The sequence below is a fragment of the Hippopotamus amphibius genome, chromosome 9 (genome assembly GCF_030028045.1).
Source record: "Hippopotamus amphibius kiboko isolate mHipAmp2 chromosome 9, mHipAmp2.hap2, whole genome shotgun sequence".
Taxonomy (NCBI): Eukaryota; Metazoa; Chordata; class Mammalia; order Artiodactyla; family Hippopotamidae; genus Hippopotamus; species Hippopotamus amphibius.
Genome location: NC_080194.1, coordinates 12758196 through 12902374, shown reverse-complemented (window position 1 = coordinate 12902374; position 144179 = coordinate 12758196). Strand labels below are relative to the sequence as shown.

Sequence of the window (144179 nt, the reverse complement as noted above, 5' to 3'; positions counted from 1 at the left end):
TAGGGCAGCCCATTTCTCTGCCATCTGTATCAGTCAGCTCAGGCTGCCATAACAAAATACCAGAAACTGGGTGGCTCAAATAACATGTATTAATTTTCTGACAACTCTTGAGGCTGGAAGTCCAAAATCAGGGTGTTGGCAGGTTTGGTTTCTCCGGAGGCTTATCTCCTGGGCTTTCATGGCTGCCTGCTTGCTGTGTCCTCACATGGCCTTTTCTCTATGGGCTTATCCCTGATGTTTCTCTCTTGTTATAGGGACACAGTCCTGTTGGATTAGGGGCCCATTCTTATGCTCTCATTTAGCTTTAGTTACCCCTGTAAAGGCCTTCTCTCCAAGGACAGTCACACTGAGGGTTAAGGCTTCAACATACAAATTGGGGGGGGGGGGGGCGGGGGGAGGTGGGCCACAGTTCAGTCCCTAACACTGTGTGTTCTTGGACAAATTTAACCTCTGGCCTCTGTTTCTTCGTGTATAACCTGAGAGGATTGAGGCATACGGCTTCCTTTCAGCTCTTTGATTCTACTACCTCTTTGGGGAAGTTCAAGTCCTAAATGACAATTGAGGGGGTGACTTGTTTCCTGAAGAGAGACGAGTGGCTTATGCCACCTTCTCTCAACCTTGACACCCCACTGTAGAGTCCCTTCCTGCTCGGTTTCCATCACTCTTCTAGCATTTTCCACACTCACTGCATTGTACTTGTAATGATTCATTGGCACGTCTGTCTTTCCCAGTCTTTACGGACAGGGACTCTTCTTTGTCTTCTTAACTTTAAAAAGAAAGGCCAAACATACCCTGCATGATTTGCAAATAGAAAATGCCAAAGCACTGTCCTAGGCCCCACTTTCTTTTCTGCATTTTGCCTCCAGCAGGGAGACTTGATATGCTCCCCCTTGGTTCTTGTTCCTCTCTCCGTTACCAAAAAAAGACCGCTTATTTTATCACCAGTGGTGATGGCACCACATCAGATAACATTTGTGATGTTCAAGAGGTACAGAGTCAAGTGAGCTCACATGTTATTACAAAGATGAACTATTGCCTTTGTGAGGTGGCAGAAAGGGGCTTCTCTGGAAGTGAAGGTTAATGTTCTTTTTCACAGTGAAGTATAAAAAGGTCATAAGGAGCGATGAAATTTTCGTAGTGTTTACGCTGTCTCCTCTTGCTTGGCCTGTGCTTTCGATCCCATTTAAGGCAGGAGGCATATGATTTAGAGCCTTAGCTGATCTGCATAGTCCATTAAAATGTCACTTTTTTAATTGCAGAAGCGATTCCTCTGAAGCGCACACCTGCCGCTGCTGGAATTTATAGCCACGACACGGTGTGATTTGTGTTGGGAATGAATGCAGCCACCTCTGCCATCCAGGCTGCCCTCAGTAATGTTGCTGTAATCACTCTCAGAAAGTGGGGGCGAGTACAAGTGACTCCTCCACCAGGAAGTTCTGTGTTCTCCTCCTAGAATCTTTGAGGACCTGCTTCTCTGCTTCAGAAATTGCTGTGTTGGTTCCCTGTTTATAGAAGGCAGAATTCTATACACAGCATCAAATGAGAGTGAACTTCAAGGGAGACTTTGGAAATGGACTGCTTATAGCAAATTGGTGATGGCTGTTGGGCCAAGAAATGGCAGAAGGCACTTTCATTAGTGCACATTGAAGGGACTTGCTAGGACAGCATAGAGCAGCTTGTTTCTAGAATCCCAGAACTATTTGTCTCTAAAGTAACCAGATTTTAGGGATAACGGATATTGGACTCAAGCTTCTGAGGTGCTTGCAAGAAAGATGAGGGCTCCTAGAACTGGGGCAGCCAGCCATGAGGGCAAAGTTTTGGTGATGCTGGAGAGGACATGGTCATGGCCAGAGAGGAGAGGGAAGCTGAGACACCTAGGAAAATTATCTAAAACTTGGGGGTGTATAGGCCCTGAGCTCCTGGGGGGCAAGAAACAAGATGAAGTTAGTGCAAGGGTTCCCAGATTTCCTGTTCCTCAGAGTCAACTAACTGTGGAGCTTCTTCAGGTGTGGATAGCTTGGGCCCTGGGGAGTCTGTCTCAGTAGGTATGGGGTGGTTGTAGCCAGATGTGAAGCTGGGTTTGAGAAGCACCAAGACAGGGAAACAAACAGGAAGGAAACATGCTGTGAGCGCAGCATGGTGCTGTGGAAAGAACACGGGCTTGGGAGTCACATAGACCAAGTTCAAGTCCCACTTAGGCAGGTTACCATTGGAAACTCCGTTTCCTCTACCCCCTTTCCATCTGTGCTTTCCCAGGCCCCCAGAAACTGGAAACCTAAAAATTACTTTTCCGTGGCTCCAGTACAGGGAGGGTTCGGCCAATCAGAGGCACTTCCACGATACCCAGAAGCAGAGGCCACACTTCCGCTACTGTTCTTTCTCCAGGAGAGCACAGGCGTGGCTGTGTTGGCTTCATTTCTGCAGTATCCCAATTCTTTGTTGTGATTTGGATGTTTTCCTGGAAGTTCTGTCTTTAGAGGTTGTTTCTACAGACCGCCCAACAAATTCCTTAAGCCATGTATTATGTCTAGTAAACCCCTTCCTGCTTGTATTGGCTTTTCTGTGATCAAAGTCTGGCTGATACGTGGAGATTATAATATCTTACTCAAAGTATTGTTGGGAGGATTAATGAGATAACATATGTCAAGTATTCGTACATTGCTGGCCCTCAATAAAATTAATTTCTTTTCAGGAAGGAACACAATTTCTAACTAGAAGACATTGGAGGAGACAATCAAAGGAGTGCTTGTTAATCAGAGAATGTCATGCAATGTTACTGAGCACTGGGTGTCTGTTTCCATCACAGCATTGCAATTCATGGTTGCCCAGGTGAATCTGAGCTTTCTGGTCATCTATCCCACAAAACACAAAGCTGTGACACCCAGGATGGATGACTGTAAAATCTCAGTCCAGAATACACGCTGGTGTTGGAGTGTTCTCCATTGGTGGAATCTCCTTGCATGAATATCATATGTCAAAGATATAGGCTCTAGAGTCAGACTGCACAAGTTCAAATGCCTTGTTACCCTCTCTAGCTTGGGTTAATAACCTCAGCTGTCTGAGCTCCAGCCTTCCCACCTGAAGATACTAAGAGTATCTACTTTCACACTGCTATGAAGATTGAGTGGATTAATGCATCTGAAAGGCTCAGCCCAGCCTGGCACGTGGTGAATATGTATGCAATAAATGTTAGCTAGTATTAGGTTGAGAGTGATAATTTATCTAGAGAGCTTCTTCTAAGGAAGAAATTTGCCTGAGGTCTTTTTCACAAGCTTGTAGCCATTTCTCTTGTATCATCTTGATAATGGACTGCTGTAAGTGTGTGACTATCTCAGAATATTCTGATTTTAACACTACAGATGATCAGGTAGAATTCCAGTGGCTAGAGTGTTTTATTTTGTTGATTATATTATTGTGAGAAATCAACATTAAAAGGTGATCAGATTTATAGTTTAAAAAATAGACAAGGTAACAAATGTAGATATTCTGGTATCTTTCTCAAAGTGACAATTTTATGGACACAGATAATAATTATGGTACAGTGGACTCTTTTTTTTTTTTTATACACACAATCAGACTTTTAATTTGGCCATCATTTTCTTAAAATATTTACCTTTTAATGCTGCAGTGGTGGTAATGATTAATAAATAATGGCCTACATTTTTTCAGGCAGTCTAGTTTATTTCTGTCTTATAACAATCCTGAAGAAAGGAGGTGTAAGACAACAAGGTGGTTCTGCTTCATGAAGCCATCCAGGGATTCAGGTCCTTTTTTCTGGCTCCTTAGCCATGTCCTAAGATGTGTTCCTTGTTCATATTGTACAAGCTGGCTTACCAGTTACATATCTTATGTTCCAACCCAAAGGGAGGGTATGAAAGAATGGAGGGACGGCATTTTCTTTGTAAGAAATAGAATCTTACTTTTGTTCACATTCCACTGGTGAGAACATACTCACGTGGTCACACCTGTTTGCAAAAGGTACCCAAATATGTCTGATGGCTCCTGTGTACTAGGGACTAATCTGAACTCTTCTAATGCCTTGTCTCCTTTAGTCCTCACATCAACTGTGTGAGGAAGGTGGTTCGTAAGTGAGAAAATTGAGGCAGAGAGAGGTAAAGTGACTTGCCGAAGGTCACACAACAAGTAAGTGTAGTGCTGGCATTTTTATCTGGGTCTGTCAGATTCCAAGGCTCATGTTCCTATCCATCAAGACCAAAGAGAGGAAAGAAAGCTAAGAGAAAAACTGCCCTGGGCTGAGAAACCTGAGCTTGGGCCATCTTTGTCAGTATCACATTGGCTCCGCCCCCTCCCCCTACCGCATGCTTGATGATGTGGTGCAACTGACCTCAGGACACATAGACAGAGACCGTCAGCCTTGCTTCCTTCCAGGCCCTCTCTACATAGTGGCCAGAAGTGTCAGCTGGGAAGCTTTCCTCTAAATTTACAGTCAAATTCATCAAGTGTCTTTAAGAAAAAATGACTTTCAGATGTTATGTGGTGTTTGGGACTGTACTGAACTGTTCACAAATAGACTCCAAAAATGGGGTAAATTGAAAATAAATCAAATTTCTTCCAACTCAACAGAAAAATCCGCTGGTGATGTGGAGTCTTATAATGGACGGGCTGACAGTCTTTCTCACGGGGGTTGGGATGGAGGTGGTTTGCAAATGCACAGGAGGTTTGGATGCTTGAAGTCTTTGGTTGCTGATAACACTCATACTAGCTGAACCAGAGCCGGAGACTTTATTGGAAGGCTGCAGGGGGTACATCAAGGAACCCCAGAAGAGAGAGTACAGCCAGGCTTGGTGAGAGAAGAACCAGCGGATCCAGGGCCAGCCATATCTGTTTTTATTGTCTTTCTCTGCCTCTCTCTCCCTCTTTTTTCTCATTGCGGTGACTTCTCCTGTTGCGGAGCATGGGCTCTAGGTGTGTGGGCTTCAGTAGCTGTGGCTCGAGGACTCTAGAGCACAGGCCCAGTAGTAGTGGTGCATGGGCTTAGTTGCTCCGCAGCATGTGGGGTCTTCCTGGACCAGGGATCAAACCCGTGTCCCCTGCACCGGCAGGCGGATTCTTAACCGCTGCGCCACCAGGGAAGTCCCTTTCCCTCTTTCTTGTTCCCCTGCCCCCGTTCTCTCATTTCTGTTTTTCCTTTATGTTTGTCTGAAAACTTTCTCTGAGTCCGTGGTACAAATAGCCAACCTGAAAGGGCAGCACGGAGTCCAGTGTCCCATACACACCTGACTGAAGCTCTCCGTGGCGCACGGACAACTTGATTACTGCAAGGTCAGGAATGATTGGCTCTGCCTGGGGCAGGTGTCCACTCTTGGCCCAGTCGGCAGTAGGGGATGATAGCAAACCCACTTTGTGTTTTCAGGAGGGGGCACTTGCTAGCGCTGGACAGATGCTCCCAATGGTGTCTTCTGTAGCTGGGCAGAGTAATGACTGTTTATTGGTTATTTACCTTGTACAAGACTCTACTGTCTGAAAATGAAAATCAAGACTGCCTTAATTATTCCATAGTATTTACTCATACCTCAATCTAAGGCATCTGGACAGATCCAAGTCCTAAGGAGGTAAATGGCAAAGGCAGATGTGGTTACATCTCTTTTTGTACTAGTAACAAGGGTCGCTTGCTTGGAAAATTTGGCTCGTGTTGCAACTTGAGCTGCACAACTGCCCCTCACCGTTCCAGGTACCTCTTTGGGGGCATCTGGGTGACTTCAAGGTTGACAACCGGGAAAAGCACCAGAGGTTTATCTCTTTAGAGGTTAAACACTACACATGGTTTTGGAGGCAACTAGCAGAAGAATAAAAAGCAGCAAAACTAGAGTTGTATTTTGTGCAAAATCACTAAAAAAAATTCAGAGATAATGAACATTTTAGTCTGGAGCATTCATTTCCCAGAATGTGTGGTGGAAACTGCAGACAATCAACGCTTTGCAAATTGCATGACTTTTACAGGTCTACGCTACTGGATGCTGGCTGTGGGGACATCTCAACAGGGTTTTCCCTCTACGTTCTCATTTTCTGTGGCAGATTTGGAGGACTTCAGTGAAAACCCAATCCTTACAAAAGCTAATTGTCTTTTAAAAAGAGCTTCTCTCTTCCTACTTTATATCACTTTGCTTTGCTACAAGGAGGCTTCAGAGCAGTATTTCAACAGGCTTTGCCTAAGTGTTCACTGGTGCTTTATTTAATCACAGTTTTATGAACTCTTCATATGCCACCAGCCAATTTTACAGCCCCAGAATCTTGCTTAGGAGACAGACACTGCTTTTTCCTGCAGTCGATTTTTAAAGGCTTTATTACCATCTGGGATTTTTAGTAACTTGTGACTAGCAAATGGGTGCCATGTTTTCTGGATTTTGCAGCCTGAAAACTCTAGGGTTATTGTGCAGAAATGCCTGGTAATCAATAAACAATACACACTTGTTTCACACTCATTTAAAAAGCTAACCATCAAAATAATAGATTTTAAGTAGCTGATAACTTTAATTTGATTTATTGCCTTGGTGCCATACTTGGTGGATAAAAGGCAGTATATTATTGCAAAGGTTGGCATATTATGTAGGATTTTCTGAGAGTCACTGTGTTCATAGAAAATGGAAACCAACCAGGGTTCAGTTGACTTGGCTGAGGTTATGTTTGCTTACAAGGAACAGAAACCATCTGAGTTAGTTGAAGCCAAAAAGTCTTATATTCTGGGAATTGTGCAAGGGTATGTCACAGAAGACAGTGGTCTGGAGTCCAGCTGAGTCCCCTGAAAATGTGGAACTGAAGCAGCTAATCTGTCTCTTCTTAAGATCACCTGGTCTCTTGCCTTTGTAGCTCCTCACATCTGTTTCATTCTTCTCTCTCTCTCTTCAACCCAGCGCTCTCTGTTTTGGCACATATGTGCGCCAAACATGCTTCCTGTTTTGTATCACTTCCCTAGTCAAGCACCCAACATAGAGTGACAAGGGTCTCCAGGTCCCAGTTTCAGATTCATTTAGCCCAGCTCTGACCAGTTATCCATTCCTGGTTCAAACATCTGTGGCCACATGACCTTAGATGTGCTCAGATGGGGCTATAAGAGCTGATGCTCAGGGATGGAGCAGGGGAGATGATACAAGTAGGTTCTCTCAGGTGAATGGTGAGGAGGAAATTGTCAGTATGTTTGACTCACTAGGTGTGGAAACAGCTAATTTGCATACCCCCTGTAGCCTGGAAGTCATGTGTGTCCTCTGACCCAGTCCTATTAATCCTGCTGATCTTTTCCTCTTTTTCAGTTAGTCCTTAATCATTCTTTAACTTCCTCTCTTTGCTTCTCCTCACTTCATTTTCTCTCCCCTGTCTCTTAGTTGATGCTTCGGGAAAGTAGCATGAAGCATCTGGTGACAGAAAGAACACAGTCATTGGGAATCCAAGACCAGCCTCTAGTTCAGACCTGCCCAGAGCTAGACCTTGGCCAAGTCACTAAACCACCCTTGACCCTGGTTTCATCTCCTGAAAGTGAATGGAGCTAGGCTAGACGCTGAAAGAAATCTTAGAGATCACGTTGTCCAGGATGCTAAATATGTCTGCTAATGCTGCCGTTGTGCAACTATGGCATCCATGGCAGACATTACTAATTGATTCCAGCATGCTTCCCTGCTGATCCAGGACTGTGCTTAGGATCCTTCACAACAGTTTGGGCAGCCACTACCAATCAGTTAGAGGCCACCCACCTTTGAGATGTGACCAATTAGCCATCTCTAAAGCAAGAAATCAAGGTTCAGATATCTACCAATTTTTCTTCCCTTTACCTTCCTTAGAGGAATGGGATATATAAAGTCATTATTCCTAATTTCCTGCGTCTTTGAAGAAAAAAATAAATGACCCCCTCTGCCCTTTTCTTCCTAATCATTCATTCTTTTACAAAAACTCTATTTCCTGACCTCCAACCAGTCCAGCCTTTAATTTCTCCTGTGGCTGAAGAATTGACAATTCTTTTAGCGAAGATGTAGAGTTGGCCACGTTTGTCTGAGAGCCTCAGAACTAGACTGGCTCACTTTGCAACTGTGTGGTAGCAGGCAACAGTGAGCGTTATTTTACTTTTTGAAAATATGTTTTCTGTAGTTATATTTGGACGGAAAAAAGATCCTTGCATTCTCAGCTCAAGTTATATTCAATGTTCCTAATTGCTGTTACCCTCAAATATGATAGTGAGTGAGGTCACATCTTCAATTCACATTTCTCATCTATATTTACAAATGACACAGCTTCGGAACATCTGCTCTGCCTACAGAACACTCATTTTTGCAGATGATACAGCTGTAAGGGCTGGTGGCAGAATTGTTTCCTCGACGACGGTGCTGGGAAACATCTCTCTCTCCCTTTCTGCCTTTCCTGATGGATACTGTTTTTTTTTTTTTTTTTAAGTTGCCTTCTGGAGCTCATTTCCCTAGGAGAGACAGGTTTAAACTTCTACGGTAGCATATTTCAATTATTTCCTCTGAAAGCCTGCCTCCTGGAATAGTTACTGGTGGCAGCTTCCATGTGGTAGGGCCACCTTATGTAATAGCCTTGAGGTGGGGGAGCTGTAGGTCTAGAAAGGAGACTGATGTAAGTAGAGGGATGAAAGAAAACTTTTCCAAAGACCAGACCTGGGAGAAAATGCCTATCTCTAATGCATAGGAGTCTAGAGCTGGCCTCCTAGTAAACAGAATCCTTGATGTTGGTAGACAATCTGGCCATGCCACTTTATTTCTCCTTGGAAAGGGGCTGTGCTATAGGTGAATGAGGAAGAGTGGGGTTACAGTCCATAAAGACTGTTTAAATGCTTTTTTGTTATTGTTATTTACTTCCTATTTAAAAATATTATACGGGTAATAAAAGTGAGGACTTAAATGCTTTCATTTCTGGAGCCAACTGTCATTTGCAGGAACTGCAGAAGACAGAGGAACTTGTTGGCTTGCACCATGAGTAGGTGCTGACCCAGTCCAGACCGTGGGAACTCTACAGGTTCAAGGTGACACAATGTAAGGGCACAGAAGGAATGGAAGGCAGAACTTAGAGATTAAAAGAGACCTAAAAGACATAACATTTTTTGTTGTTGTTGGGCAAGATTAATACATGTCTAGGGTGATGAAACTATTAAAAAAAATTTCCTAGCTTAAATCATGCCGTAATTAATGGGCTCTTCTAGATGATCAGTTTTACCCTCTCATGTTACAGAGGAGGAACCTAGGACCCAGTCAGACAAAGAAATGTGCTTCCCGTCTAAAAAGGGAGAAGGTGGGAGAACCATGGTCAGAATCCAGGTGCCTTGGCCCATGGGTGTGGTTTCTAGTACTTTGATCTTTGTCATACCTTAATTTTATCTTTGAGTTGATTGAAACAGATAAAATCACAGCAGAGGCAAGTACCTATTGGAGACTGCTTTGTGTTAATCTGTTCTGTTAATTGCTTTTCAAGCAAAATTGGCTATTTGTCCTTTATGTAGTGGTTGTTAATAGGCCCGGGATCTGTGGCATTCTCTGACTTTTGGATTCACAGAAAAGAGTTATTCTTTTGCTTTCTACTTGCTTTGATATTATAAAGTCACTTTCATTGTTCAGCACTATTAAAATGCTCTAAAGTTGCAATTAAAGTTATTAAAAAATCCTTACCTTTGTTATTAAATTTCTTTTTTTTCCAGTAGTTCTTCTGGCACGGATTTAAATATGTATTTTCACATGTAGCACTTCTTCTTGGGGAATTCATTCTTTTTTTTTTTTTTTTTCAATTTATTACTACCTATATTTTTTACCCTTTGATTTTCTCATTACATTGTTTTGTTTTATTTTATTTTATTTATTTTATTGAGTTTGTTACAATATTGCTTCTGTTTTATGTTTTGGTTTTTTGGCCATGAGGCACGTGGGATCTTCACTCCCTGGGCAGGGATCAAACCTGCACCCCCTACATTCGAAGGTGAAGTCTTAACCACGAGACTGCCAGGAAAGTCCCAGGGAATTCATTCTTATATAGACTGGATGTTTTGAAAATGGGAACTACCTGATGTAGGTTGGCATGAAAAATAATCAGTTAAAATTTCAGAATTCTGAATAAAGATGTGTATCACTACCATGCAAGCAATTTAGCCAACAAATTCATCCTTCTGAAATAGATTTAGGATTAAATTATTCAATATTTCAGTATAGTTGAGAGAAAATAGATTTTAATGAAGTCTCTGTAATAGAGAGGTTGACTTCTCTATGACATATATTTGCCATCGATTATTTCTATTTTTGAAAAGAGCCAGGATTTCAGACTCAATTATAAGTAATTAACAACCCAACCAGTGTGGCACAAGAAACATTTAATTTCTCTTGGTATTTGTAAAGAGTCAACAAAGCATGCTACTCTTTCACTGGTAATGGTTCTAACAGTTATTTACCGTGAAAATAATAGTGTTAACAATTCAGGGTAGAAGAGGGAATTGTATGTTATTTATTTTGTGGATAATAGTGTATGTTTTTAAGTTCAAGAAGCTGTGTATTGATTCTGTAGCAAGAAGTGTGGAAAATCACAAGCTGGATACACTCTTGACTTCAGGAGAGCTGTTCTTTCTTTAGGGGCCATTGGACAAGGAGAGTTTTCCACCCCTTAAGACGTCTTCACGTTTGCAGCCTTTCCTTGGTCATCCTGATGAGCCTGTTCCAACACTTCGTGTCAGCATGTTCTGTAGAGGCTGCTGCTCCGCTGTTGGGCTCTCCTCACATTTCCTGCCTACCTCCCCCACACCAGCAGTAACAGATGTGAAATGCCTTTCTCAGTGATACTTACCTGTGGAAGGAAACCTCAGGTCTTCTACCAAAAAGGTAGATCATGGATGTTCAGACTTGGAGAGCTCATGGGCTAGTAAAGTGAAGACTTTTGGAAGCCCAGTTTAGATTTATGAACTTTTGATTTTGTCAAGTAAGGGCATGAACAAAACCATAGCTATAGCTGCTATCACTGTCACTTAGAAAAGAAAGGAAATTTTGACACTAAAAATGGAGGATTGTTCTTTAGACCCAGGGAGGCAGGTGGTGAACACACACACACACACACACACACACACGTACATAATTACAGTTATTTTTCCTGTGTTGTCTTAGATTTGAGTTTGGACTAGCATTTGGATACCTTGTGCTAAGTGATTTGAGTTTTTAAAGTGACATCTTTAAAAGGTGGACCCTTTTCAGGTTCCTTAAAGAATGTCAAACACTTTGGGGTAGGGACCTTATTTTATGTGCTACTGTGTATTGAGGCAGGATACAGTTGTGATTAAGAACATGGACTCTGGGGCCAGACTGCCTGGGTTTGTATATACAAACAAACACACACATACACACACAGATGCAGACAAACACACACAAAAGGAGATTTATTATGAGGATTGGGCTCACATGATTATGAAGGCTGAAAAGTCCTACCACCTGCAGTTGGAAAGCTAGAGACCCAGGGAAACCCATGGAATAATCCTAGTCAGAATCCAAAGACCTGAGAACCAAGGAAGCAGATGGTGTAACTCCCAATCCAAGCGCAGGAGACTGACGTCCCAGCTCAAACAGGCAAGAAGGGAACCAAATCTTCCCTTGTTCTGTTCTGATATTTTGTTGGACTATAGGAGACATCTAGTAAGTGCTAAGGTCTGGCATACAGCAGGTACTCAGCAGATGTATTGAATGAATGTGGAAAGGGTAAGTTTCATGTCTGTGATAGGATACATTGTAGCTTATCTTTCAGGTAGGTGGCAGTTAGGCAGAAACACATAGCATCTCCTCCCTAACTCCCACCAAATTGTGTGTAGTCAGTCTTAGGCTTATCCTGGAGAAGAGTGGGATCTGTGTTGGGTACGCCAGGTGCAGAGAGTACCAGCATTCTGGTTGCCTCTTGTGGGCACCCCTAGTTCAGGCCAGACATCTCTAAATTCTGTTGCTAGTCACAGATTGGCCTGGAGGAGCCTGGAAGGATAAAGGAAAATCCATTGCCAATACCGAAAAATCATGTCTAATGATTTTGGTTATTACTAGGTAAGCCAAGGTACTGGGAGATAGAAATGGAAATTCTGTGGATGGAATAAATTTAAATTTAATATAGATAAATCTTACTATTTTATACCAAATGAGAGAAAATGTAGTCTTAGAAATGTCCATATTATAGAATTAAAAAAAAAATGCTATCTTGGGGACTTCCCTCATGGCACAGTGGTTAAGAATCCACCTACCAATGCAGGGGACACAGGTTTGAGCCCTGGTCCGGGAACATCCCAAATACCTCAGAGCAACTGAGCCTGCAAGCCACAGCTACTGAGCCGGTGTGCCACAACTACTGAAGCCCGCGCGCCTAGAGCCCATGCTCCTCAACAAGAGAAAGCCACCGCAATGAGAAACCTGTGCACCACAACAAAGAGTAGCCCCCACTTGCCGCAACCAGAGAAAGCCCCCACGCAGCCCAATGCAGCCAATAAATAAATGAATAAATAAATTTTAAAAAAATGCTATCTTGCTAGGACCACAAGTGTAAACACGAAAGGCAAATAAACTATAAACTGAAATTATTTACTATGAACATATTGGCTATCTTTTTGAATTTTGGTGCTTCTTCAGGGTTTGAAAGTTGTTTACTTAGAATAAGTATTTTCTTTTTATCTTAGAGGCAATCGGTTTGATCATTATTCAGTCCTAATACAGTTGGGCAATAATTTCTTCCTATAAGAATCTGAATTAATAAATTCTGAAAGAGTGATATTCCTGTTAATGAAGTTAGACTTTTAGTAAAACATATGCCTACATCAGTCATCAGTGAATATGAATTGAGTCAGTAATAACATTTGTATTAATATTGGCAACTTATTCTGCCTCTTTGGTCTCCACATAGATCCTTGCAGGTGTTTAGTGTCTAATTGTCAGAAAAGCATCAGTATCCATGAAGCATCACACAGCCTTTCCCAGTAGAGCACTTTTTTTTATACGTCTCCAGTTGGGGCTGGGGGTTCGGGGGGGAACAATCAAGTTACTGATATTATTATTTTACATAAATTAATGCCCCAAGAAGGCATTAGCGCCAATCCGTATAGTAATGATGGTCCTTTACATTAGTGACAGCACTTTACAGGTTTCCTAGTGGTTACCCTTGTGTTATCGCAGCGATGTGCTTCAGTAGAAGCGTTCATGAATAAGTCTGATAAGATACACTGTGAAACAAGCAAACAGGAGCAGAATTTGTCAGCTGCATAATGACCAAGAGTCTGTTTTCCGATTCCTTGACGGATTCAGCCCACCCATCAGTTCTGCTTTGGTTTTTCTGTGTGTCTGAAATTGCTCAAGGGTAGCAACTTTAAATTCTGAAATGATCTAATCTAGAATTCCAACGTGTTCTTCAGTTGGGATATTAACTGGTATCAAGCAAAAGAGAAGGAGAAAAAGTTCCACAGTCAACTAGCTTGAGTATTTTCTAGATGAAATAGGACTTTTGTGTATTGCACACTTTTCAGAGTCTTTAGTGTGCTTGTCTGCACTGTGAATCTCCCACAAGAAATTTCCTGAACTGTTTTGAATACAAAACTTTTTTTTCCCCTCAGATCATTGCATGGGACCAGTATTTATTGGAGCAGATATTGGGACATGATTATCTTCTCTTTTTCTCAGTTTTAAGAATGTCTGGTTGTCTGGATGTCTGTAGGATTATTTTCTTATCAATATAACAAAATATCCTATGAGTTAGAGGATGAATGAAAAGGGCTCTGCCTATCATGAGCCTCAATGCCAATGTTACAGAGTTGGGGTTGCAAACGTTAGGAATCCAGAGTTTGGCCTAGGATCATACTAGTTGGTCTTTAAATACAGTGAAAAGTTTTACATTCTCCTTTTGTGTGTACAGATGTTTTGTGCATGCACTCCTGTGTGTTCGTGTTGACTGTCACAAACCTTATAAATTTTTTATTATTTATTCATTGATAACTTATGCATTACATAATTTATTATTATATATACACATACATAATTTTTATATAATAAGCACAAAAGTATCTTGGAGTGTACATAGATTTCTATTTTTCACGGCTATCCTTATTGGACTTTGGTGTTAAAGCAGTACTCGTTTCATAAAAGAAATTGGGGACATTTTCGTATATTTCAAAGGCTTGAATTAGTTTAATAACATTAGAATTACCTATTTTCTTTTAATGTTAGAGAGCTTTCAGCTGAATATCTCTCATGCTGGTGACTTTTTTAGTAATGGCTCCTTTTTTGTATGTTAATTTGTTTAGGTTTTTCATTTCTGGTTTAATTTTGGTTATCAAAAATTTTCTCATGTAATAAGTACATAAGTATTAATAAATACATTAATTATTCATTTTAAAATTTGAGATAAATATGTGAGAGGCTCTTGTTCTGTCTCTGCTTTCTTCTCTCAGCATCTCAGCTGTAGCTGTAGTTAGATTTGTAAAGAATCTTATTGGGAAAGCGTTCACTTTGCAGCTATGCTGAATAAGTCATCTTGAAAACCACATTCTTGACTGTGGAAATAAGCAGACTTCAGAGGAGAAAGCTAATGCAGAAGCTTTGTGAGTCTTGCTAAAGCTAAGAAAGCCAGATGGATTACCCAGGTACTCACTGGAGAATTACGGCTGGAGAAAAGGGATTCATTGTAAGAAAAGAGAACTATTCCCTAGAAGATAGAGTAAGTTTACCCACAAAAGTGGTGAAACCGTGCACCTCAGATTGGGACTTGAACCCACAGGCCAGGACTCAAACCTGGCCAAAACCCAAGGTCTTCCAACTGAGATCACACAACTGGTTTCAGGACTTAATGAAGCTTAGATTCTTGATGTCTCATCGCAGAAAGAATTCAGTGAGAGACAAAGTTAGAGGTAAGAAGTGGATTTATTTAGAGAGAAACACATTCCACAGACAGAGTGTGGGCTGTTTCAGAAGGTGAGAAAGACACCAGGGTTGTCAGTTTTTATAGGGGTGGGTAATTTCATAGGCTGATGAGTGGAAGGAGTATTGCAGCTATTTTGGGAAGGGATAGGGATTTCCAGGAATTGGGCCACTGCCCACTTTTTGATCCCTATGGTCAGCCTTGGAACTGTCCTGACGCCTGGAAGTCGATTCGACTGCCATCTTGGACCCATTTGGTTCTAATCAGTTTATGTCATGACCTCGGGCGATGTCAGTCTTTCAAAGGTTGTGCCCTGCCCCCTTCCCTCCTGTTTCAGTGGGAGAAGAATTTATTTTTATTGTAGTTTAGAAAAAAGCTATGCCTCTGAAACCTCTCAGTTGAATTTTGTATCCCTTGAGGATAACCATAATGTAACATTTTGACTGCTAACCAAATACCAGGGTATGTTCTACATGGATTAATGCCTTTAAGCCTCACAACAGCCTGTGAGACAGCAATTACTGCCATCTTCATTTTAGGCACGGAGAGGTATGTAACTTGCCTAAGTTTACATGGCTGGAACAAGGCCATCCGCTGCTCTGCCTCCAGGTCCCACACCCTAAACCATGACCTTTGACCACCTTCCCAGTGAGATTACAGTTTGTTAATCTTTGTGAGACAGCAATGATCAGATAGAGCATTTAATATGTATTTGTGGAATAAATGTTAAGTGATTGGGCAAATAAGGGAGATAACTGGCTGTAATACTAAGCAGAAGGGAAGAGTACTAATAGACCTAAAAATAAAGAGTCATGGGAACAGTGGCATCTTAATTATGGGACTGTCACTTGGGCGTGGTTTACATTTAAGCCTTTCAACATGGGGGAGGCCTAGTAATATGTTGTCTTTTTTTTTTTTTTTAATATGTTGTTTTTTGCTCACCTCTCTAAGCTCCTGTTACTGCTTTTCTCTAGGTACCGAATTTCCTAGCTCTCCAGTATTTCTTGCCTGTGGGTTTAAGTGGTCTCAACTCCGCTTAAGACCATACGAATGAAGTGGTAAAAATTAATATGAAAATTTGGAAAGGTTTGCCAATAGGATTGTCCTAGTTGTGAAGGTCAGTTACTGATGGTTAATTGTGTTTTCTATCATTGAGTTAGGCTATCATGAAGTTTTTAAATTTATAAATGACGCTATCCGAGAGATCAGAAGGATGCCAGGGTATAAAGGGAGGAGAGAAACTCCAAGTCCCATTGATTTCCTTCTCTTGATGCAGATGCCCTTCTGTGTGTCTGGTGTCTTAGTCCATAAGAGGAAGTCATTGTATCTCTCCTATCTGCCACATATATTTGTGACGACAGAATTAGAGATGAGGCCATTATTTATAATACTGAAAACTTATAAGCAACCTGTATCCTAACAGTTAGGGGATGGTTAAATAAATTATGATACCACATCTTAGTGGAAGTAATATACAGCCTTATCCAATATGGAAAAATGCCTTAATATAATGTTAAAAGACAAGAAACAGGTGCAAATTTGGATATGCGGTGTGAGCACCGGTCTGAAAAGCAAGCTCACCCAAACTTTCTCAAGAATGAAGTCAGAAAGTACAAGTCACCATAATATGAGTCCTGGTTTTCTTGATGTAGCTGGACGTGCACATGGAGAGGGCTGAGGGTGGCATGAGGTTATTTTTCTTTTCCTTCTACTTTTCCATCTTTTCTGAATTTTCAGTAACGATCACATATACTGAGGTTTTAAAAAGCTGAAAGTGAAATTTATTACTGCTATAAAGGGGGAAGATCAACTTTATTTCAAAACCTGTTTCAAAAAAAAATGACAACATTCTAAAGTTGAATATCAAGAGCTAAGGACTTATTCCTAGATACAGACATTAACTACATACCTGGCTGGGATCATTGTTATAAAGTACAATAGAAAGAGATTCAACGTGAAAGTCAAACTTGGGAGTGACATTCTGGTCAAAAGAAAATCTTTGAGCCTGTCACATCTTCTTGTTCTGATGGTTCAAACATAAATATGAAAATTAACACTTTTTTGTACAGTAGAAACTAACACAACATTGTAAAGCAACTATACTCCAAATAAAAAAAAAGTAAAATAAATGAAAATTCAAAAGAAAAAAAAACCTGTTTCACAAAGGATTTGAAAGCAATAAACTTTTTAAAAAAAGAAAACAGCTGTGAAAGAGCTTTGAAAGTTAAAATGCTTCTGTCGAAGCAGAAAACAGAACCTTCTATTTGCTGGCATCACTTCAAGGAATGGCAATTTGATTCTATTAACTGGTGCATTTCATTTTAAAAAGCCCCAAGAGAAATCATCTTAAGCAAGAACATCCCAGGCGCCAAACTTCAGGACTGTGGGGTGTGGGGTGGATGCTTCAGCATTGCAATGATGCTTAATCCATCTCTCTTGACCTTCTGGGAATCGAAGCCTGACAGGTCTTGGTGATTTAGAGCTGTGCTCAGTAATGTCTGTCGAAGCAGCACCAAGGAGAGAGACTCCTCATCAACCCCAGGAGGAAGGGGCAGCCACTGTGTGGGCTCTGGTCTGTTGGGGCTCCCTCTGGGGGGGATGGAGCCCACCCCAGACTCAGAGATGGAGGAAGACCTACTCCTTCTCACATGGAACGGAGAGCCTTGGATCTGAGGTCCAAGTGGTTGAGTCATACTTGGCTATAGGGTAACTCTCAGTGTGACCTTGGCCAAGGCAGCACTTGACCTCCCTGAACCCTGGTTTCTTCACCTATAAAATGGGGATAATAACCTTTATCTTCTACCTCACAAGGACTGTGAAGAATAAGGTGGGATGAGGGTATGACAGTATTGTACAAGCTGTCAGGGGTTCCACAGATGTGTGGGATTGTGACAGTGCATGGTCTGCAGGCATTTCTAAGTTCTGACTGGTATCCCGATCCTTTAAAGAGGCTTCTGAGTACATCCATGCTTCCCCTGGGCTCAACATATACTAACAACAATAACAATACTAGTTAGCACTATAGGAGTTATGTGTGCCAGGCACTGTTCTAAGGACTTGACATGTATCACCTCATTTTTTTTTTTTAAGGAGCTGCGTGGTGTTAGGTTTAGTGCTTTTTTTAAAAAATTAATTAATTGATTAATTTATTGGCTGCGTTGGGTCTTCATTGCTACGTGCGGGCTTTCTCTAGTTGTGGTGAGTTGGGGCTACTCTTCGTTGCGGTGCACAGGCTTCTCGTTTTGGAGGCTTCTCTCGTTGTGGAGCACGGGCTCTAGGCGCGTGGGCTTCAGTAGTTGTGGCACATGGGCTCAACAGTAGTGGGTTGAGGGCTCTAGAGCACAGGCTCAGTTATTGTGGTGCACAGGCTTAGTAGCTCTGCAGCATGTGGGATCTTCCCAGACCAGGGCTTGAACCCATGTCCCCTTCATTGGCAGGCGGATTCTTAACCACTGCGCCACCAGGGAAGCCCTGTACCACCTCATTTTAATCCTTAAAACAATTTCATGGTTCTGTGGGTGCCATGAAGTAGGAACTGTAATTGTCTCCTGAGGAAACTGAGGCACAGAGAGAGAAAATAACTCGTCCAAGGTCACACAGCAAAGAGAGGAGCGGGTGGGATTTGAATCCAGGCAGTCTGACTGTGGGGACTGGCAGGAAGCTGCAGCTATTTATCTCTGACATACAAGTGAGACGAGTTTGGGATATTTATGAATTGGTTGTCTTAGTTTCCTACATTTAAGAGCTGTTGAGGATCAGGTTTGCTTTCCTTTAAGTGCTGCAGTGAGGGAAACCTGCTGGTGAGCAGCGAGTGGGACAAAGTGGATGGTTTCTTTCTTTTTTTTTTTTAAGCTCTTTATTGAAATAAAATTGCTTTACACTGTTGTGCCAGTTTTTGCTGTACAACAAAGTGAATCATCTGTATTTATACATATATCCCCATATCTCCTCCCTCCCGCAACTCCCTCCCACCCAGCCCTCTAAGTCATCACACATCATCGAGTTGATCTCCCTGTATGCAGCAGTTTCCTACTGGCTATCTGTTTTACATTTGGTAGTGTATATATATCAGTGCTATTCTCTCACTGAGGAATATTCCATTGTATATATGTGCCACATCTTCTTTATCCACGCATCTGTTGATGGGCATTTAGGTTGCTTCCATGGCCTGGCTATTGTAAATAGTGCTGCAATGAACATTATGGTACATGTTTCTTTTTGGATTATGGTTTTCTCTAGGCATATGCCCAGTAGTGGGATTGTTGGGTCATATGGTAGTTCTATTTTTAGTTTTTAAAGGAACCTCCATACTGTTCTCCATAGTGGCTGTACCAATTTGCATTCCCACCAACAGTGCAGGAGGGTCCCCTTTTCTCCACACCCTCTCCAGCATTTATTGTCTCTAGATGTTTTGATGATGGCCATTCTGACTGGTGTGAGGTGATACCTCATTGTGCCTTTGACTTGCATTTCTCGAATGATTAGTGATGTTGAGGATCTTTTCATGTGTTTGTTAGCCATCTGTATGTCTTCTTTGGAGAAATGTCTATTTAGGTCTTCCACCCATTTGTGGATTGGGTTATTTGCTTTGTTGGTATTAAGTTGCATGAGCTGCTTGTATATTTTGGAGATGAATCCTTTGTCAGTTGCTTCATTGGCAAATATTTTCTCCCATTCTGAGGGCTGTCTTCTTGTCTTATTTATGGTTTCTTTTGCTGTGCAAAAGCTTTTAAGTTTCATGAGGTCCCATTTGTTTGTTCTTGATTTTATTTCCATTATTTTAGGAGGTGGATCAAAAAGGATCTTGCTTTGATGTATGTCATAGAGTGTTCTGCCTATGTTTTCCTCTAGGAATTTTATAGTATCTGGCCTTAGATTTAGGTTTTTAATCGAAAGTGGATGGTTTCTTGACCTTGATTGGAAATGCAGCCATGCCTCATCATGCATTAGGCCGGCTGTGGAAGGCTGTCCTCTCCTCCGTGTCACCAGCAGTCAAAGAAAGGAACAGCGCTGATTGGGAAAGGACTGTGGCTGGGTTACAAGAGTGGTTTTGAGGAAACCAGGAGGCAACCCAGGGAGGGCAGCGTAGAGAGGCCCTGTGAGTCTGAATGAGGACACTCCTTAAGTAGCTGACTCTGAGGGCTTTGGAAAGGAGGGGCTTTGAAAACAGCCATGACCAGGGGACTGACACAGCCCTGGGGACTGAAAAGAGAGGCTCAGGTGAGAAGCAGCCACAGCAGAGGAGCCTGTTGTACCTGTGGGCTCCTGTGAGGTTAAAGTGTGCCCTGTGCAGGCAGCAGCATCACAGCCTAGGTCTGCATCTTATGTACAAGTACTGAGGATGATAAACGAGCAGTGCCAAGGGCCTCAGGAAGACAGAGGCCTGAACAATCCATCATTATGCATCTCAGTGGTCCCACACAGGGCTCTGAGGTCTGGGGAGACTAGGGAGGTAGTTCTCACCATTTTGAGATTAGTTGGTGACAGACCCTGCGTCCAAACCTGGCCAAACACTTTTCTTAACTTTTTATGTTTCACTAGGTTAATGATCTGTTTCTGGACTCTTTTAGTTTAAGGTGAAGTTTAGCTGGCTTGGAACTCTATGTAAACTTGCATCGCAACAGAAGCTCTCGACACTTATCCTGTGTGTGCAAGCCTGTGTACATTATTATTGTTTGATATTCGGACAGGAGTGACATCGCTTTCCCGAAGCTCTGCGAGCCATGGTTTTATTTAAACCTGGCTCAGGGCTTCCCTGGTGGCACAGTGGTTAAGAATCCACCTGCCAATGCAAGGGACACGAGTTAGATCCCTGGTCTGGGAAGATCTCACATGCCGAGGAGCAACTAAGCCCGTGTGCCACAACTGCTGAGCCCATGCACCACAACTACTGAAGCCTGTGCGCCTAAAGCCCGTGCTCCACAACAGCAGAAGCCACCACACTGAGAAAGCCCACGCGCAGCAATGAAGACCCAACGCAGCCAATAAATAAATAAATAAATTTATTTTAAAAAAACCAAAAAAACAAAAACCTGGCTCAAATAAACTTGGTTTAAAATGCGTGTGTGTCAGTTGTCTGCTGAGTACCATTTCTGTGACCACCCATTCTTGTTGCCTTAAGAAGGGAAGAGCTGACTCAAGTTAACTTTTCATTATTTCAAGGGTCTTCATCTTGCTTGCTTTCAGTTGTTTGCAACATGTCAGTCTTTGCTCCTTGCCTTTCTTCATCCGGAGCCTCCTTAAATCTCTACCGTCTAAACTACTTCCCTTTATAGTTCTTTAGATTACCAGTCCCTTTGCGGCAAACGCTGTCCAAACAGAAGATAATTGTTGGCTTGTCCCTGAAATGGGTGATGTTTGTAAATGTTCAGAAAGGTAGCTAGTCTGGGGCTTGTGTGGGAAAACACCAGTGTCTTTCATCTTCCTCTCTAATGTGTGGGACTTGTCTTTGCTTTCTGTACATTTTTTGAAGACTGTTACCATATTTTCAGCAAAGAAAATCCATGTTATTCTAAGTAGAAGAAAGTTATGGGTTTTATTAGGGGGAGGGGAGACTGGAGACAGTGGGAATTCATTGAGAAAAATAAGAATTCAGTAATTTGATTAGAATGGTGTGGCACTTTTATTTTCCCTTGAAAAATGGGATTTAAACAGAAGAGTACACCCTGTTTCATAGCAACATTTCAACGTGTCTGGCGCTATTTGCTGCTGTGGCTTTGTTTCTGCTCTTGCAAAGCCCTGTATTCTCTTCAAATAACTTCCTCCACGTCTCAGGTATGGTGTGAGAATTTTTATTTCACAGCTTGTTCTCTGTGATAGTCCAAACAAACATTAATTTGTGCTCCTTTTTTTGCTGTCTTGAGTGCACCTTCTTGCCATCCTTCATCCTACTCTATAGCCATGGTGCCTTGTACTCTATCTCTTCTTCCTGTACTCCCTCAGCACCACATACCCATCTACAGTGCCTTACTTCCTACCTATATCAGTTTTCAACCGTTGTGTAATCAACTACCACAAACTTTACAGCTTTAAACAACACACATGTGTGATCTCACAGTTTCCATGGGTCAAGAGGTTGAGTACAGCTTATCTAGGTCCTTTGTACAAGGTCTTGTAAGGCTGCCGCCATGATGTCAGCTGGGCTATGTTCTCATCTGGAGGCTTGGGTGGGGAAGAATCTACTTCCAGGTTCACCCAGGTTGCTGGCAGAATTCATTTCCTTGTGGCCACCAGATTGAAGGCTCTGGCTTTTCTCTGGCTGTCAGCTGGAGGCCACCCTCAGCTCTGAGCTGCCACTTACAGTTCCTAGAGACCACCTGCAGTTCTAGAGGCCACCCACAACCCTTTGCCACATGGGCTCTCTCAACATGGCCTCTTGATTCATCAAGCCATCCAGGAGAGCGAGTCTGCTAGCAAAATATAGTCTCATATAAGATAAGAAAATCATGAGGGTGATGGGCCATCATCTTTGCCATAGTCTCTTGGTTAGACGCATGTCACAGGTTCTGCTCATACTCCAGGAGAGGGGTCACACAAAGGCATGACCACCAAGATACAGGGGTCATGGGGCTGCCTTAGCGTCTGTCCAACACACCACTTCTACCAAGATTCCACTTCATTTCCTTCCTTTGCATGTGTTTTAAGCCCTCTGTAATTTGGTTTTGCCCAACGTACTTCTAATTTACTTTCCCTTCTTCTTAATATATACCACCTACCTTCCGTTTCCCCCTTAAAAGTTTTCTCCTCTTCTTCTCCTTTCTATGATGCATCTTTAATTAATACAGGAATATTTTTATTAGCATAGACAAAGTTCTAAAATCTTGTGTGTAAAGCAGAAGTATTTTTCATTGAAGCGAAGTCTTCTTAACCTCTCTTTTTTTTTTTTGGCTTCTGAATCCTTTTAAGAATCTAATCGAAGGTGTAGAGACTCACTCCCAGGAGTGAAGGACATAGCCCTGTACTGTTTCAGTTATTATCTCTGTACAACATACCACCCCTAGCTAAGTGCTGTAAAACAACCACCATTTTCTTGTGCTCATGGTTTTAGGAATTTAGACAGACCACAGTGGGGATGGTTTTTCTCTGCTTCTTGATGCCTGGGGGCTCCATAGGGAAGACTCATGTAACCGTGGTGATTTAGATGGTTGGGGGCTAGAATTATCTGGAGGCTTTTTCCTTGTGCCTGAGCTGGGATGACTGGGAAGCTTGGCTCACCTGGGACTGTTGACTGGAGTACTCACATGTGATCTCTCCACATGGCTTGAGCTGCTCACAGAGCAGTATCTGGGTTCTAGGAGGAATAGTGAGGGAGAGACATGGAGGGGAGCATTCCAGAGACCAAGCGAAAGCTGACTTTTTTTTTTTTTTTTTTCGAAAGCTGCTTTTTGGGATGGTAGCCTCAGAAGTCACATGGCATTACTTCTGCCACACTCTAATTGGGTGAACAATCTCAAGTCCACCCAAGGGATGGGGACCTAGACCCTCACCTCTCCTCCTCCTTCTTAATAGCTTATTGAGATATAATATTGCTAGGTTTTTCTTTTCTTACTTCAGAGAAAGCAAGTTCTGGAGAGTCTGGCTTCAGCATTTAAATGTTCTAGCCCAGAAGTGACACTTGTCACTTCTGCTCACAACTCATTGGCCAGAACTAGTCACATGGCCCCACCCAAACACAGAGGTATCCAGGAAGTGCAGTCCTGTTATGTGCTCTGAAGGTAGAGAGCCAGAAGTATATGGTGACTAGCATTAGTAGCTGTTAGGTGTGAATGTACTATACAACGCTTCTCAAAATTGTTAGCTTGTTAAAACTTTTCTTCATGAGGCATCTTGGGACACTGTGTTTTTTAAGGGATAGCTTGGGAAACACTTGATTCTAGCCTAGAAACAATAAGGTTTAGCAGAGGGAAGTCCACTAGAGACTATTTCTTTACTTCAGCCTCCTTTGGCTGTGGCCATTCAGTCAATTACAAACCCACCTTGTATTAATTATCCAATACCTACTTCCACTTCCTGTTTGCAAGAGTTTTATGAAAGAGTTTGTAAAAAAAAAATCTTTCTGAAAGCAAAAACTGCTCTGCCTGTCACATCCTTTTTGACTTAGAAGGTACTTACTTGAAATCAGTTTAATTTGGTATGACTCTTTTTTAAAAAATTAATTAATTAATTAAATTTTTTTATTGGCTGCGTTGGGTCTTCGTTGCTGCACACAGGCTTTCTCTAGTTGCTGTGAGCGGGGGCTACTCTTCATTGTGGTGCACAGGCTCCTCATTGTAGTGGCTTCTCTTGTTGTGGAGCACGGGCGCTAGGGGTGTGGGCTTCAATAGTTGCGGCACATGGGCTCAATAGTTGTGGCTCACGGGCTCTAGAGCACAGGCTCAGTAGTTGTGGTGCATGGGCTTAGCTGCTCCGTGGCATGTGGAATCTTCCCAGAGCAGGGCTCGAACCTGTGTGCCCTGCATTGGCAGGTGGATTCTTAACCACCGTGCCACCTAGGAAGTCCTGGTATGACTCTTGAATCCATGAGTTGAACCTGTGGTTGAATCTATTTCAATGAGAGTACAAAAGAAGAAAATCCTATATAGATTTCATTTGACATGCAAGTAATAAAAATGGATTCTAAAGTGTTACTGGAAAATACCAAAGTGCAAAAATTACATTAGATGGGTGTTATATTCACTCATGTAAGTACCGCCTATATATACAACCAGACAAGACTACATAACAAGTGTGAAGCTGAGTCTGTCTAGGAAACGAGCATCATGAACAAGAAGGACTGAGGCATGACAGTGGTATCAGCCTTCCATGTAAAACTGCAACCAAGGGAGCATGGATAATTCCTTAGGCTGAGTTTGGTGACAGAAACACAGTTTTCATTGTAAACCATGAGGCAGTTCCCAAGGAGTGCAGATATTTTAAGGAAATACTGTGTAGACTTTTGTGTCCTGTAGCTGTATATGTATTTATACTTATTTCTGTATAAGGTGGGTTTTTGCTAGCAGAGGCCTAAAGAAGCTTTGGGTCCTGCAGGTAAGGGCTGTAGTGATTCTGATCAAGTGATAAGAAGACAAAGAGGCTGAGCCTGGCTCATGAAGATGGCTTGCCCAGGAGAACGGGTTGGTTCTCGCTTGCAAAATCAAATGAACAAGGCCATTGACTGCTGTACCTCTGGCTTATATCCTTATGTGTTCTAAAACTGACTGACGGCCAGTTCCTTGGGTATCTGTAAATCCCAAGAATGGGGAATTTTTAAAACAAGAAAACAGCGAATCAGAAAGAAAAGTTATTGGGACTTCTCTAGTGGTCCAGTAGTTAAGACTCCATGCTTCCACTGCAGGGGGCACAGATTTGATCCCTGGTTGGGGAACTAAGATCCCACAGCCATGGCACAGCCAAAAAAACAAAACAAAACAAAACAGGAAAAAAAAAAGAACGGAAAGTTATTTTTTGTTAATTCGGAGTAAAAGACATCCTTTGTCCTTACGTTTTCCGTCTTAAAAAAATGACACTGAAAACAATATTTCAGAAAAACCATCACTGTTTAGCTTTTGTGACTGCAGAGTATATTGCATATTCTTGAAGCTCAAATATTTGAAGGTTTCAGCTTTAGTTGTTTGGTTTTCTTGTGGCAGGATACAATGGGGTTGGGGGTGAAGACTAGAACTGGCTTGGGACAAGCAGCTGGGAAGAAGACATTACAGGAAGCCTCGCATCTGGACCTTCTTCTGTCCCTGATGGGTTATGTGGCTTCTGGCAGTGGTGTCCTCTCTGGGCCATAGTGTCCTCTTTTGTTAAGCAAATAAATGACAACAAAAACCCCACAAGGACTTAGAGCCTGTAGGGACTGCTCACTGGCTTAGTGTTTGGGTTTTTTTTTTTTTTAGCATTTCTTTGGTACTTTTCTGCTTGGGGAGCCCCTCCTTCCACCTCCATGATTGCCTGTGTTCCTCGCAGCCGGCTGGTGGGGCAGTTAGAGCGTGCCTGTTGCCCTCACTCCTGCAACAGCCGTCCACAGATGCACACACAGCGCGGGTGGCCAGAGGGGGCGCGCAAACCCAGGTCTTCTGACTTCGGCTCTTGGTTTGTCTGCTTCTATCAGATGATTCTAACGTTTTTTAGGCCAGTAATGTAGAAAGCTCTAGGACTACCTTGTCTTTGTTATTTTTAATTTAAAATGTTATTTAAGGGCACTTGGCCACCCCTGGGGTCATCAGGACCATTGGCACCGCTGTGGAAAGGGGGATCAGAGAATCCTCAAGCAGGATGTCGTCTCTCTTCCCGAGCGTGGAATCCCCGGCATTTCAGATCAGTTATTTCCTTGCCTCCTTTCCTGCGGAGTCCCATTTTGTGCCCTGTCTCCTCGCCTCTCTGCCTGCGGTTTCGCACATTAGTGCTGACAGTTCTGGTTTCCCTGCAGGTGCCGGTAGTGACAGCAGGCCTAGTGAGAGGTGTCTCTGGTCTTAGGTGAGATGTGAATAGTTCTTCTCTCGGAAATAGCCTAATTTGAAAGAAATCCCCTTTGCCATTTGACATGGTGTGAACGATAGCATCAGGAATCCTTTTAAATCCAACAAGATAAATATGTCTCCTCAGTGCCATCTTTCCAAACAGAGGCAATCTGAGTTATTGTGCTTGAGGTGCCGTAGGGTCTGAGAAACGGATTTGCATTCAGATACGCCGTCCTTTCCTTTTGCATTTTGCAATCTTGGATGAGGTTTATTTTGGTGTCCTTGGCTGTGGCGGGGAGCCATGTTCGTCTTTGCTTTTCTGGCTGTGAGTTTCACAGTCCAACCCTCGTAGATGGAACAGAAAAGAGATTTAAAATACACAAGTATCTTCCACAGCTTTGCTTAAACGTCACTTCGTCAGACACCACTTCTCAGCAACCCTGCCCTGTAGCTTAGCTGCAGCATCTGCATGTCGGTAATTACCTAAGTTATCATCTGAATGTGTTTAATGAGTCTTCTGTGATGGGGTGGAAGCTCTGTGAGGTCCAGGCGGTGCCTGTCTGGCCCACCCTCTCTCTGGGACCTATGATTAGCTGATGCCTGACTGTTCGATATTTCGTTTCACAGGAACGGACAACCTACAGATCGCTGTCACCCCAACCCCGGAGGCATTTCCTCGTGGGAAACTGTTGCCGATTTCACCAACATGGCCTTTCTCCGAAGTCCAGTCTTCCTCCGCGGTGGACAGAACGAAGCCTGTGCCGGGACCGACCCCTGACAACACGAGCTGGCCGCAGTCTGCCCGGACGCCTCCGCCCAAGTCACACCGCCGAGCTCGGGCCCACGGGGACTTCTCTCCTTCCCCTTACCAAGGCAGTGGGCCTAGCGCCTCCCTCGCGCCTTCCAAGGATTCCACCGAGTCCCTGGTCCAACCAAGACCTCCAGGGGGAAGAGAAGCAGCCGCCGTGTCAGGTTTGCCTCACACCAGCATGCTTCCCCCACTGTCCACTCTCCCACCGGTGACGTCCTTCCGTGCTGGCCTCGCATCCCGGCCACCGTGGGTAGGGACGTCTTCCATTTCAGAACTACATTCCCTGAGGGCGGCCGCTCTCCTCTCATCCTCTTCTTCATTGGCTCCCGACTCACCTCATTCCATCATCTTTTCTAAGCCAGCAGCGCCATCCACCAGAGTGCCTTTATACCCCCAAACAGCTCCAACAGACTCCTCCTCAAGTCAGAGTGTAGCTAAACCCCTAAACCCATTTGCTGAGGAGATGGACCGCACACCTCCCAAGCATGCCCAGGGTTTAATGGGCATCCCTCGTCTAGGTTTTTCTGGGTCCTCAAGCCCAGCAGAGGGTCCCCACTCAGCGGGCTCCCCCACACCTGTGTTTTTGAGCTCCGCGGCAGCCCTGGCACATCTGTCTCCCCCTCCCCTGGCACCTGGAGGTCTTCTTCAACTTCCAGGTGGAACATCCTCACCATCGATGTTGGAAGTGGCTCCGCGTCCTGCATCCATGCAGCCAGTTGGAGCTAAGGTGGCTGGAAGAGCACATGATGGGGTGTCTCTGCCAGCTCAGAGTGCCGTGACCCGTGAGGCTGCCTCTTCACCGGTCCAGACGGCAGAATCAGTGGCAGGGGGAGTGATCAGCCAAAGGGCAGCCCCTGCTACTGCAAAGAGGTCTGCCCGCCCCCTGCATTTGTCAGCAGCTCCAGAGAATTCCAAAGGGCCTCCCCTTTCAGCAGAACACACATCTTCCCCTTCGGTGCTTTCTTCTCTGCCTCTCACCACAGCCAGCCGAGGGCAAGAAATCCTTTCTGGGGCGGTTCTCACATCCCCACCAAGCAGTGCAACAGCAGACTTCCCCTCCACGCCTGCTCCCCTCCAGCTGGCACGGAATCATGCCCCTCCATCCGCCATGCCCCCAAGGCCAGCTCCTCAAGAAGCAGGCAGTGATGGGTCCCCTCCTGTGGCAGCTACAGACTTCCTCCTCTCGAGCACGTTTCCTAATCTGCCTTCCACGACTTGGACATTTCCCCTGCAGAAAGAAGATAGCATGACAGCTGTTTTAAAGCAAAATGAAAAGGCAAATTTGACAGTTGCTCTCCAGATCCTTCCAAGTAAAGAGAGTCCAAGTCTTCACACTGTAAGTGGATTCACCTCTGATTTTAGCACTGATCGTGTTTCGACAGACATACCACCAAGAACAAACCTCCTGCCTTCAGAATTACCTCCATCTTCCATTCCCTTTGCACAAGCCACCCAGACTGTTTCCCCATCTCGTAGATTTTCCAGCAGCAAGCCAGAGACTCACACAGCTGTGACGGACCATTCTCAGTTGCCACTTTCAGCTTCCAAACAGGTGACAGCATTTCCCTCCTCTAGTGAGGTCTATGATTTCTCAGCAGTGGGAGACATGAAGAAGACAGCAATCACAGATGTTTCCTGGCGTTCTCCTGCAGCAGAAACTGGATCCCTTTCCACAGAACCAATGATATCTGGCTTGCTGCAGCAAACAAACTATGGTGTGAGTGGGCACACAATTAACTCTACAAGTTGGGAAACTCACTCAGCTTCAACCACTGCTCACGGTGGTTTAAATTCCGCTGCCAGTACAATAAAATCTCAGGATTTCAAAGATAATGTTGGGTATTTAGCAAGTGCAGAAGGCTTTAGCATTCAGGATCCAGTCTCTGGTACGAGCACTAACCAGCCTGTCCAAAAATCAGACATTACCATGGTTGGAAGCCATGCAGACTTCTTATCCATAAACACTAACAACTATTCCAGAGACTTCCAAACAGCTGAGGTTGAAGACAACCCATCCATAAGTCAACATTCGGTGCCTCATCCCTATCTACAGCTGCCTGCCCGCCCAACACACCCTCTTGTGCTGACCTCTCCAAGTCAAACGTCCATAGCTAGCTTGCGGGAAATGCTTTCAGCTGGAATGGATACAAGTTTCCAAATTTCTGGCGACATCTATCCATCTCCAGTGATGAATGCTTTCCCCCTATTCCAGAGCATCCTGAAATACCACTCTACTGCTGAATCTCCTCTGTCAACCAGTGCCGTATCCAGGATCCCATCCAAAGCACTGCTGGCGTCTCAGCGCCCCGAGAAATGGACAGGTGCAGCCACTAATGCAGGTAGTTTGTTTCCTAGTACCCCCCAAAACAGGTGTGACTGTTCTGGGACCAAAGCATCTTCAAGCTCAGCACAGATACCCAGCTTTCCTCAGAAGGAGCAGACACACCAGATTTCAGGATGATGAAGGAGTTAGCAGTCCAGACAGCCAGGCCCTTGATCGTCTGTCAACTTGATTTTCGGAAAGTATTCAGAATTTGAGTGTCCTTATTTCCAACCATAGCTTCGCTCTAAGTGGCATTCTCATTACAGTTAATCAACTTAACGAACCTAAAGCTGTTTTGTCTAAATTCCAGTGCTCAGAGACTTTTCACCCCAGCAAACCCATAAGTTACATCCATTCATTCCCACAAATGGTGTGCGAATTCTGGGCCAGTGACAAACTTTGCTTTTTCTCTCTTTGCAGTGGACTCCTCACTGTCGCCCGAGGCGGAACCGACAGCAGCACCAGCAGCAACTGCGCTGTTTCTTCGGAAATCAAGTCCACTGGTGCTGTCTGCAGCCCTGGTTGCTGAGGGCACTGGCAGCAGCTCTTCAGCCGTGGCCTCGGGATTAGTCAAGAGCAGCTGGACCACTGCTGTAGCTAAAAACATGACAAACAGTGCAGCATCTGGCCCAAAGGTGACACCAGGGGCAGCCCATCCAGCTTTCTCGTTCACGCCGACCTACATGTTTGCTAGAACAGCACACAGTCTGAGCACCCACACAGCCATGCAAGGGAACACGGGGGCGGCCTCTGGCCTGTTGTCCACCACACACCTCCCCAGGAAACCACAAGCCATGCACTTGGGCTTCCCAAACCCCACCAACCCAGACATGCCCAAGGTGTCCACCGCACGCCCGCTGACGATCACGGCAGCCTTGACGTCCGTCACCGCACCAGTAAGGGCCACGCGGATGCCGCCCTTGTCAGCAGAAAATACAGATGCTGCTCTTCCCGCTGTGTCCACTGCCATGGTCACGACTGGCAAGATGGTGTCCAACCTGGAGTGTCAGATGTCCAGTAAACTCCTGGTGAAGACAGGTAAGAGTCCACTGTCCTGATTTGACCTGAAAGCAGCAAGTGCATCTTGGCCTCAGAGGTATAGCACAATTATTAGATTTCTTTGAGATCAGTGGTTCTCAACCAGGGGCATTTTGCCCCCCTACCCAGCCACCAGGTGACATTTGGCCATGTCTGGAGATGTTTTGGGGTGTCTACAGCTTGGGGGGTAGAGAGGGTGTGGCAGGCATCTAGTGAGTTAGAGACCAGGGATGCTGCTAGACATCCTTCAGTGCACAGGACAGTCAGGCAACAGAATAACCCAGCCCAAAACATCCCATAGTGCTGAGGTTGAGAAGCCCTGATCTTTATTAAGTGACAGAGGGGAAGGACATCATGGGATACAGATTTTAGTCCTGGGATCCATCCTGATAGGAGGCCCCTGGGAAACCAGTTCTGCCAGTGAGTCTGAGAAAGCAAATGTGCATCAAGGTTTCCATACAGAGTGAATCAGTGATGCACTTCCACATGCATGAATGATGTGATTGGTAAAATACAAAATTTGGGGAAGGGCTACAGGACTCAGAAGGGCTTTCTGTCCTGTATTTTCTCAACCAGCAGTTACTAACAGTGCAGCTACAGTACACTAGGTCGGCCCCTCGAGGTTTCTTCTGATGTTAAAAAGAGACCTTCTTGAAAAAGTCGGGTGCTGTCTTTTCAGCCCCCACCTCCGAGTTGCAGCAAACGGGCCAAGAAGGCACAGGATGCTTTTAATAGTGTGGTAGTGTCTGCTATAAAAAGCATGAGACATTATTTGCAAGAGCATGCCAATGCTGAATGCTCATGTCCCGCCTTCCTCTTCACCCTGCAAAGAATTAAATGAAATTATCTCTTGAGACATATCTTATTCTAAAATGGGAAATTGTGAAACGAGGCACAGCAGAAAGCATGGTATCTTTTTCAACTTCTCAAGAAATCATACCATCTGGTTTTCCACCCCCCCCGCCCCCCTCCAGATCTCCGCCTCCTCCTCTGAGTGGCAGGCACCCTCAGCCACCTAGATGCAGAAATCTGGAACATTCTTCCCTCCCTCTTGTTCACAACCTGCCTTCACCCCAGCCGCCCCCAATCAACCACCAGTTCCTTCCAGTTCTGCCTCCTGAATACCTCTTCCCTCCACCCCCACTGCTGCTTCCCTGGTTCACACTGTCATCGTCGCTCACCTAAATTTCTCTCTCTGCCTTCAGACTCCCCCCCACCCTCCCATCTGTTCTCCAGGCTGCAGTCAAGGGAGCCTTCTAAAATGCATGCCTTTGCTTTAAACCCTTCATTCCCCACTGCCCTCAGGACCAAGCCTGAACTTGTAGACTGAAATATTCACTTCTCTCCCCTGTGCCTTTGCACTCGGTCTTCCCTCTGCTGGGAGTGGCGGGGCAGTCCCTCCGGCCTTGGCCGGGCTCACATGCACCATCCCCCAAGACTCAGTGGAAGCATCAGTTCCTTCCGGAAACCTTCCCTGATCCCCATCCCCTTGCCCAGGTCAGGGCTGGATGCTCCTCCAAGGGCCTCCAACCACATCCTAGGCTTCCCTTCAAATTGCACGTGTCATGTTCAATCGCAAATGCCTCTTCTCCGTGCCAGGTCTCCATCCCTGTCTCCGTCCCGCTTGTGGGGTGGGGACTGCACCTCCTGATGCAGGGTTGATTTAGGCTATTTTAGGAGGCAGGGCCTGCACTTAAGGAGACTCTCAGGGATGCTGTTGCGGGAGTTTCCCTGCATGTAGACTTGTCAAGGGCAGGCACGGCTTAGCCTGGCTTTCAGAGTCAGAGGCTGCATGGGTCAGAAGTGAAGTGCCAATAGTGTACTAGTTCTCTCTCCACTACGGCCACGCAGATCTCTGGGGCCTTCTTTCCTTAGTACTAGAGCAGGACCAACAGAGCTGTTGCCACATCAACGTGCACCCCCCCGCCATTAGTCTGACTTGTGCTCATCAGCTTTGCTCAGAACCTGTAGGAGGTGGCGGGTGGCTGGGGAAGGGAGGGGGGCTCATTAATTAGGAGGTCTGCTGCCACACACTGATTGCATGCTTCTGTTTCACCCCTCAGTTCTCTTTTTGACTCAAAGGAGAGTGCAGATCAGTGAAACCTTGAAGTTCAATGTAGCCAGAGGGCTCACACAGGCGTTGCGGAAGGCGTTCCACCAGAATGACGTCTCGGCTCATGTAAGCCCCCTGCTTTTGTAACCAGGCTCATTCATCCACATCTTCCTCTTGGGTCCAGAGTCTGTTTAAATTGTTTTCCTTCTCCCTGGGTACCATAGCCATAACAGAAGTGGGATCTTTCATCATTTTGGCAAATAGCTAATGCGTGGTAGCTGGAGAAGAAGGTCAAATTCTGAGATGGAAAATTAAGGATAATTGCCTTATGTCTAGTGGTTTTTTTTCTTTAAAGTCTGGATGTACTGTTTTAAATTGTCCCATTATCCTGTTATTTGGGGAAAGTATTTAATTGTGTCAGTGTAATTTTGCAGAAATCCTTCATTGCTTTTTCCTTTATCTTGCTCACCATTGTAAACAATTAGTGATTTATTTCTGGACATTTAAAAATTACTCTGACTTGTAAATTGAGTCCAACTTTGCTAAAATTGCCAGCAGCAGACAGGGAAGAAAACATTTTTTTTCTCGAAACACTTTAATGCCAAGTAACCCTTAACAACCACTAGCTGATTTCGATGGCATACCCAAGTGGTAGAATCCTTGCTTTACACCCTTTTGGTTTGATTCCAAGTTTTAAAGCAGTAAAAAAAAAAATATTGCTCTGGCTTCCTCCTTTGATGATTTGTACCACAGCTGCATTCAGATTAGTGGTCCTTCCCCACCACCACACCAAGGACTAGGATGGGGATTGGGTACACAGTGCATTGGTCATTGCTAATCTCTTTTATATAATTCTGAAAAAAAAAAAAAAAGAAGAAGAAAAAGAAGTTCTCTCCATGAGAAGCATCTGTGGTTTCTGAACAAGAAACTTTATTTGAAATTTGAAAATGTGAATATTTGCATGTAGTTACCTGAGACAGTTTTCACTAAACTTTGGTCGTTTGCAAATTACTGTCATAGTTTTTGCCTTTTTCGCATATCATCACAGACCGCGTGACAATTAGTACATATTAGGCTTTTTAAAATCAGCGTTTATTTAAAAAACACTAAGATTGGGATCGACATGTACACACTACTATATATAAAATAGATGACTAATAAGGACCTACTGGGAACTCTTCTCAATACTTTGTAATGGCCTATATGGGAAAAGAATCTAAAAAAGAGTGGATGTGTGTATATGCATAACTGATTCACTTTGCTGTACAGCGGAGTCTAACACAGCATTTTAAATTGACTATACTCCAAAAAATTTTTTAAAAAACCATTTAAACACATTTCTTTTGGAAGGATGTTTGATATTACCACCATAAATGGAAATCAAGATCACTTGCCACAAATAAAAGGTAATCATAAAAATGAAAATAGGGAGTTCCCTGGTGGTCTGGTAGTTAGGATTTGGCGCTTTCACTTCCGTGGCCCGGATTCAATCCCTGGTCAGGGAACTGAGATACTGCAAGCCACGAGGTGCGGCCGAAATTTTTCAAAAATGAAAATGAAAATGAAAATAGTGGAGACAACCTGTTAAATTCAAGCTAGACATTGTTGCTGGCAGAAGGCATTAAGGCTGGGCCGGGTGTCCCTTTGTTTGTTTAAAAATACGATTAGCAAGGAATAGAGAGGTGTTAAAAGTCAATTATCCTCAAACTGAGACTTGCTCGTTGAGGTAATTAGAAGGATTGGAATGGGAGTCACTTTCTTGCTGGGTGATTTGGTGGCATTTGGTGCTCAGTCCATGTTCCATCCAGAAATATCTCTTGTCCCACCGAAAGTCACCTTGAACACCACCTCCATGTAACAAGGTGCTGGGGAGCACACAGTGTGGAGGAAGCAAAGGCACACCCAGCCTGCTGCAAAATCAATTGTCTTGGTTTCTTTGGCAAATATACATGACACTCCTAATGGAGCTGCAAGAATAAAGGGAGGAAAGCAGGTGTTAAAAACACCCTGAACTGGGACTTCCTAGGTGGCTCAGTGGTTAAGAATCTACCTGCCAATGCACGGGACATGGGTTCAATCCCTGCCCCAGGAAGATACCACATGCCACAGAGCAACTAAGCCCATGCACCACAACTGTTGAGCCTGTGTGCTGCAACAACTGAAGCCCTCGTGCCTAGCACCCATGCTCCACAACAGGAGAAGCCACCACAATGAGGAGCCTGTGCACCACAGTGAAGAGTAGCCCCTGGCTCACTGCAACTAGAGAAAGCCCGTGTGCAGCAACAAAGACCCAACACAGCCAATAAATAAATAAATAAATAAATAAATAAATAAATAAAGCACCCCCCCCCCAAAAAAAAACCATCCTGAACTGTTGATATAAAACAATAGGAAAGCAAAAAGAAAATAAAATACGTTAATAAAATAAAACTGAAAGTTTCAAAACCTTCCACTTGGGACAGAAAGAGCTCAGATCATCAACATCCCTTAGGACTCAGCTGTAAGAGGAACTTCCCATGGCCCATCCCTGCCTTGGTCTTGAAGCAGTTACAAGGCAGGGATGGAGTTAAATCTGAACAGTTCTTCTCTCAGCTTCTAAAGAGAGGAATTCACCTTGTTTACTACCTGACCCCTGTCCTGAAGAGGTCCCCGCTTAATCTGTCATTCCTGCCTTTTAATGTTTATAAGTGATGAGAAATGTGATACAGCTGTTTTTCCCAGCATTCCATTCCCTGGGGATCTCTTTTGCCTGCCGTCTCCTGCCTGCCTTCTTGGATGGTAATGATGCTCACAGGATTATACTGAGGCATTCAAGGAATGAACAAACCAACCAACCGGCAGAATTAATTCTATCCCAGAATTAAATTAAATATAGATTTAATCCTATATCCGTAGGTTTGATATAAATTATATTTTGTTGTATTCTGATATTTTGAGACTTGCCAATCCCCGTAGTCTTATGGGATGGCTAAAATATTTGCCCAGTGAGAGCGTCCTATTCCCCAGTCATGCTGAGTAACAGTTGTGGTTCTGAGAAACACCGAGAAGAACTAAAGTACTGTGGAAATGAACCCTGAGTTCTGTGGGTCCCTTTGTTTTGTAGGTGGACATTCTGGAACATTCTCACAACATCACAGTTGGTTATTATGCTACCAAAGGAAGGTTGGTCTACTTGCCTGCTGCTGTGATTGAAACACTGGGCGTTTATGGGATAAGCAACGTCACTGCGGATCTGAAGCAACACACCCCAAACTTGCAGTCTGTGGCAGTACTTGCCTCTCCGTGGACTCCCCAGCCTGCAGGCTACTTGCAGCTGAAAACAGGCAAGTAACTCAGAAGGACAGGATGCCTAGCTGTTCTGGGATTGGGGGCGGTACCAAGAGAGGACACCTGTTTGAAAACTCCATCACTAGCTGCTCGGTCATTTCTTAGAGTCCCCGTGTACCTTCCTCCAAGGGCCTTGTTAATCAAATGTCCAAGTTCCCAGCACAGGAACCTAAACTTTTCCAACCTGGATTCATTAGAAATATTCCTTCACGGGAATCTTTCTTCCCAATTTACGTAATTGTGAGTATACAGTAGTTATGAGCATCGAGCACTGTACTGTTTTCCTGTTTACCAGTGGATACTGGGCAGACTTGAGCAGCCATAAAATCTATGCTTTGCAGCAACGTCTTCCAGATGCCCCTGAGTCAGAATCGCTGAGCTTTGGCCTTAGCATCTTCCTTTCAAACTCCCTGGTGATTCTGATCTTGTGGTTTGTAAACAACAAGAGTAGAGGAACTATTGAAATTGAAAGACTTGGACAACTTAGTCATGCAGGTCCGTTGTGGTTTTTTTTTTTTTTTCTCCCCTCCAAAGGAGTAGAAGGCATGATCACTCTTAAGTCATTTTGTTGTCTTGGAGCAGATGTCTCCATGTGCCAATCAAATGAAATCACAAAATCCTTTGCATTGGAGGGAATCTTAGGTTTGATCACGCTTTTAATTCTTCTGTCATAAATCACTTTAAGAGCCACTTCCAAAACTACAACTGTCCTTATTTGCCTGCTTTCTCTGGTGTAAAATCATGCCGTTTTATATCATGACTGCTATTAAGTTCAAGGAGCTAAGACACAGAGCTTTGGTGAGCGCCGATTTATCATTCTCGTTCTAGTGCTACAGTTTGTGAGCCAGTCCGACAACATACAGTCCTGCAAGTTTGCTCAGACGATGGAACAGAGGCTACAGAGGGCCTTCCAGGATGCCGAGAGGAAAGTTTTGAATACTAAAAGCAACCTGACGATTCAGGTAAGGAGGAGGGTGCTTCAGCTATGTAGTTGACAGAGGCCATCTGGAACACAAATGTTGGCAAGAAGTGATTTTGACCCCCATTTCAGTGCTGCCTGGTGTAAATGCAGCTTTGTAGTTCGGGCATGTGATGTCGACAGGAGAAGGTGCCATTTGGGGGCCACTGAGTTGAGTCAGGCCTGGCAATGATGAGGATGTCTGGGGTGTGGTCATGACAAGAGAGATGCTGTGACACTGTGTACCTGCTCTGATTTGGGATTTTATATTTATTTTCCCATGTGAAGTTTCCTCAAGCCTTTCTAATACATTTATTATTTTTAAAAAATGAACTAGAATATACTCTGCATGTCAAATGTCACATATGAAATGAATCATTTCTAAGTAGCTAACTCATCAAGATTTGCCTATTCTGTGATTTTCATTGAGTTATTTTCCAAGCATCCACAAGCTAAGGTGAACAATCACCTTAGCTCACACACACACACACAATTTTATATTTAGGGCTTACTATGTGCCAGGACTGTGCTAAGTGTTTTACAAATGTTTTGCTACATAATACTCAAGACATCCTTCTGAGGTGTTATTAGCAGCATTTCATAGAAGATGGAACTGAGAAAGGTAAGAAACGTCCAGAAGGTCACACAGTTGGTAAGGAATGGAATTAGGCCTTGAGCCAAATCCCATACTCTAACCCACCATGCTCTGCTAGCACCAGTGCAATGCAGACATGGGATCCTTGGTGAAATTTTTGGCGAGCATATGAATTATTTTCCAGGGCAATCCCACTCCTGATATATTGTATTTCAACTTCCTGGATTTACAGTAGACGTGCTACCAAAAGTCTTTCTCAGACCCATTTTTTACAATTGTAAAGATATCTCATTAAAGACAGATGCTTCTTAATTATATTCATCCAGCCCCTGAGTTTCCCTAATTTTCTGTACTAACCAATGTCTCTGCTTTTACTGAACTAAAAGCCTTTGCAATTAAACCCAGTGGTTTAAAAATTGACATTTAGCGTAAGTGAATTATCAGCAAAGCCAGTATGATGTGGAAAGCATACAATTTAATTTGAATGAGCAGTTGTTCTTTTCTAGATTCACCCAAAGTATATAAGGAAGTATCTCATTATGATTTGGTTCATATTAGACAAAGATCTAAAAACATGTCACAAACATAAGATTTATGTAAGGAGTGTGACTCAGCTCCTTTGTGGGAGATCTTTTTCTTTCTGACTGCATTTCTGATCCTCACAGGTACATGAGTCTTATTGGAGCTTGGCAGCAGAACATATTCTAATTATATTCAGGAAGCACAGATTTATTGAGCAGCTTCTCTTTATCAGTCACTGAAAGGGACACCAAGATAAATAAGCTGCCCTTGGCCTTAAGAAGCCTTTCTTGTGTTATTGTATGATAGTCATACAGATGAAACTGTATAAAGCAAGTAACAAACATTCCTTGGAAAAGACTACAGCGAGCAATTTAAAAAATTGCATCTAAATAGATTTTAGATGCTCTGGAACATATCAACTGCTCTTGATATGAGTGGATAATTGGGTGAATTGTTTTATTAACTCTCTTTCACTTTTTACCTTGGCTGACAGGAAGCCCAGAGCCAGAGTTGTTGTGTTTGTTGTGTGGATTTAATAACCCTCTGGGCCCCTATATCATGCATAGTTTGCTACATGCTAATCATCCCCCAGGGTCATCTTTAATCTGTTTTTTCAGGACCTGGTTTTGTAATTAATAAATTTCCATTTTATTGTATTAAATATAATTTGTGGGGCACCTGGGATCTTTTGTGGAATAAGACCATGTAAATATTTAATTTGTTTGGAGAGTCATTGAAAAAGTGACCTTATTTTTTGCTTGTATAACATTGATATTAGGGGCTAGATTATAGTAGACTCAGTTAGGACTTTTTGATTATAAGTGACAGAATCTAAGCTCACAAGGCTTATGCAAAAAGAGGGAGTGATTGGCTCATGTAACTGAAAGGTTCACAGCTTCTTACTTCAGGAACTATTGGATCCAGGTGCTTACCTGATTTCTTCATGAAGTTCTCTCTTCATCTCTTGGCTTGCCTTGCTCTGGGTTGGCATCATCCTCAGGCCCCTGGCACCTCCAGGTTTGCCTCATCCTTATTGCTTACAGTTTCATGGAACCAGAGTGCTTTTTTTGTGTCATTCCAGTCAATATCCTGGAATTAGGTTTCATTGAACCCTCTTGGATCATGTGCCCATTTCTGGACCAGTAACTGTGGTCGAGGATATGAAATGTCTCAGTCAGCTAAGTCTGGCTGAGATGCCCACTCCTGGAACCTGAGTGGGGCAACTCCACCCAGAGCACATGAACTGATAGGAGAGAAGAGGTGTTTCCCCAAGGAAAATTGTGGTGCTGACATAGAAGAAGGGAGAATGGATACGAAGAATGAAAACAACAGCTTTCCACTCCGTCAGCTTTGTGGGTCTGATTAGCTAAATGAATCACAGCATGGGTGAATGGGAAGTAAGAGATGAGGTCAGAACCTACACGAGTCTAAGAGTAGAGGGGTAATGGGAAAGTGTCCCTTGCAAGGGACAGGGCGTTACTATCAGGGGACAGTGATATGACCTTGGCTTCAGGCGTATGGATCTCTTCTTGTTTATGAAGTTGTTATCAAGCAGCCCCCAAGAATGGTCATACTTTTCTTAGCTGTAAAAATAATGAGTATAGTAAATAAAACACAAATAAATGGAAAGACATTCTGTCCTCATGAATTGGAAGACTTAATATTGTTATGATGTCATATACTACCAAGAACGATCCCTATGCAATCTCTATCAAAATTCCAGTGATATTTTTTGCAGAAATACAAAAATCCATCCTAAAATTCACGTGAACTATCAAGGGACCCCAAATAGCCAAAACAATCTTGAAAGAGGAAAGCAAAGTTGGAAGTCTCACACTTCCTGATTTCAAAACTTAGTACACAACTATGGTAATCAAAACAGTATGGTACTGGCCTAAAGACAGACATATGAGCCGATGGAACAGAATAGAGAGCCCAGAAATAAACCCTTACATATACGGTCAAATGATTTTTGATGATACCATTTGGTGGGGAAGGGACAGTCTTTTCAACCAATAGTACTAGGAAAATTGGATATCCACAGACAAAAGAATGAAGTTGGATCCTCATCTAACACGGTATACAAAAGTTAACTCAAAATGGACAAAAGACTAAATGTAGGAGCTAAAACTGTAAGACTCTTAGAAGAAAATAGGGGGAAAAGCTTCATGACATTGGCTTTGGCAATGATTTGTTGATATGATACCAAAAGCACAGGTAACAAAAGAAAAAATAAATAAGTTAGACATCATCAAAATTAAAAACTTTTGTGGCTTAAGAGACATAATCAAAGGCAACCCACAGAGTGGGAGAGAACATTTGCAAATCATATATCTATAAAGGGTTAATATCTAGAATACGTAAAGAACTCCTATGACTCAACAACAAAAACCCAAACAACCCAAGTGAGAAATGGGCAAAGGACTTGAATAGACATTTCTCCAAAGATGATATACAGCTAACCAATAAGCACATGAAATGATGCTCAACATGACTGATCAGTAGAGAAATGCAGATAAAACCCACAAAATACCACTTCACACCTATGACGATGGCTATTATAAAGCAAAATAGAGAATAACAAATATTGGTAAGGAGAAATTGGAACTCTTGTGCCCTGCTGATGGACATGTCAAATGGTACAGCTGCTGTGGAATCCGGTATGGCATTCCCTCAAAAAACATAGACTTACCATATGATCCAACAATTTATATTTCTGGGTATATACCCAATAGAATTTAAATCAGGGACTTGAACAGACATTTGAACACCAGTGTTCATAGCAGCATTATTCACAACAACTAAAAGGTGGAAGCAACCTAAGTGTCCACCTGCAGGGGAGTGGATAAATCAGTGTGGTACGTACATGTGATGGAATGTTATTCATCCTTAAAAATGAGGGAAATTCTGAAACAGGGTACAACATGGATGTACCTTGAGGACATCATGCTAAGTGAAAGAAACCAGTCACAAAAGGACAAATACTGTATGATTCCACTTATAAAAAGTATTTAGTTTTGTCAAGTTAATATAGAGAGAAAATAGAATGGTGGTTCCTAGGGACTAGGAAGAGGAAGAAATGGGGAGTTATTTAATGGGTACAGAGTTTCAGTTTGGTATGATGAACAAATTTTGGAGATGGTGGTAATCGTTGCACATGTATTTAATGCCACTGAACTGCACACTTAAAATGGTTAAAATCGTAAAATAGTATGTGTATTTTACCACAAAAAAGTATGAAACTAGTATAGTGTTGTATGTCAGTGATGTCTCCTCAATACAAAAATTCTCATCTGAAAAAAGGTATAACTTACTGGGTTGAGTGTAGTATGTACAGAGATACCATGCTGCAAACTCTTGGGGATCCAGTGAGATTTAGTTTTGTTGAAAAGCAAAAAGTAGAATGTTCACAATAGAGATAAAGGTTGCAAAGTTATTTTAGTTACTATTTTTTTAGGTGACGGTATAGTGAGGTCTTCTGAATTATTCAGAAAGAGGTGCCTTTCTTCTTGGTGCCTTGGGAAAGAGGCGTGAATACCTGTGGCTAAACCACATTCCAAAAATACTTCTGGAGAGGAAGTAAGAGTTGACTAGAAACATGGACTCTGTATATCATTAATCATGGGACTCTAGGTGCTGTGTTAGAGAATTTAAAAGGAACTTCCACTTATGAGGAAAAATTCAAAATAACGTGAAGAAGCTACTCTTGACGGTCTTCTTCAAAGTAAGATTGAAAAGGAATGTTACAGAGATATTTATGTCTGAGCACACAAATGTCTGGGACAGACTGGGTACCAGTTCCTGGCAGAAAGAGAGGACACATTCAAATGAAGGTAATTTCAGGAAAGTGCAATGAGAAGGACTTTGCGGAAGTGTGGGTAGGCTCTAGCGAAATCACAGAGACAGTGCCGCTTCCAAGGCTGTGACAGCTGGGGCTGATGAGGTGAGGGGAGGGAGTAGTCTGGGGGAGCCTGAAGCTAGAGCTGCTCCACCAGAGCTGTGACCTCACCGGAGGGAGTCCCCGACACCGACTCTCTGACCTCATCTCCTCCTCCTCGGCCGCATCCTCCTGAGCTCCCTGTAGCTGAAGCCAGGGGGCCAAGGAGTGGTCCACAGGGGTCTGCCTCTAGGGGCACTCAGCAGGGTGAGGACAGGGCGGCAGATAGGTCTGGAGGGGGCAGGGGCAGACACCCAGCACAGAAGCCCGCAAAGACTGCCTCACCAGGCAGAATGCCTTCCTACTGCATCTGTTTCTCAGACTCATCTGTGAGATATTTTTGTGTATACATTGACCCAAAAAAGTCTCATTTCCTCATAACTAAAAAACTGACCCAAGATTTGAGAAGAAAACCATACCATCTCACACTAACATTAACATATTCTACATTGAATTAATAGACCAGAAGGAAACAGAATCGCTCTCTAAAGAAGCTGTTTTCTTTTTTAAAAGAAGCTATTTTTCATTTCTAAATTCTTTTTGTCATCAGAGTCGGTCACGCTGGCCATGACTAGGTTGGTAATCAACAGCGTGCATTCCCCTGTCCTTTCAACTTTAAAATTCCCCGAAAGTTTGTTGCAGGCTTTCTCTGTCTGAGCAGTTGAGCCCTCCTTAAACTTATCATTCCTATGTGCTATTGTGTGTATTCAGAACCATAAAAGTAGCCTGAGACCGTTTAGCCCCTGGAAAAGATACACACACCAGTGGTTAAAACGTGAAGTCAGGCTGCCTGGGATTGAATCCTGGCTCCATCACTTACTAGCTGTGTGACCTTGGGCAAGTCCCTTGATCATTCTGGGCTTCAGTTTCCTCCTCTGCAAAAGGCAGTCATAACAGGATATACCTCCTAGGGTTGCCGTGAGGATTAAATGAGATCACCTGCCCTTAGCACGATGCCTTGTACGTAGCGAGCAACCCGTAAGTGACAGCTGTTGTTATTCTTGTCTCTTCCTTGCTCTCTTCCCACCTCCCTTTCATTCCTAAACCTCAACTTCTCCTTAAACTTCTCCTCCCACAGCCTCCATGAAACAGACCCTCATCTTATTTGGCATGTCTCCCTCCCCTTTCCTCCTGTGTCGATTCAGATGGTGAGCACATCCAACGCCTCCCAGACCGTCACCTTGGTGTACGTGGTGTGCAATCGAAGCTCCTTCCTCAACGGCACTGTGGCCAGCAGCCTCCTCCGCCAGCTCTCAGCTGAGCTGGTGGGGTTCTACCTCACCTACCCGCCGCTCACCATCGCCGAACGTGAGTATGTTTGCATCCTACGGGGACTCTGCTGTCTTCTCCGTGACCTCATCTGCCTGGCAAACCTCCATGGTGCCAGTCTACGTGCTAACTCTTTTGTCATAAAATCTCAACTGAAATATGTGACCAGTGGGGACTGAATTGATGAGAACTCTGTTGCACGTTGAAAAAAGCACTGGCTATATGTGCTTTTACCCTCCACTTATCTCATATCTCATTTAATCCTCACAACCACCCTATAAGGTAGGTGCAAGATTAGCCCCATTTTGCAGATGGGAAAACTGAAACTCCAAGAGGTTTAACAAGATGACTACTCTGACATAGCTAGCGAGATGTAGAACCTGGGGTTTGAACCCAAGCAGTCTGCCTTCTGAGCTTATAAAACTGCCTGGTGGGGCATCTGTCCTTGTGGCAATCTGGGTTGCTATGGTTTCCTCCATTTCTGCCATCAGCAAATGTTCTCAGGCCTTCAGCCCTTGCCAGGGCTATAGATATGATATGCAACTCATGTGCAATCAGCATCGTGACTTCACTTGATGAAGTCCCCATAGGCTTGTGGCCTCATCTTCCTCTAATGCTTCAGTTACATAATCCTCATTACCATGCAGCAGGCATAGACTTCGAAGATGCTGCAGCCTACATTTTGTACCCAAACACTTACTCAGTAGCCAAAGGAAGTAGATTTGTGCTCTTAAATTTCATCATTGGTACATTTCTCAAGGTCACTGGGCAAGTTTTTTTTTTTAAACATGTATTAGCAAAATTATTTCTCTTTCCTTCTATGGTTGCTTTTTTTATTGTAAATAAGTGAGATGATGTGTGTGAATGTACTTATTAGCACATAGTAGCTACTTGGACTTTTTTTTTAATGTTTGTTTAATGGCAAGCTTTTGTGAATTCCCATATTATCTAAAGAAAGATGACTTTGGATTTTATGGAAAAGATGGTATCGTGAAAGATGCGTTATATTGCCTGGCAGCAAGTGAAGAACTTATTTTCTTTCATCATCTTGATATTCTGAGAATAATAACAATAACACAACTGTGATTTATTGAGTACTTACGATGTGCCAGGTATTGTGCTAACTCTGATGGTCACCACACCTGTAAAGAGATGGGACCATCTCTTACAAGCATTTGGCTACTAGACTTAGTCCTTGACATTGAAAAAAATCCATTCAAGAAATAATTTATTCCTAAAAATGTTATGATGGTTGGATAATTTTTAAAGAGAAGGCTGTAGTTAAGATAGGTTCTAGCTGTAGGTCTTGACAATGAAAGTGTTTCGCTTAAGAAGGTTTTGATGGAAAAACCGAAAGCAGACACCCAAAAGCCCTTTACTGAGTATTTTTGTTTTCTGAATAGCAGGTTTCAGGCTGTATGTCCTAGAGTTCCCAAGAATGATAAAGCAGGATTTAGCTGCTTGTTATTTTGTCAGCTGTGTCTATATCCCTGAAACTATTTACATACAAAACCTGTGAAAGTAATTTGGAGTATTTCTTGTTTGTTTTAGCATTGGAATACCCCAACCTTGATATATCAGAAACAACCAGAGACTATTGGGTAATTACAGGTAATCTCTTCTTTCATTTCCCCTTTCACCCTATCAGGTTAGCTTCTTTTTAAAAACTGCATGCCATTCAGTGATAGGATTGGCATCTTTTTTGGGGTCCTGTGTTATAAGCCAAGGAGTTACTTCCCTAGGATAAGAAGTGGGTAGGGTGAGCTGAGAAAAGAAAAGACATCACACTGAAGATGAGTGTTAAGTAACCATTTCAAAACAGCTACCACGAGAGTCCTGCCCAGGAGCCTTCTCTTTGCAAAATGTGCACCCATCAGAAGGGACAGCATTAAGCTGTGGATGTCTGGGGCGTGTCCATGTGAATGGTTGTGTATTCGTTTAAAGATCATAGGCCTTTCTGCACTGCCCTACAAAACCCAAACGAAAAGTCAGAGGAATGCCAGGCATGCACTTTTCTCTCTCCCTGGACACGCCCACGCGGATCCTGGTGGAGCCCAGACGTGTCCTGACAGTGAGGGCGGATGGAAGTAGAAAGGAGTTTGGGTGGCATTTTCTTTTTTTCTCCTTGACATTTCCCAGCTGAGATTTATGAAACAGCAAAAAAGTTATTGTTTGTGTTTTTCAAAAGCCGGACTGTAGCTCTGAAAATTAGAGAAGCAAGGATTGGAAGAAAAGAGAGAGGACGGATGCTTGTAGGAAGAAAAATGACCAGCCAGGCCATAAAGGGTGTTGCTGAAAGCTCAGCTTCTCTGTATACCGGTGTCAAATTGAATCTTGGAGACAGAGTTTTGGGTGAAGTAGGAAAGGATAGCTTTATTGCTTTGCCAGGCAAAGGGGGACACAGCAGTTTCGTGCCCCTCAAAAACTATGTGTCCCAACCTGGGAGGATTTGATGAGGAGTTTTATAGCAATAGTTCAAGGATGGAGTCACTGATAAGATTAGGGTGTGTGCAGGGTCTCAGGTGGTCGGTCTCCTAATAGTGATGAGCTTCTCTGGTGCCTTTTAATCCTGCCTCAGGTGCCTTCCTGGCTGCTCCTCCCTTGATAAGCAACTGTTTGAATCTGCCCTTTGGAACTCGGGGGAGGGTCATGGAGGCTGGAGTCTTGCCTACAAGAAACGAGGGACAAAAAGGCTTCCATGCCCAGAGCCCCAAATGGTCCTCCTCGGTTTCAAGATGAAGGACGGGAGGGTGTTTGTCTGCTAGAGCTGCCGTAACAAAGTACCCCCGGCTGGGGGCTTAAACAACAGGAATTTATTTTCTCGTAACCCTAGAGGCTGGAAGTTCAATATCCAGGTGTCAGAAAGGTTGTTTTCTTGGCTTGTAGGTGGCATTCTTCCCTCTGCGTCTTCCCTCTGTGCATGTCTGTGTCTCAGTTTCCTCTTCTTATAAGGATACCAGTCGTACAGGATTAGGACCTACCCTAACCCCATTTTATCTTAATTGCCTCTTTAAAGACCCTATCTCCAAATACAGTCACATCCTGAGGTCCTACGGGTTAAAATGTCAACATAGGAGTTGGAGGAGGACACAATTCAGCCCATAACAAGTAGGGAGGAAGATCTTGCAAGTCCAGGAAGATGTGCCTGGACCAGCAGGCCCTCCCAAACCTCCCTCTTCCCTTCCCCGTCTGCTCTGTCCCTTGCTGTCCTCAACAAGCAGTAGATGGGCTGCTGCCTGGAATACTAACGAAGGAGCTTGGTGAAGCCTGCTCAGGCTCTCTCCTAAATTGCAGAAGATTGCATTTCTTTCTCTTCTGCAAAGCCATGGATCTGTAGAGATTGTTTTACCTGCTAAGAAGGCCAACTAAAGAAATGTTTGAGAAGGGAAACAACAAACAAAACAACCCACCAGAGTTTATGCCCAAGAGAGACGATGCTAACCCAGCAACACCTTGTGGAAGCCAGCAGGTTATGTAACGTTTACAAAACCATGTTTCCTGCACAGGGAATGCTGCTTTTTCACTTGCAGGCATTTCCCCTATTCTCTTAACGTTAAGATTTACATTCAGTGGTAAGACATCCTATCCTTGACCACCTCTCGTTTTATCCTTTCCTCATGTACCTGTGTCTTGCCCTGCCTGTTTTAGTGACATATCCTTAATAAAAAGCTCCTTACATCGTCTTGTTTCCAGGATTCTGCTGGGACTTGATCCCCTGCCCACTCACCTATGCACCTCTCACTTGCCATCACTGTTGCTGCTGTTGGGACTCCGTGTACACAGTGGCCCCCATCACTGTGTTTGGGGCTGATTGGATCAGTTGATTAGTGCTGGGGGCAGGGGGAGGGGGGACAGGTCCAGGTCTCAGGATGACCCTCCTGCCTTTCCTTTGGCCCATGACCACTTCCTAGACCCGTGGGTAGCCACCACCAACTTTTACCATCATTTCCAGAAGGGGTAGGAGATTGGGAACTGAGAGGTGAGATAGCTTTGTTCAACCCGTTCAAACCTATAGTCCCTCGGATAACCTCTTTGCCCAGACATTCATCCTGGGCACCCTGTCTTCTGCTCATTGCGAACAGCCAAGCGGATTTGAAGCAACGTTTCTCCCTGTAATTTGTAGTATAAAAGCCTAACGTTTTCATCTGTTTTCCAACCAAACTTAAATATGTTTCGCACACTATCCACTTCTCCCCTGCCTGAGTGTGGGTCCCTCTTTGGTGGAAAATCACTGGCTTAGGGTGATTCGTGCAGCCGCTCTTTACAGAGAACCCGAGGGCTACCCTGCCATCATGGATCCAGGGGTCAAGGGTGTATATATGAGGCGGGGTGGAGATGTACAGACTTAATACTGCTGCCTGATAGAGGTGAGAGCCCCTCTTAGGTTTGTTCATCTGTCTTTATTTCACCCACCAGAGTTAAAATGTCCCAGACCCAGCAATTACAGGATTTCCTCTGGTCTCAGCTCTGCTACTGACTAACCTAGTGTGTCCTTGAGCAAGTCAATTCAGGCCCTCTGGGCATCACATCCTCACCTTTAGAATCAGGAAAAATGTGAGCTGAGCATTGAGGTTCTTTTGGCTCTGAGTGTGTGAGATTCAACCACGAATAAAACAACGTAGCTTGAATACAGGAGGCGGAACTTGGCCTGATCGTTAGAATCTTAGAGCCCAGTGCAATTGTAAACAAAGAATGAGTAAGAGACCAGTGATGTTACAGCCACCAAATCTTCTGGACAAACCTGCTTGGAACACAGCTGGGACTTGCCTCCTCCTCTGAGCTGAGTCAGTGGTGGGTAAGGGTGGGTGGCCAGGGCCCTGGCTGAAGTGTTGAGGGGCTGAGGTGTCCCTGGGCCTCTGTGCCAGGGTCCAAGCCCCCCTTACTGCTTCCGTGTCGCTGTGAGAGCTGTGAGCGCACACCTCTTTCCACTCCCTTCCAGGCAGGCAGAGAGGGCCAGGAGCCTGAGTTCTGTGTGCTTTTCAGGGGAGAGGAAAGGAGCTACAGTCCTGGAACACAGCTCTGTGTTTTCCAGGCGATTCCTTCCTCTGGTGAGGATGTGTCTCGCGAAGCAGGAGGCACATTTGAGCAACAACAGCTACAGTTTATGGGCATCCTCTCAAGTGCTTTATGGCACTATACTGGGAGCATTTTTTAAAATAAAGTGTTCTGTTCTTCACAATGATACAAGCAGGAGTAGCGTATGATAACCTGTTTTCAGATAAGGAACTGGAGCCCAGAGGAACTAAGCAACTTGCCCAAGAATACTCAGTAAGGGGGCATCAGGGTTCAAGCCCAGGCCCCTGGCTCCAACCCCTAGCTCTTCTCCAGCTGCCTCCTGAGAAGGACACATTCTCTTTGCAATGAGGCATGGGGGAGCTGCCCCGCTGTTGAGTCCATGTAACTCTGTGGCAGGTTCCCACCGCCTCCTGAGCTTCTCTGGAGGTGTTTTTTCTTTCGATTTTAAAAATTGTGGTGCAATACACATACCATGTGATTTACCACTTTAACCATTTTTCAGTGTACAGTTCAGCGGCATGAAGTACACTCACAATGCTGTGCCGCCGTCACCACTGTCTATTTCTAGGACGTTTTCATCACCTGGAGGCTTTGACTGTTCCCTTCTTTGATGTCTGCCCTTACATCAGCACTGGGATTCCTGGAAAGTAACCCATGACGGCGCCCCTCCACCGGCCTCTGTCCCCTCTCTCGCTCTTGTCCACGGGTCAGGAGAGGCCAGCGTAGAAGTAATCCTTCAGCAGCTGGCGCTGTCGTTTTATGGGAGGGGTGTCTTTGAACGCACAAGAACACGGTCTTTCCTTCCTTCTGGGGTCAGGAAGCCGGTTGGCCCTTCCTCAGCCTGACAGCTGTGTCAGGAGCATCCGAGGGGCTTCTTGGGACCTGCTACAGTGGGAAGTGCAAGAATGTTGTATCTTTGTTTGCAGGAGTTCTGCTGAGCTGGGAGTCCCTCACTAGGGCCCCGTAAGGGAAACTGCTTTATACGCTCCATGGGGATCATTTAGCGTTTGTGGTTTCAAAGAAATAATTTCGTAGTCTCAGCTGTGGGTTTCGTTTTTCTCTTGATCGGTTTAAACATCATTCTCTGTATCTCATTGTCATCCGTTGCTTGTTCTGGCCCTGTTAGAATGTGATCAGAACAACAACAGTCTCTATATCCAGCTATTTCCGGATCCCAGTAGACAGGTGGTGTTAATAGTCCTTGGCTGGACTGTAGCAGAACAAACTCTGCTAAATGAAAAATCTTGTATTACATCCCCAGCCCGTGTAAGTTTTGTTCTAAGAAGATGAGGATTGCTTTTAGCATTTTGTTTTCAGGGATGACTGTGTTTGGAAGTAGCGTTTGTGTGTTTGGGGAGAAGTGTGCTTCTTCCCAAGGGTCTTGGAGGAAGGGCTGGCTTTGGGGGTAGGTAGTAAAAGGCAGTCGCCACCATATAAGTGACCGCAGCAGTCCTAGGACAGCCCTGGTGTTCATGAAAATCCTCCTCCAGGCACCAGCCATTGCCTGGAATTCCATCATCAATGCCTTCCCTGTTGATTACAGATACCCTAGGTTTGGATGAAGCCGAGCAGTGGGGGAGGCATGGGAAGAGAGGGTTTCATTTATCTTCCACGCACCAGGGTCTGTGCTAAGCTGCTATATACATCTTATCTTGTCTCAACCTTAAAGCCCACTAGAAATATATTTGCTGTGATGTAGCCCTTCTTATTTCACTTTACAGAGAAGGATTAGACTCCGAGAGGGCCAGTGGTTTGCCCAAAGTCCCCCAGCTGGCAAGTGCCAGCACTGAGCGAGCCCACTCTTTCTATCACACGATCCTGCTCTCAAGTGGGAGAGACCTCAGGGGCCCTGGACAGCTTTAGGGGTGAGCCCTGAAAGGAGCCCATTGAGGAAGGAGGGATGAGGACACTGAACAGGGTGCTTTGCCCATGTGGAAGGGGCTGAGTTGCAGGATGGAGCTTAGATTCCTCAGCAAAGCTGTTGGGAAGGAAAATAAAATCAGGGTAGCTCTGAGCCAGGCCTTCTGAGTGGGAACCACCAAAAAATCCAATTAGCGGTTCCTGAAGCGATGCTGTGTTCTCATACGGACTCTGACAACACACACTATCTTAAATAAGGTTGGGACCTAATACAGCAGCGTTACGCCTGTCACAGCGTGTAAGGGACAGAGGGCAGGCTTTGGGGTTCCTTGGGCTCAGGTTTGAGCCCTGGCTTTGCTGATTACTCGCCCTGTGACCTTAGACAAGTCACTTAAACTTTTCAGCATCTTGAACAGGTGGACAGCAATTCCTGGGGCTGTTGTGGAGATAAAGTGAGGGGAGGATGGCCAAACCCTAACATGAGGTCTGGCCCATGGCCATTAGTGGCTGGGGCAGGGGTGGTGGTGGCGGCTGTGGTTTCTGAGTCAGCAGGAAGCCTCTCCTCTGACAACCCTTCCGCTCTCTGCGTCCGCAGTGCTGCAGGGCGTGGACAATTCCCTGGTGGGCCTGCACAACCAGAGCTTCGCCCGGGTCATGGAGCAGCGCCTGGCCCAGCTGTTCATGATGTCCCAGCAGCAAAGTCGGCGGTTTAAACGGGCCACCACCCTGGGAAGCTACACCGTGCAGGTAGGTGTGCACAAAGCCACGAGAGTCTTGTAAGAAAGGTGTGGAAACGTGCTTCCTGAGCCTAAGTAAACCATGCTACGTGCCGAGGACCGCTCACTCTGCACGCTGACGAGGTCGGTTACCCCACGCTGCTCTCAGGTTTTTTGGGGGGGGTTGATGGTCGTAGTCATCCAAATCATGAAGGAGGGTGAGAGCTGCTCTCCTGACTGTCTCACTACTAGATTGTAGGGGAAGGAGGTCTGGGAGGAAATGCTGCCCACATGCACATATTTGTTAAACAAAAGCCTATTAGTAAGCAAGCGCCAACTCCTCTGCATCCTGTTCTGGAGGCTGGATGAAGTCCCAGCTTTCAGGCCTCTCAGCACCACGACTGTGATCGGCAGAAACACCCATCTGCCTTCCAGGTGTGGGATTCTGTTAGCCTTGTAGAGTCCGTTTCAACACACAGAGCCCTCTATGTTTATAATGGACACGTGACCACACAGGGATTTAGGGTAGGGAGCTGTAGCAGACAGTACTGGTGCCCTGCCCAAACCCCCTTACCATTCCTCTGAATGCCGGTGGACTTCCCACATCTCTTTATTGAAGGGCTGCTCTTGAGATGCCAGAACCTCCTTTGCCTAGCCATGGCTGGCTGGAAGTGCCTGGGAATTCACCAGTGGTGGGGGTATAAATACCACAGCTCTCTTGCCTCTTGGCTGGGAGAATTGTGAAATGTATGCTTTAGGATCATTGCCAGAGCTTTCCCACAGAGAATTAAGCTTTAGTTTCCCACCGTGGTGACTGGTTTCCTAATACAACCCTTGTTAGCGCCCTTCACCCCCTGTCAGTTCCCTGCAGTTCTCCATAAAGTGCAAGCATTCAACTCATCTCAGAGTTGGCTTCAAAGGGAACCCAACAGAGACAGCAGCCATCCTGAGGGATAGAGGCTCTAAGCCTCTCTAGATTTTTTTTATCAAGTTCAAACAAAACTGGGAGTGTCTCTAGCATATTCTAGCCAATCCACACGTCTTGAGTACCATTAATTTCACCCGATGAGAACCCATTTGTTAACAAAGCCCTCTAGAGCAAGCTATCAAATGACAGAAGTGCTTCTGGTAGTTGCCCTTAGGAAGTGGGCTTCTTATTTTTGGGGATCTAGCCGACTGCCCCTGGGGTGTGAACTCCTGGTAGGTAATTGACCACACCTAGGGTGTAACTTAAACACACATGCATAGTATCACACTAAGAGGAAGCTTTAAAGGACATTACCACAATCTGTCTGCAGATCATGTCCCCAGGCAATCTTGGAAGTGCAAACTACCTATCTTCTGGAAGACACTTCCTAGTTAGTCAACATCAGGCACCTTAGGGAGACCCCAGGTGCCCCATTCGCAGTTGGTGAATTTGGCCTCTTGTCCTATGGGATGTTGCTTTGGTTCTAAAAGTCTTTGTGGTCTGAGACTGCCTGGTCATGAGATAAAGCGATAGCTAATTTCACGTGCCAGGTTTGCGATTTCCTCTCTGTGGGGTCCACGTGAGCCCTGTAATTCACACCTCTCCAAATAACAGAAGGGAAGTCGCTGGGATTCAGACAGTTAAGATGGGATTTGCCTCAGCTGAAGGTGGAGAATCACCCTACACTCCTGGTTCTATTTGTAAACCTAAGAAATGCAGCATATTCTAAATGTCTAAATGAGCCCAGCGACTTAGAAAAAAAATGAGCCCCCTTTGTTTCCTTAGTGCTCGGTGTGCTTGGCTCCTGCTGTTGCCTGGAAAGCCTGAGTGAAGTAAGTAGGGGTTTATTTCTGTAAGTTCCCAATTTGCCAAGGCTGTAGATCACTTTCCGACATCATCCTTGGAGAAATTTGGTAAGAAGAGTTTGCTATTAAATTGAAATTGAGCAAAGTTATTAGATACTTGAATGTTCAATCACCTTGTACCTGGTTATACTAACTCTCTTCCTACCTTCTCTCCCACTGGGGACAGAAATAACACCCCCAGGTTTCCCAAGTAAAATTCACTCTACATGGCTTACATCATCCTTCACCCAGAGAAGCCTTTCATCTGGGCTCAGATCATTTTTAAAGATGAGCCACCTTCATGAATATGGAGATTTAAATGTCTAGAATCTAAGGATATTTCTCTAGTGGATATATTTGAGAAATTGAGTCCAAAGAAGATATACATATGGCCAATAAGCATTTTTAAATGCTTAACTCTTTGTCATCAAAGTAATGCAAGTCTTAACTACAACAAGATGCTATTTTCACCTAGTAAAGAGGAGTAAAATGGTACTATCCAGTGTTGATGAGAATGCAGTGAAGCAGGCACCCGCAAACACAATAAATGGGTATAACCTTTCTGGAGGGCAGCTCAGCAATTTAGAGAAGAACCTTTGAGTTGGGCACAACCTTACACCTAGAAATGCATTTTGGGGAGATAGACATGAACACAAAGATGAAAGGGTGAGAGCAGTGTTTCTCAGAGAGTGTCCATAAAATGGTTCTATAAGGTGCCCGGGGACTTCCCTGGTGACACAGTGGTTAGGAGTCAGCCTGCCAATGCAGGGGACAAGGGTTGGATCCCTGGGCAGGGAAGATCCCACATGCCATGGAGCAACTAAGCCCATGCGCCACAACTACTGAGCCTGCGCTCTAGAGCCCATGAGCCACAACTAGTGAAGCCCAAGTGCCTAGAGCCTGTGCTCTGCAACAAGAGAAGCCACTGCCATCAGAGGCCTGCACACTGCAACAAAGAGTAGCCCCCGCTCGCCGCAACTAGAGAAAGCCCGTGCGCAGCAACGAATACCCAACACAGCCAATAAATAAATAAATAAATTTAGTAAAAAATTAATGATAATAAGGTGCCCAGAGGCAAAGGGGCTCTCTGTCCAGGTCAGTTTGGGCAAGGCTACACCCTAGAGCACTTTCTTGAAGATTCTGAAGGCATATTGGCATACCAAAGACTCTAAAAAGACCTGTAAGTAAAGAAATCTCTGACTTGCTTCAATATCCTGGTTTCTAAATTTAAATGCCAATAAGACCCTTGCTTATAATCATATTCGCATTTCCCCAGCATTTTTTTATAAGCATTTTCAAACTCACAGAAAAGTTGAAAAAATTATGACATAAGCACCCATTTGCTCACCATCTAGATTCTATAATTGGCAATGAATTATGTTACTGTTTTGTATTTGATAACATATATCATTTCCATACCATAGATCAGTTTGGACTGTTCTAGAACCTCACATAAGTGGAATCCTACAGTATATTCTCTTTCGTATAAAGCTTTTTGGACTCTGTAGTGTTTTTGAGATTCATCCATGTTGTTCTTTTATTCAGTAGTTTATTCCTTTTTACTGCTGAATAATATTTCCTTGTATAAAATATACTACAGTATGTTTATCCACTTTTCTGTTGATGGACACCTGGGCTTTTCCCAATTTTTAGCTATTGTAAACAAAGCTTTGATGAACCTTCTTCTGCAAGTCTTTCCATGACCATAGGCTTTCATTTCTCTTGGGTATGTAGGAGTGGGATTGCTGGTTCATAGGGTTGGTATACGTGAGTTCGTGAGAAACTGCCAGACCTTTCCACAAAGTATATACCTTTGGACACTCCCACCAACCAGATGTGGAGTTACCCCATCTCCTCATCAACACAGTGTTGTTAGCCTTTCTTATTTTAGCCATTCTGGTGGTTGACAGTAATGACTTGCGGTTTTAAATTGAATTTCCTCATTGAGCATTTAAAAAATATGCTTACTGGCCATTCAGATATCTTCCTTTGTGATGAGTCTGGTCAGACTTTTTTTAAACCCATTTTTGGGGTGTTGTAGTAATATTTATTTTAATTACTATTTATAGTATACGTCCACAGGGGCATAAAAATATGTAGAGTTTAAAGAACACTAATAAAAAGGAACCCACACCCCAAAGAGTAAGAACACTACTGTTACCTTACCCCCGAAGCCTTTTCTGTGTCTTTTCTGATTATACAGACTCTCTTCCTTTCCATCAGAGTTGAGTGTGCTTCTGGATTTTGTATTAAATCATTCGAGTGTTTTCTGTATAGATTTTACCATCCTGGTGTGTATCCTTAAGCAGTACATCACTTGATTTTGCCTGGTTTTGAATTTTATATTCTGTAATTTGTTTCTTTTGCTCCATATCAGGCTTTTGCATTCACCCATATTGATACAAAGAGCCATAGTTCATTTACACGACTCCGTAATATTTCATTGTGCACCATAACTCATTGATCCATCCTACTGTTAGTGACTTCTGAATTTTCAGATTTTTTTGCTATTGTGAACAATGCTGCTATAAAGATTTTTGTGACATCTTTTAATATCCTATGAAACTCGTAACCTGTAATGTACACTTTGGAAAATACTATATTATGCTGTAATGCTTATCAGTGGTTAATTATACTAGCGAAAAGTTGGTAGCAACCTACATGTTCAAAAATGAAGGGTTAGTTAAGTTTATGAGATGTGCATATAGTAGAATATTATGTAGGTATTAAAATAAATGTTTTATGTATTTATAATGATTAAAATTGTTAGTTACAATGCTGAAAAATGAGTAACAATTTAGGTGTTTAACAATAAAAGACTGGCTAAGTTTATGAGGCATGCCTTGGAATGCTGTGTAGAAATTCACATTTATGCTTTTGTTATATTTAAGCCCATTATGGATGCTAGTAAAAATGGCAATACATAACACTATATAGAGTATGATAAATAATTTTGTAAAATTATAAATACAAGGCTTGTGTGGCAAAACAAAGAATAGAAGCAAATACTCCAAAATGGTAATAATAATTGGCTTGTGGTGGAGGGATTGCAGATTGTTTTTATTTTATTTCATTTCTCGATGCTCTTCTGTGTTTTCAGGTCTTCTGTAGTGACTATGTATAACTTGTACCGTGAGAAAAAGCAACAAAGGTTATTTTAGAAAAAGAGCTTTGAGTTTCCAAGTACTGCTTTTATCAGAGTTCTTTTGAATTGCAGGCATATAAGTTCATTTTTTTTTTCCTTCCTGGCAATTGCAGGAATTTGAAATTAGAAATCTTGTTTGAGAATAACCTAACATGCCCTGAATTAACGGGGAGGCCTATTTTCAAATGAGGCCAGAGTTCTCTGGAGGCTGGAAGACATCACCATTTCAGCGTTTGCTTCTCTAGTCTTAAACTGTTCTTTCCAGATGTTTGTATTTTCAAATCCTTTTCTCCTGCCTGCCTCCCTCCTCCAGCAATAGCAGGGTTTCTTGAGACGTTGGTGATAGGGAGGTACGCCAAGGTCGGTGTCTAAAATATACGTTATGGGTCCATGCAGCCACGGAGGCTTCACAGTTGGGAGAGAGCCTGCTGATTGCCAGGGTGATGGCAGAGTTGATGCAAGATGCGCTATAAACATGGCCTGTCTTTTTCTGAAAGATGGTAAAGATGCAGCGGGTGCCAGGACCCAAGGACCCTGCGGAGCTGACTTACTACACCCTGTACAACGGGAAGCCTTTGCTGGGGACCGCAGCTGCCAAGATCCTGAGCACCATTGACTCCCAAAGGATGGCCTTGACCCTGCATCATGTTGTCCTTCTGCAAGCTGACCGTAAGGGGATAGTCTTTCCATTCATTATTTTTAACGCCACTAAATGTTTCCTGCACATCCAAGTGATTCCCTAAACTCATGTTGATAGACCCAGAGCTAAACATTTTTCTTTTCTGGAAGGTTCTCAGATCAACCAGCTGTGTCCTGTGTTGTTTGAAGCAGCAGGTTTGGGGTAAAGGATATGTTTTGGCTATTAGGATGATGATAATATTACTTTTCCCCAGGTCCTACCTACTCTTCCTCCTCAGTATAATCTTGTGAACAGCTAGAAAAATCACCACAGCTGAGATTGTATTTGTCTTCTGGGGAATTAAAGGTAATTTGATTTGGTAAGCTTCCTAGAGTCCTACATGAACTGTGTTCAATGCCAGAGGACATACAGACGTGGGTAAGACCCAGTCCCTGCCTCTAAGGAGCAGAGACGGGGAGAATGCAGATATAAAAGCATAGAATGCAGCAATGCTTTGAGGAGACAGTGTGATTGATATAGGGCTCAATAAAGGGACAGATTGCTCTGAAGGGGCATCCAGGTAGGATGAACAGAGAAAGAATATGAAATATAACAGCTGCCTTTTTGAGGACCCTTCCCCATGGCAGCTACTATGCTTGTTGCTTTACACGGATTTTCTCAATTTCTCCTCTTGCTGAGGCAACTTTATTCGGCTGTAAATTACAGATGAGGAAACCTAGGCTCAGAAAAGTTATAGCACAGAACTAGTACATAGGTCACCAAGATATGAATCTGGATCTGACTTCAAAAGTAGGTTCTTAACTGTATTGCATGCTACGATTTCAGCAGAAGGAGAGGAGGGTGTATTGTCCAGAAAGAGGGCACAGCAGCAGCAATGGCAGGGAGGTGAAAAGTACCAGGGGTGCTTGAAAAAAGGGAGTTCATGTTGCCTAGAGTGCAGAAGCATGAGGAGGAAATGATGGGATTAGAAATGAGTGTCACTTAGGAGACTCAGGCTTTGGATGGCAGGAATAGGGGATTGTACATGATGTCATTGGTTGTGGGAAGCTATTGGAGATTTCTGTGCTGGGGTGGGGGGGTAGTATCATTGGAAGTACCCATTATTTAGGGAGGTTAACCTGACCTGTGTCCAGGATAAGAGGAGGCAGGACTGATGAGGAGACTCTCTGGGAGCCCAGGCATTGGGGACCCAAATAAGGACTGTGAAGGTGTTGCAGAAATCGAATCGGTCTGTTGAGAAACCAAGCACCACACTCGGAGGGTTGGAGAACTCAGGTTTATTAAGCCGGCGGTCCCAGGAGAGCTTACGCTCTAAAGTTCTGGGGCCCCGAGCTCAGGGTGAGCTTTACTTTTATAGGGGTCAGTGCACATGGTTACAGTTAGCATTGGTTGATTGGTTACCTGGTTACTATAGGTTACGGGCAGTTACAGAGCGCAGGAGTTGCTATGGGTTACATGCAGGGGGTTTCCAAACAGAAACTTGCAGGAGCAGGAGCAGAACATTCCCTACTTATCAGAACATCTTAAGGTTACAGTTGACTGCTAGATCATCTTGTTCTTATCTCAGTGCAGCTAGCAGATTTTACAGAAGCAGAGCAAGCATGAGGTTATTTCTAGCTGAGTGCAAACTTCTAATTTTCCTCTTCAAAGGAAGCAAGAGAGATGGGGGGTGATGAAGGTGAGAGATTGTGTGGTAGAAACAGATTTGGCAGCACACCGAGCATACAGGGCCTAGAAGGTCATCTCCCATTGATCTCCTAGTTCATGTCCACGCTCCTTAGGAACCTGACACCTTGCTCATGGTTTCCCTCTCCTCCTCGTGTCCTGCCCTCATCCAGGGTAGGTGTGGCTTCCACGGGAGTGGTCCAGCCCACAGGTTCTTACAGCTCTCACTTCTGCTCAGCCAGCACATCCTCACAGACACGCCTTTGCCTGGAAATGATGCTCACCCTCTGCAATCTTGTCTTTGAAGTGATGTTTTTAACCAAGATCCTCTTCCTTTGCACCTCTCTCCTTCCCCGCCGTGGGCTCTGTCCCATCTCTGGTCAGGTCAGCTGCTCGCTTCATCTTTCTACTGCATCCTCTTTATGTGGCTTCCCTAGGGCTCTGTCTCCATCGCTACAGGTAGAGAATGAATTGTAGAGGACCGAGTGAAAACCATTGTAGGTGCCCAGGTGAGAGGGGAAGGTGTCAGAGGTGGAGATTCAGAGAACTGGTTGGACTCGGGATATTTTTGGAGACTGAGCTGATGGGGCAAGATAATGGATTGTGTGTGTGTGTGGCAGGAGGAGGTGAGGGCTGGAGGACTCAAGGGTAACTCCTGGTGTTTGCCTGAGCACTGGTTGTGGTGTCATTTGTCGAGATGCAGAAGGTGCAGGAGAGGAAGAGGTTTAGTGGGGCTGCAATGGGAGTTGGGGCGGTGGAATTGAGAGTGTGGTTTTGGACATGTTAGGTTACACATTCAGGTAGCGCCCAGGAGATACTGACTTGACAGTCATCAACACAGGTGACATTTAGAGCTAAGGGAGTAAGTGAGATTAACCAGATTTGCCAGGGTTTAGAACTAAAGAGAAGAGGGTGAAAATTAAGGCCTGGGGTATCCGCTTGAGGGAAGAACTAGAGCCAGCAAAGGACCCTGAGAAGAAGCATTTGGGGAGATGGAGGAAACCTGCACCCCCTGCGTTGGAAGGTGAAGTCCTAACCACTGGATCACCAGGGGAGTCCCAACCTTACTTCTTTGTTTCCTTCAGATCCACTTAACCCTCTCAGTTCCCTTCTAGAGTAACTCACAGACTGTTTTCTCCATTTCATCAGTATCTCCTCTTGGACTTTGCAGGTGCTTCCCAAATGACTCAGCCTCAGTCTCTTTGCCACTAATGTACCGTCCACACTGTAATTAGAGTCATGTGATAAACACAGGTTCTGGTCTTACATCTACTCCATTTAAAAAATGTTTGGTGGCTCTCTGCTGTTCACAGAATAAAATCCAAGCTTCTTAAAGTGGGTCTGTTAAGCCCTTCTCGACAGGTGCTCAGCAAATGTTTAGGTCCCTTCACAACCAGGTCTCCAGGCTTCCTTCCCAACTGTATGGCCTACTCTTCTCTCCTTCAGACTTAGTGCTTCAGCCACACAGGAGGCTTCATTCCTCACTCCCTATACTTCTGAAGCCTTCCCTGACCCCTGAAGCATGACCCCTCCCCAAAGTTCCCCTAGTTCATGGGGCTCCATTGCCCTTATCACACTGGGCAAATGAGTTGTTGTCTCTCTTTCTCCCTCAAGAGCTCTTTAAAAGCAAATACCACATCTCATTCTTTTTTGAATACCCACCCCAGCTACTGCCTGGTTCTATTCTTATGAAGGCAAAGGACCCACCTTTGCTAAATGCCTCTGCCAGGCCCCAAGTGAGGCACGTGGTTGGAAGGCACCATAGCAGAGTAGTTGAGAGCAGAGCCTTTGCAATAAGACAGGAGACAAATGAATGACCCTCTCTGAGCTAAATTTTCCTCATATGTAAAATAGTGATATAAAAAACACTGACCTGGTAGAGCTACTGGAGGGATAAAATAAGATAATTATTGCATGTAAAGGGTATAGTACACTCTTGGGGCACCTATTAAGCATGTAGTAAGCGGTAGCTGAATGTCTCTTTTATCCATAAGGTAGAAGGACTCAAAGAGAGACAGTGAAGAAGGAAAGGAGATTTGAAGGTTAAGAACCTATGTAATTCAGAGAATAGAGTGCTTTTAATGAAATTAGAGAGGGGGTTGGAGAGGAGAAGCACTTTTAGGAGGGAGAAGGTCATTTATTCGCTTTGGGCTGTGTTGAGTTTAGGTGATGGACTATTAAGGGGTGCTGCGGGGGTACTGAGGGCTGAGATTGGGAAAGTTGTTGGAAATCCAAGCCTGGATCCCAGGAGAGAGGCTAAAGGTAACCCTATAGATTTTGAGAATGTTGTAGATACAGGATAGAATTTAAATCCTGGAGAAAATTCGAGTCCTGGAGGAAGTACAGCTAGAGGACAGACCCTGGGAATTGCCTCCATCCCAGGATCCGATGAGGAGGACACTAAGGCCAGTGAAGAAGAGGAGAAACAGACATGTTTTAAATCCCATTTTCTCCAAAGAGTTTTGAAATCAGCCTGCGATGTGAATTTGAGGTCAGCACTTTGAATAGAGAGTCATGGTGTTACACGGACACCGGGTCCCTCTGAAGGTAGAGAGTAGCATTCTGTGTGTTCCAGAGTCTTCTAAATCACTAGGTCTAGGGCCAGTGTGCAGTGCCCAACAGTGGAATGTGTGATGCCCACTCTACCCACGTCGTCGGTGGGTAATGGGGCAGCGATCACTTCCAAAGAAGCAGCTGCATTCCTGATGGAGGTTTTCATCCACTCCCTTTGCAGGAATGGAGGGAGAGGCCCCTCAGCGAGGTTATCCAGCTGATGGAGTAGGGAAAATTCTTCCCATGCAGAAGCAGACCAGGGCAGGAATTGGTTTACCTTACATGGCCATCAGACATTTATCTAAAAAAAATGTCACTTAAAGAAAGCCATCAGCTGGCCCTTTGGTGAAGGGATCTCTCATTCATTCCTTCAACAAACATTTTTTGAGCACCTGTTATGTGCCTGGCTCTGTTCTAGGCACTGGAGATACAGCCGTGAGCGAAGCAGGCAAAACCTCTGCCCTCATGGATCTTACATTCCTGAGTGGGCAGGTTGTACAGACAAAAGAACTGAATAATTTGTTCGATGCTAATAAGTGCCGTGGAGAAAAATTAAGCATGGCATTGGCTAGGGGATGCCAAGGAGATAACAGGTGCGATTTTAAATCATTGGGGGATCAAGAAGAGGATATCGAGGAAGTAACCTTTGAGTGACCACCTGAGGATACCTGGGGACAAGGTTCCAGGCAGAGGGGGGAGGGTTTGAGAGGCAGCGAGGATGCCCTTGATGAAGGAGAGCAGCGGCAGTGAAGTCAGAGCTGCAGAAGAGGGGCCACATCCCAGTGGGATGAGAGCCATGGGAGCGTGCGGGCAGGGGCAGGATGGGACTGAGCTCCCAGCAGCTGCCGGACCCTGGGCTAGATAGACCCTCCCCTGCGTCCACTCACACCAGTCATGAACTCTCATGTTTTGACAACCACAAAAACGAGCTGGGAACTTTTTTGAATGGATTCCTTCTCCTTTCAACATTTGCTCCTTGTGAGAATAATTCATTCTGAGTTTGGATTATGTGGACCCTTTGACTCCATTCCCTCTGACAAATACTTTGTGGGTGTGCGTGTGTGTGTGTGTGCAGGCACACATGAACACTCACATGCACACACTTCCATTCGTGTGTTAACTCAGAGTGACTTAAATTGCATATTTCAGAGAAATGACTTTTTTGTAAAAAAAAAAAAAAAAAATCTAACTAACCTCCCTGGGGCTTCGTTTCTTCCTCTGCAAAATGGGTATGAGAATAACATCTTGACAAAGAGTGTATCCTAGTGTCTAACACACAGTAGAAGCTCAGAACATGTTGTCTCATTTTCCTATCCTTCCTCTGACATTCTTGTCAATTAAATAACCATTTGTTCCTTTTCACCTCTGTACATGACTTTGTAGTTTTAGATCATTATGCCAATGAATATATTGGGTTTGGATGACTTCAGTTGACCTAACTTTACTATCGCTTTGACCGTTAAATGAATTTATTAATGTACGTAGCATAAATTTGTTCTCTCCCCGTTTAAGTAGAGGTGAAAGGATTTTCCATACTGCATCGAGAAGGCACACACTCATCAAAACGATAAAGCTGTGTAAAAGCAGAACACATGTAAATATTTCATTTTTGCTAATGGAATATATATATATATAAATATATTTAAGATATTATGTTCTGATACACTATACATTTTCTCCATCAGGATAGAATAGCATAGCCAAAAAAAGGCATATTGATATTTTTCACAGAAGCACTAAGCTTTAAAAGATGTTAATGGCCTAAAACTCACATGTAAATACTGAGTTACTAAAAACAGCCGCAATTACGTGTTTAATGTCAACAGAAGCACATTATCTAATGAGCTGTTTTCAGAAGTTAATAATGTGATTAATCACCGATTGACAAAAACTGTGGAAAAGAACTTCTTTTGTGCTAATAGCACTCCGGAGCCATGTGCTGCCTGAGGAGAGGTGAATCTTGGCTAATGAGGTGCCAGTTGAAGTCAGGAGGTCGTTGAAGTCAGAGAAAGACCAGCTGGCTCCTCAGGCTGCTCCTCACCATGTGGCACTTACTGGTGGGGTCTTTATATTCCAGAGTCCCGTCCTCAGCTTTGTGGCTCTAGGAGCCCCCAGAATTAAGCAGGATCAGGAAGACCAACTTATGCTAACCAGACTTATAAGAGATTGATGTATAAACCAGATAGAAAGTATTTAATTTAAAACATAGGTTAGAACTGCCAAGGAGAGGGGACGTCTCCTTTAACTGGCTGTTACTCTATCCTTTGTGGAAATCTGTATGGGGAGCCAAACTGTAACAGGAATAATGGTAGTTCAGTTATACATTCGTTCCACTTTTAATTGAGCACCTACAGTGTACAAGGGCCTGTTTTAGGCCCTGGGGAATGCAGCAAACGAGACAAAAACCTGTGTGATCTTTTCGGGTGTACATTCTAATGGAGGGGCACGGGGTGACTGATGGTGAGCAAATACATATGTATCATGGCAGTTGGTAATTCGTACTTTAAAACCTCATCACTCCAAGTGTGGCCTGGGTACCTGCGGCATGGGCATCCCCTGAGAGCTTATTAGACATGTTACCGAGTCCAAGCTCATACTGCTCACCACATGACAGGCGAATAAATCGAGAGATGAGTTGTTGGGGCCAGAAATAGTGACTTTACTCAGAAAACAAGTAGACCAAGAAGGTGATGGACTTGTGTCCCAAAGAACCTATTACAGGGGACCCATCCCAACCCACAGAATCAGAATCCACGTTTGAGCAATTTTCCCAAATGATTGGCATGCACATTAAGGTTTAGGAAGCATTGATTTAGAGAAAAAATAAGAAGGAAGAGGGGGTTGGAGAGTACCAGGGGCAGGGATTATTGTCGATATTTTATAGAGAGTACAGGGAAGGCCTCACAGATATGGTGACACTTGTTCAGAGCCCTGAAGGAGGGAGGGAGGGAGGGAGCCATGTGCATATCTAGGTGAAGGACATTCTAGATAGAAGAATAAGCTGGTGCAAAGGCCCTGAGGCAGGAGCATGTCCAGCATGTTTGAGGAACAGCAAGAGGGAGGTAGGCTGGAGCAGAGTGCGTTGAGGGAAGAACTATAAGGGCAGAGAGGTGACTAGGGTGCTTAGTGGGGCAGATCACTTAAGGTCTTATAGAAATTGTAAGGACCCTGGCTCTTACTCTGAGTGGGGCTGGAGCCTCTGGAGGGTTTGAGCAGGAGAATGCAGTGATCTGAATTTTTAAAGTATCCTTCCCGCTTTTGTGTTGCAAATAGATTATAGGGGACAAGGGACAAGGGAGGAGGCCATTGCAGTAATTCAGGTGAGAGATCTTGGTAGCTTGGACCATCGTGATAGAAGTGATATATTTTGAAGATGGAAATGACAGGGTTTATTGATGAACAGCATATCGGGTGAGAGTAAGAGACAGGTCGACACTGATGGCAAAGTTGTTGGTCTGAGCAACTGGAAGGAAGAAATTGCCAGTCATTGGAGTGGAGAGTATCACAAGAAGAACAGGTTTGGGGGGTGGGGGGTAGGAAAGTGACAGTTGGGTTCTGGATATATTAAATTTGAGACATCTCTTAAGTATCCAGTTGGAGATCTGAGTTGACAGTTGGATGTAGGAATCTGGAGTTCAGGGTGGTGATCATGGTTAGAGGTGTATAAATGAGCATCAGCAGCACAGATGGTATTTAAAGCCATGAGTCTATGAGATCATCTAGGGGGTGGGAGAGAAGTGAGCTTGTGCAGTATTAACAGTTTCACCAAGCTCAAACAGCCAGCTGCAGTCATCTTGCCCACCAGATAGACCTGCCGTCCGGCTAGATTACCCATGTCTGCTCCTTGGTTCTCTTTTTCCAGATTTTCTACAGATCCCACTCCCTTCCAGTAATTCTTTATTCCATAAACTGTTGTTCTGGTTACTGTTTTATTTACTCCAGTCCTTTTTATTGGACTGAGGTGTTTTCAAATCTCCCCTACCTGGGATCATGGGGGGAGAACTCATTCATCTCACATCAAAGGCTTTTTCTTTTTCTCACATTTTCCTAACCCACCTTACTAAAAAGTTGAAAGAATTGTGTAATGAACACCCTTGTTCCTACCACCTCTATTCCACAATTAGCATGTTACTATATTTTTTATTATCCAGTCTCTGTTCATCTATTTTTCCATTCATCCATTAATCCATCGTATTTTTTTTGATGTATTTCAAAGTAAGTTGCAAACATCAGTAGACTTCAACCCAAAACACTTCAGTATGCGTATCATTGCCTAGAGTTCGATATTCGTCTGTGATGTTTTAGACAAAATTAACATACAGTGAAATGAACAGCTCTTAACTATACCATTTGATGTTTTGACAAATGTATACACCTGTGAGACCCCAACCACTATCATGATGTAGAACATGACCATCAACCTGTTGCCCTTTGCAGGTTAATTAATTCCAGCCCCACCCTCCTGAGGCACCTACTGTTCTCATAAGACATTCTTCCTACTGACAGTTGCTTTGGTTACTCTATTTTCCTCTGGCTCTGAGGGCAGCCTGATCGTTTTGATTAGACCAGGGCCTTTCCAGGCCTCCCCAGCCAGCCTTTGGGGGGCGGGGCAGATCCATCCACTCAGGTACGTTTTATTCATTGATCACTCAGAGAGTGACTTCACTACAATATTTGGAGTCATCTCTCTGTGGCTTTTGCCTCCTGACTGCAGCACCGTATTAATCCTCAGATTTCGTCCCCCTTCTTCTCTTTTGACTCATGGACCTTACCAGTGGGGGAACTTGGTACCAATCCATCTTCCTCTTCCTCCTCTTAGTCATCGTGAAGGCTTTCATTTATTGAGCACCTACTAGGGGCCACCCGAAAGCACCACATGCACCTTGTCTCTCTGATGCCTCGCAACGTGATAGCCCCATTTTACAGATGAGGACGCTGAGGCTCAGAGACTTTGAGTAACTGGCCAAGGCAAGTACCTTTCTGAGCCCAGACCCTCTGAGCCATCTCACGACTTAGGACGGGGCGGGGCGTGTGTCTCTGGGTCGCTTTCCTCTTCCCCGAGCTCCTTGTCACGTGCTTCCCCCGCTCCTCCCCACAGCCGTGGTGAAGAACCCGCCCAACAACCTGTGGATCATCGCGGCGGTGCTGGCGCCCATTGCCGTGGTCACGGTCATCATCCTCATCATCACTGCCGTGCTCTGCCGGAAGAACAAAAACGACTTCAAGCCAGACACCGTGATGAACCTGCCGCAGAGGGCCAAGGTACGCGACGGGAGCCGGGAGGAGTGCGGCAGGAACCCTGGCCCGCCTCTTCTCTCTTGGCTTTTGAGGTCTTTGCAGGTACCTTCAGAAGCATCCTCATGAGTCCTCATGCTGAAGGAGACCCTTTTTTTACTTATTTGAATGTTTTAAAAATTGTGGTAGAATATACATAACAGAAAATTTACCATCTTAGTCCTTTGTAAGTGTACAGTTCGGTATGCTTTCGCGTACTTGCATTGTTTACAACCTTTATTTTTATGAGGAGGACACAATAGCTAAGGCTCATCTCATGCTCCTGTTTGCCGTAAGTGCTTCTCAGTGCTTTGCATACAGCAGCAACACTTTTTTTAAAAAAATTTTTTTGGGGGGGGTACACCAAGTTCAATCATCTGTTTTTATACACATATCCCTGTATTCCCTCCCTCCCTCGACTCCCCCCCACCCTCCCCGTCCCTGTCCTCTAAGGCATCATCCATCCTTGAGTTGAACTCCCTTTGTTATATAGCAACTTCCCACTGGCTATCTATTTTACAGTTGGTAGTATATATATGTCTGTGCTACTCTCTCACTTCGTCTCAGCTTCCCCTTCACCCCCCGCCCCCCCAAACCTCGAGTTCTCCAGTCCATTCTCTGCATCTGTGTCCTTGTTCTTGTCACTGAGTTCATTAGCACCATTTTTAGGTTCCGTATATGTGAGTTAGCATACAATATTTGTCTTTTTCTGACTTACTTCACTCTGTATGACAGACTCTAGGTCTATCCACCTCATGACCTATAGCTCCATCTCATTCCTTTTTATAGCTGAGTAATATTCCATTGTATATATATGCCACATCTTCTTTACCCATTCATTTGTTGATGGGCATTTAGGTTGCTTCCATGTCCTGGCTCTTGTAAATAGTGACAGCAGCAACACTTAATCTCTCAGCGACCCTTTGAGGAAGAGCATTGTTTTACAGATGAGGACAGAGGCACGGAAACGAGGAGGAGCTATCGAGGCCTCAAAAGTCATCTGATCTGACACCTTCCCTTTTACAGAGAAGTGACTTCTCACTGTGGCACAGTTAGTAAGTTGCAGAACGGAGAGTAGAACCGGGTCTCTTGCCTCCTAACTCAGGGCTCTTTGGGACACATCAGACCCTCAACACTTTCCTTCTTCCATTGGCCAGAGTGGCTGATCTTCAAAGGCTGCATGACGGGCGAGCTGCCGAGCCTTGGCTGGGGAGCCGTCAAACCCCAGTTCAGGGGCTCCACTGAAGGCCCGCCAGGAGCCCTGTTCACTGTCCGCCGCCTCCACAGGGCCGCACCTCCCACCGGTGACTGGGAGGGGAATGAACTGAGGAAAGGCTAATTTTCCAGTCACGTAGCTCCCTTCACGATAATCCCCGAAGGGAATATAATAACCTGTAAGACCCCATGTTTAAATAATGCCTTACAATGTCCTGGGCTCTTCTAGGTCTGTCACTTTGTTTGCCCATCACAGCAGCCCTGTGAGGTAGGTCGTAGTCAGGGCGGCTTTTATTATTTTCATTTTACTGCAGAGAAACCCAAAGGAAAGAGAGACTGTAGGACTTTTCCCACAGGAGGGACTCAGGCCCATATCTGAGTCTTCGGGCTTTGTCTACTTTATAGCCCTTCCTGAACCCTGAGATTTGGTGGGTAGAATCCTCTTCCAGCCCTGAACATCTGAGCTTTGTCTGCCTGTGCAGGAATGAAACAGTAAATGGGATTTCACATCCACTGCAATGCGTGGCGTGGTGATTGTCCTTGCTGGGAGTCCCGCATGCCTGGTTCTTCCTGGATGGTCATACCTCCCTTCAGCAAAAGAAATCAAATGAGTTTGATTGCTTCTTAAACCAATTCACCTCTGGAGAAGCTTCAGCTTGCTGAGACACTCTGTCTGGTGAAGAGTCCAGCTCCAAAGAATGTCGTTCTGTGTCTGTTGACGCAAAACCACCCGCTGCCCGGACGCAGCGTGATGTTGGCAATTACCCAAGCAGTGAAAAATGAACCCGTTCCAAGAAGGGGTATTTCATTGCCATCTTAGCTTAGCTACAATCTGAGCCTTGCAGACATAACAGTAATTACCAGAATCTAATTGCAGCCGAGTCCAGGAATGCAAAACATGCCGTACTGAGGTTGTAAATGCCATCTCTGTGTGATAGATGAAGCCAAAATTTTATTAATTTGCCGAGGTGAGTTGGGCAGCATGTGATTTCAGCATCTCTTCTGGCTTGAAAGCTGTCTGAGGCTGGAAGAGATTCACGGTTGTGGCTTTTCATAGCCCTTTTTATGTCCCTACCCAGTGCATTGTGCTTCAAGAGATACCCGGCTGCTGTGAAAAACCAAGCAAATTTATGTTGCATGAAATGATTGAATTCACTTGTGTGTGTGTGGGTGGGTGGGTGGGTGGGTGGGTGTGTGTGTGTGGTGCGGGTTGGGGGGGGTTGATTTCTCCCTCAATGAGACTGGGCTATGCACTTTAATTTCCAAAACCCTTTTATCATGGGAAACCAGCGGGGCGGAACTGCCTCTTTCTTACCGCAGTCCTTCTGCTGGTGCAACCCGGGAACACTGCAGTGTTTGCAAGAGGAGAGAGCCGCCTGCATCACTTCTCACAACCTGTGTGTGTGAGCAGAATTCATTTAAAGCAAAGGGACCAGACGGGATGAGAAAGTTAGCTTTCGCCACCAATCCAGAGACTGGGAGGATGGTCTCCTGGTCTCCAGGGATACCACTGCATCTGTAAGGACGCAGGCTGCAGCACTGGGGACATGGCTGGGAATCCTCGCTGAGGCTCACTAGTAGACTTAGATGCTAAGAGGAGGCGAGTGTGGCTGTCCCGGGAGCCGAGGCCAGGCCGTGCACGCCCGCACCCTTCTTCAGAGACAAGGTACCACAGTGTAACCCTGTTACCATTGCTGTCAGCCAGGCTTCTGCAGGTAGAAGGTTGAGAAAATGACCAACGCAGGAGGAGGGCCAGGCGTCATGCCTCTGTCACCTCCTTTCTTCCTAGTTCACTTTCCTTCCTCTTTGTCATTGGATTTACAGCCTTTTCCCAGCTTTTCCCTCCATATAACTGAAGAGAACATGATCCCCTGAAACAGGCCACCTTAAAAGAAAGTCATTAGGGCCATATCGAGATGCAGAATGAGCTTGGAGGGCCTGCACTGGTTGGCATGACCTTCTGCTCGGGACAGGTCAGTCACCCCCTAAAGATGCCCAGCTGTCTCCTTTGTCTCACATACTGTCTATATGACCCATACTTAACCTCTTGGTGCCTCAGTTTTCCCATCTGTGAGATGGGAGTGATAACAGTATTCACTTACAGGTTGTTGTGAGGATTAAGTGAGTTATGTGAATTACTTTGAGTGTGCCTGGTACAGAATAAATATTATATGTAAGTTGATTTTTATTATTACACACGCTTTCTTTTTAAAAGATCTGGGTAACATGCTCACCTTCGAAATTGCTGGAGATTATTTTGATTTGATAATTTTACAAAACTCGTTAAAGCAACTATAAATGTTTCATGATGTATTGATGGTGTTGGGGTCACTAGTGTGTGTCCAGCGGGCAATTAGTTAATCTCAGGTGATTTTCAAGTTGGGGGTTGAAAGACCAGTATCTTGTCAGTCAGAAGAGAAAGGTACTAGTCTTGAGTCTTTCACCACTGTGTGATCTTGGACAAGTCACTGAACCTCTCTGAGCTTTTGTTTTCTTACCTGTAAAGTGAAGACTGTGCTCTTTGCCCTGCTTTCCTCATGGGCTTGTTGTGAGAATGAAATGAGGTGTCAGTGTTTTGCAGGCTGTAAGTACTGAACATGTGCAGGGGTTGTTATTATTAACCTAATAACAAGGACTGCCTTTCTCAGTCCTTAATGTCTCTCTGCTCACATCAAGCCAGTTCCCTGAAGAATCCAGTGGGTAACTTCAGCCGAGAGTGAAGGGTGAGGGGCCAAATTCAGAGAGAGTGGGAATGAGGGGGGTAAGCCAGAGCCAGACTGTGCTCCTCATTAAATTTTTAGTCACTTCAGCTGCCTGTGCAGACTCCCAATACCTCACGCACAGGCTGGGAGTCTCAAAACAGAAGTGCAGGCCAAGTGTGGTAGGAGATGCCCAACAAAGATGGCAGGCTGCAAAAGGAAAGGAAAGGCCGTGGGATGAATCATCAAGCAATGGCTGGGTGTTCTGGCTCTGGGTCATATAGTGCTGGGTTCAAATCGTGGCTCCACCATAGACCAGCTGTGTGAGCCTGGGGAAGTTGCTGAACCTCTCTAAACCTCAGTTTCTTCATCTTTAAAATGGGGAACCATAACAATACCTACTTCCTTGAACTATGAGGTGAGGGTGAAAGGACATAATTTATATAATTTATTCAACATTGTACCAGGAATATTGAGTGAAGCTGAAACTGTGGGCTCCTTGAGGGTAGGGGGCCAGTTATTATTCATCTTTATATTTCCAGCACCAAGCACAGTCCTTGACACAAGCCAGTGCTCAGTCACTAGAGTTGGAACAAAACTGAATAGGATAATGAGAGAATAGGGGTATGGCAGAAAAGGGACCAATAGGAGATGAGACTGGGCACATGGGTCCAGACAGAATGTGAAGGGTCTTGAATGCCTTGCCAAAGAGTTTGGGTGCCATGGAGTGTTTTTCATGAGGGAGTGATGATTCACTGATGTGGTTCTAAGGGAGATAACTTTGGAGGCTTGTCAAGGGTGGGCCTGGAAAGGAGCAGAATAGATATAATGAGACCAAAGCAGGCTCAGTGCAACAGAGGACCTGGAGAGCAAAGGTCAGCTTCCAGAAGCATTTCTGTTGAATTCAATTGGTGATCAATTGTTTGTAGGAGAAGCAGGTGAGTAAGTATTCTAGGAACATCAGCAGGTCGTCTGAAGGCTCCATTCTGTTTCATGTAGCACCAAGGGAGGGGAGGGAAGCGAACAGACAAACAGTATTTCAGAAACACATTTCCAGATCTTTGCAGAGTGTCAGTGGTTACCACGTGCGTCAGAGTATGAGTGTCTCAGAGAAGAGGGACCAGTGACTACACCTCCCAGAGTGAGTTATCCAGGCAACTGAAACTGTCTGTGACTATACTACAGACAGCTTGAAATAAGGAAGCTTTGCTGGATTTAGCAGTAAAACTCCATCCTATTCGGAGACATGATTTGATGGGTTGGGTTACAGTCTTAGACCATTAAATCTGGCTGGAGCCTTCCTGTTACAAGTCTCAGCTAAGTAAGCTGCTGAAAGAAGAACTTCTGATCACATCGAGTTCTGACAGAACCCAAATGATAGAGGTTACATTTCATCCCACGTTTTCTTAAAGAGAATCACTGATGTCCATTTCACCTGGCCTATGATTTAGTAGGCAGGAAAACAATATTAACCAGTATTGATTGAGCACTTACTATGTGTCATGTACTTAGCTAAATGCTGGACTTGAATTTACTGATGTCATCTACACAGCATCCCTTTGAGGGTAGTTAAATATCACCCTCACAGACACACACATTTGATCCTGCTCACACATTATTCTATCCATTTTACAGGTGAGGAAACATGTGCAGAGAATTTCAGTTAACTTACCCAAGGTCACCCAGCTAATACATGTCAAGAGCCAGGATTTGAACCAAATCCAAGGGCAAACCCATCACACATCTATGTTTCTGGCTTCTTCAATTTGTCATTTCAGTTTCCTCATTCCAGCTAGACCAGGACTGCATGACCTCTCAGTGAGGCCCCTAGATGGTCCCAAAAGTTTTGCAGGTGAAAACCAAGGGAAACCACCCCATTGTCCTGCCTAAAATCCGTGTTGCACTGCTTTGGGATGTGAAGCAGAATAGAGACACTTGCAGGAATTGCTTAAACATGCTTCTTGGTTTTTTATTACCCTATGTTGGGTTTTGTTCACAGCTGCCCTATTCACTTGGGATTTCAGACATTGTACAATAAAAGCCTTGCTAATTTCTCAGTAATGAATTATAGGAGAACCAGCCTGCTTAAGGGAGAGGTCTGGATTAAAGAGTGATTCCATAAATTCCATTTTATTATTAATAATTGTACTGCCTTGCATGTGGTAGGACATTTCTTCCCTTCCGTTTTCAGATCTGTGATCCCCTTTAATACTCAAAGGTGGTAGAGGTAAAGTAGGTATGGTTATCTTCATTTCTCAGATGAGAAAATTGAGGTTCAGAGTTCAGGTGACTTGGCAAAGTCACACACCTGTTATTACACAGGATTTAAGGGATAACAAAATACTCCTAGGTAGGAGAAGATGCAGGACCTGTTTAATATAGCAATTAAGAGCTTCTAGTTAGCAGTATCCAGTGACTTAATAGGTGTTCTAAAATCCTTGGAAGAATTTGTTCTCATACACATATTTGCATCTTGTTTATACTGTTCATCTTTCTGAGTCTTATCTAGAGATTCTGTAGCTAGGTGGAATTAACATGGATTTTAATTTTGCAGAGACAGAAATGATGATGGAGATTTGAGTTAACTCTTGTTCATCAGAAGCTAAGTTTGGTTCCATCACATGCACTTTCCCGCCTGTCTTCTTTTAAAGCTGCTCTGAGCATCAAGCTTTGCCAGAAACATGACTGCAAATCTGTTTCCTCTTTGCAGCCTGTGCAGGGCTTTGATTATGCCAAGCAGCACCTGGGCCAGCAAGGGGCGGACGAGGAGGTCATCCCTGTGACCCAGGAAACAGTGGTCCTCCCACTGCCCATTAGAGATGCTCCTGCCTCTCAGGAAAGGGATGCCCCTCAGGATGGAAGCACCATCAAGACGGCCAAATCCATCGAAACCAGAAAGAGGTAGGCACGGGACCAGCTTCTGCCGCTCTGTGTCAGCAAGAGAAATAATTGATGGGGAGAACAGCTGAAGCCCTTAAGTTAATTCCTCTGTTCTCTTTAAAAATTCCCCTTCATGCTTGTTTTGAATATTTGAGGATACTAAGCAAGACGGTAAGAATAACAATACCTGCTTCCCTGCTGTAAGGGTTTAGATGTCTGAACAACCACAACAGTAGAGGTTTAGCTCTTATATTTATTATAACAACTTTGGCACTAATGTCACACATATTTTTTAATTTATCTAAAAAGCAGTGCCTTTGGTTTAATATAGTTGTATTTTATCTGGCAGTTTCTCTATGGAGCTTATGATTTTAGTTCAAAAATCATTTATTGAGTTTTTACTATGAACAAGGCACTTTGACAGACATTGGGAGGACTACAAAAAGGTTTAAGACTGATTCCTGACCCCAAGCATCTCATGATGGGAAGATAGAAAGAAATCGCTGGAATAGCAAGCATGATGGGCAGATGCCAACAGTGGAGTCTGAACCAAGTCTCGGGGAAAAGAGAGGAGGAAGAATTTAACTCTGATGAGGGACAATGTCACGGAGGAGGTTATGTTGTAGCAGAGCCTTGAAGGGCAAGTACGGTGTCCCTAAGTGGGAAGAGATAAAGGCATCCAGGCTGGAAGAGCCGGGAGAGATAGGGACAGCCATGCTTATTTAATGAGGAGTGTCCCTGGGGTTTAAAGTTCACAGTGCTTGGGCTATAGTGAAAGATGAAACCAGAAGATAGATGAAAACTGTGGCGAGTCTTAGCTGCCAGACTAAGGAGTCTGACCTTTATTCTCCAGGCAGTGGTAAGCCACCGAAAGTTCTTAAGGAAGACAGTGATGTCCAGCCTGTATCTTAGAAAGACTATTCCAGTGGCAAGGTGGATGATAGATGGGAGAAGTTAGGCTGGAGAGCAGGACACTTGTTAGGACTTTGCAATAGGCTCACAAAGAGATAATGAACTCTATGTCTAGCCCTGATGTCTGGCTAAACCAACTCCCATTGCCAACCTCTTTCTGCCTTGCCTGGGACCACAATGGCGACTGGAAAAACTGTATTCTCCCTGCCTCTTCCCTCCCTTCATCTAACAGATATTTATCGATTGTTTGCTGTTTACCAGGCACTAGGGATACTGCAACAAACAAGGCAAAGTTGCTTTTCCCGTGGTGCTTGCAATTTGGTGGGGAGAGATAGACACTAAACAAATAGAGAAATAGAAATATAGTAGGTTGGGTGGTGAGGGGTGCGAAGAAGAAAACCAAAGCATGGGAAGGGAATGGAGAGGCAGAGAGGGGGATGTGATGCTATTTTAGCAGGAAGTTAGGGAAGGCCTCTCTGATAAAGTGACATTTGAGAAAGACCTGATTGAAATGATGTGTAAGGCTCAAGGTCATCTATCGAAAGAACGTTCCAAGCAATTGGGACAGTATGTGCAAAGCCCAGAGAAGGGAACTTCATGACTTGCTTAAGCAACAGCATGAAGGCCAAGGAGGCTGCTCTGAACTAGGGAGGAAGTGGTAGCAGGTGGGTCAAAGGAGTTAGCTGAGGTTGATCATGTCAGGCTTTACAGACCAAAGTCAGGACTTGGGATTTTATTGTGAATAAAGATCAGGAGTCATTGGAAGGTTTTGAGAAGAACAGTGACAGGGTGTGAGTTGCAACTTTAAAGGCTCACTCTGGCTGCTGTGTGGAAATAGATTGTAGAGGAGCAGAGAAGAAGCAGAGACACCCATTAGGAGGCTATTGCAGGAGTCCAGGTGAGAGATGGTGGTGTGGACCTGGGCGTGGAGGTGTGAGAAGTGATTGGGTTCTGAAGATGTTTAGAAGGAAGAGCTGACAAGATTTGGTGATGGATTGTTGTGGGGTATGGAAATAGAGAGGAATGAATCTGCCATTTATTGTGCTGGGCAAGACTGGAGGAGAAGTTTGTAGGGAACGATGGGGAGTTTGGATGTGGGTGTGTGAAGTTAGAGATGCCCATGAGACATGCAAGTTGTGAGCTCAGTTAACTATACGAGTCTGGAGTTCAGAGGAGAGGTCCACAGTAGAAATATAAATGTAAGAGCTGTCAGCGTTTACTTATTAAAAGCTCTGAGACTAGATGGGCACCTAGGAGAGTGCAGATAGAGAAGAAATCCAAGAACTGACCCCTGGGACACTGCAATGATTAGAGGTCCAGATAATGAAGGTGGATCAGCCAAAGGGTCTGAAAAGCATCAGTAAGAATGGCAGGAGGAGAGCAAAGCAAGAATGGAATCTGAGAAGCCAAGAGAAGGGAGTCATTACAGGAGGAAGGAAGGATGGTTTGTATCAAATACGTATGGTTTGTATTGGAGTCAAGCAGCAAGGCTCAGTGCCTTTCTTCAGGAGATGTTGGTACTTAAACAGAGGGTTGGATTTCAGCTTGTGTGGGGAAGAATGTTGAGCACATGTGGATTAATTCTCTGTTGCCCCATAACAAACCACTCTAAAGCCTAGCAGCTTAAAACAACCACCATTTATTTAGCTCATGGTTTTTGGTGGGTTTAAACTGCTGAGTTTAGGCTGAGCTCAGCTGGGTGGTTTTTCTGTGAACTAGGCTCGGCTGATCTCAGCTGGTGTCATTCATGCATCTTTAGTCGGGTGGCAGGTCTGCTGGGCTGCCTTGTTGATGACAGCCTCATCTGGGGTGGCCAGGTAACGGGGACCTCTTGACATGTGGTCATGAATCCTCCAGCAGGCTAGCCCTGACTTCTCACCAGGTGGTTATAGGGTTCCAAGAGCAGCAAGAAAACAAACCCCAATCAAGCTTCAAGTCTCCACTTGTATCATGTTTGCTACTGTCCTGTTGGCCAAAGCAAAACCCATAGTCAAGTCCAGAGTCTGTGGGAGAGGACTACCCTAAGCTTGGTTACAGGGAGGTGTGAACAAATTGGGACTTTAATGGCAACAGTCCACCCCAGCATGCAGTTGAAACAGACAGAGAAGCAATGGATGATTTATCTGAGTTGACTGGCAAGTGGTATTATCTGTAGTAATTATTCTCGTTACGGTCTTTGCCAGGTACAATAAAGGCATGTTAACAATTTATCATCTATTTAGAGGACACTGTAAAGAAATAAATAGAATTACCAAAATTAGGATATTAACATAGCACTGCACTGCACTGCCAGGAAGAATAGAAACTTCCACCCATTCTAGTTGAGTGGTTTAAATTGTGCAAAGATTTCTTTTAAAAAATTGTTTTAGAACAAGCTATTTTTCTCTTGAATTTTCAAGAAGTCTACTCTTGCTGATTAAATTCAAATACTTAACCTCAGGTGTTTATTTAGAAATATTAGCTTCTGAAACGAATACAAATAAAGAAAACAATGTCTACCCTGTTGAATGATTTCTCCATTTGCCTCATAACTTTACCATAAAAATATAATTTTATTAAGGGCTGGCTATATCATTGCCAAAGCTGTGGGAGAAACTTCACCTCTATTCAAGTTCAGTTGATCACAGGAAGGCGCTAAATCCAAGAGCAAACCCATCACACATCTATGTTTCTGGCTTCCCCAACTTGCCACTTCTGTTTCATCATTCCTGCTAAACCAGGACTGCATGACCTCTCAGAGTGGGGCCGCTAGATGGTCCAAAAAGTTTTGCAGGTGAAAAATAGGGGAAACCAATGATTTGGAGGTCATTATCTCCATTTTTCAAAATTGTTTTAAAACTGAAGGAAAATTGAAGATCCGGCCACTTGCAGACAACCAGCCAATGTTTCAGGTCCTTTTCCTTATGTAGGCTTTTGGTGATGCTATTTTGTTGGTCCATGACTGGGATTACTAGAGAATCAACCTCACAGGGACAGCCGTTCTCAGTGGGTACTTCCGTGCAGTGGTTGGTCGCGATTATTCAGCAGTTGATTCCTCCCCGCCCCCAAGATGGTCCTTCCGGGATCCATGTACACCCACACTCAGAATGGGGACTATTGAGTTCAATAGCCTTAAACTGCAACGTCTCAGGGGACACTTACTTTCAAAGACATTTTTGTTACTGTCATAAGTGGACACACACGCACACACCTCTCACTCTCTGTTTTTGACCAGAAATTCTGAGTTGGCAGCTCCGTGTAAACACAGGTCTATAAGCTGATGCAAGGAAGAAAGCCAAGTTGGTTTTTTTCCCCTCCAGAAATGTGCTCATTCATACCTTTCCTCACAGTGAGAGGAATAGCCAGAAACTTGTTTCAGGGTCAAATGAGGGCAAGGATGTGCAAATGCTATGAAAACCATTAACTCTTTTGTGCATGTAAAATAGATTGCCAGGAGCCTTTCCTTCTGGACCTCAGTGAGAGCCTCTTTGTCCCAATGAAGCCAATTGGAAGAGTAGGGACCATTAACTGTGAGGTTCTGAAAACAATCCAAGGACTTGTGTGTTTGCACACCCAGCACTCGGTGATCAAACAGTTAATGCCTCATTCATATTTTCCCGAACTGCATTCTTTGTATTACTTTTATGGTGAGAGAGATTGTGGCCAAATAAACTGGGAGGTGTTGAATTAAACCAAACAAGATGAGTCTCTTTCTGACAGGGCTGATCAGAGCCTTTGATATGCTAACATGCTGTAGGCATATCCAAAGAGGGAGTACAGTAGATGCCCTCTCCCAGACTCACGCTTGTCTGTGCATCCTTGGCCTGAACATCTCCCGTGGCCCCAGTGGTGCTCTGTGGATGCTCGTGGCCAACTCTGCCTTATCCCGCGGTTATGAGGGTGCATGTTCTTCGTGTGTGGTTTTTAGGGTGCAAAAGTGCACTGAAGTGTACAGGACAGAGAATCCCACATTCCCAGAGGATGAGGGGGGATGGGAGGAGGAGGAAGAGGAGCAGCTACCAGGACACACAGCTTCCACTTAAGAACCTGCTTACTTACGGGTCAAGGCTGCATTTTATTCCAGTCAATTTTCCGTTGTAGGGGCCAGATGCCAGTAGGTGCTGAACTTGGGCAGTTGACATCAGAACAACAAGGGGTTTGGTGAGCCTCTGGAGAGCTGCTTCCCAACTGTCTCCCACACAGGGGAAGGCAGTGGGTCTCTAGCTCAGCCCACCCACAGGCTGACGTGATGCAAGGAGCACGAGCCTCAGCAGGGGGTCCCAAGAGCCCAGTTTCCCACAAGTTCCAGAAGACCAGAGGATGGCCCAGGGGAGGCAAGAAGGTCCTGTGGCTTGCCCAGTGCAAGGCCTGCCTCATCTGGGACATTGTAGGAGACAGACAGGGAAGGGGCTCTGGCCTGTGGTGAAAGCTCCTACCCACAGGGGAAGCTCTGGCTTCCAGGGCGATTTGCCACTCCCAGCTCTGCCCCGGACAAAACACCTCGCCTCCTGAAATTCACGTTCCTCACTTGCTAACAAGGGTGATGATTGATCACCACGTCAGTGGATTGTCATAAGGATACATTAATACTGAAAGCCTTCAGCACAGTCCTTGGCACATGGTAGGGGCTCATGATGGGCAGCTTTTGGAGAATATGGGTGATGTCTTCATATCTCTATATACCTGTATACACATCCCAGCACAGAGGAGGTGCATGTAAAGTATTACCTGAATGGGTGAATAGCTCAAATTGGTGGATTCAAATATAAGTGGTTGTCAGCTAGCACAGTTAAAGAATGTATGGGTGTGTGTGTACTCACGTGGTGGGGGGCAGGGAGGGGGAGAGACAGAGTGAGGAACTCAGTGGTGGAGTGACAGTCTTTAGGAGTCAAGGTATATTCTGCAAAGAGACCAGCCACAGAGAATCATGTTTCGTGCACGTCCCTCAAGATGCCATGTGAATCAGACACTTACAAATGGCATCGCTTCCTTGCCCCTGGTCACTGGGCATTAATGAAAAAGAGATGGGAACAGAAAGCTGAGCTCATTGAACTTCTCTGCACAGCTAGGCACTGGTAAACACAATTCACAACAGCCAGCTCCTTAACCCGTGCTGTAGAGTTGGGTTTGTTTTTTTTCCTTTTCCTGTATCATGTCTTCTTTGTGGATAAAACCAGAATGAAAGGCTACAGACATAAACTGTGCAAATAAAATAACCTTGAGAGGAGGCTGCTCCAGTTGAAACTTACCGTCTCCCTGTTGCTATGGTTACCTCCAGCAGGTCGCCCAGTGAGAATGGCTCTGTCATCAGCAACGAATCAGGGAAGCCCAGCTCAGGGAGGCGCTCACCCCAGAATGTAATGGCACAGCAGAAAGTGACAAAGGAGGAGGCACGGAAGAGAAATGGTGAGAAGCCTTCCCTGCCAAGCACCACCCCCAAGCCCAGCCCACACACACTCATGCACGCGCGTGCACACGCTCGCACACCCGTGTGCTTCAAACCACCCCCCACACGTCTCTCTACTGTGTCCCACAAAGGTCCTACCCACCTCTTGAGGTATTGCCCTATCCCCTTCCCTGAATCACTCTGTTTCACTTCCTCTGCCCTCTGTTCTTACAGAATTGTGCAGGGCCTTAGAAAAACCCTATAGAGATCGAACTGATATTTGCTTAGAGATTTTTCTGTGTTGGGGGTGAATCGCCTTGATTTCTAGCACCACGTCCACTAGGGATGCAGGTTTCTGAAACACTGCTTGTCCTGGAGATTCCTTTCATTTTCTTGCCTTGAGAAGTTTCAGGGGTTCAATCTGTGCCAGTGAGTCCAGATATTACAACTCTACCTCTCTCACGAAAAACAAGACAGTAATAAATCTGTCATCCTAAAAATCAGCCTGTGCTTCTGTCTTTCTTCTCCAGGGAAACTTAAGCATTAATTTCTCTCTCATGCAGATCCTTTTCCTCCCTGTAAAGGATTGGTGTTGGGGGTTGTTTACAAGGTGTTGGAGCTGCCTTATTGCACTGCGGCACCATCTATAGATCTCATCTGTTGGACATCATTGTGCAGACTCCCTCCTCCAGATGCCACTTTTGTTCTGAGCCTCATCTCCACTCGGTCCTTCTGTGTGTGATGCTGGCTTACGAAAGCCCAGATTCAAGTAACCAGTGATGCTGTTCAGGTCAGGGAAGATTCCTTTTGGATCTCAAAGGGTTGTAGGTGGAATCGTACAGAAATGCCAGGTGAAAAGGCAAACAATCTGGCATTCTGGTTAGAAAAGTGCTTACCTTTTAAAGGAATTTGATCAAGTGTGGTTCAGGGACTCTGTCTTGAAGTGAGTGCCAGAATATTCTTTTATTTTCGACTGTCACTTGTTTCTCTTTTCTGATAAAAAAAAGAAAGAATGGCACAATGGATTTGTCTTCTGCAGGGAAAATGTGGTCTCTGTTCCCATTTCCAACCATTATATAAAGCATTTCTTTAAACTGTCATACCAGTTTGATGCTTAATTTTTTCCTTTTCCTGAGTCCCCCATGCCACACAGAGACTGTGCTTTCCACACCAGAATCAGGGTGTGGCATGTGGGGGTTTTCCTGGAATATTGCCCTGCCTGGGACCACCAGAAATCCTGCCCATCGGCGCTCTGCCAAGACAGTTTGCAGGGGAGCACAGGAGCTCTGGCTTGCAGAGGGAGATGTGAACTTCGCAACTTTCTCCTCTTTCCTTCCAGAGTGAGATGCTAAGAGAGGTGGGCAGAGGGAGAGAGACAACCCAGAGACAATGGACAGTGAAGCTGCAGGGGAAGGTTGTTTTAACCAAATGCAGTGATCGCGGTCGCCTCTAACCAAGATGCCCTCCCCCTCCTCCTCCTCCCGCCACATCCCTCCCTCCCTTCTTATTCTTCCCGGAGATGTATAAAGTCAAGTCAAAGTCCATCCTCCCGCAGATGCCCCATCACTCACCCCAGTCCTCAAATGGCCTGAATAACTCAGTATGTGTCTCTCTCAGACCTTTTTACTATGCATATGACAACACACGTGTATCTTTTTCTGTTGTTGTTGTATTGCTTTGCTTTGTTTTATTTTGTTTAATGGGATTAATGTACGTACTGTTTTATTCCTTCTTGCTTAATAATGTGCAATATACAGACTGCTCGGTCAGTAAATACCCATTTACAAGGTGATACCTTTCCTCCTCCCCTGCATTTAATCTGTAGAAGAGGAGGGGGCGGGGCCAGTTTCAGACCCCGTCACTCCCCACCAGACTGGCGAGACCCTGACTTCTCTAAATGTTCCTGCTGACCTCCTGTTCGTGTGTTCCCACCCTCTCTGCCTGCCTCCTTATACTGTTTAGGTCACTTTGATTATTTAAATATCAGGTTCAGAAATAGCAACAGTCAGGTGCATGAGTAAAATGCAATTACTGTACCAGGTTGAGGTTTTAATGTGTTTGTTTTATTAAAAAGCCATCCTTTCTCCAAGTTTACAGTGCTTTGTTGCATTTAATTTTTTGCCAAAAGTAAACCCAGTGAATTTTCAGACTTGGTCACTTCTCTTTGTCCACAGGTTCCTGTTCAATGATGTTTCACTTTGAAATTTTCAAATAGAAATGAGAGGACCAAATCATTTAATGTAAAATTCAACAGATGTGAAAGCACATCAGCATTCTAGACTGGCCCTTCAAAGGAACCTACACTTGTTCTTTTTTATTACAGGGCTCCACTTTATCACAATACTAGTTTAGAGTTCACCAAAAACATCAATAACATATTTTACTGGATTAGAAAAAGGAAGGAAGGAAGGAAAGAAGGAAGGGAAGGAGAGAGGGAAGGAGGGAGGGAGGAGGGAGGAAAGGGAAAAAATAACATTGAATGGAAATGTGGGAAAACTAAAAAGTGTATTTCTATCACATTATCAGCTTGCAAAAAGTACTTGATTGTGTGAATGTAACCTCTGAGAATAGATTATTCTCTTGATATAGAATAATCAGAAGTTGTTTAATGGCTCAGTATCCATCCTAGAGGTTAGGGTTCCTGAGGTTAATTAATAAATATTCACGTAACAGCCTGTCGTTCTAAAACTGTTCTTTTTTTCCATCAGGTTTGTTTTGCTTCTAATTTTCTATTTTTTTGTGAAAATAAGAACTTTTTTGCATTGAGTCTTTGTTACTGCGCGCAGGTTTTCTCTAGTTGTGGCGGGCAGGGGCTACTCTTCATTGTGTTGTGCGGGCTTCTCAGTGTGGTAGCTTCTCTTGTATGTGGAGCATGGGTTCTAGGCACACAGACTTCAGTAGCTGCAGCACATGGGCTCAGTAGTTGTGGCTTGAGGGTTCTAGAGTGTAGGCTCAGTAGTTGTGGTGCACAGGCTTAGTTGCTTCACGGCATGTGGGATCTTCCTGGCCCAGGGATCGAACCCGTGTCCCCTGCATTGGCAAGCGGATTCTTAACCACTGTGCCACCAGGGAAGTCCGAAAATAAGAACTTTAAAAGGAAAAGACACTATCCCACTAGCAACACGGCTAGGGGTTGGGGGAGGTCCTTGTAGCTCATGGCCTCATTAGTTATCATAGCTGCAGGCAGTTTTAGAGTGTGTTTCAAGATGATGTTTAAATGTAAGTGGGAAAGATAGATGTGAGAGCTAAGATTTTGAAAGTAAAACAATTTGACATTCTCTCAACTAAATACAGATACTTAAACTTCTGAACCAAAACCAATGTCACCTTAGAAAGTGTTTTCCAAGAAAGAGTTAAAAATGAGTTCAAGGTGAGAACATAATGTATGTATTTATACCTTCAATCATTTAGAAAAAAGACCCTCCATAAACCCTTATGGGTGCACTGCACCTTCCTTTAAGATACCAAGATTTCACAACCAGGGCTCAGAAACTAATCACACCTTGTCTCCTAGTTGTCGTGGGGCAGGTGGGAACAGGAGGAAGACAAGATCAGAGAGCTTGGCGGATGATTCACTACTTTCTTAGCAGGGGCCTTTGAGACTGTGTCAGAGATATTAGCTGAAAAACAGTTCCAGTTTTTATTCTTTCTTTGCCTTCCCGAAGAGATGAAGACTTGCTTATTATTTTATAAGCAACACCAGAGGGCAGTGATTCTCGTTGTAGATTATTTGTCTTTGAGCTTTAATAAAGATTCCCAGAAAAAGAGCATGTTTTGTTTAAGAGCATTTTCTGCCTCAGGTGGGAAGGTTCTCTCCATGCCAGTTCAGACATGAAGAAATGAAATCTCCCTTTCCAGTCTGATTTGCGGAAGTTCAAACCAGCAATACAAATAAAACACAAATAGATACTGGGCGGATGCTTGTTGGCGTTTACTGTGATGATGTGATGGTGTTCTAGGACACTTGCTGAGTTTCACTGTGGCCCTGTTCTTTCTCATTGTCCTGTGCTTTTCACTTTAGGGACAAATTATGCTTTAATTTTCCCGTGAACCTGCTGTACTCACATAACATTCTAATGTATTAATAGTTAATGCAATGCCTTTTAATGTATTTTTCCATACAGTCTTTTTGAGGGGAGGATAACTATTTTGCTCTTAAAGAAACCTAGAGGAATTATTGTGCAAATTCGAATATGACTTTGAGTGATGATGGGAAAAAGCTGCAGTTTGTACAATATCCAGGGCGTCCTTTTCCTGTCCCATTTTAGTTATGCCCCTCCCTTTCCCTGTCCACGGGGTGGGGAGCAAGGGTGTCACAGCCCAGAAGCAGTAAAAGTGCTAAGTATCATCTCTTCAACCTCTGAACGGTTTCGTGATAGCATGACTTTAACTTTTACATGTTTACTTGTTCTGCAGGTACTAACAACACCTCCTTTTCCAAGTCAGGAAATTTGTCATCCATTCATTTATTCAGCAAATCCCTATTGAACGTCAGCTGCATGTGAGACATTGTTAAAGGCAAAGGCATTAGATTTTAAAAAGATGGGCAAGAATGGTGCTTATATTCTAGTGGCAGGGGGTGGGAGCAGATTAAGTCAATACATCAATAGTGATAAATTTGATGAAGAAAATACAACAGAGTGATGAGGTAAGTTATTTTAGATTGGTGGATAAGGAAAGTCTTTTTTAAGCTGCAACTTGAAAAATAAGAAGGAACGAGGCATGTAAAGATCTGGGGAAAGAGCAGTCTGAGCAGCGGGAATAGCAAATGCAAAATCCTGGAGGTGGGAACACGCCTGCTGTGTTCAAAAGGCCATTGTGGCTGGAGCAGAGTGCCTCAGGGGAGAGGCAGGAAATGGGCTCAGCGAGGGGGCCAGGGCCACATGGTACAGGGCTTTGTAGGTCACAGGAAAGACTGGATTTTATTCTGAGAGAGATGCCTTCAGAGGGTTCTAATCCGAAGAGGGCTGTGATCTGGTTACCTTTTGAAAAGATAATCCATCCTGGCTGCTGGGGAAGTGTGTATTTTAGAGGACAGAGTGGGAGCTCAGAGGAGAGGGGTTGTTTAGGAAATGTATTAGTTACTTATTGCTGTGTAACAAATTACTCCAACACCTAGCAACCCAAAACAACAATCTAAATTTATTATCTCAGGTAATGTCTGTGGGTCAGGAATTCAGAAGTGGTTTAATTGGGTGGTTCTGGCTCAGAGTATCTCATGAGGTTGCAGTCAAGATGTCGGCCTGGGCTGTAGCCATTGAAAGACCTGATCAGGCCTGCAGAACCCACATATGAGATGGCTCACTCACACAGCTGTTGGCAGGAGTCTCAGTTTCTTGCCACATGGACCTCTCCATAGGGGTGCTTGAGTGTTCTCATAACATGGCGGCTCAGTTTCCCTAGAGTGAGAATTGACCCAAGAGAGAGCAAGGTGGAAGCAACAATGCTTTTTTATGACCTAGCCTTGGAAGAGATACATTGTCATTTCTGCAATTTCCTGTTCCTTACGCGGAGTAGTCCTATGGGGTTGTGAGTATCAGGAGGCAAGAATTACTGGGCGCCATCTTGGAGGCTGGCTTTCATAGCAGTGGCCTAGTGGGAGATAACGGTGGGAAAACAAGAGCTGTCCGGCAAAACTACACTCTAAAAAGATATGTGCATCTGGTAACATATCTGAATAGAGATTTTCCTCTGTCATTGGCTCCTTGGTGGCCTGCTATTTACAAATAAGTCCACAGAACCCCAAAATATTCCAGTTATAACCCACGGTTAGACTCAGGTATTTTAGCGACATTGTAAAATAACTATTTACTTGGCTTAATTTGACAGATCTTCTGTGATTATGATAAGTGACAGAATGGTACAAACTCTCTGTTTCTCAATAATTTAAATGACATCCCAATCTCTTGAGACAGGAGGAAAGATGAATATACTTCTATTACATTCATATTTTGTATAACACCTATTTTGCTCCTCAGTTGCCTGCTGGTTTGGGTGTTTGAACAGGCTTAATTTATCTCTTGCCGAGCCATGCTCAATACACTATCATTCGTATAGTTACTTAATGGGAATGTGCTTTAAGAGCAAGTAAATCAGCAAGATACTGCTGGCCCTCGAACGTCCTCCATCAGCTTAGCTATGAAAGCACAAGGCAGACGGCTGTCTTTCAGCTATTACAACGGAATCCTCTGTCAGAGGGGAAAATTAGTTTAACAGAGTGTAGGTGGAAATCACTCTACTTAATTAGGGGAGTTGTCTGTAGCGTTAAATTCGTTTCTCCGGTGGTTATTTCTTAACTTTCTTTTGTTTTAGACAAATGAAAGGAACCAAACCCTAATAACGAAGAAGCAGTCTTTAAAAAAGAAAAAGAAATAGTTTTTGCAGCAATTCCTGTGGCTGGTTGACCTTAACATGATGCCAAAATGGGTAGCTTTGGTGGCAGAGACTAAACTGAATGCTGTTATTCTCTTGATAGTCATTTTTTTTTTTTATTGGAGTATGGTTGCTTTGCACTGCTGTGTCAGTTTCTGCTGTACAGCAAAGTGAATCAGCTGTATGTTTACATATATGCCCTCTTTTTTGGCTTTCCTTCCCATTTAGGTCACCACAGAGCACTGAGTAGAGTTCCCTGTGCTGTACTAGTAGGTTCTCACTAGTTATCTATGTTGTATGTATTGCAATAGTTTGTCATATTTTAAGATCAGTTGCCAGGTTTGGCCAAGTGGCACTTCTCCCATCTCTGACTCAAACATAGAGAACAAATGTATTTTTTTTTTCAAGTGTGTTCTGTCACAGTTTTGAAAGAGTGGTTTTTACTTTTTAAATGTGAAGGGGGTGAAGAGTGTAGACCTTAAATTTAAAAGCAGCCACGAGCAGCAGTGAGCCGTTGGCACAGGACCAGATGCTGCTGTTCCTGAGGTTGTTTAGCATAAAGTAATGTCCTTCGGCTGTGAGCCTCACATAAATTCCCCCACTTTGGCGCGGCTCCCCTGCACCAGAAAATCAATGTGTTTCTGTTGTGCTTTAGTGCCGGCGAGTGATGAAGAGGAGGGAGCAGTCCTCTTTGACAGCTCTGGCAAGGCGGCTGCCGATGCCTTTGACACGTCTTCTGGGTCTGTGCAGCTCATCGGAATAAAACCCACAGCCCTCCCCGTGGTGCACCCCACCTCGGACAGGAGCCAGGAGCCAGCTCTCCTCAACGGCGAGGTGAGCATCTGAGGACCACAACAGGAGAGAGCGGGTGCAGCCAGGCCTCTGTGAATGCGGACTCAGGAGCAGCACCTGGGGGTCCTGGGTGCAGGTTGCATCCAGGTGTACGGGGGTCTGTGGCTCATTTTTTACCTCTGCATGCGCAGGTCTCAGCGGAATGAATCAGGACACGCGTCACCCCCAAACCAGCTTGTTGAGTAATGTTTTCAGAGCATTTTCTGCCTTCATTGAAAAGCCCAGAGGGGGTGTTTTAAAAACTGAAATTGGGAAGAGAAACGTCAGAAATGCTGCTTCCCCAACGCCTCACCCACAGAGCCTGTGGTCTTTCGTGATAACGCTCCTAAACTGGTCATGATGGGACATCTGTTGCAGTGGGAATGCGAGGCACTTGAATTGATAGGGGACTAGAGGAGATACAGTCAGGGATGCGGCCCACTATATAGGCTTTGCAATGACTTCTACCCCTTTGAGCAAGCTTGAAACAACCCTTTGCCTGCTTCCAGGAGGGTATCGATGGATAGCATGTTAATTTTCCTGAGTCTGAAAAAAGTTAGTAATGTACACCAGAGAATAATGATTTCACCAAAGAAAAACAAATGGATGGATGGATGGAGATAGATGATAGATAGATAGATAGATAGATAGATAGATAGATAGATGATAGATAGATAGATAGAGGCAATTTAGGGGAGAGCAAGAGAGTAAATTGGGTAAAAATTATCTGCCATTTCTCCATCTTCTGCAGCAGAATGGTCAGTGAGCTGAACATGTTTATGATCCTTTAAGGCCATGCATATGGAACCTGCATGTGAATACATTACACGTCTGCACATACACACCTACTTTTGTATATTTTTCTCTATTGTGGAGGTATCAGGTTGGTTATTCGCTTCATTAATTTATACCTGGCTATGGTTACCTGCATCAGGTGGGAGATTTCCTAAGCTTCAACGTCTCTTTCCCACCACACCTGGAGGAACACACCACAGCCCCGTACAGCTGAGTACTATAAATGAACTTCAATGGCTTGTCCACATCCCATCCAGGCCATGTATAAAAGCCTGTGACAGACCTGATTCAGGAAGCTCCTCTGGTTTTCTGGACAGAAAGACTGAACTGCTTAGAAGTGTGATGAGTTGAGGTTCGTCAGTTTTTGAAAAGAACTTAACTGGGAGTTCCCTGGCAGTCCAGTTGTTAAAACTCTGAGCTTTCACTGACATGGGCCTGGGTTCAATCCCTGGTCAGGGAACTATCCCACGAGCCATGCAGCATGGCCAAAAACAAAAATAAATAAATAAATAAATAGAGAAAACTGGTTGTGGACGTATAGAGCACTTCTATTCCAACCTCCTCATTTTTTTTTAGACAAAGAAACTGAAGCCAGAGGGCTTATGTGGCTCGCTCAGAGTTGCACTGCAGGTTATTGTGACAGCATGGTGTTCAGACCCCCTGGCTCCCTGTCCAGTGCTCCTTCCCTCTCTGACTTACTGTGGCCCATCAGTGAAAAAGAGCGTTGCGTTTGAAAGAGTGTGGACTCTTCAGCCACGCTGCAAGAATGTGAATCCCAGCTCTTCTACTTACTATATCTGTGTGACCTTAGACAGGTTAATTTCTCTGTGCCTCAGTATCTCCATCTGTACAATGGGACTGTTGTGAGGATCAAATGAGTTTATACACGTAAAGCGCTTAGAACAATGCCTAGCATGCAAATATGTTATTTGTAGTCCTATTATCATCACCATTAGTCAGCTAATGAGCAAGGATTGATTGATCAAGTACGCTATGCCCTTTGGCCCCATAATTTGGGAACCTATGTATCTTCTCAGAGCCATTCGCATCCAGTGAATCTTTTCTTGGGTACAGTTCTGCCACTAGACATGCAAGCCCAGTGATTAGAGGCCTCTGAGGTTGTCACTAATGCACTGATAACTGCTCTTCACTTAGATCCTCTGCCCAGTATGGGCCTAGGGGATGGCCGCCATGCCTGGTTTTTTTTCATCCCAGTTTAGCAATGTGAATGTCATGGGGACAGATTCCAAATCTCCGCTAAATCCAACTTACCACTCCCTTTTTCTGCCAGGCCCATCACCCTGTCACAGGATAACAGAAGAACAGAGGAGCATTTTCCAGAAATGGATACATGTTACATTTTGGTAGTTGAAGGAATAGACCTTGCTGACATTTGGATGGAAAAAAAGCCCTGAACTGTTCTCTGTAATTTGCTGCCTTGTGGCATTTGAGGCAGATTGCCTTATACTTTTCCTCCTCTTCTCTTACGAGTGGCTTAAGTAAAGAAAGCACAGCCTCAAAGCCATAAATTTTCCTTTTATGGATTATAGGTAGTTCTTTTAAAGATTATTTTAAAGAAAACATAACAGCATACAAAGTTCAGAAAATAAGAAAGATCATGGTAATTTCACTTCCCTAAATGTCCTCTGTTTTCATTTTTTCCACCTTCTCTTCAGACTTCTGATCAAACCCACGTATGTTGTAAAATCTCATCATATACAAATGCTAGTATCTTAAGCATTTGCCGTGTTGCTATTGTCTTTCTGATGATCATCGTGAGTGACTTGGTTGAGTAGGTGCACCACTGATTGGGAAACTACTCTCCCATTGTTCAAACCAGGTATTTTTGGTTTGTGTTTTCATTGCATGACATAAAAACTTCTTATTTTGAAAATAATTTTAGGTTACAAAAGAGTTGCCGTACTAGTGCAGAGAATTCCTTTAACCAGCTAGTTCTTTACCTGCTACCCCTAATGTTAACATCTTACGTAAGCACAGAGTAATGACCCAACCCAGGTACATAATATTGGTGCAATACTATTGACCAATGTGCAGACCTCATTTGCATTTCACTGGTTTTCCAGCTCATGTCCTTTTCCTGTTCTGGAACCCAGTCCAGGATTCCACATGGCACTCGGTTGTCTTCTGAGTCTCCTGCAGTTTGAGACAGTTCCTCTGTCCTTCTTTGTGACCATTTTGTCTCTCCTGTACCATTACTCTCTTGAAGCCAGGTACCATGTAAAATGTCCCTCAATTTGGATTTGTCTGGTGTCTCCTTATGAGTGGATTGGGGTTATGAATTTTTGGCATAACCGTGGGAATGCTGTGCCCTTTCGTGGGCATCCTATCAGGAAGTACTTGATACCGATATGTCTGATTACTGGTGATGTTAACTTTCATCTCTGACTTTGAACTCCTCTTGGAACGTTGTCTTAGGAGAGATTCCAGAAATGGATTCCTGGCTCAGAGGATGTCATGCTAGCTTCCTCTCTTTTTTGATTTTCTCAGTGGCCATCAGAATGAGGGAACAGTTAAAGACGTGTGAGATGCTGCCAGCCTAAAGATATCATCGGGGCCCAGGCTGGGGAGATCTTTGCAAGCGTTAGCAAAAATATGGCCCTCAGTTTGTTTCTTCAAATGCGGTAAAAATAAAGCATCTAAGATGCAGCCTCGTGTTAGCAAACCTTGGGCCTCGTACTCTGGTTGACACGTACCTTCCCGCTGGACAGATTCATTGCTGGAATCACCTGGCAGTGTAGAGTGTCAGGACTGCAGCCTCTGCTTGCACCCTGAACCATGTGCTGGGCATTTGGGAGTTTATCTTAGAGGATGGGCTGTCGTTACGCAGGCCCATGACCCCTGAGCCAGCTGCACGGATCCTCGGATGTGCTTTCGTAAAACGCCACACTCTCACCCCAGCTTGTTGGCCAGACGTAGCTAGTGCTGTAACGAATCCTCGAAGCCCCCGGGCGTTGGTTTGCCTTGTTATAGGCTGCGTCTTAGAACTGGCTCGCCCTGTCCCCTTTCCCTCCTGAAACAGGAACCAGAAGGAAGTCAACCAGAGTTACTCTCATGGGCAAGAGGAAGGAACAGGGACATTCTTAGACTGCAGTGCAGCCTGTGGCCTGTCCACCCTCCTCTGTGCACCCTGCCTCTGCCCCGGCACACGGCCCCCCCACACAGTGCGCTCAGCCCAAAGCCCCGCTCCGCTCCCCTCCACCCCAGCCTGCTCTGTGTTCCCAAAGCTGCTCGTTCCCCTCCCCCCTCTCTCTGTCAAGCTCCCTCCCCCTTACTCTTAGATGTAAGGGAGCCGTGCACAACCCACGTTAGCAGTAATAACATTTTGAAGTCAGTCTCAGGGACGGCCACGTTGCAAGCCTGCCATGCGTGTGAACTCACGCAAATCCTCACAGCAGCCTAGGAGGGCGGTAGTATTATCTCCCTCTTACACCGATCGACTCTGAGGCACAGAGAAGTTAAGTACTGTGCCCAAGGTCCCATAGCTAGGGAAAGACAGAGCAGGGGTTTAAACCCAGGCCGTTGGTCTCATTCCAGAACCTATACCCTTAGCCACAGCTTTGCACTGCGCCATCATTAAAATGTAAATGACTGAAGGCAACAATATTAACCCAGTGAACTCTGGTGAACACTTCATGAAGGTTAGGAATGAGTGAGAGAGAGAGATTGACTTTAAAAGGAGATTCTTCCCCTGTGTTGCTTGCAAGTAAGTTTGCCTCAAGAGGGGACCCTGCTCCTGCGATAAAGCGGGGGGACCCAGGGGCCAGAGGGGAGCAGTTCCCTCGGCAGAAGGGAGTACTCCCAGCCTTAGTTTTTGGAGTCTTGATGTTCTAGCGGATTTTAAGTTAATAATCCAGATAGAAGAGACTTAAGAAGAAAAAGTGCTTAATCTAAAGTACCGTCAGCAGCACGGGCAGTGAGTCAGGGCTTCACGGGCCTGATTGGCTGGAAGCCCAGCATCCCAGGCTGGGCGACCTTGCTACCTGGGGGACTTTCAAGTCCAGGAGGGACACAAAGAGGGGAAGACATCTGTTTCCCTCCTTCCCCCTTGGCATTGGCTGCAGCAGCGGGGAAACTCCTCTGCCACTTCCCGGGGGCCTCCGGGCAGCTCCTCCTCTCCTCCCTGGCCTCACCACCTCTGTGTTTCTCACGTGTCTCAAGACCACAGTCCTGGCTCCCTCTCCTCCCAGAGCTCAGCTCAGATGACTTGGGATCAGGCCTCAAGTTTCTGACCCCAAGACCACTGGACCTTATGCCTTCTTGAACCCCCTAATCCTTTCTTCAAACACGCTGTTTTGTAGGAGTCCAATACAGAACACGGACAGGAGCATGGAGGGCTGCTCTGTGGGTTAGGGACCAGACCCAGCAGCTCAGCCCCATTTTCTTGCTCCCCCCACACTTCCCTGGCTCCTGAGGACTCTTCTGGAGCCCCGGGGCAACAGTTCTTAGCCCAGGTCCCTGGCCTTGCTGAAGCCATATGAAAATAGCTATGTGTTGGCTTTGGGAGGGCAAGACTCCTTAGTCTCATAAGCTTCTCTGCCGACCTTCCAAAAGGACACAAATCCATGGAATGTAATTTGAAAACCAACGCTCAGGGCCAGAGGTTTCTCACCCAGGTGCTGGGCCAGAGTCAGCTCTAGGACTTTTTTCAGATTACAGATGCCCGGGCCCCACTTTTGAAGATCCTGATTCGGTAGGCCTGGGGTAGAGTCTGGGCCTGGATTTTTGCCAGCTCTGCATCTAGTGCCAGTGCACTGCCAGATGACCATGGCCTCGCACATCTTCCAAATGGAAAGGCCCAACTCTGGCAAGCCCACGCCAGCGCCAGTCCCCTTTGCTATAGGTTGACAAAATGCGCTATAGGTTGACCAGAAGCGGCTCCCTGGGTGGAATCTACCAGTCCAGGGGCTTAGACTTCGGACATCCTGTACTTCCTCGTCTTCCCATCCTGAGGGGCAGTGTACATTGTGGCTAACTGTGCAGACTCAGCACTCTGACATGTGCTGCCAAGGTCAGACTCTGGTCCCACCACTGATTATCTGTGGGGACTGTAAGAAAGTTCCTTCATCTCATCTATAAAATGGGGAATGAAGTAACCTGCCTTATGGGTTGTCGTGAAGGTTAAGACTTCACACACGTAAGTCACCGTAGTGACTGCACATCGCGGACTCTTAGTTCACTGGGGTCCCAGCTCTGCGCTTTACTCAGCCTCTTTTGGGCCTCAGTTTCCTCACCTGTCAGGTGGAAATCATCCCCGTACTTACCAGACTTTCCATGATTGTCTCTTGAAATTACAGCTGTGAAAATGCTCTCTACATTATACATGGTTACACAGATGTAGTCAAGTCTGATTACAGACAGCACTAATGGTTCTCCACGTTGCTCAGTACGTGTCAGGCGGATCTCACCATTCGGCTCTGTTTGTGGGAGTAATATCGTCATCACTTGTTATTTATTTGACACAGTCATCTGCTTGTATCTTTGACAGGTGAGCAGGAACCGGTTGGCAATAGTGGCCATGCAAGACTTCAAAATTACCTAGCTTTCAAGAAAGCTGTAGGTTGACAAAGATAAGCTTTCAAGTGCAGGTTGATAGAATGGGGAGACCTTGGGAGCAGGGTGTCCCCTTTCGCACCCCATTCATCTCCACTCTACCCCTTTGGGAACTGGCTGTCTTATCCAGCTGGATACCAGCTAAATGGCCAGGGGAGGCCACTGGGCTCCTCAGGGCTGGAGCTAGAGTCGGGACCCCTCGTCTAGCTGGGCTGCTAAGTCAGAGTCTCTCACACAGGGAAGCAAAAGTGTTTAGGTGCGATTTAGGCCCACACCACACAGCTGAAAGTGCAGTCAGGCCTAGACCTGAGTAGACTTGAATCGATGGGCGAGGAGGCCCTGAGGGAAGGTCTCAGGTGACTTGGGCAAGTGCCAGGCTCCACACTGTTTGTGGTCCACTCTTGAGGACTGTTCTTGGCATGGGATGCAGGCAGGTCTGGCTGGCTCAAAGGACCAGAGGTGAAGCCCAGGATGGCTTTTCCAGGAGTCGTGACTGTCTGATGATGCTTCCTGTCTGTGGGCCATGCCTGGTCAGGTGTGGGCCTGAGACTCTCTCTCTCCCCAGGTGAACAAAGCCCTGAAGCAGAAGTCAGACATCGAGCACTACCGGAACAAGCTGCGCCTCAAAGCCAAGAGGAAGGGATACTACGACGTCCCCCCGGTGGAGGCGAGCAAGGCTCAGACAGAAAGGAAGACGATGTACGAAAAAGCCCCAAAGGAAATCGAGCACGTTTTGGATCCGGACCCAGAACTGTGTGCCCCATTCCCGGAGGCTAAAAACAGGTGCAGTCCCCAAGAGATTCTCCGAAGGTCGCTGTACCGTTGGTGGGAAGAGGGTAGAGGGTGCCTCGGGCAATATGATCCGGGCCTTTGGGTCTGTTTGTTACCTTAGGACTGTCATCTTTGCAGGCTACTGGTCTGGGTCACGCTGGTCTCTACAAGCAGGAGTTCCACAACGCGTCTGGAAGTGAATAAAATTAAAGCCATTAAAAAAAACGTTACTTGTGCAAACAACCATAATTGTCCTTTAGCTTAATGATGTTTTCAAACCTGTAGCTGTGTCAGAGCTGGGCTCAGATATAATTATCACCCCCTTGGTTATGCAACTTCCAGATCAAGGGACCGTGTACTCATCAATTGTTTCGGTGGCTCTTGCATAAGAAAAGCAGAATCCATGCCTCACCTTTTCATTCAGCTTAAGTATTTACCACACAGCTACTCTGATCTTCACGCTGGGTTCCTTTCTTTCATTCATAGACTTGTTCATTCATTTGCCATTTATTGTCACCTGCTGCGTACTGGGCACCATGCATGATGCTGATTGCTGTCATGGTCACGTGCTCATTCATTCAGCTCATTCAGTATTTTATGGTGGACAGGACAGCCCAGTCACTGCTCTTGTGGAACTTGAGGCCTGATGGGAGGGAAAGAGGACCACCCCAAAAGTTTATTGCTCACAAGTGCGATGCGTGTTTGAAATGTGAGGTGCTGTGATAGTAGGAAAGGTAGGTCTGGCCTAGAGAGAGAGGGGTAGGCCCGGTGGCTTGGAGGAATTGGCATCCCTCCAAGCTTTGCTGCTAACTCAGCAGGGAGTGGCCTCACTTGCTGGGAAAAGGGCTCGAGGTCAGCAAAGCTAGGTCGGAACACCTCTCTTCTTTGCCTTCCCTCTGAGGCACTTCCCCAGAAGCATTTGCATGATTTGAGACCATCTTTTTCAAATACATGTTCTCCTTGGCAGCAGCCCCTTGACTTGGAGCTGCCAGTGCTCCAACCTGTCCCATAGCCTTGCCAGACGCACCCTCTACAGAGGTCCCCAGGGAGGGCAGGATGGTTCCTGGCCTGGGTGGGTATTTATTAAAAGCCAGTATGACTATGTGACAGGCTTAGACGGAAGCTACAAAATCAAGCTGGGAGGTGGGGCTAAATTTTATGAATGGCATCAACGTAATTCATTTTTAATAACGAAAGGAGAGAATTCTAAGCCAGTGCTTCAATTACCAGGCTTCTCATTAGGCTTGGTGGGGATAACAAGCTATTGATCTAAAATCACGCTGTGATGGGATCACGACGCATGTGCCACCATGTTGATAACTACGAAAAAAGAGAAGAACACGTGTAGATTTTATTGGGAGGCGGGGGTTTCTTTAGCTTTCAGTTTATACTTTGGGACTTTTTACTTCAGTGGCCTTTTATAGACTAGGGTGAGGAGTCGTTCTTCCGGGGTTTCCTGCTGATACTTGGAAAAGGAATCAAAAATCATGTACAAGTAAGCGGAACTTAGTTTGGTAATTATTTGAGAAATATATAAAAATTTCAGTGAAGGTATTTTATAAGGAGAATGAACAAAACTTTCTTCTGGAGGGGTGCATCTCCACTGCCTAACAAAAGGTCAGGCCCTTTGATGGCCTGCTGGTGCGGGGATTGTAGGGGTAATTTTTAGTAAATGTCTGTTGAGGAAAGGATTTAATTAAACATTTTTGACCGGTTAAAAGTAGAGATAACCACGCATCAGGTGAGGGGGGTGGGTAGGAAGGAGATGGCGTGAGCAAGAGATGGGCATGAGAAAAGAAAGATTAACAGAGAAAAGGAGGGTGACGGAGACTCAGGAAGCTCTCGGATGCTGTTCCTGTCACACTCTGCTGTCGACTCCAGGTGCTGTCCACTGCTGCCTGCTTGTGTGTTACCTGTTATCACAGGTTAGACTTACCTGTTAATTGCTGTTCACAGTTCAACTCGCTAGAGGTTCTGCTCTCAGTGACCTAGCCCCTACAAAGCACAAGTAAGGGACTCATTCTCTAGGCCATCAATAACCAGAATCTTATTCTGAGACCTAAATAAATCAAAGTTTAGATTGCAAGTGTTGACTCATCCTGATACCCTTTAAAAGGGTTTTCACAGCTTTTTTTTTTTTTTTAAGTCAGAGAACACCCCCATTTTTATGTTATAAACTCTCACTCAGAGACCCAAAGTATGTAATATAACTGAGGCAGGTGCTGTCAGAGGCCCCCTACATGTCCCCTCAGCCTCGCTATAGGCCAGCAGCATCTTTCTTCTGTGACTCTGACGTGAGCCCCTGACCAGAACTGTCAGGTAGTTAATGTGCTCTGGAGAAGCTGCAATCAGTGACCGAAGGCAATTGATGGATAAATACCTCTGGCAGGAGAACTCTGTGCTGTTGTAATAACCATGTTTTCTGCTTTCTGTGTGTGATGATTTGACATCTGGGACCTTGCCCCTGGAGGAACTACCCCTCCCAGGGCTGGCTAGCCAGTTCCTAGGGATAGTAAGTCTCACGTGCAAGCACACCTGTCAGACACAAACCAAACAAGCTAGAGCCCAGACCCCAGCTGCCTCTTGCACACAGGGCTTTTGCAATCTGGGCCCCCAGTCTCCCTGCCCGAATCACCCCGGCCAGGTACCAGACGAACAGGGACAGGTCCCATGTCCCAGAGTCTGCCGGAATCATTCAAGGGAGGCAGTCCTAAGCCTGCTTACCCTGCCTTGCCAGTTGTTTGCCGTGAAAGCCACAATCAAGGCTCTTGCTGACATGTTCCCCGCACTCCCACTACCTTGTGACTGACCTTGGTGCTTCCCGTGTGGCCCACCGTAGGGTGGCATGGCCCTTCCTCTTGAGATCTGGACGTATACGAGCTCTCTTTTCAATGGCAGTCATCCCCTGATCTGTTGGTTTTACCATACCTGAATAATAATGAAATCTACATTCTAAAACAACTGTCTCCAGGGAGTTCGAGCTCCAGATGCCCAAAACACCGATCTGCTCTGGATCATATCTTTTATTGGCCTCCCTCCCTTCCCGCTCTCATTTTCCCACTTCCCAACTTGTGCTTCCTGGAACCCTCTCCCAAATAAACCAATTCTACTCAGATCATCACAGCGCTTGCTTCAGGGAGAACCCAACCTAAGGCAATAACCTATAAAGACAAAGTTTCTCTGATAGAAGCAGGGCATCCTCCTCCTCCTTCTCCTCCTCCTCCTCCTCCCCCTCCTTCTAATGGTTCTAGTCCATCTTTATGGAACCCTAGGGTTCCGTAAAACACAGTTTGGGAACTTACTCTTAAACTCTAGTGGTTAGTCCCAGGCTCCTAAAAAAACCCAAATAAAATTTATCATTATCATCCCAGCAATATTTTCAAAGATTAAAAAACTTATCTCAAGTTTGCAAGTTTCAAAATTTGTTAACTTTGAAAGAATATAGCAAAAACACCAATAGGAAATGAGTATACCTAATGGAACTCTATTTGATTAAAATAAATAATTTCTCTACCTGAAAGCCTAATTTATTTTGAAGTAATTGCTTGCACATTGGGCACACGTTGGTGATCTGGTCAATTGAGATCCATGTCAACAGCAGTCTTTAAGCTGTGTATAATAGAACATTGTCTTCAACGGAAAAGGAGTCTGGGGTGTACGCCAGTGTCTAAGCGCTCACCCACATTCGTGGTTCTCGAAAGGGCTTACACAGTCTTACTATTGTATTTCTAATACTTCCAAAATAACCTACTTAAATGTCAATTGCTAATCCTAGTATTTACTCCTCCACCACCCTTATTAGTAAATCTTTTCTAAATGGGTTAATTGGCAATCTCAGAACAGTGGTGAAGCCTGCTTTTTCAAAAACTGATTTGTAATTAGGTTAAGGGTAAGAATTCTTTTGGGGTCTGCCTTAAAGTGTGAATCGCTCAAAACAGATTCTGTTTCACAAGGTTGTGCTCCTTTCCTAAAGGAAGCCTCTAATTGCAGACAACTATAGGGCACATTTTATAACACTAGGTGCTAAGCTCCTATGTTAGAAAGGATTCTTTGGGTTGTAAATGGTGGAAAACCAACACAAATTGGTTAAATAGAGAATTTACCATTGAGCAGGCCAAGGCTTCAGGCATGGCTAGATCCAAGAGGTCATACAATGTCTTCCATGTTTATCTTGCTGTTTCTTCACTCTTTGCTGGTTTCTTTTCAGGCAGGCTCTTACCTCATAGTGGCAAACTGGCCACCAGCAACTCTAGGCTTATATCCTATCTTCTTGGAAACCTCAGTGCCAAGAGAACACTTCTTGCCTTGTTGCTGTAGCAAAAGCCTGGAGACTTAGTCTCATCTGACCAATTCATGGGCCCACCCTCTGACCAGTTGCTTGGCCATGGGGCTGTGATCCTATGATGGTCCAGCCTGAGTCATATGCCAGTCCCTGGAGGAACTCTGGCCCCCAAAGAACATCCTGGTGCTCTTACCAAAAGAGGGTTGTCCTGGGTGCCAGGCAAGCAAAGATCACAGAGGCTCTCTAAACAGGTGTAAGGTCCTCGTGGTGAGGGAGTCCATCTAGTAGTGTTTGTTTTATACCCTAGACTAATTGCAAGGGTAGTGTCTTGCCTTGGGAGTTTTAATGTCTTGTTCTAGACTAACAGTGTGTGAGTGTCATGCTGTGACGAACTGGGTGTGAGATCATGAAAAGGTATCTGTACCTCCCAGGTTTCTTCCATAGTCACCGCTAAAATAACACAACCTTCAAGGAAGGGAGGGAATACGGGGATATGTGTATAAAAACAGTTGATTGAACTTGGTGTACCCCCCCAAAATAATAAATAAATAAAAGCAATTTTTAAAAAAATTAAAAAGAAAAAAAAGCTGAATGTCAAAAAAAATAAATAAATAACACAACCTCTTTACCTTCAATCCATGGATGGATAGAATCTTAGAACCGAGACACAAAATAGGTGATGTTTGGGGAGTTCTCTGAAGGTAGATGCTCTGAAAGGCAAGTTATTTACAGGGAGAAACTTACTGTTGGATGAGAGGGAAGTAGCCAGTGATGTTATCCCACCTTTATGGGATAAACCCTGCAGGATCATGTGAGAGTCAACGCTCCTAAGAGTTGCATGTTGTGCAAGAAGAAAAGCACAGCCACAGCCTTCACTTTGTTACTGTTTCTTTCCCCCTCCTCAGAAAATTCCTCTGATGACACCTGGAAACAAGACAGTGATGATGCATTTCCAGGGGGAATGGAGCGGCCCCTCTGAATGTGCTACTCCCGGGGCCGGAAGAGCTCTGTGCCCAGATTGGCATGTGGCTGGCTCTGTTTAGGGGTCTGCTGAAATATCACTTCTCCAGAGAGGCCTTCCCTGACCATCCTATCTAAAATCACCCCCTATCCTCTCACCATCTGTCACATCCCCTCGTTTTCCTTCACAGCCCTTATTACTCTTGGAAATTATTGTGCGAATTGTCTGTCTCCCTCATTAGAGCGTAAGCTCAGGAGAGCAGGACCACGTCTGTCTTGCTCACTGTGAATCTCCATCATCTTCCACAGTGCCTGGTGCATAGTAGCCACTCAGTAAAGACTGGATGATGGATGGGCCCCAAATTGCCTTTTGGTTTATGGCTCCTTAGCCCAGAAGGGAATCCACTGTGGTGAAGGTAGAAAAGAAAATCTATCAACAGTTGTGTTTAAGAAGCTCATTATCCACAGTGTTTGTTAACACGTCATGGAACCCTGCATGTGAAATCAGAAAGATGAAAAGGAACAGGAGGCTGCTAAGTCCACAAAGCCAACACAAGCAAGTTTGTTCTTCCAGCGTTAGCTGTCCTAGAGGGTCAAGAGGGAGTCCCTGGCCTTGCCATCAGCAGAATTTTCGATGAGGTTGCAGTGTTGCAATTGATTATAGTTACCTACTTTCCGTACAAAAGAACATTTACAATTCAGCCAAAAGGTTACAGCATCTGAAAGAAAAATCTTTATTCTACTCTTTCTACAGCCCCTGATGGCCAGGGAACAAATACCATCAATTCTGAGATATGTGAGGCAAATCCAAACCCTTCATTGGTTGCCTGTAGTTTGGATCAGTGGAGAATTCCATCTGTCAGGGCATTTGCTGCATCATAACAGTTGTTGAATTTTCTTCAGGCAACAGATGAAGAACTCTGTCTACCGGAGCCGGCAATCTCTGAACAGCCCGAGTCCGGGGGAAACGGAGATGGACCTTCTGGTGACTCGGGAGCGACCTCGGCGTGGAATCCGTAACAGCGGATACGATGTAAGTCTCTGGAGGGCCAAGGTGAATACAAGCTTTGCTTTTTCCCAAATGCAAAGGGGGTAGAGCATCCTATGATGTTTCAGTTTACTGCATGTTAGTGGAGTTTTTAAATGCAGTGAAATGTTTTCTATTTTATTATTCCTTGTTACCTATTTTGCAAAGTAAGACTAATTGGAATATATCAGAGTAAGAAATTATTGCTCAAAGCATCTCAGTGTCTAAATTCAACTATTTTATGAATAGCACATTATTGACCTTAAATTCAACAGCGATTCTAAATGTCCTTCATTTTTTTCCCTTTGTCCTTAGAAACTCAGTAGGAACCATGGCCGTGGGTTAGAATTTATTTGAACATAGGCTTCTTTTAATCCGTAGCACTGTTGAGAAGTTGGATTTGTTCCTGATTTCATAACTCCTCAATATGCCATGGAAACAATGAGGTTTCCAACAGAGTGATTTGGTGATTTCACATGATGAAGCACATGCTCATGTTCAGGGATGCTCCAAACTGCAAAAATGCTTCTCATCCCATCAAACTTCCTCAGAGGATGACTTACAGATTTGGTGCCTCCTCTCAAGTTGTTCACATCCCGTCACATGTAGTTGCTCTCATGAGCTCATGTGAACGATACTATGCTGAGATGTTGAATAATGCTTCATTCTCCTCCAAGATTTCAGATGGTCTTGAATATACTCTTAGGTTTTATGAAAATGTTTTTTTCCCTTTCTCCTAAAATGTTTCTCTAGTTACAAACAAAAAATTTTCTGTAACAAGAAGTATGATTCAAATATATCCAGATAAAGTTTTGTTATAATTGTGAGGTTGTAAGCTGAAAATGACACTTGATTTCTTAAACATATGGTGCTAATTTGAAGGAAAGAAGATTTTTCACCCTCGGGATTGGTCATTGTTTGCCACAAAAACTTAAAGTGGGATTTTTAATGGTCCAATTAAAAACAGAGATATACCTAATTTGAATTTCTAATTACCTTCCTTACATTTAAACTTGATATTTGTGTTGGTGGTGATACCGTTGTTTTTTATTTCTTTTTCCTTTTTTATAGAAAACAGTTTGATGCCTTAGTTTTATAAAATTCCGGATGCTTTGGGCAAATCTCTTTTTTTTCTCCCCCAGATTAAATTATTCAATGTTAAATTTTCTCGTTATACAAATATTTCTTATACTAAAGTTGGTCATCAGTTTGATAATGTGGTTAAAAATAGAGCATTTGAAATTTCCAATTAATCTCTCCCAACCAGCAGTGAGTATTTTTCCTGGATGCTTGTAGTTTGGGGAACTTTTTCTTCTGCTCAGGAATATTCTGCTGAGGTATGATAGGATTCTTAATTTATTTCAAGATTTGTATTAATAGATTTCTCATGAGGTTCTAGACACAGACATTTTTACAGTTTGAGGAAATAGGCTAAAAGTTTTCCTGTTAGTCTTGAAAAGAGAACACTGCAGGTTTTTTTCGCCACTGTGCCAGGACTTGCAGTGCTCACTTAACACTTTTGGATTGTTGTGTTAGAACAGTAGAAGGAGAGGGGTCTTTTTAAAGGCGGTTGCTCACCCCTCACAAACATGTATAAATATTCTAATTACAGATTACTTTAGGGGAAGCCCACTTCATTTCAATAGATTTTTTTTTTAATATACAATTCTTTGAAAAGTGTGTGTGCTCACAAAAACATAAGCAAATATAAGTTTCCTTAAGAGAAGATGATCACCTAGGGAACAATTTTAGGAATTTAGACTCTTGACACTAGAATGAAATTGCTTCCTGTATCTCCTCCTGAGCTTTTAATCACATGAGAAGTATTTGCTATCATTTCCTGACTGCATACACTAGACCAGGCCCTATTCTAGTCTTTTTTACGTGTATAATCTAATTGAATTTGCAGTCACCAGTCAGGTAGGTACTCTCATGCCCATTGTGCAGATAGGAAACCGAGGCTCTGAGCAGTTACGTAACATGTTTACCTGACTCCAGAGCCCATCCCCTTAACCACCAGGCAACACGACCTACATGTGCCCCCACACACTGTTCATCTGTCTTCATGTAACAGAATATAGGCCCTGTATTTCTGATCTCTCTAAGATGTCAGGTCTCACAAGAATTCTTGCATGGATAACTCACACAAGCAAAAAATGGACTGGCAGATAAAGTAGAAAAAGAAGAGTCATAGTTTTAAACAATGCATGCATTCATTTTCCGAATCTTTATTTTCCAAAAGTGCCAAAGCACTCCTGGCAAAAGAATCCATTAGCTCAGCAGTGAACAGGTCATTCAGTTGGAAACAATCATGCTTCCTACTGGGTTTGGGGATCTTGAAGCCAGGCCAACATTTCCAAGTCATTTCTGCCAGATTAGGGAACACCCAGAGCGACCCACTCCTTGACATGGTAGAAATAAAAGCACTGGGAGGTTGATTTAAGTGTGAATTTTTCAAAGGTTGCCTGCTTTAGAATCCCAAAGGAAACACCTGCATGTAAAAACAAAGGAATAAATAAACAAATAAGCCAACAAACATGCTCTTCAGTCTGGATTGTTTCAGAATTTTTCCACTGAGCAGGAAAAATGAGGGCCTGTGGAAGAGAGACTTTTAGCGCCAAGGGGTTTGGGAATCCCTGTGTTTTGCAGCAACAATTCTCAACCACTTTGCCGCCCTAACACCAAAGGGATGCCACACATCCTGGCATTTACTGGGGCTCACTTAGATAGTAATCTTCTAGAGAAGGCACCCCTTTTAAAAGAAGACATGATTTTAGAAAGATGTCCAAAACTGATCAGTCCTAATAAGGCCAGATCATATCTTTAACTCTGAAATTAATTGAAATGAATTCTTCTAAGTGCAGAAAATGAATAGAAAAGATAATGTCAGCCTGATATTTCAAAATAAAAATAACTATTTCAAATTATTTATTTGTTTATTTATTTATTTGACTACACCAGGTCTCAGTTGCGGCACTGGGGATCTTTTAGTTGCAGCATGCAGGCTCTTAGTTGCGGCATATGAAATCTAATTCCTTGACCAGGCGTCAAACCCGGGCCCCCTGCACTGGGAGCACAGCGTTTTAACCACTGAACCATCAGGGAAGTCCCTCAAATTATTTTTTAAATGTTATCTTCTGAGTGAAAGTCATGTAGAAAATAATGAAGCAGTAGCGAAAGGAAAAGAAAATGTCCCAAATGTGATTTCTCAGGCAGAATAAAGACCCAACTGTTTTTTCTACATCAGCCAAATTATTAACCCCTGTATGTGGATAAAGAATCAGACTTTGCTTCCAAAGGACAAGTAATAATCAAATCATTCCCCAGAAATAAAAAAGCACCTTCTTCACCTTGATTTGCTTTTGGAGTTCAAAAACCTACGACAGGAATAGAGTCAGCTATGTGCCCTGGCCATGAGAGCCTCTCTGTAACGATTGTTTGAATTATAATGTTGAAAATGAATGCTGACCTCTCAGAAGTAGAGAGTTTTACAAGCTATTTCTCTTAGTTTCTCTCCAGCACGTTGCTGGAGATTCCACACCCTGGAGGCACTCAGACCCTAATATGTGAGCCGTGAGTTTGAACATGTTAAGAAGGTTAATTGATCCATTGATGCATCTCAGAAGAGGCGATGTCAAAGGCTCTGCTGTAGCTGTCAAAAGCACCCATCACAGCCTTGGAGGAGATGTTATGAAATGTTTGCAGAAACCAGATGATTTTACAGCTGAGGGGTCTATGTAAACTTACAAAAAGGGGCTCTGCCTCAGGCAAGGTTCAGCTGCAGAAAACAGAAAACATCAAACCATTTTAAACAGACGGAAAAGGACTAAGAGGAATGTGGTGCTCCCCAAATTATCTGAGGGCTGGAGGAGTGTTCCAGGAAAGACTGAGAACAAAACCACAGGGCTGGCCCTGCTGAGGGGCCACTGCCTGTGCCCCAAGCGAGGAGATGGGGAAGCCGGCTGCCCTGGGACTGCTGACCAGCAGATAGACTGGCCCTGCCTCATTCCCTCGGTCCAGACCACACGCTAGTGCATTTAATTGACAGAACCGAAGTCTCAGTCACAGCCGCCACCTCCTGGAGGGCCCCAAGTTCATGTTAGCTGTTGGCCTTCAAGGTAGAGAAATGCGTGCAGCAAAGAGGCTGCCAAGGCCTGGTCTACCATCCCTGCCATGGCACCAGGTAAAAGCAAGATATAGAGGAGAATTACCTGGCAGAGCAATATTTGGGAAGTGGTTGGGGGAACTAGTGGAGGAGAATACAGCAAAGGGGAAGATGGAAGCACTGCTCAGAGCTCAGTCCCCGCCCAGGCTGCAGACTAGGTGCACTGTGTTGTGTGTGATGGGCTGTTTATCTTGCTGGCGTCTCTCGGCTGACAATGCAGCCAGTTGCCTTAGTTCCAGGTGAACAGTGGTTACTGGAAGGAGGCCAGGGAATTGGAACAGTTGTTTTGACGGCTTCCATTTGCAGGGGAATGAAATGTGATCTGGAAGGCCCCTGACTGCCTGAGATAGCTTATAGCAAGTCTGGGGCCTCCTCAGTAAACTTGTAAATCCTATTATTAATGGGAGTCTTTCCTGCTCACCCCACCCCTCCCTCCCCCAGCGTTTTATGGCTTTGAAATGATAGAGACCAAGGCAGAGCACAGGGACACCTGGCACATCGCGATGTGCCCAGTTAAGGGTACAACCAAACTTTGGTTTCACTGGAATCAAATGGTTGGATTTGGGGATTTTGTCCTTTACCAGAAGCAATCTGCTGTTGCTCTCTGAACTCTGTGCCCTGTTGTTGGCCCTGCCCACACCACCATCACCTCCTAAGCATCCCACCTAGAACTGCCTTACATATGTCTCCCATCTCAGCCTTTCAGTTCTTTCTCCTGCCTCTGCCAGCTAGCTTAAGCTGCTAATAACCCTGGCTTGATATGTTACCTCAAGTTAATTTATAGTCCATTGTGTTTTAACAGGGGCCTTTAATCCCAGGGAAATATCTGATCATGGGGCATGAGGCTCCCTGGTTGAGGCTGAGGCAGAGATGGAGGTGTTTGGGGGTGAAGGGAGCCTTTGGTGTAGTCCAGACCTCACCAGGCCACCGGCTGCCCACAAAGATGCTTGTTAATCCCACAGAGACGGAGGCCTCTTGGCAGGTGGGGAGCCGGAGGTGGATTCCTGTTTGTAGGTTTTGGGGGCGGCAGGGCTGGTTTGAGGATGGCCTAGTGACCCACTCGGAGCCAGGCCTCCCTTGCTGGACTTCCCTCCCGTGCAGGCAGTTTCCCACTGGGCAGGAGACAGACAGCTTCCCCTCCTTCGTGAGCACTCAGGTGCCATCCGCCTGCCCGTTCTCTCTGGTTCCCTGTGCTCTGGACGCTGCCTGCTCCTGCTCTTGGCACCCGCCTACCCATCCCGCCTCTTCTGAGCTCTGAGACCTCTTAGCCTCTTGACTAGGGCAGCCACTTACTGCAGGCCGGCGTCCCCAGCGTGCTTTTGGTATGTTCACCTGTAGGGGAAGGGAGGGAAGCAGGATTGGACAGAGTTAAAGGTCGAGCTGTGGTACAGGAACTATAAGGCCTCCGCTGACCCCACGGGGAGCTCTGTAGCTCACATGGCCCTGCAGAGTCGTCCCAGGTTTTCGAGAAGCGTCTGGGCTCTTGTCCTCTAGTAACTGACGGGCCAGTCCCTAGGTGTCCTTGGGTGAGGTAGCTCTCTTTAGCCAAGGACAACTCCCAGCGAGAGAGTTGGCACTGCCAGTTCTCACTGACACTCGGGGAGAGCGAGGGCAGCTCCCAGTTGACAGCTGAGGGCGGGCGGCGTGCCCAGAGCTCGGGAAGAAGTCCTGGAGTCCAGAGCAGCATAGCACCGTCCACCCTACGCCAGTTCCCCTCTTCCCCGGGGGCTTCTTGGCCCCGGGGTGGCCCTTGTGTCCCTGCAGGAGCCGGAGGCCGGGGGACAGATGAGAACATGCTTTGGCAGTTGCTACCCCCTGATTTCCTGTAGCAAACATTTCTCAAGTGCAGTACAACCACTGCATCGTATTGCATTTAACATATGCAAATTATAGACCCTGTAAGACAAAGGAAAACATATATTGCAAAAAAAATTAGCTTTTCCCCATCTTCTGTTCATATCCCGCATTACAGACGACCTATTTCTTTTTACATATTGTTCTGTAAGATTGTACACACACACTATGCATGCTGTACTATGTGGACAATTTAAGGACTTTTCAAAAATTTGACTACGTGATTTTTACCTTCTCTGCTGGCACTGGCATGTAAGCCCCACATGTGATGCCACTGTACTCCCTGTGTGAGGCTCTATGGAGGAGAGAAAGGTGTGCTCACCCCAAGGTGTCTTTGCAGATTGGTGGAGGAGACAGGTAGAGACAGATGCAATGTGTTGTGGCCGTCAACTTGGATGGGAACAGGAAGTCTTCCTGAAGGTCTGTTCCTGTCTGTCCCACGGCTGCCAGAGGAAACCTGCTCAAACACATACCCTTGTGTAAAATCTTTCAGTAGCTCCTCGGGGTTTGGGCATAAGACTCAAACGCTAAGCTTCCAGCTCAGGACCCATCTGCTTCGGCCGGCCCGGGCGTGCCTTGCTGGCTGATGCTCGCTGCTCCTAATCCACCCTGTGGCTCCGGCCCTACACGCCCCTCCCAGACTTGCCCTGTGGTTTCACATCGCTAGTCTTTGCATGTGCTCATCCCTCTGCTCAGAACAGCCCTTCCCTCTGGCTTAGTGCAGGCCAAGGTTTCTCAACTTCAGCTCTATTGATATTTGGGGCTGGATAATTCTTTGTATGGACAGCTGTGCTGTGCATGGTAGGGTGGTTTGCAGCATTCCTGGCCTGTACCCACCAGCTGCCAGTAGCATCTCCCAGTTGTGACAGCCAGAAATGCCTCCAGACATGGCCAAGGGTACGCTGGGGGCAAACCCGTTCCCAGTGGAGAATTGTCTGTTCCGGCAAAGCTTTCAGAACGCAGTGAAACATCATCTCCCTGAGAATCTTCTCCTCGACCCCACATCTGGGGTCTGACTTAGATGCCATCCTTGGTGTTCCAGTAGCACCTGGGACTCATCCCAATCAGAGCCCTTACTCCCCGTCCTCCCTCTGTGGGTTTACATGTACTACTTCCCCCGCTGCCCTCCTCAAGGGCAGCAATCATGTTCTATTTATCCTGGGGACCTCAGCACTCAGGGGAAAAGACTCCTACACTGGTGATCAGGATTGTATACAGTAGAGACAGGACGGCGCTCCTCGAAGGGTGCCTTTCTCAGGGCTGTGTACGGAGTGACTGAGACCTTCCCCCACCTCACCCCCCGTTGCCCAGACACAGGCCACACTTCCCAAGGTGACCTCTAAGAGCATGCTTTGCCAAACACGGGGTAGCTGGTGGTTGCTTTTGTTTTTGTTTTTCCTCCTCAGATCTTGAATGGAGTATAATTGTTTCACAGGGCTGTGCAGTGTCCGCTGTACAGCAGAGTGAATCGGCGGCATTTACACAGCCCCTCCTCTTGAGCCTCCCTCCTGCCATCCCTAGCCCACCCCTCTAGGTCATCACCAAGCATCGAGCTGATCTCCCTGTGCTATGCAGCAGCTTCCCACTAGCTACCTGTTTTACATTTGGTAATGTATATGTGTCAATGCTACTCTCTCTCTTTGTCCCAGCTTCCCCTTCCCGCCCTGTGTCCTCAAGTCCATTCTCTACATCTGAGTCTTTATTCTTGCCTGCCACTGGGTTCCTCAGTGCCGTTTTGTTTAGATTCCATGTATATGCCTTACCATATGGTATTTGTTTTTCTCTTTCTGGCTTACTTCACTCTGTATGACAGACTCTAGGTCCATCCACCTCACTACAATAACTCAATTTCTTTCCTTTTTATGGCTGAGTAATACTCCATTGTACGTATGTGCCACATCTTCTTTATCCATTCCTCTGTTGATGGGCATTTAGATTGATTCCATGTCCTGGCTATTGTAAACAGTGCTGCAATGAACATTGTGGTACATGTATCTTTTTGGATTATGGTTTTCTCAGGGTATATGCCCAATAGTGGGATTGCTGGGTCATATGATAGTTCTAGTTTCAGTTTTTAAAGGAACCTCCGTACTGTTCTCCATAGTGGCTGTATCAATCTATGTTCCCACCAACAGTGCAAGAGGGTTCCCTTCTCTCCACACCCTCTCCAGCATTTATTGTTTCTAAATATTTTGATGATGGCCATTCTGACTGGCGGGAGGTGATACCTCATTGTGGCGTTGACTTGCATTTCTCTAATGATTAGCGATGTTGAGCATCTTTTCATGTGTTTGTTAGCCATCTGCATGTCTTCTTTGGAGAAATGTCTATTTAGATCTTCCACCCATTTTGGATTGGGTTGTTTTTTTGGTATTGAGCTGCATGAGCTGCTTGTATATTTTGGAGGTTAATCCCTTGTCAGTTGCTTTGTTGGCAAATGTTTTCTCCCCTTCTGAGGGTTGTCTTTTTGTCTTGTTTATGGTTTCTTTTGCTGTGCAAAAGCTTTTGAGTTTCATTAGGTCCCATTTGTTTATTTTTCTTTTTCTTTCCATTACTCTCGGAGGTGAGTCCAAAAGGATCTTGCTTTGATGTATGTTATAGAGTGTTCTGCCTATGTCCTCCTCTAAGAGTTTTATAGTGTCTGCCCTTACATTTAGATCTTTAATCCATTTTGAGTTTATTTTTCTGTATGGTGTTAGGAAGTGTTCTAATTTCATTTTTCTACATGTAGCTGTCCAATTTTCCCAGCACCACTTATCGAAGAGGCTGTCTTTTCTCCATTGTATATTCTTACCTCCTTTGTCAAAGAGAAGGTGCCCATATGTGCGTGGGTTTTCTCTGGGCTCTCTATTCTGTTCCATTGATCTATATTTCTTTTTTTGTACCAGTACAATACTGTCTTGATCACTGTAGCCTTATAGTATAGTCTAAAGTCAGGGAGCCTGCTTCCTCCAGCTCCGTTTTTCCTTCTCAAGATTGCTTTTAGCCAATGGTTATAACTCAGTAAATGTGACTTGCTCAGTAATTGAATTTCCATTGCCCTCTGGAGGGCAGCAGATCGTGGGGGGAGAAAGGCAAGAGGATGGAGCCGGTTCCTGAGACACCTGCTTCAGGATGAAGATGTTTTGCTTTGGGAGCAATGAGTAATGCTGAAACTTGTCCATTTGCTGAGGACATTGGACACTTCTTTTACCATTGATTATCCAGCCCCATAATCTCAGTGTAATTATGGGTCACTCTTTGGAAGATTGGAAAGAAAAAGAACATCCTTCTTTCTTTAGAAATCTGTGAGAGACCGTATAATGTCTTTTCTGCTCACCTTAAACAGAAATAGCATGCTGTTTTCCTGTCCCTATAGCTTGGAAGTGACCGTGGGACATCCTTTGGAAGGCAATCGAGTGAAATTTGAAATTTTGCTAAGATTTTTAACAAATCCCATTTGTACAACCTGTTGCAGAAGAGGTGATTAACCAGTATTTTGAAGAGGGGTACCAATCTCCCTCTATTGTCAGAGAAGGTTTCGAGATGTAGGCTCAGGAGGAAGCTGCTGATGACCCTGTGCTGTGACAGCTCTCCTCCTCACAGTGGAAGTAAAAACTCCCTGGACTTTGGTTTCCAGAAGTGGTTTTATAAATGTCTCTGCTTACTCAGTGACACACAGCACTTGCAGTGGGGCTATAACAGCCAGAGTAGACACTGAACGAAGAGAAGCAGTTGTTTCGTGTTGCCCAAGGGGCCCTGTTGGTGGAGAGAAAGATGGACCTGGAGCCAGAGCAATTCATCATGGCCACGTGGCCCAGATGTATCTTGCTGAAACCCCCACTTGGACTTGGGGCTCTTGGGGCCCTGGCTGTGAAGATGCGGAATTTGCTCAGAATCTGTTCTGCTTGCTAGATAGAGCTGTGATTGGCACGGAGTTGAAAATCAGGGCTCTGGGGCACATTTTAGAGAGTGCCTTCAAATTTTTGTGCTTCAGAAATGAAGTGCCTGGGTGGGGCAAAGTGCTGTTGCACACACTTGTGTGTCCTGGAAAGTATGACCCTGTGAGACATCTGTCCACTTTGGGGCTCATAACTCAGGAAATTCTAGAATAAGTGGCTTCAAGAGTCTATCGTCCCTCCTCTTCAGTTCCACTCTAGATAAGACTGCTGTACACATGTTCACATATATGTTTTGTGAACATATGTGCTGTGGTCTAAATGTGTGTGTTCCCCTAAAATTCAAACTTTGAAATTCTAACCTCCAATATGATGGTATTAGGAGGTGGGGCCTTGGGGAGGCGATCAGATCGTGAGTGTGGAATCCATGAATGGGATTAGTGCCCTTATGAAAGGGATTCCCCCAGAGCAAGCGTGCCCCTTCATCTGTGTGAGATTACAGTGAGGAGTGCACAGCCTGGAAGAAGGCCCTCACCTGACCACACAGGCGCCCTTGGACTCCCAGCCTCCAGGACTGTGACAAATCAATTTCTGTTGTTCGGAAGCCACCCAGTTTGTGTTATTTTATTCTAGCAGCCTGAACAGACTGTGACAATGTGTTTTTATTTATCTTGGATAAATATGTAGGAGTGGAATTTCTGGGTCCCAATACAGGTGTATGCTGAACTTTTTAAGAAACTACAAACAGGTTTACAAACTGTGTGAGCTGGTTGCCGTCCCACCAGCACGGAGACAGTTCTAATTCTACTCCTCAGCCTCACCAACATTTGTGATTAATCTTTTTAATTTCAGCCATTCCAGTGAATGGGAAATGATATAATTTCCCTAATTAATCATGATGTTGACCACGTCTTCATACATTTATTGGACATTTATGTAACTTATTTATTGAGGTGTCTATTCAAGCCTTTTGCCCAGTTTTTAAATTAGGTCGTTTGTCATTTTGTTATTTATTTGTAGGAATTCCTTATACAGTCTAGATACAAACCCTAATATTTCTGCTGGTTGGTGGCTTGTCTTTTCATTACTTGTCTGATAAAAATAAAACAAAACAAACCAAATAAAAAATTGCTTTTTAAATCTGACGAAGTCTTAGGGCTACAGAGTGTGTTCTAGGACGAGGCAATAGGCCTAAGCTATGTTGGAATATTTTCCAGAAAGAAGATTATTGGGGTTCCTAGCAGGGCTATAATTTTCTTCAAGTTTGTTACCATGGTGTTTCAAAGAGAAACTGAAGTCACATGAATACTTAGCCACTGTGTGAGCCTTCCTAGGTGTATGGGATGGGTGTGCTCTTTTAAACAACACTGAAAGAATCTCAGGTGCTTGCTGTATCCAGTGGGCACCATAAAGGTCAAGCCCAGGGGCCCATGTGTTCAGGTATGGAGAGGAAATGGCCTTAATTTCTTCTAAATACCTATGGCCTTTGCTGCTGAAGATACTTAGGTTACTAGTCCGGGTCCTTGGACTCTGTAAAGCCAGACACTATAAAACTCTTAGAGGAGGACATAGGCAGAACACTCTATAACATACATCAAAGCAAGATCCTTTTGGACCCACCTCCGAGAGTAATGGAAAGAAAAAGAAAAATAAACAAATGGGACCTAATGAAACTCAAAAGCTTTTGCACAGCAAAAGAAACCATAAACAAGACAAAAAGACAACCCTCAGAAGGGGAGAAAACATTTGCCAACAAAGCAACAAAGGATTCATCTCCAAAATATACAAGCACCTCATGCAGCTTAATACCAAAAAAACAACCCAATCCAAAATGGGTGGAAGACCTAAATAGACATTTCTCCAAAGAAGACATGCAGAGGGCCAACAAACACATGAAAAGATGCTCAACATCACTAATCATTCGAGAAATGCAAGTCAATGCCACAATGAGGTATCACCTCCCACCAGTCAGAATGGCCATCATCAAAACATCTAGAAACAATAAATGCTGGAGAGGGTGTGGAGAGAAGGGAACCCTCCTGCACTGTTGGTGGGAACGTAGATTGATACAGCCACTATGGAGAACAGTACGGAGGTTCGTTTAAAAACTGAAACTAGAACTACCATCTGACCCAGCAATCCCACTATTGGGCATATACCCTGAGAAAACCATAATCCAAAAGGATACATGTACCATAATGTTCATTGCAGCACTGTTTACAATAGCCAGGACATGGAAGCAACCTAAATGCCCATCGACAGATACGTGGATAAAGAAGATGTGGCACATATATACAATGGAATATTCCTCAGCCATAAAAAGGAAAGAAATTGTTATTGTAGTGAGGTGGATGGACTTAGAGTCATACAGAGTGAAGTAAGCCAGAAAGAGAAAAACAAATACCATATGGTAAGGCATATACATGGAATCTAAACAAAACGGCACTGAGGAACCCAGTGTCAGGCAAGAATAAAGACGCAGACGTAGAGAATGGACTTGAGAACACAGGGCGGGAAGGGGAAGCTGGGACAAAGAGAGAGAGTAGCATTGACATATATACACTACCAAATGTAAAATAGATAGCTAGTGGGAAGCTGCTGCATAGCACAGGGAGATCATCTTGATGCTTGGTGATGACCTAGAAGGGTGGAATAGGTAGGGTGGGAGGGAGGCTGTATAACTTTGTTATACAGCGGAAACTGGCATAACATTGTAAAACAATTATATTCCAATAAAGATCTGAAGGGAAAAAAAAGGAAATTGACAGGCAAAGCTTTAACAGGACTCATGCTGCAACAGGAGAGAGCAGGAACAATAAACAGGTGCCACTGCTCACTCCTCAAGGTCGGAGGCTGCTGGTTCCTTAAATGGGGTGAGGGTGAGGGAGGATCTGGTGGGTTGGGCAGGAGGTGTAGCTTAGGTGGTCTGCCCACCCCCTCGGTGGTGCTATGTGCAGGGGTCATGCGAAGTGCCCTGCTTTTGCTCCCGGCACCTCAGAAATGACAGTGGGTTTGTGGCCTTTTTGTATCTTATTGTTCATACATGCATGCAGTTATTTTTAGTCCCTTATAGTTTCTTTGTATTCTGTTGCTGGAGGAGATATTTGTCCAGGGGCAAGCATTGTAGCAAAGGGTCCCAGGTCTCAGCCTATCTCACTTATATACCATAAGTATCCAAAATCTTAAATCTGTGTTTCTCTAACCCAGTAATTCTACTTCTAGGAATTTAATGTAAGACTAAATTTATGGTTATATGCAAAATTTTAATCACAATATACAGATTTCAGCTTTGTTTCTACAGTAAAATATTGGGAAACCACCTAAAATAGTGCATAGTTAAAAATAAGTTGAAAACTGCATAAAGCAGAATGCTATCAAATCTTTTAAAGTTATTTCCTATAAATACATATTTTTATTGACAGATATTTATTTGCAATATTGTATAAAAGATTTCAAAATATTATACATAATTCCATTTTATACATATGTAAATCCATATATATTCATATATATAGGAGGATTTTTATAAAATGGGACATTTAATTTATATATATTTGTAAAATATATATGTGTGATTATTCTGTTTATAAAATCATGACCCAGATGGCTTAGTCTGAGAAAGTATCTAAACTCCAAAGAATTATGTCAAAAAAAGTAGATTTTAAAAACTTCTACTTCTTTACTCATATTTTCATACATATGAAGGCGATCATATCATGCCCAGTAATACTTTTTCAATTACTGTTTAATTCCTTTCCCATTCACACGCTATATAGCTGCTTTTGCATCCCTCTCCAAAATTCCTCTAAAAAAATCCTTCAGCCCACTCCCCTTCTACTGCATTGCCCTCCCCCACTTCCTATTCTCCATCACAAAACCCAGAGAATCTGTGGCAAGTGGTGGGCTCTCAGAAGAAGAAGAAGAAGAGGGGAGAAACTGACGTGGGCCAAGCCAGCATTCTTTTTTTTTTAATTTATTTTTTTATAAATCCTTATTGGAGTATAATTGCTTTACAATGTTGTGTTAGTTTCTGCTGTACAACAAAGTGAATCAGCTATATGTGTACATATATCCCCATATCCCCTCCCTCTGAGCCTCCCAATCCCACCCCACCCCTCTAAGTCATCACAAAGCACTGAGCTGATCTCCCTGTGCTATGCAGCAGCTTCCCACTAGCTGTTTATTTTACATTTGATAGCGTATATACGTCAACGCTACTCTCTCACTACCTCCCAGCCTCCCCTTCCCCTCTGTGTCCTCAAGTCCGTTCTCTACGTCTGCGTCGTTATTCCTGCCCTGCCACTGATGTGGCACATTTTTACAATGGAGTATTACTCAGCCATAAAAAGGAACGAAACTGAGTTATTTGTAGTGAGGTGGATGGACCTGAGTCTGTCATACAGAGTGAAGTAAATCAGAAAGAGAAAGACAAATACAGTATGCTAATGCATGTACATGAAATCTAGAAAAATGGTACTGACAAGCCAGCATTCCTTGTAGCTGCCTGGAGTGGGGTGATGGGTGGGGTGGGGGAGTAGGGGGGGAGAGTGTTGGTAATGTGCCAGCATTCATCATCTTCATCCTCTTTCATATGCATAGAAAACATCTGGAAGGACATGCATGAAGGTCAAAATGTTAACATTGGTTATTTCTGGAGGTAGGATAAGAGTGGATTTTAATTTTCTTCCCTTTGCTTATCTGTGTTTTCTAATTTTCTACCATGAACAGACATTCCCTGGTTAACTTTTTAGAATTTTTATTGAAGTATATCTTGATTGATTTATAAAAATCGTTTAAAAAAAAAAAAGTTCCCCAGTGCTTCTCAGGAGTGTGAGGTCGGAGAAGCAAGTAAGGTAAACGCCAAGTTAAGGATGTTTAAAAATATATTCTCTGTCCCAGATACACCACTGACATTTGTACCCAAGCCAACCATCATTCAACACTGGGAGATTTGTCTTTGTGCCTGTCTCCCCCTTTTTGTCAAATAAAAGCAAAAGGTATTTTCAAAAATGTACAAGTTAGGGAGAAGGACTTGGAGAAGGTTAGGCCAGTTGACACATATGCCTTATCAGGAAAATGGGTACAACACATGGCCCTCAGGGATTGGTGAGGGACCACAAGTGGAAAACCCAGCACCGGGCTGGCACCTCACTGGTCCGAGTAACTGAGTACCTGCTCTGATCCTTTCTTTTGCTTAACAGTCAATGACTGGTTTCAGCTTTGGGCTAAGCTCTGAATTGGAGGCTGCAGATATACCAATAAGACACTGACCCAGCCCTAAAGGAGCCCCCAGTCTGTGGGCAGGAGGAGATAATATGGGAGTGTCTGCTTATGCGCCAGACACTCTTGCAAGCACTTGATATTTGCATATTGATGCTTTACATCCTTATAGTAAGTAATCAATGAGGTAGATTATCGCAATTATTTTATAGTCTATCCTCCTGATCACAGATGTCTGCTCATCCCTCTGGCAGAGCCCATATCTGTGGTATGGTAATGGATCTGTTTATGTATGTGGTGAGTAAGAGCTCGGGTGCTGGGTTCAAAACGCAGACTCTGGGTTCAAAACGCAGCTCCACCAATTATGGGCAACATATTTGATCTTTCAGTGCCTCAGTGCCTTCATCTGTATAGTTGTTGCCTCACAGATTATTGTAAGGAAAAATGGACCTATATAAAGCACTTAGAACAGCACATAAGCTATTAGTAAATGTTAGCTGCTATTATTATTGCTGCTGTTGTTATTTGTCTCCTTCTATAGACTGGGAGCTCTTTGAGGGCTGGGACACTATCTCATTTATGTTGTATCTGCAACTCCCAAACCAGGGTCAACCACAGGGCTGAAATCAATGATTATCTGTTAAGTAAAAGAACAAACTATTCTTAAGTAAGAGAACAAAATATCACTATTCATATACTGATATTTTGAGATGGGGAAGGAGGTGATATAGAGGGGACATCCGATTCCCCCAAGAATGATGATTGTAGGAGGAATCTGGGCTCTCAGAGAAGATAGAATCCAAGAAATCAACCTAAGTCACAGTAAATCTGAGAATCAGCAGCGACGTCCCAGACCACGGTGGGACTCCCATTTTTCAGGTGAGGAGCCTGAGGCTTAGGGAATTTGTGTGCCATGCCTGTGGTCATGCAGTGTTGGAGCAAATTTGTTAGGGAATGTGGGCTCTGTATCTTAACCTCAAATTCTTTGTAGTCCATGGGCAATTGATAGAATTTTTTTATTTTGGTTCAGTTTCACAAAGCTTTATTGAAAGCCAAGTGTCTTGTGCTAAGCTCATGAGAGACAAGTGAAATGGACTCAGAGAGCATCCAGACTTGCTCGAGATTAAATAAGTAAATCAAGTGTGAAGAGCGGAAATCCCAGGAAATAATGAGAGCTCATCTTGTTTCCATCTATAGATATCAGGAGACTAAAAAACCAAGTTAGAACAGTGGGAAAACAGTTCTTTAGTGCGAACCTGTTGAGGTCATACTTGGGTTATGACTCTGGTCCTTCCAGTTAAAGGGAGCCCCCCACCCACGCAAAATGAAAACTTAGGGTGGGGGGAAGCTCAGGTTGATTTCCATTGGGTGTTATGGGGTAGATGCAATGGGTTTCTGAAGAATGTGTCTCCACCTACCCAGCCAAGATAGTATCTTCCCTGAGCCTTACTCAGGGAACTGCTCCCCAACTCAGTACAGCCCCACCCCAGGGCGCCTGGGAGAATAGGAGAGTAGGAAGTTGTTGCTAAGACGTATATTTTTGCTCTGCTGAAAGCACAACGATAAATTCACATAATAATAGATCCACCAGTATGACTGGAAATGCACAGCACAGCTCAGGGGTGGGAAAAATCATAGCCTGCCTCAGTGCCGTTAATCTTCCACCTGGGAGTAGTTTAGCTAAGCATCCATTATTTACTGGGGAGACTGGGGGCGTGAGGAGGAAGGGCAGTGTGTGGGTAGCAACCAGCATTGACAGGGAACTGTGAGAGGCAATGGGATGCGGCAAGATGTGCAAGGGACAGGAGCCGGGAGAGCAAGGCTCTGCCCCTGCGGCCTCCGGTGGAAATTGGCTGAGTCACTTAACCACTCTGGCCTCGAGCGCCTCATCCGTAAAATGGGGCTTGAGTTAAATGGTCTCCCAAAGTCCCTTCCAGCTCTGAAATTCCATTCAGAATGTTCTAAGCATCGTGAGACATTTTTTTTCAGAAATTGCATTTGCTACCCGAGAAGGTATCACTGGGAGCACATTTCCTGAAGAGCGATTTCAAGCCTTTCCCTAAAGAACCCCAGTGTATCAGAGCCCTGGGGGCGGCCTCCAGACCCTGGGCACCCAGGCATGAAATGTCTTTGGGTTCTTGTTTATTATCGTAAAGGTAATTTTGCATTCTACTCCATAATCTATCCTCGCGTGCATTAATATAAAAGTAGTATTCTGAATTACTCACCATTGATGTTTGTTGATAAATCTAGACTTGCAGGTCGATGGAAAATCTTGCCTTTTGATCTCGAACGATAGCCAAGCCCTAATTCTGTGTAATGAGGTTACAGGAAATGTCTAATTTCTCTCTTGCTTTTTATTTCTTCTCTAATGCACATGTGTTAATACTAAAGAAAAGTAAATAAATTTTTAAAATCTGAAAAATAACGTAGTTCTGGCCTTCCATGTCTAGATTTGAAGGAGGGAAGGGCTCCCCTTAATGAATGGGTTCCCTGATGACATTTTCTTGCTGTGCTTCTTCCTGTGTATCTGAGTGCTTTATCCGTGAGAAATAACGTGTGGTTGAATGAATAAAAGTAATAATAATGACAATTATGATAACGACAAAGGCTACTATTATTGTTTTTACCATGTGCTACTGTTCTAGACTCTTTACCTCTATCATCTTGTTCAGTCCTTATAAAACTCTTTGCTTAGTATTATCCTCATTTTACAGACCAGATGTTTTTGAAACATCAAAAAGTTAAGTAAGTGCCCTGGTTGGAGCATCTTTTCTGCCCTGTCTTTTATCTTCTCAGCTCACCTTTTAGATCTGGCTGTCACAGGAGCATCCGCCCTGCACAGCGGCTGCTTGACTGTGTTACCCTAACAGTTCCTCATCTCTTAGCTTTGCCCTGAGGCTTTTCTTGACTATTCCGTGGGACACCTGTGGGAGCTCATTCTGTCCACCTAGCTCCTGCACAGATCTCAGAGTGCAAGGACAGTCCCTGGAGCAACCCTTGGCTCACGGCGGGGAGAGAGCTGGTGGGCAGAACTTTGTCCATCCTACAATCCTAAGGCATATCCTTCTTGCTTCCTCAGCGGGTGGCCAGCAGGATTAAGCCTCCATGGCCCACAGCCATCATTAACTCAGGACCCCACCCTTGACTGGCTTTGCTTCCTTCCCCAGTTTACTCATTCTAGGCCCCCACTCCCCAGGAATTCTTTTCCAAAATAAATTATCTGTAGATAAACGTATGTATCAGGTTCTGCTTTTGGGGGCAACCTAAGCCAAGACATTGTCCAAAGCCACACAGCAGTTAAGCTGTGAAACCCAGGTAGAAAAATATTCACTCTGTGTAAAATAATACTAAGCACCCAGAACCAGGATATAAATATGTAAATCTTTTTAAATGGGCGTGTGTGCATGGAAGAGGAGCGCACACACACAATCAGGTTTTGGAATGGAGTAAGTGCACCAAATATAGGTGGATTTTCCCCCTCTTGCTTATCTGTATTTTCTAACTTTCTGAAAGTGACAGTTGTTGCTTGTGTCATGGATGGAGAGCAGGGTGGCACACTGATCTATGCCAGTTTATTCACACAGAACCCTCAGGTACTTTTAGCAGATAGTGGTAACCGTGGATTAACTAGTCTCCACAACCTATCATATTATCACAAAAGCAAGTCTCAGACCAAAATCTGCCAGCATTCATTAGCAGGCAAACATAAGACAGTCCAGGCAGCCTGATCAAGTCCCAGCTGTCTGCCCATTTGAGTATTGCAACTGCTCCCTGAATGGAAGGTTCACTGGAAGAAGGCAGGAGAACATTCTAGAGCAGCGGGTCTCAAACTTGAGCAGGCACCAGAATCTCCTGGAGGGCTTGTTAAGGCACCGATTGCTGGATCCTGATCCCTGAGCTTCTGACTTGGGGTCATTACGCTTTGAGGTCCAACTTTGTTACTCTCTCTAACTGGCATCAGGCGACCAGCAGTTCCCTCAATGGCTGGGCACAGGACTATTTAGAGAGTCAGTCTACGGTATAGAACACCAACCCTGGGGTGTAGACTGCAAGATGCTCTAGATTCTTTTACCTAAAAGGCATAAGGGTGGAGAATGTCTCTGAAAGGTTTTAGAGGACACCTTTAATATCATCGGTGAAAAGCCATCTCTCATCCTTATTATGCTAATTAGCAAAGCCTGATGCAACCTTAAGCTCCGGATAACTGAAGTTCACGTAGATAGTTGTGTGTGTTCACGTGGGTGGTGTGGCCTCGCTGGTATGATGCTAGCTGACTACCCTTGTAGTGTGAATGCCTGGAGAGGGCGCCAAGGGTATAATTTAAATTAGCACACGTGCCCAATATCCCACGTCCAAACAGAACGTTTTAGAGTAAATTACAGACAACATTAATGGGAAGGAAAGTTCATTAACACATCGATGGGCATTTGTTTGGTCCCACAGACTGAGCCTGAAATCATAGAGGAAACCAACATCGACCGAGTGAATGAGCCCCGGGGCTACGCCCGGTCGAGGCAGATGAAAGGCCACTCGGAGACCTCCACGCTGAGCTCGCAGCCGTCCATCGATGAGGTCCGGCAACAGATGCACATGCTGCTGGAGGAGGCCTTCAGCCTGGCGTCTGCGGGCCACGCGGGCCAGAGCCGGCACCCGGAGGCCTACGGCTCCGCCCAGCACCTGCCCTACTCCGAGGTGGTGACCAGCGCTCCGGGGACCATGACGCGGCCCAGGGCTGGGGTGCAGTGGGTGCCAACCTACCGCCCAGAAATGTACCAGTACAGTCTGCCCCGGCCGGTAAGTCAGACATCCCTCCACCTGCCTGTCCTCATCAGGTCAGCTCCGCCTAGGGTGTTCCGACAGGGGTTTTGGAGCGGGGACTTCTGTGATGAGTCACCTTGGGGTTTGAAGATGAACTTTGCTGGGCTTTCACTTGTCCTCCACCCATGATCCAAGCCTGTTTTAGAATGAATTCCCCTTTTTATCCCTCCTGTGAAGGGCTGACCTCACTCTTCATGCACTAGTGGTTTTCTACAACCCCAAGTTTAAAGGACCTGGTTTAAATGTCAAAACGTGTTGCAGAGACCCATGTTAGGGTGCCGTGTAGCCTAGTGGTTCCCAGTAGAGGCTCTGGAGGCAGGTGGCTTGACTTTGAATCCCAGCTCTACCATTCACTGGCTTTTTAACTTGCGGACTTAAATTCTCTACAGGTAAAATAAACAGGTGAGAAAAATAACGGATTTCCTAAGGTGGTTGTAAAGATTAACCGAGTCGATATACATGAGGTGCTGGAAGAACGCCAGGCACCCGGTAAATGCCGTGGAAGTTTCCATCACGATTACCTCGTTAAGTAGTAACTTTATTTCAGTATCTGAGAAAGCACCCAATGCCTAAAAGCTTCCATGATTCAAACAACCATTTTAATTAGTTTGCATTTGATTAGTTCATCACCATAGCATCTATAGATAGATAGCTTTTTAAAGACAGACATAGTTTTATAAGCCACAGACCATAATAGACAATGCTTTGTGTATGTATAGTTTCCACCCTTGTAATATTTCATACCCTATCCCCAAGGGTTACTCATTAATAGAGCTTTATAAATTGTCATTGTGATATGTAATTACCTAATAGAAACTAACATTTATTGAGTGCTTCACTGTCAGGAGGTACTGACCTAAGTGTCATGTGTATGTTAATTCATTTATTTAGTCCTTACTACAATCCTCTGAGACAAGAAGTAGTTTTATCCTTGTTTTACAGATGAGGAAACTGAGGTTACACAGCTTGTTCAAGTCACACAGCCAAGAAGAGGCAGAGCCAGGACCCAAAGCCAGGCCATCTGGTGACAGAGCCCATTTTCTTAACCTGTCTTGTGCTGTTACATTGTCTCTCCATCGTATTATATTATTTCTTTCATTTTCAGTAGGTTATTTGGGGCACTTATGGGCTTGTGGAGACTTTTGATAACTTCAACCACCCCCTCCCAAGCACACATTATAGTGGTACTTAATAAATAGCTGTTATGCTATGTAACTACCTAATCTACACACTACTGTGAATTTCCTTATTGTTCTTTGCTCCAGATTTGCCCCCCACCGGGTCCCTGAGATGTCTCCCCTTGACACTGCTCCCAGTCCCCTCAGTCTCTCTCTTTGAATGTCAGTCTCTGGCCCAGCTTTTCCCTGTTGATAAAACTCTGTCAGGAGAGACCAACGTTTATTTCAAACTGAGCCTTTGGGGCAGGGACACTTGTGCTTGAGTGAGGTCATTATCCCCGAAAGGGTTTGTCCTTAGGTTGGCAGGTGCAGAATTTCTATTTTGTCCATTCACTTCAGGGTGATCAGATCATGCTGATTAAACTTACAAAAACTACTTTATTATTAAGAATATTAACTTACAAACCTGCAGTGAAACGCTGAATGACCAGGTGGGCCAGAATACTTGTTTGCTGGTCAACATGGTCTTTCACTAAGTAAAAGCCAATTTAGGGAAAGTACGCCCTTATCTCAAGGAGAACTGGTTGGTATTGGAGTCATCTTTCTCAGTCTGTGATATGCAAACCCAGAAATGGGGAAACAGGGTGAATGTGGGACATCTTTTTTCATCCCATTTTCTGAGATATGGGTGGACTACAATGCAAAATTCTTAACATAATGTTTAAAATAGAAGACTTTGGGACAATGCCCGGATCTCAGGAATAGGAGTTTGCCTCCGCCATCAGGGAACTTTTCTGAATTTGTTCAAGAATCACTGCCTTCCAGAAGAGTGTCAGCAACTCTGGGGCCACCACTGGCCGTGCTCCCATCAGATGAGAGTCCAAATACCCTTTTTTTCAGAAAGAGTTAGAAAAATGCTCACCGAGCCTTGCAAATCTGTTGCTTTAAAATACTTTCCCATGACAGTCATATCACAGTTTCCACAATTACAGTTTTCTTAACTAATTGCCCATTAAATCGGTACTCTTCTTTATGGGGAAAGAAAGGATTTTCTCACTGAGATTTAGAAAACACTCTAATCTTACCACATTTATACCTACCTCTTAAAGCGTCTGTCCCCCAGGGAGAGTTCCCTGTATCCCTCCTATACCGATCCGCACTGACTTCAGGTTCATTGGCTCATCCTTTCTGATTCCAGACATTAACCATGTCCCCGAGTTTTCCCTCAGCCCAGAGTGCAATGGCACTTGGCAGCTGAACGACCTTAGCCAGTGATCGTAACTCGGAGGCTCAGGTCCCTCAGCCATAGCACGGTGGTGAGAGAGGGCTGCGGTGAGGAAGCGATGATAATTGGTGTAAAATGCTCAGCACCGTCCTGGCACTTAGCACCCAACATGTGTTAGTGAATATTAATCAGAGTACTTCGTATAGAGCCTAGCACATCAAATTACTGGATAAATGGTAGTCATTATTATAAAAATATTCTCTTCTTTTCACTGGGTTCCACCAGTTACCTCCCTTTCCCTGACAGTTCTGAGATTACATCTTCTTTTCCTTTTACTTTGCTACATTCTTTTAAGAGCATGCTCTGGGGGCCCCCGGGAAGCTTCACTTCTGTTTCAAGATGTTTCTCAAGAATGACTGAGTTCCTCTAGCTGGAGGCCAGATTCTGGGGATCTGTAAAGAGATCTGGGTTTCAGAGAGAAAAACTTAAACCACTGGGATGATTCTTCCAATGACAGGCAAGAAGATGCCACAATCCACATCCACATGCCTCAGTTTAACAAAACCATCTGAACACGTCATTGTGGGAATATGAAAGCTTAGATGGTTCTGTTTGTTATAATTCAGGGTTGGCAGTTGTGCCAAGAAGGGCAGAAACATTAGCATTATATGCTTAAAAAAATGGAGCCACCAAAAAATGGAAATGGGCTGAGAAATAACACAGCAGAGAGATGGGCCATCAAACTGAACAACCTCAATGGCGCTTCTTTCGTCATTAAGGTTTCCTTTTGCCAACAACACATGAGGTCCTTATTTTAATGAAAGGAGAAACGGCTAACAATACACAATAGCAATGATGATTCTTAACCCAGGCTCTTGCCAAGCCCTCTTGTGCTATGATAATGTGGAAATCAATGGACAAGGTGGCAATTTAGAATGATGACTGTGATTACTTTTCAGCTTCCAAAAAGGAAGCGCTCTGAGCTCTGCTGGAGGATAATTGGAAGCTGGTGGTTCTAAATGCATTCGGCCAGGCTGAAGGCATTTATATCATGGGAAAGGTTACTGCTGGCAACTGGGGGTTTCTGCGCTGCAGCTCAGGAGACTTTTGGTCATATTTTACCCCTTGAATCTGTGAAGAAATCGGACTCGACACCTAATGACCAATCCAGTTTTGCTAGCAGCCGTAATGGGTCTGTGCCAAGTGGAATGAAAATATCCTACAGCCTTCCTGTTGGTGTCAGAGTAGGGGATCCTGAGAAAGGCAGCAGGGTGAAAACATTTTCCCTGCTGGAGGCCTTACAGATGCAACTGACAGTAATAATAATAACAGCACCAGCTGTCATCCCTTGTGCTCGCGCAGTGTACAGGACAGTAAGCTAAGTGTTAATGTCTCTTCTGCTCTAACAACCACCCTGTGAAGTCAACATTACAATGCCTGCGTACTCCATGGGAAACTGAGACCTGGAGAAGTGAAGAAAATTGCCCAAGGTGACACAGCTATAAAGGGCAGAACTGGGGTTAGAATGCATGGCTCTCTAACGTCAAAGCCCGTGCTCTTTCCACCCTCTGGCCAGGTGAGCCAGAGGATGTCCCAGGCTCTGATGAGAACTCGAATCTCCTAAACTTCAGAGTATAATCTTGTAAGGAAGCGTATCCAGTTTTGGGGGATTTTGTCCATTCTTGTCATTGCCCCTTGTAGGAGAGACATCTCTAATAGAATGGAATTGAGAGTATTACAGCCTGTTTTCCTCCTGTCCCCGCAAAAACAAAACAAAAAGACCCCTTCTGAAATCTTCATTAATGATGAGATATGCAGGTATATCAGGCAGGAGGTGGCATCCACCACAACACTCGGCTTCAAGAAATGTTACATTTCTTGTGTTTCTCCAAATCAAATTTGAATCTGTTCTGAGCTCCCATCTGGCCAGCTGTGGTGGGGCAGGGAGTGGAGGGGGATTCAATGCCAGTTGTTGCACAAAAGTCATTAGCAGTTTGGTGAAGTTGGAACAGCAAGAGAGGGTCTACCCCAGGCAGTGTTGATGGGTGTTCAAGGATGGAGGGAACCCACCAAACTAAGAAGGTATCTGGAGACCAAAAAATGAGGTGGGCAGATTCATATAATTGATGGGTCAGTGTATTATAGGGTAACTTACACGTAGGGTAGGACAGGCAGGTGGTGGTCCAGAAGCATTCGCAGCTGTGCTCCACACTGCAGGCGGACCACTGGGACAATTTTATAATTAACCTAGGGTATGGGGGCATGGAATTGGAGACAGGGAGTGCATTCCTAAGTCAAGATTTACAATGGGTGATTAGTCTTGTGGGTGCGGAGACTACATCACAAAGGTCTCTATCATTGTTTGGAGAGTAGCAGAGCATAGAGGCCACCTGGACCTAATGATAATTAAATAATATCTATTAAGTACAAAGCCCTTGACATCAGAGAAGTGATTTACCACAAAGTACAGTCCTGGGTAGGGTCAGTGGAAGGACAGGAGAAACTGAACGGGTCCAAGACGGTTATGCTAGCAGTCAGACAATGGGGTGTTGCCCAGCTCCCAGGAGTCCAGGAAAATAAGTTGCTTTCTACTACTTGGGACAGCCTGCACTGGGGATCTCTGCCTCTGGACTACTCCTTCTTGTTATGCATTGTACTTCCTAAATTGATTATTTATTTCTAAAAGCTCTGGAAAATTCTTAGTGATTGCTTCTTCAAATATTGTTCTTTCTCCAACTTTTCTCCTTTGGGACTTTGATTAACTGCATGTTAGACCTTCTTATTCCATTCTCTATATCTTTTACTTCTCTTTTATATTTTCTATCTTCTTGTCTCTTTGTGTTTCATTCTTAGCATTTCCACTTCCATTTTCTAGTTTGTTCTCTCGATCTGTGATAAATCTATTACTTAATTCCCCTATATTGAGTGTTTTATTTCAGTAATGGTTTCACTGCTAGAAGTTCTGCTTGTTTTTCAAATCTGCTATATCGTTTCTGTCTGGTCAATTATTTTCTTAAAACATTTCTTACCTTCTTACTTTCTATTTTGTATCTGGAAATGTCAAACTGTAAAGTCCTTTAAGGCCTAAATCTGTTGATTTTCCTAACTTTCACTTATGTTTTCTGATATTTGATTATGAGCTCCTCTTTACTTCATCCCAATCTGTGCCAATCCTGAGAGCCTAGTTTAGGAATACCTCTTCCAAAGAGGCCTGACAATTGCTCCTGCCTGAGCCTGGGAGCATTCCCAACCTCCCTCCCTGGGAGGAGCCAATGTTAGCCCTTCCAGGTTGGCTGTAAGGGTCTCAGCTTCACCTGTGTCACCTTGCCCTGTCCCAGGCTTGACCTCTTAATTGATTGCCAATACGGTATTTGTTTTCCAGGCAATCCCAGCTTTCATATTTGTCTACTACTCATTGTTTCTACCTCTGATTTCAGCTCACAGTTTTTATTTTACTTTGCTGAGATGTGAGAGGAAGGAGGTGGGTACTGGGTGGAGTCCTGAAGATTTTCCTTACATCCTGCAATCCCTACGTGCATTAAAAGCCACGTTTCTTTTATCCAGGATCTACTTGTTATTTAGTGGGTTGGCCCTTATGAGTAGATAGTCTGCCATACTGCTGGAGGGAGAAGCCTTCATTTAGTTTAAAGAATCCTGTTTATGGACTCTCTGCTGCTACTTTTTGTCGGGATGCCTTCAGGTTTAAAGCCCTATCATCTTTTTCCTTAAGAGATCTGGCAGGCCATGATACCTAAAGAAAAAAATGAACGAGAAGCACAAGCCAAGCTTGGTCTTCGCAGAGAGCATTTCTAGATTTTCTCCTGCTCAGAGAGGCTATGGCCTGGCTCTCTGGGCCTGTCTCTGGCCATTTTCCTTTTCTCCCCTCCTGTGTTGATTAAAATCTTCACTTTTGTGGCAGTTATGACCCCTTATCGTTAAACAGTGCTTTATAGATCGCAAAATATTTACACATACACTTTCTTGCCTGATATTCTCTGCACCCACCCCTCTGAGCAAGGCATTCGTGTCTCCATTTCAGAAGAAGACACTGAGGCCCAGAGAGGTCACCTGACTTGCTTAGGGACATAAAGGCTATTCATCAGCAAACTAGGACCTCTACCCATACTTCCTGACTCCCAACCCATTGCTTTCCCCCACTCAACCTGCTTCCATGAGTGAGAAAATAAATGCAATCAGTGATTCCTTCCTTATCTAATATTACTGCTCATCCGTGATTTAACAGGCGCTGTTCCAGGCGTGAGGATACAGCTGACAACAAACGCCTTGCCCTCATTACAGTCTAGTTTGTGGCAGATAATAAATAAGCAACAGTATAATACCAGAGTGACAGTTGCTATGACAAAAAATAAAACAGAATATGAAGATAGAGTAAATGGGGCTTGAAGGGAATATGGGACTGTATGAATGAAATGAAGGAAGGAGCCACAGGCAAGGAAGAAGCATCCCTGGGGAAGGAGCAGCGTGTACAAAGCCCAAGGCAGGAAACAACGCAGCAGATTCTAAGAACAACGGAAGGACTCTGTGACTGCAGTGGCCCAGCAAAGGGGAGAGTGGTGGCAGATGAGATAGAGGAGCGGGCTGGAGAACATGTTAAGGCAGACAGAAGGGGGACGTTTGAGGAAAGGCGTCTAACCCTCAGAAGTTTGCTTCCCTTTTAAGTAAGAAGAACCTGTGTGTTGATGGGTTTTAACACATCTCCCTCTATTGGCTTGTCTCTTTCACAGGCCTACAGGTTTTCCCAGCTTCCTGAAATGGTCATGGGCTCTCCCCCTCCACCTGTGCCTCCCCGGACTGGCCCGGTGGCTGTCGCTTCTCTCAGGCGGTAACACATTCCTTTCTTTGCCTTGTTTGGAATATCTGCAGAGGATGTGGTCCTGTGTGCCCCACCCTGACACAGTTCCTTCCTGCCCCGTCCCATTCGGGGGGCATCAGCTGTACAGACAACCGTGTGCCTGGGGCACCCCAAGTGCCATGAAGGAAGTGGGGCCCACAGAGGGTTGACCTACTTTCTTACCATTGAAAACTGAAAATCCTGTAGAACCCACAGTTGAAAAAACCCAAGGGCAACTGCCCCATACCCTGAAAGCCCCATGCCTTGACCTTGAGCATCTAAAAATTACTCCAGCGTGGGCCATCACCACAGCTGCTGCAAGGCGGGGCAGCTCCTGCCAGGTATGTGCACCCAGAAGGCCCTTTGTTATTGAGGGGTGGTGTCTGAGAGGCCGAGGAGCAGCATGTCTGGGCTCCTGCCCTAACTCTTGACTTCCAAGATGGGGAGGATGAAAGCACATGAACTTGGATAGGTCGGCTGTGAAGCATATATTCAGCATTCTCTTTGCTCTGTAATAATATAAAAAGCGCATGTTTTAAATAAAAATAGAAACAACAGTCAAGAGCCCTGGGGGAGGTTGGAATAGTCCTCATGTCCAGGACCAAAAGAGACCGCCATGCCCTGGGGTCCGTATGGGCTACTGCCCTGGCCCTCCTACCACAGGTCCCCCCAACATGCTTATCCCACCCTATTTGTGGGCCACAGGTCTGAACTCTGTGAAAATGGTGAAAAGAAATGAGTTTTCTCAGAAATGAGCTGCCTTCATTTCCAGCAGTACAGGATGCCGAGCTGTGTGTAGACACCACCCTTTGACCCCAGTCAAGCTCAGGGTGGGGTGGGAAGCAGCAGACCAGAGTCCCCCCCTCACCTGCCAGTAACCTGCTGTGTAACTCCAGACACGTTGCCTCTCCTGTCCGGCTCCTGTTTCCTTATCCGTAAAATGAGGGCAGTGGCCTCAATGATCTCAAAGGCTCTGGCAGTCCTCAAAGATGGCCGAGTTACAGAGCAGAACCCAGGGATTTTCCTAGGATGGTTTTCTAAACGAGTAGCAGGTACCTGGAAACAGCATGTGGGAAACCAGGGCTGTGGGAGTGAGCAAACGGGAAAAGGAGGGATGGAGAAAGGAAGGGAGACCCCACACTACCGAGCCCCCAGCACCCACCCTGATGGAGGTGAATTCTCACGGCCTGTGTGTTTGATCCTCCCTGGGGAGTAGCTACTCCTGAGGGTTCTGGATTGGAGAAGCTTCCCATCAGTCATTTGTGCTACGTTTGCTGAGGGCCAGCACCTATTTCTTATTTCTCCTCTCCACAACAGTCTCCTCTCCTGTCCTTCTGCACCGTCTACCATCCTTGCCAAATATCAGGAGGTCACTGCCCTCCTTATGAACCCAGAGGGTTAGACCAGGGAGGAACCTTTGAGATGAAGTCATCCTCCGCTTTCCTTTTACAGACGAGGAACTGGGGCTCAGAGAGAGGAGGTAGCTAAAACCCAGACCCCTGCCTCCCCTCCCGCTCCCTTATGGAGCCTCAGTTATGCTCTTAATGTGACAGCCGTGCCTCTGCTCAGGGGGTAGCCCGGTGGGCTGGCAGCCTGCCACCCACCGTGGCTGCCTTTGCCTCCCTCCATTTTAACTTTAGGAGAGCCTGAAGTGCCTCTGCCAATGGGAAGACGGAGACTGGCTACCGCACCCTTTATACTAGGGGGAGGGGCCGTGCCCCCCTCCCAGCCCCCTCTTCTAACGTGGCTTTCAGAGCAATAAGTGGAGACAGGTGTGAAATGGGCCAGATTCTCTGCTTGCCTGTGGAACTTTAAAAAGGAGTAAAATAAAGAGTGTTTTCTCATTCATAATACCCAGAAAGTGCTAGGCTTCTGAGCAGCCCGAGCTTCCCAAAGCCTTGGGCTTCTTGCTTCCTGCCAGTAGCAGCAGGGAGCGGGGTCCCCGCCGGCCTCTCGGGTTTCGGGTCCTGGTGTCAGGAGGGGGAGCGGCAGCGCGCTCCAGACGGAGCCTTCTCATTGGCTGTCGATGATGTCATCACCTGCCAGGTCGCCCATCCCCAGCTAAGACCCAGCGCTAATTGCTTGGCTCAGTTTTATGTGGAAATTAAGTGTTCTGCTCCCTAGAGACACGCGAGTCACTCTCCGGGGAGCCCTGACCCTGAATATCTAAAAATGACTCCAGCTCGGGCCACCGCGACGGCTGCCCCGGGTCTGGGCGTGCAGGCCCCCTTTGTTATTTGGGGGCAAACCCAGGGCTGAGGACCCCGCCGTCGTGGGGCCTGGAGGCCGAGGCGGCCCGCGGCCGTGATGTGCCCCGCGAGTCCCGCCTCGGCCGGCCGGCCGCGGGCCGGGGACGCGGCTAAGGCGGCCCCCCTCCCCGCACAGGTCCACCTCCGACGTCGGCAGCAAGACCAGGATGGCCGAGTCCGCGGGGCCCGAGCCCGCCCAGCTGCACGACAGCGCCTCCTTCGCGCAGGTGTCCCGAGGCCCCGTGTCCGTGACGCAGCTGGATCAGTCGGCTTTAAATTACTCAGGTGGGCAAGACGAGAAAAGCCTGGAAGAAGCCCGCGCCCTGCCCCCACCCCAGCCGCGGCCCCAGCCCCAGCCCCCGCGCTGTGCTCTTCGCGCTCCCCGCCCTCCACCTTCTACCCGCCGCCGTCAGCCATCAAAGCCGCAACTGTATTTCTGGGTCCCTTCTGGGCTTCAGTAGCCCTGGCTAGAAGAGCTGCTGCTTTTATTTCTTAAAAAGAGCTGAAATCTGACAAAATATTAAGATAGGTGACAGTCAGGGTGGATGTTAACATTATATATGTCTTTAAGCGTTCCAGATACAACTCTCCACCCCCAACTCATTCCCCTTTTCCCCAGAGGTAATCGCAGTCTGTAAGTCGTGGGTGTTAACCGTTCACTAGATATGTATATATATACAACAGTATATATTAATGCTTTATATATTTTAAATTTACATAGGTGATGTCAAGCAAAACCTTTACTTTTGCACGTTGTCTTAGCTTGTTTTCAAGAGTTCTCCAGGTTGCTGCACACATTGATCTAGTTCATTTGTTTACCCTGCCACATGGTATTCCATTATGTGATATGCCACAGTTTATCCTATCTCCCAGTGAGGGACGTATTTATTGGTTGTTTCCAGTTTTTTGCTTTTACAAACAATGCCAATGAACGTGGAGGTTTGAACATGCCCTAATAAGTTTTTTTCATTTATTCAAACCATACGTTTTAGGCTAAACCTGCAAGCACCCAGTTGTCAACACTTATTAAAGCATACTGTGTCCAGAAATTCCACCAGTGAAATCTGTGCCTTTTGGTTCCTCTTCTTGATTCTTTAAAAATACCCATCCTCCTGGGAGGAAAACACCTGGCACTGAGGTGTCATTTCCTCTTGCTAGCAGGTCAGGGTTGTTGGGATGGGGGTGGGGGAGTTGGTGAGGGCTCCATGAGGGGAGTTGAGCCATCACTTGTCTAGAAAGTCAGGTCCCAGTCACAGCGGGTGATGTCTCCACTGCTGTCTGGGCAGGTGAGCAGGGCTGGGGCTGCAGGTGGACGTCTGATGCCTTCCCATTAGCCCTTCCCCCAAGGCCAGAGTCCTCCCCTGTTTCCTGGCTTCCCCCCACCCCTCCCCGGCCCCGCTCATGCAAATGTCAGCTCAGTGGGAGAGGTGCTGGCCTAATCTCGCCCGTCCGTCTCCTCCATGCCAGGTAATACGGTGCCAGCAGTGTTCGCCATCCCTGCTGCCAACAGACCCGGCTTCACCGGCTACTTCATCCCGACGCCTCCCTCGTCCTACAGGAACCAGGCCTGGATGTCCTACGCAGGAGAGAATGAGCTCCCAAGCCAGTGGGCCGATTCGGTGAGACCCTCGCTGATTCCCTCACAACTTTAGCTACTTGACCCACTTCAGGGAGACAGTGGATGTGAGGCTGAGACTGAGTGTTTTGTTATTTCAGGCCCCTTCCCACCAACCAAGTGGCTAAAATCAGCTATTAGAGGAGACAGTGCGTGCGGGGGCGGGGGCACGGTTGTGGATATCCTTTGACACAGGAGTTTGAGAACTGCCTTCAGTCAAATTCCACCTCTTCCTGAAGGGCATCCTTAATCAAATACATTTTTATAATAACTACCATTTTTTGGAGTATTTTCTACGTGCCAGGCACCATGTTAGACTTTCTATTTATGTTATCTTATTTAATCTTCACAAGACCTATCATGTAGGTATTATTTTCCCATGACATGTCCAACATTCACACCTGCATCTTTCCAACTCCAAAGCCTTTACTAAATGTGTTCCTTTCAGCTTTAAAATCCTGTAAAAAGTTTAGATGCAATACCAGAAAAGGAAGTATTTAGAAACCCAAATATCTAAATCCAAAGTATTAGAAACTACTTTGCATGTAGATCTAAGGCTTTCTGCCTGTCTTCCAGCCAAAGACTGTCTTGTCATGGTCTCCTGGTTTCTTCATTATATTAGTAGGAGTTCATGGCACAGTGGACCTGGCCCAGACTGGACCAAAGAGGGGTGAACCTGGATATTCACACCCAAACCTGCCTCTAAGCCACCTGTCAAGCACTGCCAAGTGAAAAACGAAAAACAAGCAAACAAAAATAGCACAACGATGGCCTCTAGAGTGGGTTGCTGCAGTCCCTGTGCGAGATTATCCATCATGGATAAGAAAGGCAGGCTGTCTCCTAGGGCCCAGTGGAGCTGTATGTCATTTTAGGGTTTGGTCTCAGCATGTGAAATACACCCTAGATTTAGGAAACATATTGATGCACAAGGCCTGTGTCATCTTTTCTCTCTGGGGTCTATACTTTCTACTCCTACAGGTTCAGTTCAACCTCAACATTGGTGTTCTTACTGTAGGGATCCCACATTTAAACATCATCAGGGTAAAGCTACCCTATGTATATTAATTTTCCTGATGGTCAAAGCTTATCGCTTTGATTTCCAAAATATTTTTAAAATATATGCCGTCTTGAGTTTTAAAATTCTGGAATGAATTACATCCTTCTCCCTTCTTTCTTTAAAAGAAAAACATGATTTAATTTGTCTTTAACAAATGATTCAGCGTCATTGTTATGTGTCACTGTACTAACATGACATTTGTAAGATGCGTTCTGATGGTTTGTAGGGTTATTGCCCCTATGTCAAACATTTCCAAACTACTATAATTTTTGGAGTTATTCCAAGGCTTATTATGGTTTTTCTTTCTCTGACCTTGCTTCTAGCTCACACCTTCTGTTGCTGTCACTTTCCCCACTTTCAGACATATACTCACCCTTAAATATGCTTTTCCTAATGTGCTGTTATCTGCAAATGAGGCAAGTCTGATCTCATTAGAGTTGTTTGTAGAGTTGGAGTAAATAAGCTCTAAGAGAGTAACTAGAGAGATTCCCTACTGTTAAGTCTACAAATCTTAATGTAGGAGTGTAGGGCATCTGTTTTGGTTGTTTGTGGGTCTTTTTTTGCTTCCTTTGTTATGTTCAGCTCTTCTTAACAGCTGAAACCACTGGGTGTGAGTTGATCAGTTCAGAGTTTGTTCAAATCCATAATTCCACTTGCAGTCTAAACATAATGTGTACTTTTCAGAAAGTAGATGATACTTGTGCTAATTAGGCAGTAAACCTGCAGCTTTGTCGGCTCACTGTCTGCGTGCAGGGTGCACTGGGTGCTTTGCAGGAGTCAGCAGAAGTATTTACAAAACCTTGGCCCTTGCCTTCAAGATTCTTACAGATAATACTTAGCCGGGCTCTTGGTGACATCCATATACCTTTGGGTTCATGTTGCCTTAAAGATGAAGGAAAAGGAACCCAGCAAATCAAAACCTAATCTCCCGGACAGGATGACTTGATTACCATGCCACCCCCCAGTGTGAAGGAGAGCTAGTTTCCTATTAGTTATTTTTAAGAGGAAAGTGATTGCTGCAGCCTAAATGGGTCTTTCCTGGAGCTCAGTTACCACCCACAGTTAAGCTGGGCAGCAGAGAGCACAGCCGTCAGGAACCAGGCCGGGAGGTTAGGTGCTTTATCGCATTTGAAAGACAGTACAGGGACCGGTTGTCAGCTTCAGAAAGATACTCCACTGGGGAAAATGTTCACCTTCCACATCCATGTGAGAAGAAAAAAGCTGCCAGCATCATTTGGGTGTCTGACCTTCCCTGATCCTGGGTACCCAGATGTTAGGAGCTAGCTTCATAACATCACCCGGAACTGACTTGACAAATAGGTTTCATCCTTGGTGCTGGATGAAGAGGGATTGAGAGGGGGTTCCCAGGCTCAGCAGCAAAGTGTGCAGTGATCAACAGGTGATGCCTGCCATGGCACTGGCTAGGAAAGGAGTGGGGTTTGCCAGCCCTGGATTTTGGCCTACGAGGTGTGGTGGCTCCCACCTGCATCTCCTGTAAGGGAGGAAGAATGTGTCATCTCCTCATCTTCCCTGCTTCTCAATACTACCCTGAGGCCACTCCAGTGGAGTCAGGGGTCCCTGGCCTGTCCCAGCCGCCAGCACCAAGTTGCTTAATGCTGCAGAGCTGGGAGTTCTCAAGAGTTAGACACTGGGACTTCCCTGCTGGTCCAGTGGTAAGGAATCTGCCTTCCAAGGCAGGGAACATGGGTTCGACCCCTGTTCGGGGAACTAAGATCCCACATGTCGGGAGGCAACTGAGCCCACGTGCCGCAACTACCGAGCTCCCACACCTCAACTGGAGAGCCTGCGTGCCGCAAACTACAGAGCCCAAGCGCTCTGGAGCCCATGTGCCACAACTAGAGAGAGAAAACCCACATGCTACAACTAGAGAGAAGCCCGTGTGCCACAACAAGACCCAGTGCAGCCAATAATAATAATAATAACAATAAAGAAAATAAATATTAAAAAAAAAAAAAGAGTTGGATCCTGACCCTCAGCTCCAGCTGAACTTAAATGCAGGGAAAGGGGACATGGCAGCTTCTTTCACAAACACACGGCAGCACTGGTCATCCTTCAGTGATTTTCAAATTGTGCCGTTCAGAATCCCAGGTCTGAGACACTCCCTACCGTGTACCGTGTACCATACACTGTGCACAGTTCTGGGCACTGGTACACAGTGGTAAGCAGGTGAGACACAGTTTTACCTTCACAAGTTGATGCCTGAGACGGCTGATGGTGTCTTGAGTACTGACTTGTGCTAGACAAAGTGCATGGAAGGGCCTTACAGGGAGCCTTCGGCTACTGTAGGGCTGGGGAAGGTCTCCTGGAAGAAAGAGAATTTGAGCTGAGATCTGACAGGCAGGTCCTGTGTCCTGGCCTTGGCTCTCTGTTACCCTCAGTCACCTGTGCGTTTCCAGTTCGTGTGGCCTAAGGACTCAGTCTGACTCTGATTTTCCTCTGAGATGCAAGTGAAATATATTTGCTACTTTGTCTTTCTTTGCCAGGTCTTATAGGGAAATTAAAGCCCCACACCTTGGGACACCCATCCCATCACCTCTTCCCTCACTTGGGTCCTCCCCACCTCTCACCTGGCCCATTGAGGTAGCCTCAGAACTTGTCTCCTCTCCACCTCCAGTGGGTCCGCCTCCAGAGTGTCCCTCCTGAAATACAGACCTTTCCTCTGCCTGACACCCACTGGTGGCTGCAGGCCAGGCCTCCTCAGGAGGGCTTGACAGAACCTTTGTCAGGGACTGGAAGGGGCCTGCTGTCCTACTACACATTGGCCCACCCAAAATTCTGAATCATCACCCAACCCCACCCTACTCCATCCTCACCAGCGCCTGAACAAGCCTCTCTGTGAAGAATGGAAACAAGCTGAATTCCCCAGAAGGGTGCGATAGAAAACGTTAACTCCGCAGCTGGTGTTCAGCTGCCTTCTGATCTGGCCCTGCCTGCCTGCCTTCCTGAGCTTCTCCCACACCCCACACGCTCTCTCTGGCCAGACCAAATCACCGGACCTCCCTGGGTACACAGTCCTCCGTGAACGTCCAGGCCTCTGCATGGCTTTTCCCTCTGCCCGGAATGCCCCTCCCACTTTGCCTTCTGCAAAGCAGCCTCTTCATCTTCCAGACTCAGCTAAGCTGCTTCTCCCAGAAAGATGCCTGACTGCCCACATATGTCCCACTCCTGGCAGCACCCCCATGCTCCACGGATATTTGACTCAAAGTGTTGCAACTGGCATTATGGGATATAAAGGCCTTTTGCAGATTACCCTGGAAGAGCATCCCTGTGTATGGCACTGTTTCTGCGTGAAAGTCGGTCCTCAATTCCAAATCATTGCTCTGTTCTTATTACTAGAAGTCTCCGTATATTAAAGCATAGAACTGTATGTCTTCCACTTTTACCTTTTTTTTTTTTGGCACACGGGCTTAGTTGCTCCGCGGCATGTGGGATCTTCCTGGAGCTGGGGTCGAACCTGTGACCTCTGCATTGGCAGGCAGATTCTTAACCACTGCGCCACCTAGGAAGCCCTGTCTTCCACTTTTAAAGTAAAGGGAAAATTTTGTTAGGAAGCCAAGATCATATTCCAGATCCCAGACAGTATCGTGCAGTGACTAACTCCCAGCCTTGGAGCTGCGTGTCTAAGTGGCTTGTTAGCTGTGGCACCTTCGAGTGGGGCACTGTTTGCTTCAGTTTCCTCTTCTGTAAACTAAGGGTAACGGTACCTACCTCCTAGGTTGCTGCTTTGAGAATAAATGAGGTCAGGTTTGGAAAGCCCTTAGCACAGGGCTCGTTCACTGTTCGCTGTTGTCATCAATGATAAATCCCTGAGTCCTTTGAGGTCCATAAAGAACAACACTTTTGTTGGCTGGATGGTGCTTATATTAAAAAGGTAGCCAGGTAGCTTCAGATGTAGGCTCAGGTAAGTGCCTACTGTTTGCATAAGGTTTAAAACACCTATTTAAGATCTAAAGATGCAAAGAATCCCTACCCAAATCCCAGGTGGTATTGTGCAGAAATTGACAACTAATCTAAAGTTCCTGTGGAAAATGCAAGGGGCTCAGAATAGGTAGATCAAGGAATCTTGAAAAAGAAAAGCAAAGTTGAAGGTGTGCAGAGCCAGGCAGAGCTGCGTGGTGGTGTAAAGACAATTGAAGCTGAAGCTTCTTGAGATTGAACAGATGCAGAACAAAAGCCTTCTCAGAGCTCCCCTCATCTGAGTAAAAGCTGAAACTTCTGAGACACGACTACAGTCATACATTCCCTCTTTGGAGTGGCTTCTATTTCCAGGAGAGAGACCGAGAGTAACCCTACCATACATCCTTTCTGTGGGGTATTTCGTGACCCTGAAGAAGAGGCAACGATCACTCATCTGTGTACACACAAACATCATCACACACTTTCTTAGATCCCATTGTTTTGCAAACACCTGCTCGTTTTTCCTGAAGAAACATTTCTGTTCTTCCCATAAGAAGCCAATTCTCCCCTCTCCCTTTCCCCTGGTAAGTTAGGTTGATAAGCCTTTAACGTTCACCATGTAACATGTGAGTGACTTTTTGGATTGGCTCCTGTGTGCATAGAAATAAACCTTTTCTCTTGGTCAAAAAAAAAAAAAAAAAAAACCTGTTTAATTCGTCCAACCAGCAGATCAGCAGATCCAGTGAGTCCAAATCGCCTGTTTCCCAAATAGACTCCAGCTTTTGTATCTGCACGGTGGTGCGTTGCCTTCATTGCCTTCTAAACCTCTTTCCTTGTCCTCAGTCCCCTCCTGCTTCAGTATCAAGCGTGCCCTATGACGTGAGCCCCTTCCTGATCCCAGGTCCTCTGTCTTCTCTCCCTCTACGCTCTGCAGGTCCCCCTCCCGGGGTACATCGAGGCTTACCCCCGGTCCCGATATCAGCAGAACTCTCCCTCCAGGCTCCCTCGCCAGTACAGCCAGCCAGCCGGCCTGCACCCCAGCTTGGAGCAAGCCCCGGTGCCCTCCACGGCAGCCTCGCAGCAGAGCCTGGCCGAGAACGACCCGTCTGACACGCCCCTGACCAACATCTCCACGGCGGCCCTGGTGAAGGCCATCCGGGAAGAGGTGGCCAAGCTGGCCAAGAAGCAGACGGACATGTTTGAGTTCCAGGTCTAATGCCTTCACCCTGTGGGACTTCCAGACTCTGAGGAAACTGTCTTGGGGTTTCTCCAGCCTGGCGTGATGGGACTGGAGACACAGACGACGCGTGAGGCTTTCTCACCCTCAGTTTCTAAAACGGGGAACAGTGGCGCTTCTGGAGAACAGGAAACTCTTGAACAGCTGGCTGCTCAGCGTATTCAACTGATTGTATGTCAACAGGTCCCTGTGGGGGACGCATACATCTGATACTCTGTTAACACTAACTGTTTGAACTGCGGGTGTATGTCCCTGTGGAGCCTTAGTCACGAGAGACACTCACTAATCTGCAGATTCTTGTCCAATGCCACATTTTAAGAAATCACCAGAAGGGGAGAGCATAGCTCTATCTCTGGTGACCTCTGCATGTTACCTCTGTTTCTGTGTTAAAGGCAATGCAGACGTGTGATGAAGCCCCGGACTGTACTCTCTCTCATTCAGCCATGACTGTAATCATTCCAGTCACCTCCGGTCTCCAAGAGAGACACTGTCTCCAGCCAAGAAACCTGAGTCCTTTTCTTTTAAAAAGTTCATATTCAAAGTCAGATAATTGGATGGAAATCAGTACTGTCCCTGACTGCACCTATACACCGTCCTGACTCTCTCCCCCCAGTTAATTCAACAAAGGCCAAGAAAGAGAGAAGATGAGAGGGAATGGTGGATTCGTGTTGACGGGTTTTTGAAAAGGTGTTGTCATTTTGGAAATAGAGTATTCTGCAAGTTGGGCTCTAGCTGGAAGAGAATTGGTGCTAAGAGCTTTTAGGATCCTACAAAAGAAAAACAGGTTTTCTTTGCTCTGTAATGAAGGCGGCCTGAGACCGAAGCTTCTCTTTTTGGGAGGATGATAGATACATTGACTTTTACAAGGAAACCTCTGTCTCTTCCACAATGATATCCAGCATGTGCTGCCCAGTGATACAAAAGGAAATAGTCATTGATGCCTGTTAGAAGCAGGAATCGTGGACCCAGTCTCCCCAGGCTGCAGCCTCTGTTTATAGAAGCTTCTGAATGTCGAAAATCTGTTGATTTACGTTTAAATGTAAATAACATTTTTAAAGGTGTATGGAGTTAGCCAGTCCCTCCCACACTCTTCCCCATAGTTAGTAAATAGACATAGGAGGACATTTGCTGAAATGGCAGGCTTCTGACCTCATCACCATGCTGTTGCAAATCAGCCTCCCTGACATGGCGGGTCCACCGCCAGAGCTCTGGGTGGACACGGCCTCGCAGCCGTGAGGCACTAGCTGCTGACTGTCAACACAGAAGCAAGAAGCTACTGACTTCAGGTGGCCCAGGGAAGGGGACCCCCTGGTTCCCTCACCAACTTTGGGAGCTGTGCTCAATGTCGGGGCTTACCTGGTGTCTGTTGGAGAGTGAGGTCCTGTCCTGCCTTCACCCATGATCCATCTAGCTTCAGCTTGTACTCATCTCCTCTGAGCCCATCTTTCCATTCTCCTCATGAGTTTCTTTGGTCTTTATTGAGAGAAAAAGGTGGAAATTTCAAAATTGAGAGAAGAGTAGGAATGAAACTGATAAGAGTGGGAGAGTCAAACTATCAAAGCACATACTTTCAAAGAAGCTGTTTTTATTTCCTAATGGCAAATTGCCCTTTCTGGAACGTTCTGGAGATGATGTGTCATGGAATCCCCAAACGAGTCTCTTGTTCGGATGATATTAGGTAGTGTCCTTTTGGTATGCTGGTTGATCTTTCATAGTGTTAGTTTTTTGTTACTCAAAAATATCAGCTATAAATAAAATGTATTTTTGTAATTTCCATGTGTATATATGGTATATTTCTAGCAATGGCCAGTTGTTGTAGTCCAAAACCTAAATCAGTTTGCAAAACACTGTGGACAGTGCAAGATTTTATTGACAGATTAACACAATGCCTAAGTCTATCCAAATAGGTATTCAGTGCACTTGAATGAACAAAGAGCCAAAGAAACTCAGCCTTTTCATGCAAATGGTATGAGTCTAATAAAGTCAGCTACATTGTCCCGCCTTATCAATGATATTAATATTTCATCAGTGCAATGATATCAACCCAGTACTTTGTCTACTTGGTAAATGCCTGGAAATACTGTATGTGAAAATGAAGTTTCAAGACCTTAGTGTAATTTAAATATATGCACATGCTTTCAAGATAGTGTCTGTGCTTTGGATGTCCCAGTGACTCGCAGAGGAGGAGCCCACAGTGTGCGATGGTCCAGCTGGCCAGGAGGATGCAGAAAAATCATGGTGAGCTGTGCAGAAACCCCATGAAATACTGTCAGTCAACAGAGATGACTGAGAACACAGCATGCTAAATTAGACACTCTCTTAAAAAAGACACCGCAGGTTTAAGAGCAGTATATGGGAGGAAAACCTTAAGTTGAGAAGAAATCAATCTGTTCGTGTTGTTCCACCAATGTGAAGACGGCTGCCATCGTTTGATATTCTGTGACTAAGATGTGGTCCCTTTTCTGAAGAGTCTTCTGATCTCATGGAGGTGCTGGGTGCCTGGACAGCTGACTCTGAGGAAAGGCAAGTGGTCAGAAGTGCCCTGTGGAAGTGAACTTAGAGGCTCTGCGTTGCTCATGACCCTCCAGACAGTTGAAGAAGCCACAGAGGACCTTGGTGACCTCAGAGAAGGAAGCAAAAGTCCAGAGAAGTGGAGTGACCTGCCCGAGGCTTCCAGCCCAAGCCCACCGACTCATCATGACCAGGCTTGCTTTCCATTTCACCAAGCTGCCTGCATGCTTGTCTGTGACACGTTTCTTGAACTGTGCTAGGAAATTTTAAAAGTAGACAAGGGTCATATGAGGGACTATATACGTTCTTGCAAAGGAAAGAAAAAGATGATTAGTATGTAAAGAACTTCAGATACAGTGTATAGAGGACAATGCATTTGTGGCATAATAAACATTTTTCAGAACCAGTTTCAATGTGAGTTTTCTGCATTCATGAAAAGAAATGCATTGTGGCTTTTTCCAGAGAGTGCCATCAAGGAAATGGTGCTGTCCTCTGCTGTTCGGGACTTTAGGGGTGTGTTCCTCTCTCAGCACCATGGATCCAAACAGACAAGTGGGGAGGCCATGGCAGCTTGTCACTGGGGGGGTAGCAGATTCTGCGTCTGCGTTTGGGGAGGCAGTCCTGTGCTGCAGGAACATAACAGTCTGTTGCGTGCCCTGATGCCTACGATCTGAGATGCATTGTTACCTGTGGAGTAGGAAGTTGCCTCTTTTAGGGTGTGCTGTGGACTGAATGTGTCCCTCTCTCAACTCCTATGCTGAAATCCTAACCCCCAATGTGATGGTATTAAAAGGTAGAGCCTTGGGAAGTGCTTAGCTCATGAGGGGAGCCCTCATGAATTGGATTAATGCTCTTATAAAAGGGACCCCCAGAAAGCCCTCTTCCCCTCCTTTCTGCCACATGAAGAAAAATAAGAAGTCGATAGTCTGCAACCCAGAAGAGGGCTCTCACCAGGACCTGACCACACTGGCATCCTGATCTTGGACTTCCATCCTCCAGAACTGTGAGAAATAAATTTCTGTTATTTGTAAGCCACCCAGTCTCTGGTTCTCTGTTATGGCAGCCTGAGCTGACTAATGACTGAGACAGGGTGGATCATGTAGGAATCAGTTCTCTGGTGCCAGAAGTTATATTGTGCATTTGTTAATTTAAGAATTCAGCAGAAGGACATTAATTTCTGAGCATTCTCGATGGAAGAATGGATAGGATATTGTTAGATTTGTGATAAAAAAAAAAAAGAAGAAGAAGAAGAAAAGACTTCTGAGAGTACAGATGGAGGGGAGAAAAATTTAAATACCTGACTAAAATAAATGCTTTTCTAACAGGCAGAAGTTAACAAACTAGATCAGAAGATTTAAATACAGATTACTGATAAATAAGCTTCTTTTTTCTACATAACACACAGGCACTCAATGTTTAATGAAAAAAATAGGTATTATTTTAAAGTTTGAGAACAGAATTTAAATGTAATCCACTCCTTCTATGACACATCAGAAAGTAGTTTGGACTTTTGTAACAAAATACAGCCAAATACACTTAAGGAAAGATAATAATTTAGCTTAGAGCAGCGACTGACTGGGTTCAAGTGTTAGAAATTAAATGAGGCCATTTAGTCCAATCTTGAAGGTATTCTTGTCAAGGATCTTTGCAAGGACTAGAAACCCATTCACACTTGCTCAAATGTAGAGATTGACTGAGCAAATACAGGCAGACCTCAGAAATAGTGCAGATTTGCTTCCAGACCACCACAATAAAGCAAATATCACTTTGCTCTACAAGTGATGAATGTTGGGGTTCCCAGAGCATATAAAAGTCATATTTACACTATACTATACTGTAGTCTATTAAATGTGCAATAGCGTCATGTCTAAAAAATACATACTTAACTTAAAAATACTTTATTGCTAAAAAAAATGCTCACCATCACCTGATCCTTCAGCGAGTTGTAACATTTTTGCTGGTGGAGGGTCTTGCCTCAGTGTTAATGGCTGTTGACTGCTCAGGGTGGTGTTTGCTGAAGGTTGGCATTGCTGTGGGAATTTCTTATAATCAGACAACAATGAAGTTTGCTGCGTTAACTGACTCTTCGTTTCATGAACAATTTCTCTGTAACAGCAATGCTATTTGATTGCATTTTAACCACGGTAGAACTTCTTTCAAAATTGGAGTCCGTCCTCTCAAAACCCTGCTGCTGCTTTATCAACTAAGTTTATGTAACTTATAAGTCATTTGTTGTCCTTTCAACAGCCTTCACAGCATCTTCACCAGGAGTAGATTCCATCTCAAGAAACCACTTTCTTTGCTCATTCATGATAAGCAACTCCTTATTTGTTCAAAATTTATCGTGAGATCACAGCAATTCAGTCACATCTTCAGGCTCCACTTCCAGTTCTCTTGCTGGTCTCCACCACATCTGTTTCCACATCTGCAGTTACTTCCTCCACTGAAGTCTGGAACCCTTCAAAGTCATTGAAATCAACTTCTTCTAAACTCCTGTTAATATTGATATTTTGACCTCTTACCATGAATCACAAGTGTTCCTATATCTAGAATAGGGAATCCTTTCCAGAAGGTTTTCTTTTTTTTTAAGCTAGGGTTTTAATGACAGGCAAAATCCTTTTACAGGTTTTCAATTGACTTTGCCCAGATCCGTCAGAGGAGTCACTATCTATGAAACCTTACAAAATGTATTTCTTAAATAATATGACTTAAAGTCAAAATTACTCCTTGATCCATGGGCTGCAGAATGGATGTGTTAGCAGGCATGAAAACAACATTAATCTCCTCATAAATCTCCAGCAGAGCTTTTGGTTGACCAGGTGCATTGTCAATGAGCAGTAGTATTTTGAAAAACATCTTTTATTCTGAGCAATAATCTTAACAGTGGGCTTAAAATATTCAGTAAACAATGTTGTCAACAGATGTGCTGTCACCCAGGTTTTGTTGTTCCATTTACAGAGCACAGACAGAGTAGATTTAGCATAATTCTTAAGGACCCTAGGGTTTTGGGAATGGTAAATGAACACTGGCTTCAACTTTAAGTCACCAGATACATTAGCCCCTAAGAAGAGAGTCTGCTTGTCCTTTGAAGCTTTGAAGCCAGACATTGGCTTCTCCTCTCTGGCTATGAAAGTCCTGGATGACATCCCCTTGTAACAAAGGGCTGTTTCATTGTATGGCTGTTAGCATAACTGATGCCATCTTGGACCCTTACAGTTTCTCCTGTCCTTCCTCTGACCCTACCCAGGACTGTACTGTGCAGTGAATCACTTCTTTGTCATCAAAAGCTTTGTAGTCAATAGATACTGTTTAATAATCATTAGGACCAGATAGCCTCTAAGGTCTCTAGTCCCCAAACAATAATGAAAACAAACCCTCCTTGACATATTCCCAGTGCCCATGAGACTAGTTACCCATTCATAAATTTTGACTTAGGAATGCACATTCTGTTTCCAAGCATGTACCCCCACACTTTAGGTTAACTATAAAATTGTCCCAACGGCCCCTCCACAGTGCAGAATGCTTCCAGATCATTGTCCGCCTGATCCCACCCTGTGAGTAAGTTACCCTGTGATAAACTGATCCACTGACTGTATGGAGCTGCCTGCCTCATCTTTTGGTCTCAAGATGCCTTCTCAGTTTGGTGGGCACTTTTTACTCCCTCCACCCTCCTACATTCGTCTACACTGACAATCCATCTTTGGTGTAGCCACCTTCGTTAATCATCTCAGCTGGATCTTCTGGGTAACGTGCTGCAGCTTCCGAATCAGCACTTGCTGCTTTCCTTGCACTTTCGTTATGCAGATGCCTTCTTAATCCTCATGGACCAACCTCTGCTGTTTCAAACTTTTCTTCTGCAGCTTCCTCATCTCTTTCAGCCTTCATAGAATTAAACAGTGAGCGCCTTGGTCTGGATTAGGATTAGGTTTCAGGGCATGTTGTGGCTGGCTAGACCTTCTCTTCAGTCCACTAATGCTTTCTCCATATCTGCAACGTGGCTGTTTTACTTTCTAATCACTCGTGTGTTCACTGGAGCAGCACTTTTAATTTCTTTCAAGAACTTTTCCTTTGCCTTCACAACTTGGCTAACTTTTTGGCACCAGAGGCCTAGCTGTTGGGTCTATCTCAGCTTTCGACATGCCTTCCTCACTAAGCTTAATCATTTCTAGCTTTTGATTTAAAGTGAGAGACATGCAACTCTTCCCTTCACTTGAACACTTAGAGGCCATTGTAAGGTTTTTAATTGGCATAATTTCAATATTGTCATGTCTCAGGGAATAGGGAGGCCTGAGGAGAGGGAGAGAAGAAACAGGGGAACAGCCAGTCAGTGGAGCAGTCGGAACACACACATTTATTGAGCTAAGTTTGTCATCTTATACAGGCACAGTTAGTGGCACCGCACAACAATTAAAATAGTAACATCAAAGATCAGTGATCATAGATCACCATAACAAATATCATAATGATGAAAAAGTTTGAATATTGTAAGAATTACCAAAATGTGACACAGAGACATGAAGTGAACAAATGCTGTTGGAAAAATGGATCTGATAGACTTGCTCGACACAAGGTTGCCATGAACCTTCAATTTTTAAAAAATGAAATATCTGTGAAGTGCAATAAAGCAAAGCCCAATAAGATCAGGTGTGCCTGTGCAGGGCCATTTCATGGAAACATGAAACATCCCCTCCCGATAGGGAGGGATGGAGACGGCTAACCTTCCCCTGGCTCGCTCTTTCCTGTTCTCTTTCTACACAGGCTTTCACCTCTGTCTTTCTCTGCACACCTGCTCTGTTCTCTTGCATCCCTCGGCCTACTCCTACTCACTGCCTTCTCTGTTTTCTTATTAGTGTATACGTAGCTGAAAATCCACCCCAGGAACCACTCCCGCACAACTTTACCCTTTCAGTACCCACCCCTCTCTGGCTGCCATCTCTGTGCCCCCAGGGC

The 144179-nt window shown here is 44.8% G+C and overlaps 1 protein-coding gene across 1 annotated transcript; it reads left to right on the top strand.

The window, feature by feature from the left end:
* Positions 1-27180: 27180 nt before the first annotated feature.
* Positions 27181-140255, top strand: KIAA1549L (KIAA1549 like). Its single transcript, XM_057750495.1, has 20 exons — positions 27181-29447; positions 29870-30487; positions 32551-32666; positions 35644-35863; positions 36696-36829; positions 43025-43187; positions 44700-44759; positions 50620-50771; positions 56195-56366; positions 65654-65817; positions 72454-72644; positions 78793-78920; positions 85928-86106; positions 93035-93252; positions 99386-99515; positions 119073-119423; positions 126536-126633; positions 129028-129176; positions 130359-130510; positions 136416-140255. The coding sequence occupies exons 1-20, from the start codon at positions 27305-27307 to the stop codon at positions 136695-136697; spliced, it is 5820 nt and encodes a 1939-aa protein (XP_057606478.1). The 5' UTR covers positions 27181-27304; the 3' UTR covers positions 136698-140255.
* The last annotated feature ends 3924 nt before the right edge of the window (positions 140256-144179 follow it).

Excerpts from the sequence above, each read along its gene's own strand:
- KIAA1549L (XM_057750495.1), top strand. The coding sequence starts at position 27,305 with ATGCTTCCCCCACTGTCCACTCTCCCACCGGTGACGTCCTTCCGTGCT. Across the intron at positions 36,830-43,024 it reads AAAGCAACCTGACGATTCAG|ATGGTGAGCACATCCAACGC; the intron begins GTAAGGAGGAGG and ends GTGTCGATTCAG. Across the intron at positions 99,516-119,072 it reads TCCGTAACAGCGGATACGAT|ACTGAGCCTGAAATCATAGA; the intron begins GTAAGTCTCTGG and ends TTGGTCCCACAG.